Below are 144179 nucleotides of genomic sequence, written 5' to 3'. Positions count from 1 at the left end.
ATCAAGATGTGGGGGTTCCAGGCTTTGAAACTGGGCTTGCCAGACTCCACAGCCCACTTGTCCTAGATTATTACAGGTGTGAATGAAACCCAAGTAGAGATGAATAGCAATGTCTGAGGACAAGATGGGGCAGGCCCTCTTTACTCCTTGAGAGAGGTGGTTAGTGTCAGGAGTTAGAAAAATTCCTCTCCACAAGATCTCCTCACATAGGGCTGAGGGAGACTCTAATCTCCAGGAGAGTGAGAATGACCCCAACCCCAGGGAGGCCTAAAGGAAGCAAGTCACATGAACATCATGGTCTAGATAAGGAAGCCAGGGACACTGGAAGCTACTGTGGACAAACTCACGGACAGTCATGTCTGACCAACTTTTCATGACTTTTCTGAAGAGTTTGAACACCTTAGCATGTCGGAGGGCCACAAACTCCTCGTATCTAGGTTTTGGTGTTAGAGTGTCTTAGGATGATCTCAAAGAAAGACAGGTGAACAGTAATTGTAGTTAGGCAGGTTAGTGCACATCATGCTGCTTCCTATCTTTGGGCCTTTGCCCATGCTGTTCCCTTTGCCTGGACTGCTCTCCTCTCCCCTTGTTAATCATCCAGAAGATTCTTACTCATCTTTTTAAAGCTCAGTTGATATGCCATCTCTTCTAAGAAATCTTCCCTGGTCCCCTGACCTGGCTTCTATGTTCCTCACAGGCTCTCACAGTCTATTGTACCCACTGCTACTGCACTGGCCACACTGAATTACGGTTCTGTGTCTGGGGACACACTTTGTTCACCTCTGGGTCCTCAGGGCAGAGCAGGAGGCCTGACACATAGTAGGTGGTCAGTTGATTTTGCTCAATTGAACTTAGAACTAGTTGGATGGTTACACTGGTAATGAATGAATTCATGTTGGCCTGGAGAGGGAAATCTCTAGAGGCATGCTATAGGGTCCTGTGTATATTGATGGCATTCTGATAAAATCAGTGGGTGACAAAAAGCTGAGGGTGTAGGTTACACCTAAGACAAGAGAATTAGTATCTCAACAGTCATTGGCAAGTAGATACATACATACACTGGAGCCATGTTGGTTGGTCCTCAAGGAGTTTAGGGGGAAAGTCAGGACTAAAACCTCACAACCTACTGCAGTCTTGACAATGGGGAGCTGAAACTTAGCTCCTCGTGTTGTCCACCATTATAATAGTACTTACTACGTGCCAGGCTCTGTATCAGCTTCTGTACCACCATCACCTCCCAACACAGTAAAAGAAAAAGTCTAAGGGGGGGTGATTTGCTTGAGCCGGGACAAGAAACTATTCTTCACAGAGCAGGAGGAAGGGGGAATCCTAGCTGGGATCAGAAGGCCCAGTGAGAACTGTGGCTTTGGTTTTCACCAGGTACCAGGCAGGCGTGACAATACAGCAGTTTGAGGGCTGTCGGAGAAAGAGGCAGGTCCACCTTCAGGAGCCTTAGGGCATAGAGCCAGTCGAAGAACACGGGTCTTTGTCCCCACCCTACCAACCAGGAACTTACTTCTCGAAAGAACCCAGGAGCTATCCTTACTGCTTCTTCACAACCCTCACCCTTCTGAACAATGACATCCATGCTCCTTAGCATGGCATGAAAGGCCTTCATGACCAGGCTAGTTCTCAATGCATTTCTCTATCACCCACATTAATTAATTAACTATTAACCATCCACATTAATTAACATTTCTCTATCATCCACATTAATTAATTAATAATACCGTTTATTCCATAAATATTTATTGAGTGTCTACTAAATATTACTATGCACTGTTCTTCTTGGCACTGGGGATACAATAGTGAACAAAACAAAGTCCCTGCTTTGTGGAGCTTACAGTCTACTGGGAAAAGACAAACACTAATCACAATAAATAAATAGAACATATATCAGGTAGTGATCAGTGTTTGGTACAAAAACATAAGACGTCAAGTAGGGTTAGAAAACACTGGTGAATGGGACTAATTTGGTTAGGGAATGCTTCTCCAAGGAGGTGACATTTCAGCATACTGGAAGTGGGGGGGGGGGAAACTCATGAGATTATCTGGAAAGAAGAGTGTTCCAGGCAGTGAGAACAGCAGGCACAAAAGCTCTGAAGGGGGAGGGTTACCTGACCTGTTTGAAGAACAGCCAGGGGGCCAGGGTGGCTGGAAACGAGTGAGTAATGGGAAGATTAACAAGATAGGGGGTCAGAAAGAGCACGGGGACCACACTGTGTGGACTTCTGGGCCATGGTGAGGGCTTTGGCTTTTCTTCTGAGGGAGCTGGGAGCCATGGGAGAATTTTGAGCAGAGGAGAGACATGATATGATATGGATTTTAAAAGGAATTTCAAAGAATTAGTAATAGGTATGGTAACACTAGGCAAAAGAAACAAGACGATTACTAGGAAAACAAAAAGGTATACAACAGAGGATATATGATCAGAGTGTACTATGTGGTTTAGATGTGAACGATAATGACAATGTCATATTTATGCAAACAGAGATTACTGGTTGAACAAAAAGTGTATAAAATGTTCTTTTTAAATAAAAGATGCAACCACAAAGATGAGCAAGCAACAAGAGACTATTAGGGATGACTAGGCAGATTCGAAAGCGAAAAATACGCAGCTTGTACACATGAAAAATACACTTATTGGAATAAAAAATTCAGTAGACAGATTAAACAGACAGAGCTGACAGAGCTGAAGAGAGCATCAGTAAACTGAAAGATATATCTGAAGAAATTGCCCAGAATGAAATGCAGGAAGACAAGGAAATAGAAAATATCAACAAGACATTATGAGATATGGAAGATACAATGTGGTCCGAAATATGACTAACTGGATTCTGAGAAAGAAAATATGGAAAGGGTGGAAGAAAGACAATATTTGAAAAGATAATGGCTGAGAATTTTCTAGAAAGTATGAAAAACATGAATTAAAAAGCATGAAGCACATTTCCAAAGAAGAATAAAAAAGAAATACACGCCTAAACATGTTAGAATGAAACTGTATACACCCCTGCAGATCCCCCTCTGAGAGAGAGAGAGAGAGAGAATTTCTTAAAAGTAGTTCAAGTATAAGAAAACAAAAATACCTACCAAAAATAGCAATTAGACCAACAGCAGACTTCTAAATACTTATAACAAATTATCTTTTAAGAGTGAGGATAAAATAAAGACATTTGCACATAACAACAAAAACTGGGAGAATTTAACACCAAGAGACCTGTACTAAAAGAACATCTAAACACTGTATTTATGATAAAAGAAAATGATCCCAGAATGATGGTCTGAGATGCAAGACTGTATGCATGTAAATCCAAACAAATACTGTCTATATAAAATAATACTAATGATGATATAGAATTTGTGAGGTTAGGAAAAAAAAGAAACAAACTAACATACGCAAGACAATAGCATGTGGCAAAGAGAGGAATGACCAGAGTTAAAGGTTCCTGCATTCTTCAAAAGGGAGGTTAAAATGCTATTTAACTTTAGACCTTTTAAGTTACACATGCATGGTAAAAGTTCAAGGATAACCACAGAAAGAATAATAAAAAGAATAAGAATGTGTAAATTTCAAACAGTACAGAGGAAAAAACTGAATAAGAAAGCAAATAAACAAATCTCAAAACTAAAAAACAGGCCAGAAAAGAGAAAAACGAAGCATAGAAAAGGTGGTGGTAGGAAATAGAAATAAAAAAGTACAATGGTAGAAACAAGTCCAAATATATCATAGAAAATGTAAACAGACTAAACTTGCCCATTAAAAGAGATCATCAGATTAGATTATTTTTTAAGGGTCCAGCTGTATGCCATTCTCAAGAGATATAATTAACGCATAAGGGCATGAAAATGTTGAACAACGAAAGGATGGAAAATTGTATATCACACAAATCCGAACAAGAAGAAAAGCTTGTGTTAAGGTAAGATAAGATAGACTTCAAAAAATGCATTATCGAGAATAGAGAGGGTCATTACATATTTACCAGGAATGTATAACAATTCTTCATTTGAATATTCCTAATAAAATATCCTCAAAATATATAAAATTTTTAAAAAGAACTGTAAGGAGAAACAGACAAATCCACCATCACAGCTGAAAATGAACACACCTCTTAAAATTACTGGCATAGCACGACCAAAATACCAGTGTAGTTATAGAAAATTTGAACAATACAATTAACAAACTTGATAATAGACATATGTAGAACTCTGTGTTCAACAATTAGAGAACATACATCTTATAAAGCACATAGGAAACATTAAAAAATATTGATCATGTACTAAGCCATAAAACAAGTCTCAATAAATTTTAGAGTTGTTATCACACGGACCACATCCTCAGACCATAATGCAATTAAGATAGATTTCAATAACAAAGAGATACATTAAAAATTCCCCGCACATTTAGAAATTTATAAACACACTTCCATATCACTCACCAAAGAAGTAACCATGATGGAAATGTTGAAGTACTTGGAACTGAACAATAATGAAGTATGACATGTTTGAATGTGTAGAAAGGTAGTATTTGGAAGGAAATGTATATCCTTAAATGCACACATTATAAAACAAGAAAGGCTGAAAATTAATGAGCTCCATGTCCAACATACGAAATCAGAAAAAGAACAACAGAATAAATCCAAAAAATGTGGACGGAAGGAGATCAAAAAAGATAAGAGCAGAAATTAAAGAAATAGAAAACAAAGACACAATAGAGAGGAGCAACAGAGCCGAAAGCTGGTTCTTGGAAAAGACTAATAAAATAGACAAACCTCTGGTGAGATTGATCAAGAAAAAAAGTGAGAAGGCACAAATAACCAATATCAGCAATGAAAAAGGAGACATAGTTACAGATTATATACAGCAGAGGATTTTTTAAAAAGGTAACTTTATGCCAATAAATTCGAGAATGCAGATAAAATGGACTGATTCCTAGAAATTGATAACTTACCAAAATTGACTCAAGAAGCAAAAAGAAATCCCGAGTAGCCCTCTAGTTACTACAGGAATGGAAGAAGCAGTTAAAACTCTACCCAAAACAAAACAAAACAAAACAAACAAAAGAACACAAACTCGGAGGCAGAACTTTGCAGCTGATAATGTGAATCACGGGTAGGTGAAAAGGTTTTGATCCCCTCAGCCCTGGAGGTGTCCACGTAGGCCTTAAGGCAGTGGAGAACCCAGGCAGGCCCCTTCTCTCTATGGGCGGCCTCCTGTAGAGATCCTTACAGGGTGGCCCTTAGTGAAATGGGGCCTGAGAAATCCCTCTACAGTCCCCGTGGGTAGTGAGCAGGAATGAGGAACATCCAGCACTCAGTTACTCCTCTGTGGTAAATGCGCTAAGCAGAGCCAAGGAGGAGCTCTATCGCTTGGACAGCCTCTTCAGGAGCCAGCTTCTGTGGTCTTCTGCTCACTGAGGACAAGGGGGGCTGTGGAGCCGCTGGAGGAGTCTGCGTTCCAGTTGCCAAGAAACACCACACACAGCCCGAGTTGTAACTGCTTGGTGTGGGGTTGGGTGCAGGGAGGCCAAGCAGGGGCTTCTGGAGGGCGTAGCTCCAGGTGGCAGCCCCGAAACTCTGTCTTCACGAATACCAGATACTTCTATCCGTTTGCAGCTGATGAGCCCTTTTAATGGTGTCCAAGCTAGCTGAAGGGTGGTGGTTCTAACAGTGATGCATGTTCTGCAAATAAGAGCTTCATCATTATTTCAAAATAATTAATATGAAAGAGTTCAGTCGGATTTGAAATCTAATCACACTGTCTCAAGAAATTCTAACAATATATTTGTCAGTAAAACAAAAAAGGCTGCTATCATTTCAATCATTAAACACTTCTGAACAAGTTAAAAATTGGCTCCAAATACTTTATCGCTTCCATTGTACAAAGAGAGATTTTTGGTGGTGGTGACTGTTAAGAATTTGAAGAAACATATCATTAAAAAGTCTCGATCAGGATTTGTGTGTGGCCACTTGAAGCATAAAACCTGATATAAAATAAACATGGTATGGGAGCAGATTTCAAGTTTCTCAGATAGATTTTTGAAAAGATTTTATTTAGAAGTTGAATATTAATTCAATGTTAAAAAAGCAAAACACCAGGGCAAGATGGTTTTACAGGAGAATTCTACCAAATAGATCGTTCCAAAGTCATATAGCATCTTCCAGAATATTGTAAAAAAGGGAACACTAACTCATTCTAGGATACCAGCAGAACTCAAGGCCAAAAGCAAATTATGATTGCATGAGAAAGGAAAATTAAAGACCAATTTTACTCATGGACACAGATACAAAAATCCTAAACAAATATTAACAAACTAAATCTAGTACAGTATAAAAAGGAAAAGATCATGACTAAGTAGTGTTTATACCAGAAATGCAAAGGTAGTCTACCATGAGGAAAATCCATACACATCATTCACCACATTATTACATTACTGAGAGAAAAAAAAACCCATAATGATCCTAATAAATAGAAAAGGTATTTGACAAAAAAAAAATTCAACAGCCTTTTGTGATTTAAAAACAATAATAAAAACTTCTTAGCATAGTGACAGGTTGGCACTTGCTTTAATCTGGTAACACCTGGAGGAATCTACAGCAAATATCATTTTAAACAGGGAAAAAAGTTAGTGGTGTTTCCTTTAAAATAAATACCCAACAAGACAAGGATGCCCACTACTGTCTTTTCTCTTGAACACTGTACTGGAGGGCCTGTCCATCTCACTAACACAAGAAGAATAAATGAAAGGCATAAAGATTGGAAAGGGAAAAACCAAGTTGTCATTATTTATAGCTGATATTGTTGTCAACATAGAAAACACAAAAGAATATACAGATAGTAATGATGTACTATACCTTGGCTAATTGAGTTTAAAAAAAATATATACAGACAACCTAGAAGGAACAAGGACTCCTTGAGAAATGGCCAATTCTAGGGATGGAGCAGGAAAATAACAAGATGAGTAGGGAGCATCTTGTAGCGCCAAAGCAGGTAAGGCAGGGCTAAGAAAACAAAAGATGGAGGCATTTGAAAAGGGACCCAGGAGCCAACTTGAAAGAGCTCCCAGTGGCCAAAGCTGGAACAATTTGAGCAACAAGACAAATGACAAAGTATTGGATTTATAATTAAAATTATTAAATAAATACGCACAAGTGCATACTGATACAAACAGGCAACTGAATAAATAAGTAAAGAGGTAAATAAACAAATAAGAAGAAATTAGTGGTTTTTACAGAAGAATTCCAAATATTACATGCAAATACACCCCCTTCCAGAGGTGGAGCTTAAATCTCCTCCCTCTCCTTGAGGGTTGGCTAGATTCTTCTAAAGAACAGAAAATAAAAAGGGAAAAATAACAACTTTACCACGGAGACACTTGGCAAATGCTACTTTAACCAGTGATTAAGGTCAACATCAATGATGTCATGGGGATATCACATACCTCTGATATAATATGATGAAAAGGGCACTTCAACTCTATGGTATTCTTTCCAAAAACAACCCCAGTCTAATTATGAGGCAAACTTCAGACAAATCCAAACTGAGGGACAGTGTACCGTACGCCTCAAAACTGTTACGGGCATGAAAAGCATGGAAAGACTAAGAAACTGTCATAGAGCAGAGGGCAATAGAGATGACAACTAAACGCAATGTGGTATTTTGAACTGGATCCTAGAACAGAAAAAAAGACATTAGTGGGAAAATTGATAAATCCATATAAAGTCTGAAGTTTGCTTAATAGTAATATACCAATATGGCTTTCTTAGTTTTGACAAATATATCATGGTGAGGAGTACACAGGAACACTCCGTACTATCTCTTTACTTACTTTTCTGTAACTGTAAAATTAGTCTAAAATAAAAAGTTTGCTTAAAAAAATAAAAGTTTAGCAAGGTGAATGGCTGGAATATTGACATAAAAGTCAACTTCATTTCTCTACACCTGCAAATGAGATAAAACATGTTAAATGGCAAGCTCTCCCTTATAATAGCAGGAAAACCATAAATACCAAGGAATAAGTCTAACACAAGATATGCAAGACCCTATGCAGGAAATTAGCAAACCGTCCCAAGACACATTCAAGAATTTATTTAAAATGAAAGGGTATGTCATGTTCGTAGCTAGGAAGACTCAGCATCATCAACATATCGATTCTCTTCAAACTGATCTATAGATGCGTTGCAATTCCAATATTCCTGTAGGACATGACAAGACGATTCTAAAATGTGTTTGAAATAACAAAGGGCCAGGAATATATCATATTCCTGAAGAAGAATAAGATGGGAAGATGTTGCCGTACCAAATGTCAAGATTCTTTATGAAACCAAAGTAATTAAAGGTAGTCAGGTAGTCAAGTAATTAAAGCCATGTGATACTGGCTCAGGGACAAAATACTGGCCAATAGCAGAGATCCCAGCAACGGACCAATACAGAAATGGAACTTTGGTGTATGACAGATCCCGAGGCTATCCGTGTGGAAAGTAATGAAACTGGCTCCCTCCCTCATACCTTTATGCCACACAAAAATCAATTCCATTTGGATTAAGGACTTAAATAGGAAAAACAAAACTTTTAAACTTGTATTCCAAGAAAATAAAGAATGTCTTTATGATCGTAGGTTAGGAAAGACAACACAAAAAAGTGTGCTGGCTATACAGAAAAGATTGAATGGTTCAACTCACTGAAAATTAGGAATTCCTGTTCATGCAAAGACACCATAAAGGAAAAAAAAAGCCACATAATGGGCAAATGATGAGTATCCAAGTAATTAAATAAGTCCTACAAACCAATAAAAGTGAGGAAAATCCCAATTTTAAAAATGGGCAAAAGACATTAACAGTCATTTCACAGAAGAAGAAACACGAATGGCCAATAAACATGAAAAAAATGCTCAACCACATAAGTGATTGGAAAAATGCTAATTAAGTCCACAATGAGATATCATTTTACTCTCACTATAATGATAAAAATTAAAAGTTGGGACAAAATCAAGTACTGACTAGGGTGTAGATCAATGGGATCTCATAAATTGTTGAAAGGTATGTAAATTGGTAACCTACATTTTGGCATAATACTGTCGAGCTGAATGTTTACACATCCTATTAACTAGCAATTCTATTCCTCAGAACATACCTTAGAAAGATGGGTGTATATGTGTACTAGGGGAAATGCACAAGAATATTCGTAGTAGTACTGTTCCTAACAGCAAAAAGCTGGAAACAATCCAAATGTCTATCAACAGATAAATGGATGCATACCATGTTTTATGGTCACGCAATTAACTATTATACAGCACTGAGAATGAACAAGCTACAGTTACGTGCCAGAACCCAGGTGAAACATAATAATGAGTGAAAAAAAGTAAGTCACAGAAGACCACATGCAGTATGATGCTATTTTTCACAAAGCTCAAGACCAAGCCAAATAAATAATGTATTGGTTAAACATTTCCACAGATATGCAAAAAAATGTATCCAAAAGAGCAAGAGAATGGTAAACATAAGACTTAAGAGAATGGTAATTTCTGGCAGAGGGGGGACGGCGGGGAATGGGACAGAAAAGGACATAGCGATAGATGTTATCATTAATGTTGTTCTTGGGTGGAGTTGTGGCTTCTTCAGTTTTCATTACATTAGTTCCTGATAACTCATGTATATAATTTTTTATTACATATCTAATACATTCTGTATGAACAAACAGAGAATGAAGAGCAGGAGAAAGTGAGGAATGACAGCTCTTTTGGAGAGTTTTGCTGTTAGGGGAATAAAGAAAGTCATAGTTGCATGGGGATGTGTGATAAATCAGGTTTTAAATGTTTTTTAAAGATGGGAGCCATAGGAGATAAACGGAATGACAGAATAAGGGCTTTGGTGAACTGGCTTTCCCTTTAAAACAATGAAAATATGGGCAAACCAACTACAATCAACCATTTCAAAACTTGCAATTAACCAAAGACACAGAATGAAGTGAAAATCATCTAAGAGAAACTACTGAATCTCAGTAAGACAATGGGTTCTGTGACATTTTAACTTGTAGCTAATTCCCACCCTCTTTCCCTCTCTAGCTCAGTAGTATAGTAGGCAAAGGCTGACGAAATTGCAGACAACAGAGAGGCCTGACTGCTTTGGCCAGGAATTTAAAAAGGAAATCCTAGAGAATGAGACAACCATAGGAAACTTTGAAAAGCCCTGATATATTCCCAGGTATCTAAAGGGCTGTGCACATAGTCAAGGTTATGCACATGCACAAAAAAGAGGTGGAAAAGGAGAGGTCCCAAGTCACTCACTTCTGGCTGACTGTAAGCAGAATGTGAAAGCTAAGCCTGCTTTGTAAACTGGCTAAAGTTTGAAGACATGCCTTCTCACACAGATCCCCTTGGCGAAGGGTAGAAGACATATGGACAAGGCATTTAAGGAAATCCAACCAATCACTGGCTGACCACCAACGTATACCTACACAGGTGTGATCTCCTAGGAATCCAGGCTTAAAAATAAAAACAAGAAGTTTTTTAAAAATAAGCTAGCAGAGAAATCAGGGGCCACATAGTACAAGGAATACAGAATCCACAGAATTAGTTGAGAAAAGTCACCGAACAAATAAACAGCAATGAGAAAAATAACAACAACTACATATACACACACATACAACAACCACACACACACACACACACACACACAAATACCACACATACACCTACATATCCCAGAAAAACAAACCTTGAGGATAGAAGAAGTTGATACCAGAGTTGTTAGAATAGAGTATCTAAAATGCCCACTTTTGGGGGTGCCTGGCTGTCTCAGTCAGAAGAGCATGTGACTCTTGATCTTGGGGTCATGAATTCAAGCCCCATGTTGGGTGCAGAGATTACATAAACAAAAACTTTAAAATAATGCCCAGTTTTTGACAAAAAATTATGAGATATGCAAAGAAATAGCAAAGTATGTTACATGTACAAAAAAAAGCAGCCAAAAGAACTTGTCCCTGAGGGAGTCCATGTTCGGAACTTAATAGACAAAGACTTTAAATTATTACTATAAATATTTTCAAAGAAATAAAAGAAAGTATATCTATAGAATTAAGGAAAGGTTTGAGAACAATGTCTCACCAAATAAAGAATATCAATGAAGACATAGAAATCATAAAAAGAATCAAACAGAAAATCTGGAGTTGAAAAGTATAATAACTGAAATGATAAATTCACTTAGTGGGGCTCAACAACAGATTTGAGCTGGCAGAAGAGAGAAAGGGTAAAGTTGATGATAGGGCAACAGAAATTATACATTCTGAAGAACAGAAAGAAAAAAGAACCAAGAAAAAGAAATGGAGCTTCACAACCCTATAGGACACCACCAAAAGTACCAACATATGTGTAATGGGAGTACCAAAAGGGCAAGAGGAAGAGAAGGGGCCAAAATATTGCAAATGTGATGAAAAATATTAACCTGTACACTTAAGAAGTAAATGCAAGTAGAATAAGCTCAAAGAGATCCACACCTAGACACATCATAGTGCAACTGGTGAAAGCAAAGACAAAAAGAAAATCTTGACTGCAGCAAGAGAAAAATGACTTATCACATATATGGGACCTTCAATAAGGTTAACGGCTGACTTCTCATCAGAAACCATGGAGGCTGGAAGATAGTGTGATGGCATCTTCAAAATATTTACAGAAAAAGAATGTCAACTCAGAATTCTGTATCTAGCTAACCTGGTTCTTCAAACATGAAAGAGAAGTTAAGATAAACAAAAACGGAAAGAATCTGTTGCCAGCAGACTTATCCTACAAGAAACGCTACTTTCAGGCTTAAATTAAAGGACACTAAGTGGTAACTTGAAATAGGTATTATGAAAAAAAGTATTTTTATTTGTAACTCTTATTCTCCTATCTGTTTTAAAAGACAACTGTATAAAGCAATAATAATAAAACTGTGTTGATGGGCTTATAATGTAAGAAGTAATTCATATAATAATAACACTACAAAGAAGGAAAGGGGAACAGAGGCATACTGGAACGAAGTTACTATTGAAATTAGAATTAATTCAAAGTAGATTGTTTCCAGTTAAGATGTTAATTGGAATTCCCAGGGCAACCATTAAAAATCTAACTAAAATATATATACAGTTAACAAGGAAATTAAAAAGTTAAAGTAGAAAATATCTACTTAACACAAAAGAAGAGAGGAACTGAAGAACAAAGGAACAGCAAAGACAAATGACATACAAAAAGCATATATTAATCCTTCACAAACTCTTCCAAAAATAGAGGAGGAAACACTTCCCAGCTCATTCTATGCAGCCAGTATTACCCTGATACCAAAACCAGACAAAGACATCACAAGAAAACTGTAGACCAATATACTGTATGAATACAGATGTAAAAATCCTCAACAAAATACTAGCAAACCAAGTCCACCAACGTATAGAAAGTATTATATAACATGACCAAGGAGGATTTATTTCAGGAATGCAAAGTTGGTTTATCATCGAAAATTAATCAATGTAATATGCTATATTAATAGAATAAAGTACAAATTCCAGACAATCATCTCAATAGATGCAGAAAAGCATTTGACAAAATCCAACATCCATTCATGGCAAAAAGACTCAGAGAACTAGGAGTAGGAGGGAACTTCCTCAACTTGATAAAGTGTACCTATATAAAACCAACAGCTAACATCACAGTTAATGGAGAAAGACTCAATACCTTCCCCTTAAGATCAGGAACAAGACAAGAATGTCTGCTCTCATCATTTCTAGGCAACACTGTACTAGAAGATCTAGTCAGGGCAATTAGTTACGAAAAAGAAAGAAAAGGGGCGCCTGGGTGGCTCAGTTGGTTGAGCATCTGCCTTTGGCTCAGGTCATGATCTCAGAGTCCTGAGATCGAGCCCTACGTTGGGCTCTCTGCTCAACAGGGAGTCTGCTTCTCCTTCTCACTCTCTTTCTGTGCTTTCTCTCTCTCTCTCTCAAATAAATAAAATCTTTAAAAAAAAAGAAAAAGAAAAAGAAAGAAAAGGCATCCAGATTAGAAAAGAAAAGTAAAACTATATTTGCAGATAACATAATCTTGTGTATAGGAAAATCTAAGGAATCCACTAAAAAACTATTTGAGCTAGTAAGTTCAGCAACGTGACAGGATAGAAGATCAAGAAACAAAAACGTATTTCTATACCCTAGCAATGAACACTCTGGAAGTGAAATTAGGAAAATAATTCCATTTATAATAGTAGCAAAAAGAATAAAATACCCAGGAATAAATTTAACAAAAGAAGTATAAGACTTGTACACTGAAAACTACAAAACACTTCTGAAAGAATTAAAGAAGATCTAGGGGCGTCTGGGTGGCTCAGTCGTTAAGTGTCTGCCTTTGGCTCAGGTCATGATCTCAGGGTCCTGGGATGGAGCCCCACGTTGGGTTCCCTGCTCCACAGGGAGCCTGCTTCTCCTTCTCCCTTTGCCTCTCCCCCTGCTTGTGCTCTCTCTCGCTATCTCTGTCACTATCTGTCTCTCTCTATCAAATAAATAAATAAAATCTTTTAAAAGAAAAATAATTAAAGAAGATCTAAATGGAAAGACATCTCATGTTTATGGATTGGAAGTCTTAATATTGTTAAAGGTTATACTTCCTAAATGGATATATAGATTCAATATAATCCCTATAAAAGTCCCAGCTGTTTTTCTGCAGAAATTGACAAGCTGATCCTAAAATTCATATGGAAATGCAAGGGACTTAGAATAGTCCAAACAGTCTTGCAAAAGAAAAACAAAGTGGGAGGACTCCCATTTCCTGATGTCAAAACTTACGACATAACTATAGTAATCAAGACGGTGTGGCCTGGCATAGTGACAGACCTACAGATCAATGAGGTAGAATTGAGAATCCAGAAAATTAACCTCTAAATTTAGGATTTATGGTCAGTTGACCTTTGACAAGGGTTGCCAAGACAATTCAAAGGGGTAAAAATACTCTTTTCAACAAAAGGTACTGGGACAACTAGCCATCCACAGGCAGAAGAATGAAATTTGGACCCTTGCCTCACACCATACACAAAAATGAACTCAAAAAGGATCAGTGAATCACCAAACTAAATATAAGAGCTAAAAACCATACAATTCCTAGAAGAAAAAGCAGGAAGAAACCTTTGAGACCTTGGGTTGGGGAATGTTTTCTTGGATATGACGCAAAATGCTCAAGTGAGGAAAAAATCGATAAATTGGACTTTCCTCAAAGTAAAAACTTTGGTGCATCAAAGGACATCATCAAGAAAGTAAAAAGACAACCCACAGAATGGGAGAAAATATATGCAACTCACATATCTGACAAGAGACTTGTGTCCCAAACATATAAAGGACACTTACAACTCAACAATAAGACAATCTAGGGGCGCCTGGGTGGCTCAGTCGTTAGGCATCTGCCTTCGGCTCAGGTCATGATCCCAGGGTCCTGGGATCGAGCCCCGCATCCGGCTCCCTGCTCCGCGGGAAGCCTACTTCTCCCTCTCCCACTCCCCCTGCTTGTGTTCCCTCTCTCGCTGCCTCTCTCTCTCTGTCAAATAAATAAATAAAATCTTTAAAAAAAAAAAAAACCAATAAGACAATCTAATTTTAAAAGGGCTAAGGATTTGAATAGACATTTCTCCAAAGAAGATACACGAATAGCCAATAAACACATGAAAAGATGCTCAACATTGTTAGTTCTTAGGGAAATGCAAATCAAAACCACAATGAGGTACCCCTTCATACTCACTAGGATGGCTATAATAAAAAGACAGACAGTAAAAAGTGTCGGGGAGGATATGGAGAAGTTGAAACCCTCATACATTGCTGATGGGAATTTAAAATGGTGCAGCCACTTCTGCGAACAGTTCTTCAAAAAGTTAAACATAGATTTTCCACAGGACCAAGCAATTCTCACTTCCTAGGTGTCTACCAAAGGGAAAAGAAAACACACATCCACGCAAAAACTTGTGCACAAATGTTCAGAGCAGTATTATTCATAACATCAAATGTGAAAAAACTGAAATGTCCATCAACTGACAAATGGATAGGATACACAAAATGTGGCATAACCATATAATGGAATATTATTTGGCAGTAAAAAGGAATGCTACATCAACAACATGGATGAACCTCAAAACCATTATGCTAAATGAAAGAAGTCAGTCATAAAGACTAATGTATTATACGATCTCGTTTATGTACAATGTCTAGACTAGAGAAATCAATAGATAGAGACAGAAAGTAGAATAGTGGTTACCTATGACTGAGGGGAGGGGAGGTGTGGGGAGGGACTGCTAATGAGTATGAAGCTTCTTTTCTTGGTGGGGATATAAATGTTCTAAAATTGATTGCAGTGATGGTTGCACAACTCTGTGAATATACAAAAAAACATTGAATAGTACCCTTTAAAAGGCTGAATTTTATGATGTTAAATATACCTCAATAAAGCTGTAACAAAAAGATGGGAACAATAACAGAATGTCTGTGTGCTAATGGGAATGATCTTTTAGAGAGGGGGAAATTGCTGAAGCAATGTCTTCAAGTAGGTAAAAGAGGATGGGGTTCCAAAGTAGAGGGACTGGATTTCGATGACAGCAGGGCCAGTTTATCCATAATAACAGAGAAGAAGGCAGAGTATGCAGATACAGATGCTGTTTGGTGGTTAGGTGTGGTGATGGGAATCTATGCAGGTTTTCTTCTGATGGTTTTGATCCTTCAGTCAAGTAGGCAGCTTGAGCATAGGATGGAAGGAGTGGTATCAGGAGATTTGAGGAGAGAGAAGATACAAAACAGTTCAGCTAGGAACGTAGGAGAGTGAATGGCCTAGGGAAGTGCAGTGGGGTGGGCAGAGTTGAATTTAACCAGGGCTAGGGTCTTGCTCTATAAACATGCTCAAGTGTAGAGGGCCAAGGAAGTGAGGATGTATGCAAAGGAATGATTATCATGATGGACCATGGAATCTAAGCTGATTAAAGGAAGGATATGGGAACACGGAGGAAGTAAAGGGTAGTGAAAACGTTGGGAGTTGGGGAGCTAGAGGGAGTAGACTAGAAGGATAAGAAGCACTGGCTGGACGGCAGGATGCCTGAAACAGATTATGGAGGCGGTGCAGTCATAGGTACTGATAAGAAGAAGGGTAAGACTGTTGGAGGGGGTGGTTGAGGTGGGGTTGAAAGGCAAGAGCATTATAGGAAAGCAGATCACAGAACTGAGAGACAAGAACATTGGAAAGATCACCTATGAGGATATTAAAATCACCAAGAAGTGGGACTGGGGTAGTGTTAAAAGAGTGACAGTGAGCTAGTAGCTAAATTCTAGGAAAGAAGTATGACGGGGGCAGGTATGTGTATATGTCTATCCATGACTATAACACAGATGGGTGGGTAAGGGTCTAGTCTGATGGTTTGAAATTTAAAGCAAGGTGGTTGTGGGGCGCCTGGGTGCCTCAGCTGGTTGAGCGTCTGACTCTTGATTTCAGCTCAGGTCATGATCTCAGGGCTGTGAGATCGAGCCCTGTGTTGGGCTCCACTCTGGGCGTGGAGCCTGCTTAGAGTTCTCTCTCTCCCTCTCTCTGCCCCTCCCCAACTCCCTCTCTAAAAAAACAAACAAACAAAAAAACCCCAAAACAAGGTGGTTGATATTTACATAATCTTAAAGTATCTCCCCACAGATCACTTACTAATTACAAAGGAAAAAAGAGTAACTATACTGGAGAAACCTGGCAGACACCACTTTAAACAAATAGTCAAAGTGAACAAAACCAGTATTGGGACCAACTGACATCATGTGCCTTCTGATATAAAGCACTGAAGACACATCTCTTCTGTGGTCTTCTTGCCAAAATTACATAACGTAACTATAATCACAAGGAAACATCAGACAAACCCAAATTCTATAAAATAGCTGGCCAGAACTCTTCAAAAGTATCAAAGTCATGAAAGACTAAAGAACTGTCCCAGATTGGAAGAGTCTAAGGAGATATGACCACTAAATGCAATATGGGATCCTGAATTAGATCCCAGAAGAGAAAATTTATATTAGTGGAAAAACTGATGAAATCTGAGTAAGTTCTGTACTTTCATTAATAGTATTTTACCAATGTTAACTCCCTAATTTTGATAATTGAACTGTAGTTGCATAATTTATTAATATTTAATGAGTCTGAGTGAAGGATATATGAGAATTCTTTGTACTATTTCTAGAGGTTTTTAAATCTGAAATTATTTAAAAATTTTTTTAATTCTAAAAAAAGGTGGTTTGAGGAGGAGAGAGAGAAAGTGTCTGGGAAGGTCAATTAGAGTGAGGACACCTACCTTCATGTCTTGGCCTCCTGGCAAGAGGGGTTTGAGGGGGCTCCTGGGGAGCAGCGTGCTCAGGAGAAAGCCAATTTCTATTCAAGCAGTGGTTCTCAGCAGGGGGGTAGACAGTCAAGGGATGTTTGGGGGCATTTTTGATTATCACAATATTTGGAGATAACTGGTGACATTTAGTAGCCATGGACCAGGGGTGCTCAGCATCCTGCAGTGCACAAGACAGCTCTACACAGTAAAGAATTATATTGCATTCCATACAACTTTAGAACAACCCACCAGACAAGAATGTAAGTGAAAAACCCATTCATTTCATTCATTTATTCATTCAACAAACATTTATTGAGAGAGCCTATTCTATGCTAAGCACTGTTTTAGGTAACAGGGATACATCAAGGCACAAAAAAGACAAAAATCTCTGCCCTTCTGGAGCTTACAATCCAGCAGGAGAATCAAACAATAAATAACAAACACAATAAAGGTGTAGATTATATATCATAGAAGAGGGTGAGGAGCACTATGGAAAAAACTGGGGTATATGCTAGGGGAGAGCTGCGATTTTAAACAGGATGGTCAGGGTAGGCCTCACTGCGAAAGTGACATCTGGGTAGAGGCCTGAAGGAAGTGAGGGCATGAGCCTTATATATCTTGGGGGGAAACACCTTCCAGGTCCAGGGGATGGCCCAGTACAAACCCCTGAGGTGGGAGTGTGCCTCATATGTTCAAGTAGCATAAAGGAGGGCAGTGTGGGTAGAATAGAGGGAACAAGTGGGGCGAATGGTAGGAGAGAAGGTCAGAGAGGTTAAGAGGGCCAGATCATGGATTTTAGTATGTACTGACTTTTCCAGAAATTCAAATGAACCATATAAATTGAGGAAGGATTGCACTTGGTTTTTTTTTTTTTTTAAGATTGTATTTATTTATTTGACAGAGAGAGACACAGTGAGAGAGGGAACACAAGCAGAGGGAGAGGGAGAAGCAGGCTTCCTGCTGAGCAGGGAGCCCGATGTGGGGCTCGATCCCAGGACCCTGGGATCATGACCCGAGCCGAAGGCAGACACTTAACGACTGAGCCACCCAGGTGCCTCTGCACTTGGTTTTGTTTAAAACTTTATGAAGAATTATTCATGACTCGGAAAATCACATCACCCTACCCATGGTTTCTGAGTCAGCAATCAACACACGTGTAAGTGTCACATTCCCAGATACAAGGATCATTACGTGCAAGACCATTCATTATGTCTTCTAGTGAAATTATATCCCAGCCTTTACATGTTGAAATACAAATTGTTTTATTAGAAATTACTCTTCCTTTACTTCTCCCTTATATCACAATTAGGACATTACGTTACATTGGTTTGGGAGGAATTATGTGTGGAGACAGATTCTATTATCTATGCACTTCATTTCAGGATAGTGAAAGGGACATTTCAAAATAGAAATTATAAAAATGGAGTGCTGGGTCCAATAGGTATGAGAACCACTAAGGCATGGCAAGAAAACCAAGGAACTATTCAGAAGCCAAGGTGAGAATGGAGTTTTTGCTGGTGACTGACAGTGAGTTCCAGAAGGCCTGGTTAAAGGATTTCAGGATGGGAACAGAAAAGAGGGCTGTGTGGAGATGTAACTAGGAGAATCCTGATCTTCTTGCAGTAACCAACATAATAAAGGATAAAGGGCCTGGTTCACTGTTTCATCTAAGTTGCCCCCCACCCTGGTGGTCTCTGCCTGTTTAATACAGTAGGGTGGGGAACAAAGAGGGTTCTTTCCTCAGCCAAGGTCAGGCTCCATTTTTTTGTTTGTTTGTTTGTTTGTTTGTTTTTACCCACAGAACAGTCCATGGCCCCACACTAAGCTCATAGATGCTCTCAGGCCAGACTCATTGCTATAAACAATGCACCTCTAACCTGCTTAGAAAGATGGAAAAGAGACAGAAAGATGAAAAACAGTAACAGAAAAAGAAGCATTCAGAAAGAAGAATCAATGGGGGTAGGGTCAGAGACAGGCAGGGAGAAAACAAAGCCAAAGACCAAGAGAGATCATATTTTTTTTTTCAGTCACGACAGTCATCATTTATTGAAAATTTTCTAGGGGCCAGGCACTGGGCAAAGTGATGCACATGTATTGTCTCAGATGGAGATTATTAGACTCCCATTTGACAGATGAAGAAACTGAGGCATAAGTGATGTAGATGGCTCAAGGTCTCATGGCTAGTTTTAACTGGTAGCGTCAGGGTTCAGCCTTCTAGGTCTGGGCTGTCTAGTATGTCTCAGAGAAGGAGACAGGCAGATATATTGAGACACACGGAAAGATGGAGAAGGAGAGGGAGAAGAGCGGCAGAGAGATGGAGATTTACAGGCACGCAGACGATCACGTGAGCTGCAGACCTGCACAGAATCGTTTCCCAAGAGACAGGGGTGGGCATGGGTGATGGGCTCCGCAGGGTACTCACCTGGTTGTTGTCTGGGGCTGCAGGGGCACTCGCCCTCCCTTTGCTACCCGCACGATCCTCCGCAACCCGCTGACCTAGGGTTAAGAGGCCGCCCAGGTAAAAGCTCGCCCAGGCCCCACCCCTCATGCGCTCCAGCCCGGCCTCTTTCCCTCACACCCCCCACCCCCGTCTTTACAGCGTCTCACCAGACACCTCCTGCCCTCCGCGCCGCCGCTGCCGAGCGCGAGCAGATTCGAGGGGCCGGCGGCTGGACCTAGTGAACGCACTGGACGCGTCCCTCCAGCCGGCTGGAGAGCTAGCGGGTTAGCAGGCCTCCACAGCTACTGACCGCTCTCGGGCTCCCATTGGAGGAGTGCCCTCCTGCCTTCCCTGGGATTGGCTGGAGATGGAAACACTTTAGTTTTACCCCCCAGGCCGGGATCCAGGTCGAAGAAAACTCCGCCCCCCTGGGGGTCTTTGATTGGTTTATGAGCCAAGCCCACCCTTTCACAGGATTGGCCAGGAGAGGAGGACTTGTCGTTGCCTTTTGCCAGGCCATTTGACAGGCCTTTGGGAATTAGTTGGGAACACGCAGACGCGAAGCCCAAAGTAGGCTGGGCGGGAGTCACTGAACAATTGTAAATGCCCGGCTTCTTGACGTCTTACTCTCCGTAAGCCACCTTGCGTAAGCCAACGCTCTAAGAGACACGACTCTACCCCCCGCCTGCAGGGATTTCTGAGTCAGGTTTCTTTTGCTCAAAATGAGGGTAGTTCCTAATTTCACCCATGGAGGATGAGGTGGTTATGGGGGTCTGGCCAGTCACACATCAGCCCCTGCCGCTAAGACATTGGTCAAGTGACAACCTCGCTAGGAGCCTCAGTTTAACCATCTGTGAAATGGGAAGATAATTTTTAAAAATCCTTCCTGACAATGCCTTTGTGAGGATTGAGAGTACACAAATTAATTGCCTGGAGCATATATAGTTAAGGTCTCCCCTTTTAATTTCTTGCCTTTCTCATTGTTTCAGACTGAGAAAACTATGTGGCCCAGAGAAGCGAACTGATTGGCTTGAGGTTACACAGCAATAAGACCCTGAATAAAACCCAAGTTCTGTCCTCCAAAGGAAAGCTATTCAAGAAGGAAGGAGAGATGGGAAGAACATTTCTATTATCAGGGGTTCTTAATGGGGTCGATGGACCTCCAGTCTGGTCTGGGGACAGGGTTTGGAGGGGCCCCTGCATTTGGATGGGACAAAATATACATCTTTAATTGAAATTTAGCATTTTTTCAGTAAAGAATGTAACATAGTAGTAGTATCTGTGGTTCTGTCACCAATAGAAATCACAGAGATTTTCATATCACATTATAGATGTTATAGATCTGTTGAAATATCATGTAATCTCATCTCTATTTTAATATCATGATAGTCATTAGACCCTCCACTAGATCTTATGATCTAAGGGATTAGTGAGGAGCACATACACTACCATAGCACATATCTGCTTTTTCCATATTTTAATAACTATATTTCAATATAATCAGTTTCTTTTGTAACTCTAGGTACTTTATTTTATGTATTTAAAAGAAATTGTTTTCTGAGGAAGGGTCCATAGGCTTCACCAGATCACCAAACAGGTCTGTGGCACAAATTGTCAAATTCTGGGAAGGAAAACAGACCTGGTTTATCATGTTTCTTTATTGTATCCTTATCACCCAGTTTAGTGTCAGACACACAGTAGGTGTTCAATAAATGTTTCCTGAATGAATAGGATTCCTCCTCAACCAAGGGAGCCAGTGCTGGCACTCTTGGTCACCTGAGAAGGAGGGATATTCCTGAATCTGGTTTTGTCCCTGACAATCTGCTTTTGTTCACAGAAGTGTGTGGAACTTTGAAAGTTTGGTCCCAGGAGAACCTGGTCCCTGAGAACCTCATCCCCATGTGCAGGGCCCTCTGCTGCAGAGGAGCGGGGTAAGCTGTGAAGGATACAAAGACAAAGTAGCTTCAGCATGGGAACAGACCCTGGGGCACAGCAGGCTCTTGACTCCTCATCCCCCACCCCACCTGGTTCTCCTTCTGGTTTCTGTTTAGGGTCCCAGCAAAGAGGGGGCAGTCTTCTTTGGTCTTCAGCAAAGACTATATTTTGCACTTGGTTGTGACCTTAAAGACCCTAAGAACAGCCCTCGGTTTTGGAGGGCCAGACTGGGCAGGACCTGAAACCACACCACACATTGAGGAGTGAGGACACAGGAAAAAGATGTCACTCTAGGCAAAGAACATCTTTTCCTCCCATGCCTCGACCCAAAACATGAGCACCCTAGCCAAATATATTAGAATCCCAAAATTGGCTCCTAACAGTGTCCCTGAAGCCAGATGCCTTCTCTGACAAGGTGAGTGAAAAGGAGCCTCAAATGCCAGGATGAAGGGCTGGGGATTTGATTAGGGGAGCAGAGAAGAATCAGGGAAGACATGATGAGGGCCAGGCTTCAGAGGTCTGCTTCAAGGCTCATCTCCATCTTGGGATCCTAGGCAGGTTGCTCCTCCAGGGCTGATCCCCCAGGAAGATTAACCTAAGTTTGCAGATGGGAAAACTCAGGCCCTCTAGCGAGGGTGATGGAATCACACTGTGAGGCAGAGCACACTGAAGGAAGGATACCCAAGCCGTCTTTCTCTCAGACTGGCTGGGATCCTTTCACTAGGCTGAGCCCCCCAAGGCCACTCCAGGCCTTTTGCCTCTGCTGTTTTCCCCTCTACTTCACCCCCTGGTCATTGGGACTAGCTCCTGATTATGCATGTAGGTATCTCTTCCCTCCACACAAGATGCCTTTGACTCAGGATCCTGAACTCTCAGCTCTGGCCAGGCTAGAGTCTCCTCTACCCACCTCTGACAGTGCAGTCCCAAGTCAGAACCAGAGGAATCAAAGCCATCATGCTCTCCCCCCCAAAAAACATTTATCAGAATCATGGAGTAGGTCAAAGATCTGGTGTTCCAACTATTTCATAGAGTTGGCCCAGGGAGGGAAGGGGCCTTGCCAAAGGTCCCACAAGAACCTGGCAGTCATCCCTGACTCCTCTCGGGATCCCCTCTTTTCCCATATCTAAAGCCTATTGATTCCAGCATCTAAAAAGCTCTCACAGAACAGACAGGTTTCTCGTGCAGGAGAATTCCAATTAATTTATGTAGATACTTCCCCCTCAAGGAGATGGAGCTTAACTCCCCACTCCCTAAGCATGGGCTACACTTAGTGGCTTCCTTCCAAAGAGTATGGTATGGAAAGGGGGCTGGGGCAGGGAGGAGGAGTAACTTTACAGTGGAGAAGCCTGACATACACTACTACCTCAGCCAGGTGATCAGAGTTAACATCAACAGTGATAAGACATATTGATAGTATGTACCCTTGATATGATGAGGATGGCATTTTCCTTCTGTGATCTTCCTTCCCCAAACCCATAACCCTAATCTAATCATGAGAAAACACGTCAGACAAATCCCAATTGAGGGACCTTCTACCAAATACCTGACCATTATTGCTCAAATGTTGATGACTCTAGGTTATCAAAAACCAGGAAAGTCTGAGAAATAGTCAGTCACAGCCAAGAGAAGCCTGTGAAGACATGACAACTAAATGTATTATGCTATTCTGGATGGCATCCTGTAACAGAAAAATTACCTTAAAAACTAAGGCAATCTGAATAAAGTATGGACTTTACTTAATAATAATGTATTGATACTGGTTCATTAATTGTGACAAATGTACCATGCTAACGCAAGATGTTAACAATGGAGGAAACTCGCTGTGGGGTATATGGGTACTCTCTGTATTATCTTCGCAATAATTCTATAAATCTTAAACTTTTAAAATAAAAAATGCACTTAAAAAACCTCCCATATCCGCCCATTACACCACTCTCACCTGAGGAATAACATCAATTTCCTCACTGCTCTCCTTCCCTCCAATCCATTCTCCTGGCATCCAGCAGAGGGCATTCTTTGAAACTGAAATCTGACTGTATCTGAAGCTTTCTATTAAAACATGGGCGTTGGATGGAAAATTCTGGAGGTATATTGCAGAAGACCAACCTGGATATTTGTATAAGTTATCATTATGAGCCACAAAGAATCTGGAGGTATTTCTGGTGTCCGCCAAAATAAAGTTACTCTATCCAAAATCTAAAACAACTCAGCCTTCTCAAGGTCTGCCTTTCAGACACCCAACTCCCAACCCCTCCTCCACCCCATCACACAGCTACCTAGTAATTTCCCTTTGCTTTCCCCTTCTCCCTATGCACTCTTTGGCTCGAGCCATCTTTTCTTGCCTTCTCTTCCAGGCCCAGTTCCAGGAATCCTGCACCCTCTAAAACGGGAGAGCATTCCTGCATTATTAGGATGTAATGTCTTGACAGATTATCATTTTTTAAAAACTACATGCAAATGAGAAAAATGGATTCCAATGGCTCCCCATGCCCAGCTCACACTAGGCCTGAGGAAAGGTTTGACGCACGATAAATAAAAAGATGAATCACTGAACAAATGCATATTCTAGGGCGCAGGGCGTTCCTGTGCGCCTGCGCAAGAGGGGAAGGCGTGGGAAGCTGTTTGCTACCTGCCGGGGTCCATTGCTGCCGCTGGTAGGGGGTGGGGCTTTCTCAGCCTCGCCCTGCCATTGGCCAGGATGGTCCGCATTGGTCTGACGCAACACCTCTGCGGCCTGCAGAGCTCTCCCGGAGAAAGCCAAACATCCCCGCCGCCACCCACACACCACCATCTTGCAGACCAGTGCATAGAGGAGGCGGCGATTTGAGGGTCTGTGGACGAGAGACTGGCTCTTGGGGATGGCTCGCCAAGCGGGACAAAAGACTAGAAGCAGCACTTTGAATTTGCTCAGAATTTTATTAGGATTACCAAGGTTCACAAGGAACAAGGAGGGGCTTCTGGGGGAGGGGGGTAGGAATACCGCAATGACAAGCGGCCTTGCATAGACACCAAGGCGGGCTAGCGGGCACAGCGTTGGGGGGGGGGCGAGGGATGGAGGGAAAGAGAGGCTTGAGAGAACAGGGTGGCAGCAGAGCCCCCCAAGGCCACAGCGGCCCTCCCCGCTTCGGGATCAAGGGTGTCCACTCCACACAGCACGAGGAGGGGGATAGAGGGGCCCTGACCAAGGCATCACAATAAATACGTTTAGCAGCACACAGAAGCCTGCAGGGGAGGAGGGCCAAAAGGAAGGGGGAATCCCCCTTTCCCTCCCCCCAAAATAAGAACTCTGCAATTACTAAACCATAAAAATAAACTTTAAACCCGTGTACGAAGTCGGTCACCCCCCAGAAGTGCAATGTGGGGCCGCATGGCCCTAGCTGAGGGGGAGGGCAAATGGGGCAGGGGGAGAGGGATACAGAGAGGCAGCCCCTGCAAGGGTAAAATGTTTATCCAGTTTTGCCCCTCTTCCCCGGGTTGGCCCAAGCATTTTGGACCTGAAGCACCTCCTCCATGTCGGAATCCTCAGAGTCTTCCCCTCCTTCTGAGTCTTCTTCGATCCCTTCCTCGTCGCTTCCTTCCTCGTTATCGCTTCCTTCCTCGTTATCGCTTCCTTCCTCGTTATCGCTCTCCTCGCCTTCTTGTTCACTGTCTGCAAAGAGGGAGAGAGGCAAGGAGGGGAAAACCGGAGGGTGATTAGATGAACAGGTAGATGTCATTCTTTTTTTGTTGTTTGTTTAAACAACAGAAATTTCTCTTCTCACAGTTCTGGAAGCTAGAGGATAGCACTCTTAACAGGGAACACAGCCCATAGCCAGGGTTTTGGGGGCCTGGAACACTTGCTAAGCACCTCTGCTTGGTGTGTGTGTGTGTGTGTGTGTGTACACTCAAGCAAGCCTGGAGTGAGGGAGGAGTGGAAGGGAAGCAGGAAAGCAGGGTAGGCCTGCCTCTGGCCTATCAAAATTGATACATCTCTGAAAGTCGCTTTTTCTCCCTGTGTAATGTCAATGTGTGTGTCTTCCTGAGCTCTGACCTCAGCTGAATAAACCTGTTCATTCCAAGGCAGCTCCCCTGCTCCTTCTCCAGTCTGATCCAAACAGGCCCAGTCTGTCTTCTTTAGCCCAACTCCCCACCCCCACTCCTACCCTAGGGCTGGGCAGATAGCTCTTCCTCCCCTTCTCTGAAAGATGCCATCCGGTGGCAACTCCCTGTTTCCCTACTCTAACTGAATATATGTCCACATTGAATTTACTCACTCATTCAATGTCTCCTTCCTTGCCCCTGCCCTCAATGGAAATTTGCCAGAGACCCCATGGCCAAAACCCCCAGGGGTGGTTGGTCTTCCAGCCCCTTCTACCTCCCCCAGGGGCCTGCCTCTCCAAGGTCTGCCTGCCCACAGTCAGGCTCAAACATCTCCCTTGCCCACCCTCTACCAATACCTTCCTAGCTAAGGTTTGACTCTACTGTCTTGCCCCTTGCTCATTGCCTCCTATTCCACTGTGGGTCTGGCTCTGCCCCCACTAATATATTGAAACTACTCTTGCCAAGGTCACAGCCCTAAATCCAATGGATACATCTCAGTCCTCATTTTACCTGACCTTTCACAGCAGCACTGGATACTGCTGACAATCCCCTCCTTCTGAGAACGTTCCAGGACTCAGTTCTCTTCCTAATTCTACCCTCTCAGAGCCTCAGTTTCCTCATCCATAATAGCACCTACCTCTTAAGAGTTGCTGTGAGGATGAAATGAATTAATAAAATAAGTAAATCACTTAGAATAGTGCCTGGCACATAGTAAACACTTCATTAATGCTAACTGGTCCCAGAATCCAGGGCTAGGATTCTGCTCTGGCTTGTTACCCCCTTTATTTACATCTTCTGACTTCCCAGACATATAACCAATCACCTGCCTGGGCTACCTGTACCTTATGTCCAACAAGCCTTTCCAACCCCATGTTCCTCCCTGCATCTCATCAATCCTGCCACCATGTCATTCTCCATCCTAAGAAATGGCACCTCTGTTTGCCAGTCATCCAGGCCAGACCAAACCTGGAAGTCATCTTAAATACTGCCTTCTCCCTCAAACCCCCACATGCAAACCTTTCTCAGCATTTTCTAAAATGCATGCTTTGGTGAACAGTAAACAATAGCTTCTGTGGTCAAGAAGTTTGGGAAATGCTGGGTTCCACAATGTTTAAATGGGTTTCTTACAGCAGGACTTTTCAGAGCCTTTAAGGGGCTAATGTACATGTGATTCTACCTGAGAATATTAATGTATGCAGTATGTCCCCAACATAACCGACTACTGACTGTTTTTGTGAGAAGCAGCTTTCAGGACTAGTGAAGGATCCTCCCAAAAGACAAATAAGCCTGAGAGTTCCCTGCAGCCCTTGTCGGGGTACAGAGTATGCTTTATTATGTTTGTCACTTCCCCCCTCTTTCTGTGAACCTGTCCTCAGTTTTCTACCCACCTTCTCCTATCTCTTCACTCTTCCTGTGTCTTTTGCTCTGTTACAACCTATCTACCCACCACCTAGAACTGGAATCTGTTTCTTTGGTTCTGCTATGTTTGTAAGTTAAAGGTTCCTTGGCCTTGCTTTGTTTAAAAAGTTGCACAAAATGCTTTTCTCCACAAGAGCAGACTGTATTCATGCCTTGATGCCTTGACCCTGGCCAGCTTTTCTGAGAAGAGAAAAGGAGGGAAGACAAGAGGGGCTCTAGGCTCACCTTCCTCACTGCCCTCTTCTTCCTCCTCCACTGATGATTCTTCTTCAGAGATGTTCTCTACTTCATCCTCATAGTCGTCCTGGTTGTTGCTGTTATCCTGATCCTTGTCAGGGTCATCAATGTCATTCTTGTAATCTTCGATGTCTCTGTCATCATCATCGCTGCCTTCATTGTCACCTTCATTGCCATCATCATCACTGCCTTCGTTGTCGCCTTCATTGCCGTCATTATCTTCATCATCACTGCCCTCATTGTCTCCTTCGTTGTCACTGTCGCTGCTATCCTGGTTGTTGCCATTGCTGCCATGGTTGCCACCTTTGGGGTTCTCATCATCACCATCAGGGTTCTCGTCACCATCAGGGTTCTCATCGTCATCAGTATTCTCTTCATTGTCCTCAGGGTTCTCTTCATTGTCATCAGTGTTGTCCTCAGGGTTCTCGCTGTTTTCATCAGGGTTCTCATTGTTGTCATCAGGATTCTCGTTGTTGTCATCGGCACTCTCATTGTTGTCGGTGGTCTCGTTGTCATCAGAGCTCTCATTATTATCAGTGGTCTCGTTGTCATCAGGGCTCTCATTGTTGTCGGTGGTCTCATTGTCAGGGCTCTCATTGTGGTCAGGGCTCTCACTGTCACAGAGGCTCTCGCTAATGTCAGTTATCTCATTGTCGGTGGTCTCAAAGCAGTCGGTGGTCTCCATGAAGTCAGAGATCTTGACATCATGAATGGTCTCATTGTCGGTGATACCATCGCTGTCTGAGATCTCGCTGATAATGTCTTCCATTACATGATAGTCATCAGAGTCTTCCAGGATCACCACCTCACACTTGTCCCTGTTTTTACTGTGGAGAAGGCTGAGGTTGAGTATAGGGTTGGTGGTAGGCAAGGCAGACACTGAAAGACAGTAACTGGGGAGCCAGCAGGCTACAAGGAATCCCAGGGATGAGGTTAGGGTGGGGAAAGTCCCATTTCTGCTCCTGACTACATGACCTCAGGCCAATCACACCCCATTTATGGGCATCATTCCCTACTTGTAAAACATATTGGACTAGATTCTGTCAAAGATCCCTTTTGCTCTATAAATCCTGTGTGACATTAGCCTAATCTTTGTTCCATCCCTAACAAACCACCTCTCAGCCACCAAACCCCCATCACCTTTCTTCCTTTTCTTGCTTCTTTCTGTTTGCCCTGTAGCCCCCTTCTCCCATCATGTAGTAGCGCAGAGGGTTAACCCACAGGTCATTTTTGATAATCTGTTGAAAGAGAGGGTGGGTGGGGGGAAGGGGAACAGAGTTATGAGTACAAGCCCCAGAGCCTACTCCCAATTCCCCAAGCATCCAGAGGCAAGCCTAGCAAGGCTTTCTCTGGCAATGCCAGGAGGGGCCCCACCTCAGCAATCCTGTCAGCCTCTGGGAGGCTGTGGTTTGAGAACCAGCTGAAGAAACTGTGGTTGGTGTCCTGGTTCCTGTGCCTACGGGCCTGGGGTTCCTGGCCCCGGTGCCAGCGGATTGGAGTGGAGTGAGACACCAGCCGGCCTGGGGGGAAAGGAGGCTATGGAGAGGGCAGCGGACAAGGACAGATGGGGTGGGGGTGTGGATTTTCCCTAGGACTGCCTCTTACCGGAGCGGTTGCGCTGGAACTCCTTGACAATCACCATATTTGTGAAGTAGGGGTTTGTCTGGAAGTACAGCTTCATCTTGTAGCCCATGGAGATATGTCTGAGATCTTGTACCTGCTCAGGGTAGAGGTTAACGTTGGAATTCCCACCACACCAAGGCCCCTCCCACCCCACCCACCTCACCTCCAAGGGCCAGATCCTTTGCCCAATCCTAGTAAAAAATGTATCTTTGGCCTGACCTGCAGGTTGGTCAAGTAGCGGAAAATGTCTTCATCGCGTCGGTTGATCAAGATTGAAATTTTGGGGTGGTTGAGGAACTGATGGAGGGAGCAGTTTAGGTCAAGGAGTGACTGTTCAATGAGAGAAGGAGGGAGGGAAGGCCAGGCAGGGCAGAGCAAAAGAGAGGCTGGAGCAGAATTCCCTCTGTGTTTATGTGATGTGTGTGGAGCAAGTAGACTTTTCTTCCCATGATACTATGTGGTGAGCCTGTGTTTATGTAATGTCAAACCTCTGTATTAGGTTGCCTTGCCTTGGTTCATATTTGCTGTGTGTCTGGGTGCTAAGGGTCTACGTCTCTGTGATGTTGAGTCCCTGGGTGCTGAGAGTTTGTATTCAGAAGACATTGTGTGTCTGGGGGCTAAAGGTCCATGCCCTAGTGATGTTGTATCTGGTTGCTGAGGGCCTGGAGTCACATGATGTTATTTGGGTGTTACAGGTCTGGGTCCACATACTGTGTATCTGGGTCTGAGGGTCTGTGTCCAAGTGATGCTGTGTGTCTGCATACTGAGGACCTGTGGCCACAAAATACTGTGTGCCTGAGTGCTGACAGCCTGTGATCATGTGATACTTTGTAGGAGAGTGGCAATGGTCTATATCCATGTAATTCCCCCAAGAAGTTAAGCCCCTGTGTTCCTAACATGTTGCATATATGTATGTATGTTCCCCAGAGATACGCTTTTCACCAATAGTGAATGAGATTCTTCTATTTCCTCCATTTAACTCCTTGATCCCCAATTCTAGGTACTCCTTTGCCTGACCCTTTAGGGGCTGGAGCCCCTTTCTACCCCCCTTCTCTCCAGCCAGGATTGGGGTCTCCCTAGTATCTAAGCAGAGACCTAGCCTTGCAGAGCCAGGTGTGACTTAGGCACCGTTTCTGGGCAATTTCTCTGCTATGTGACCTTCTCCTCCCTCTTCACCATATCTGAGTCAGTTCATCTTCTGTGTGTCCCTTCCCTCCTCCTTTCACCATCTCTGGTCTAATTTTTCTGCTGTGTGCCCCTCTGTTACCCTCCCCATTTCACTGCCTGTGATCCATTTTTTTAATATTATGTTCCTCCTCTCCCCTCTTCCCCATCTGTGGCCCAGGTTTTATGCTGTGTGCCCCTCTCCCCCCTTCACCATCTCTATCTAGTCCAGCTTCTCTGATGTTTTGCCCCTCTCCTTCCATTCCTCCTCCACCAAACCCAGTCATTTTTCCAATAAGGGTCCACCCCCACACCCTTCCCCCTCCACCTCCCCCCCCATTTTGTCATGGGCTCCTAGCCCATGAATATAGATGACAAGGATACTGCTTTGACCCAGAAGCCTGGGATATGCTGGATGATGAGGTCTCTGCGCTCCAGGAAGGGTCTTCGCATCTGGATGAACTTGCGCTTCAGACGGAGGAAGGCCTTGCCTGCCTTGATGTTCACTGCCTCCAGGTCCAGTTGAATGTTTTCCAGTGCCTGCAGGATGCACTCTATCTTCTCGGCATTCCTCTCCTTGCTTTCCTTCTTCATCTTCCTCTGCTTCCTCTTCCTCCTCCTCCTCCTCTTCCTCACACTCTCCTTTTCATCCTCGTCGTCATCTTCCACTATGATGATAGCCTCTTCCTTCCCCCTCGGGCCGGCTAACCTCTGGTACCCCCACTCCCCTGCGCTACAGGTTTCTAGGGCCTTCTCTCCGGCAAAACTGCTGGGCTCTATAACCTGAAAGTCAATTTCCAGACTTCCCCCAGAAGCCTCCGAAGGAGAGAAGGTTTCTAGGCTCTCCGTGGGAGGGGGCGCCCCCCCATACCCTGACTCCATCGCAGGCTCCCAGCCGGGACTCCCAGCACCCAGGGTGAAGTACGCACGGATCCCCCCCTCCTCCAGAATGACATAGGGCGGCGGCGGGGGCAGAGCGGGGCCCAGTCCCACCCCCCTCATGTCAGCCAGCACCTGTGCCGCCTCGGTTTCCTCCCGGAGCCTCGGGCGCTGCTCGGGTGGAGGTAGGGGCAGTCGCAGGAGCGGCGGCGGAGGCGGCGGAGGCGGCGGTGGCAGCTGGTCGTGCTGAGAGGGCTCTGAGCTACTCAGGCGGCGGGCCTTGGCCGGAGGCCCCTCATCCTGGCGGTCCATGGTGACCGCGCTCACAGGTCAGGGGCTCGCACTCGCCCCTTCACTCTCAGCCAGGCCGCCGCTGCCTCTCACACCTGAAGCTGAGCCGCAGCACCTCACCCGACCAGCTCTCCTCACAGCCTCGCTCTGGCGTTCCCTCCCACAGCGCCTGCCCTACTCCCTCCGCGCCAAGCGTCCAGGACCCGCCCCCTCCCTGACGCAAAGGACCCGTTCTGTCTCTCCATTGGCTGCCAGCCTCCGCCGAGGCGCTCGCACTCCCTCGACCTCTGCCCGCTCTCACGCAATCTGCTTGCCAACACCACACCTCATCGCTTTCCGATTGGCTCCTCTCGGACCCGCCAATCATCGGGCTGGCTCCCCCAGCGACGAGAGGGACACTGCAGGGCGATTGGCTGCAAGGAAAGCTGAGGGGAAGAAGCCCCTCTCCCTCACCCTTCCAGCGTTTTATCCAATGGGAAAAGTACCAGTGGCTCTGAAGACCAAAAAACAAAACAAAAAACAAACACAGGCTTTGAGCAGGATGTGCTCAAATAAAATTGGGAGAGCCTCAGTGTCGTTTTCCCCCTTCTCTGCCCTCCCCTCAACAACTACGCACTTCTTAAATCTGCCCTTTCTCCTCTTCCCGGCGTTTGTCCCTGTGGCGAACCGTGATGTGGCCCCCGGGGCTAGGGTTGCCCTAAAGGAGCCTGGAATTTAGAAACCTAGGACCTTTCATTTGGGGCCAGAGTTTGACATGGCGTTTTGCATCTCTGCAAAATGACTCTAGAAGTAATCACACACACGAGAGTAACTTCCTCTGCGTCATTAAAATGATTGTGATTCCGTTCGTCCGCCAGATTTTTCTAGGGTTTTCTATCTCTTCGTCCACTCGATACTTGCCCTCCTTCCAATCCTTTCCTCAGTGTATGCCGTTTTTAATTGTATTTTAGATTTTGGGGGGCCAGATTGATGGTCTTTCCTGACGCATGGTGGTGGGGTTCTGGCTTTGGTCTGGGATTCACATCACGGGTGTGCTCCTCACTTTGTAGCCCTAACCAAATCACTGCCTCTGAGTTTCAGTTTCCTCTCCTCTAAATTAGGCATCCTTAAGACATGTAGGAAACTGCCCATTGCAGCCTTTCTGTGGTAGCAGGAAATTGGAGGCAACCTAGAGACCCATCACCAGGGGAATGGATAAGAAAAATGTGATATATGTAGAAGATGGACCACTAGAATGAATTAGATCTACGTACAGCAACAAGGCTGAATCTCTCAAAAACAGAATGTTGAGTGAAAAAAGAAACAGAACAAGATTTATAGTACAATACTGTTTATGTAAATCAAAACACATAACAATACCATATATTTTTCACAGATACACATATATGTAAATAAACACATGAACGGTGAATTGGAAGGACATACATTAAATACACGAGAGTGGGTGCCTATGTGGGAGGGGGTATTGGATCAGGGATGGGTGATGAAGGGGAAGAAACAAAACAAAACAAAGAATAAAAGGGACTCGCATGGGCCAACGATGATGTAGTGTGCCAAGAACTGAGGAGTATGGTCAACTCAATTCTGTGCACCTGAGAGAATAAGTAAATAAATAGTAAATTGAGTGCCCAGGGAGCAGGCTAGCTGGGTAGACGCCCAGGCTTAGGTTTAACCACCCTGTAACATCCCTCCTCTGAATTTAGTCAAAGCTTACCAAAGTCCCAGCGGTATACAGTGGACTCTTCAGAAGGGCTCCCATCCCCGACTGACCAGCCCCTCCAGAAGCCATTACTTTGTAGGGGGCAATTTCTAGCCCCGTTAGTTCCCCATTCAGGTTTGATCCCCAATTCCCTGTCCCTATTCTCCAAAGTGGTCCACTTTCAGGAACACCTTGTTTGCATTTTGGAGAGGAGAGTGATACAGGAGTTGGAATGGTACCCAGGGGCTCCAGGCTTTGGGAAGAGATGGGGTTCTCAAGTATCCTGTCCCCCCATGTTGAGAGCCTGGGTCAAAGGAGGAAGATTTTTAGGAGATGGGAGTCTACCCTCTTGCTGCATACATACGTACGGTTTTAAAATTCTTTTCTCCGACCACTCTACTTCCTACTGCAGGCACATAACTCGTTTGTCTCCTTTCAATTAGGTGCATACATGTACGTGTGTGTGTGCGCCATATGTCTCCACATACAGGCATTTGCTCACATGTGTGCACCAGGCAGTGGTGCCTCCCCACACAAAGTCAAACACAGTCCCACTTGACCATATCTCCCCACATGTGGTCATGCAGACAGGACACACACACACACACACACACACACACACACACACAGAGTCAGAAAGAGAAAACATCCAATATAGCATTGTTCTTTTCAGTTTTCCATTTACAAAATCCAATGGTGAATCCAGGCAGTTAGAAAAAAGAAATGGAGGAAAACCCTCCAGAATGTACCCTACCTACTCCCACCCCTGTGGTTCCCCCCACCCCATTCCCTGGGAAAGGCACCCCCATCACTATTACTGAGAGAACAGGTACCCTCCACCCCAGCCTCTCAGCCACTCTGGCCTGCCTTTCCAGGACCACTCCACAGCCAGGCTCATTCATGTCTCTCCTGCCTAGAGTGCCCTCCCCATTCCTCTTGGGTCAAGGCTTCCCCAGTTCCGGGGCTGTCGTGGGGGTAGGGAGGGAGCTTAGGACAACGGCTTCTATCAGGAAGGGGAAGGGGGTAGATAAATACAGATCTCCCCCTCCCTCAGGAAACAAGAGGGGGACAAAGAATCCGGGCAAGGCCAGGCAAAGGAATGCCAGCTTGGCTCACCAGTCCATAAGAACTGGCAGTGATGTGAGCCCAGAGTGGACTCTGCCCTGGGAGGGAGGCTTGCGCTCTCCCACCTGGAGAATCTGGCTGCAGTCTGCTCCACTTTGGGTGGAGGGAGGAAGGGGGAGAAGGGCTGTTCAGGGGAAGGAAGTTGGGGGCTGAGGGCCCAGAAGGCCAAGGGCTACTAAGAGGGGCTTGAGGCCCCTGAGGCTTGAAGGGGACAAAAAGAGGTCAGATAGGAATGGACTCAAGTCCACAGTGCCTTGGAGCTTAAACCACTATGTGTTATACCAAGGCCACCCCCCAACTTTTCATCCTCAGGAGAATAGTGTGAACCCAGGAGACAATTCTGGGGTTGAGTTCTGCTCTGACCCCAGGTGCTGGGATCCAGTTACTCTGGGGAGTTTGGCTCTCTCCCTACACTTCCCTGGGGGAATGCTCCTGCCTGTATGGCACCCACATCAGCCCTAGTGGGGCTGGAGTGGATTTCCATCCTCAGGAAGAAGAGTTGGGGGCTGGGGATCCAGGGGGCAGCTCGAAAGAATGCAGCTAAGCTCGGGTCTCTTCAGCTTGAGGCGTGCAGCTCACATCCCGTTCTTCACCTAGCCTGGGCCCATCCCAGGGGTCCTTCTCCCTCCCCTCCTGGCTTCTTGAACAGATGCTCAAGAAACACTTGGGAGGTCTGGATATGGTGGGGAGGGAGAGGAAACCAGGCTTGGGACCAGGGTTAGCTTAAAACAACATTGCACACAACATAGCAATTAAACATCTCTGCTCCCTGGGGACCCAGCACCCCCTTTGGTCCCAGTTGTCAGCAGATGAATTTCTCCCTAAACACCCAGCCCTTGCTAAAGAACTCAGAAGGCGAGGGTGCATGGGAGCAGAGGGGCAATAAGAGCTCTGGAAGTCTATTTTACAGGACAAATTTCCCACTTCTGGACTATGTCAGAAGGAGAGACATTAAAGCAAGAAAGCCTGTCTCCTCAGCTGCTAGTAGAAAAACCTGCATTTTCAGTCTTAGTTTCTTTTTCTGAATTGTCACTTCTGAGAGAGAGAGAGGATGAAAGAGAGAGAAAGAAAGAAAGAGAGAGGAAAGGAGAGAGATTGTAGAAGTGGAGAAGGAGGCAACGGAGACAGGCCCCACAGAATTAGAAATGCCTCTTTCCCAGTCCCCCACCCCAGTCTCCAACCCTGGGGAGGTGTTGGCAAAGGTGCCTCGATTCCGGGTGGTTCAAGGGGCTAGGGCTGGAGCTCAGAAAGAAAGGCTCCTGTATGGGGCCCACCCTTCCCTTACTGCTGGCCCCATCATGGTAGCCATGACCTTCTCCCTGCCTGTCTGCCTACCAGCTTGCTTCACATGACACAGTAGGGTTCTCTGGGAGCCGGGGCACCTCCTGTGCCCCAGCAGGGGGCGTGAGTCCTCAGGCACTTCTTGAGGTCCTTGTTGAGCAGGAAGCAGACGATCGGGTTGACAGCAGCCTGGGCGAAGCTCATCCAAACAGCGGTGGCCAGGTAACGGTGGGGCACAGCACAGGCTTTCACAAACACTCGCCAGTAGCAGGCCACGATGTAGGGTGACCAGAGGAGCAAGAAGAGCAGTGTGATCGCGTAGAACATACGGCCCAGCTGCTTTTCACCCTTGACCTCGTCCATGCCCAGCAGCCGCCGGCTGGCTGCGTGCCCATTCTGCCTGATACCCAGCAGTGTTGGTGGCATGGGCCCACGGCCAAAGCCAGCGATCCAGTTGGCAGCAGCCTGGCCGGTGGCCCCAGGGCCATGGAATGTCCAGTTCTGGCTGATGGCAGGCACCATCTGCACTGGCTTCATCTTGCGGTGACGATACTCGAAGAGGAGAAGCTTGCCATAGACAGCGTGTGTAGCTGCCATGAGCACAGCCAACATAAGCATGAAGCCCAGCGTGTCATTGGCCTTGAAGTAGCGATGCTCAAAGATGCACTGGTCCTCCTCGCGGATAAACTTGTAGGTGCCCACATCAAAGACAGGTGGGAAGGCCATGGCCACAGACAGGGTCCAGGCCATGCAGATGACAGCTGCACATGTCCAGAGTGTCATGCGCTTGGCATAGAAGCGGTGGTGGGCGATGGCCATGTAGCGGGTGACGCTGATGCAGAACAGCATGAAGGCCGCATGGAAGCAAAAGAGCACAGCCATAAAGGCCACAATCTTGCAGCTGAGCGCACTGAAGGTCCATGAGGAGCCGTGGCGCACAGAAGCCAGCACAAAGGGGAAGCAGACGGCAGAGCGTATGCCGTCGGCCAGGCACAGGTCCAGCAAAAAGTAATAAGGAGCCTTGTGCAGGGCACGCTCCTTGAGCACCAGCAGGGACAAGATGGCGTTGCCCGCTAGGCTTACGCACATGATCAGTCCCAGCAGTACCAGCTTCACGTAAGCTGATGCCGATGGCGGGGACAGTGCGCCGCTCACCTCTTCGGGCTCTCCGGTAGTGTTGGCCATACTGAGGGGCGGGGGCTGCTCCCAGCCCTATGGGATTAGCCAGTCCGGTATTCGATGGGCCCTGGGGGACTCCATCAGTTGTCCTGTTGGGCTGCACCTGCAAATGGGGATAATGGGGGAGACGCAGACAGAGAGAGACAGAGAGATGCCGGCAGGACAGAGCCAGAGAGAAAAACGCGGACAGAGGCACAGAGACAGAGTGAGAAAGGAGAGAACAAAATGAAAATGGTGACAAAGATATAAATAGATACAAATTGAGAGGGAAATGGGGGAATGAGAATGAGAAGAGATAAGAAGAAACAGAACCAGAGACAGGGAGAGAGGGAAAGGGAAGATAGAGATAGAGATGGAGAGAGAAAGAGAGGAGGAGGAGAGAGAGACACAAGAAAAAGAGACAGTGAGAAACGGATGGAAAGAAAGGTGAGGAATAAACAGAAAGGGCAGTGTTAGTGGGTCTACATGGTCTCCGCACTTACTCCCCAGCTGGTGTCAGGCCTGCCCCTGGCCCACTCCTCCTCCTACCCGCTCCTTGCTGGGGGAGGGGGCTGCTTCACCTCTCTGGATGTCCTCTGTTACCGGTTTCCTCCCTTGGGGGGGGGTCTGTGGGGTGGGGGTGTTGGTGCAGCTCTTCTCCCCCTTTGCAAAGCCCTAAGGTTATGTTCTTCAAACTTTTTTGACTGCTACCCATAGTAAGCCAAACATTTTACATCATGACCTGGTACACATACACATACGTGCCCACATACTGAACCAAAAGTTTCACAAAACAGTACTGATCCTATGTGTAATGTGCCCCGTTAGTTCTATTGTATTTCATGATTTTTTGTTAATGCTGGTAGCCACCCATTAAATGAGTTTTTTATTCATGATTAGGAATGTGGTTAGCATGCTCAAGAAAGAGTGGGAAGACCAGTGTGGTTGGAAAAGGGCGGGGAGGGGAGACAGTAGTAGAAAGTGAAGTCACAGAGGTGTCTGGAGCCAGACTGTTTAGGGCTGTGGGCCATAATAAGGACTTGGGTTTTTATTTTAAGTGGGGCAGGGAGTACTGTGAATATAAAGATATGAGTGTGCTTGTATGCATTCATTCATTGAAAAGCGATTTATTGAGCATCTACTGTGTGCCAGGCACTGGGGACACAGCTGTGAACCAGATAGAAAAGGATCCCTGCCCTTACGGAGCTGATATTCTAGATGATAAAGAAGATATATAGGTGAAGAATAGTAGTAGGTCAGATGATGATAAGTTCCTAAAAAGAAAAGTAAAGGAGGGAAAGGGGATAGGAAGTGCTAGGGGTGGGGGAGGTATACTTTTAGATGAAACGGACAGGGAAGGCTTCACGGAGGCAGTATCATCTAAGCAAAAACTTAAAGGAGGTGAGAGTAAGCCATGTGGTTATTGGAGGGAAGAGAAGTCCAGGCAGAGGGAACAGCTAGCACAAAGGCCCTGAGGTGGGATCACACGTGGTGTATTTGGGGAAGAGCAAAGAGGCTACTGTGCAGGGAACGGAGTGAGTGATCAGAAAGCAGTGGGAGGTAAGGTCAGAAGGGCGGTGAGGCCAGATCATGTAGGCCATGGTGAGGACTGTGACTTTTACTCTGAGTGAGAGGGGAGCCATGGGAGCAGAGGCAAGATGTGATATGACTTGGGGTTGAAAAGGATCCCCTTGCTGCTGTGGGGAGCACAGACCAGGTGGGGCAAAGGTGGAAGTAGGGAGACTACATAAGAGGCTCCTGCAGTAATTCAGGTGAGAACTAATAGCACTCTGTGTCCCTTGCTCTGCTTTATCTTTCTTCGTAGAACTTATCTCTTCTAATGCACTATATAATTTACTTAAAATTCAGTTTATTGCCTGCCTCTCCCTATTAGAATGAAAGCTCCACAAGGGCAGGGAGTAGAGACTCAGACATTCTCCTCTAGAAGAGCAGTGCATAGCACAGAAGGCCCTCAGTCAAAGGCTGTGAGATTAATTGGCTGAGGGACTAAAGGGGCTGGTCGCTCTGGGAGGGCTGCCTGGAGGCATCCAGGTGGGATTTGCTGAAAGGCAGGCTGGGCAGTACAGGAGGGGGAGGGCACAGGCCAAGCTTGTGGGGAGGGGAACAGGAGGGTTCCTGGTGTGTGTAAGCCTGGGGCTAGTCGGGGAGGAGTGTGATAACGTAACATGGTAGGTCCCAGAGGGAAGGCAGCAAGCTGAAGAAGCTCAGAACTACTGTTGGGGCTGCGATGGGCTTGAGGTTGAGGGACACGGGGCTGAGTGGAGCCTTTCTACCCTCTCCCTCCCAGGAAGTCACCCCTCGGTATTGTTTCCCCACTCGCTCCAACCTGGCCTGCCACAGTCACCTGCGGCCAAGCTTTTTTGATGGTACCCCGAAGTCTCAGACACAGTGCCAATAGGCCATGAGAAGGTGCTAGGGCAGGGGCTTGGGAGAAGTGGGGTTGGTGGGCCCCCTTTCAGCCCCCTCAAGGCTTGAAAGCTCCCACAGAACTGTGGACCAGCTGACAGCTGGGTGTGTGTAAATTTGTACACACATGCACACACATACTCCTTAGCCTTGAGGGGAAGCAGGGGGAAAGCATTAGAGACAGAGAGAGATTGAATATAAAAGAGAATCAGAGAGACACACAAACAGTGACAGAGGAGAGAGGTTTGCAAGAGAGAGAGACAGAGACATAGGAGGGAGAAGGGGAGAAATAAACAGAGAAAGGGGAGCCGACCTTCCACACAAACAGGAAGAGATAGAAATAGAGACCAAAAGGAGAAGAGTGAAAAAAAGAGAGACACACATAGAAACGGAGTATGAGAGAGAAATAGAGACAGAAAAGTAGAGACAGAGACAGAGAGACAGAGAAGGAGGGAGAGAGAGAAAGAGAGAAAAGTGACAGAGACAAAGGGAGGGAGGGAAGAAGGGAGGGAGAAAGAGAGACAAAGAGATAGGAGAGGGATAATGCCAGGAAAGAAAGAGAGAACAATAGAGAGATAAAGAGACGGGTTGGGAGAGAGGCAGAGATAGAGACAGAGAGAAGCAGAAAAAAAGATGGAGAGGGAGACACAGGGAAACACACTAAGATCCAGAAGGTGGATAATTTGTAGCCCAGAGTCTCAGTGAAAGCAAACCAAACCAAAACAAAAAAAACCACACACACTAAAATGAAACAAAACAACACAAAACAATAGCAGCAAATGAACAAAACCCTGGCGTTGCCTGGAAAGCTGGAGCGACTCTACAAGTGAGGAGAGGGTTCTTCTGAGCCGACTGGCAGCCACAGCTTGGGCCCGTCCCAGGCTAAAAGCGTGAGCACACGCACACAACACATACACACCTGCGCGTACCCAGACGCCCTCAGAAAGATACGCAGCTACACACACGGTCACACGCATAGGCTCCTGCTATGGAGACCTACGGACAGCAACCGGCTCACGCACAGGGACATGGCCTCGCACGCATGCGCACACACTGCATATGGTCTCTGGGGCCTTCTTCCGCAGGCACAGTGTATATACCCCGTCTAAACCAGTGCATCGTCTTCAATAAAGACGTTAGTGCCCCCTAGGGGACATTTTGGAAATCTGCAGGAGCATTTTTAGTTGCCACAACGCTAGGGTGTAGGATGTCCTTCTAACATTGAGGAGTCCAGGGCAAGGATGCTGGCCATCCAGTGATGTGTGGGGCAGTCTCACACAGTCAACATGTGTCCCGAATGCCCTAGGACTTTGGGTTTGTAATGAACTGAACCTTGAACCTAATAACTCTATTTCACATATAAATACAAATTTCCCTCTAGTTTAATATAACCTGAATTACTCAGGAATATAGCTGTCAAGTAAGTCCAGAGGGGACTGCACTTTGTTTGGGGGTAGCACTTTCTTTGAGCTGTTAACTATTTCGGAAAATCTCACCCCTAGGCCTTTGCCTGTCATTTTCCTGCACTTTGAGCAAGGGGCAGTTTCTGATTTTTCCCCTTCCAAATCCACATTTACTCATAAGATGTTACAAGCCTCTAACTACCTTTTTGAATTTCCTGGGGAGTGCCATGCCCAAACATTCACATATCAAAATACAAATTACTACCTTATAAATCACTTCCTTTTAATTAACTTGTATTAGAGTTAATACAATATGCATATCGTATGAAATACTATATGGGTTTTCTTTTGAAATCATATGTGCAGAGAGATTATATTACCTAAGAACTTCATGTCTATATAGTAAAGGGGTGTTACAAAATATGTTACATAAAAGAGGGTGTTAGGTATGAGAGGGCTGACAACTGATCATATACACACACTCAGACACACACACATGTGTAATGGCTCATAAACCCACAATTATAACTCCCCTAACACACACACACATACACGCACACACACAGATGAACACTCAAATCCTGACAGATAGATACACATATGCAAACCTACTCACACAGAGACTCATATATACAATCTACCTGATTATTCAAATCCTCCCACATAATCAGACAAACTTCTGTAACACAGGCATGTACACGGTGGCATACCTATATCATCACATACAAATACTGTTACACACAATGACACTCAAAGTCACTTGCATATGCCATACTCACATGCACCTGAAATCTGCCACATGCATACACACACACAAACACACACATGTATGTACACACAGACAGAACCCCCCTCAGATATATTTGCATGGAGAATAAAACAGACAAGCAAAAACTGCTCACATATACACACATGTACATACTCTAACACATGAGGCTGACTGATCCAAACCCTTTCACATAAATTAGGCACACTCACCAAAACAGACATGTACATCCTGGCACAGGTACACAGATACCCATTCACGTACGTACTCACTTATGCAGAGAAGTATACCAGCTCCAACACCCCCCCCTTGCAATGTGCAAGCACAACCAATCACAAAAAGAAAAACCGCCCAGGTATACAAACACTCCTGCACACACAGACAAGTGTGCACACACAAGCTTGCTCACATTACTTGATATACACACACCGCAGCAGGTCTACACCCAGAGACAAACCCGCATACGTGCACATACCAGCCGACTCCTTCAGGCACAGGTGGAAACATTAGCAGAGCTGTTTGGCTGGTGGGCACCTGCCATAGCAGGGAGCCAGACCAAGAGAGGCTCTAGGGGGTCAAAGAGAGGTTGTAAATGTTTAGATTGCTTCCTGTTGAAACATCCCACATAGTCTGATTATTACTTTGATTGCCACCCTTGCTCATCAGTGAGGTTTTTTGGTTTTGCCCATACATGTACAACACCTGTTTTTCTTTTTAATTTGAACTTATTTAAAATTTTCCACTTTTTTCTACAAAAATAGTTGCATGACTGTTGTTATTATTATTATTATTATTATTATTATTACATAGTAGCAGGTATTCCTAAAGAGAATGTAACTATTTTGTTAATTGCCCTAATTGTTCCTTCTTTATAGAAAATCTTTTTTCCTTCTAGAACATTTGAGATATAAAAAAGTAGAAAGAGGGACGCCTGGGTGGCTCAGTCGGTTAAGCGTCTGCCTTCAGCTCAGGTCATGATCATGATCCCAGGTTCCTGGGATCGTCCCACATTGGGTTCCTTGCTCAGTGGGGAGCCTGCTTCTCCCACTGCCTGCCGCTCTCCCTGCTTGTACTCTCTCTTTCTGACAAATAAAGTCTTCAAAAAAAAATAAAAAAGTAGAAAGAGTCCTGTAATGAACTTCAGTGCACCCACTGCCCAGATTCATCAATGATCAACCCTTAGGGTCTTGTTTTGCCTATAACCTCACCCACTTCCCTCACTTCCAGAGTATTCTGAAGCATATCTATTATACCATTCATCCATAAGTATTTCACAGTGTTTCTAAAAGGACTCTTTTAAAAACATTACAATATAATTTTTATTATTTCTTGGTTTATTTACTGATTTACTTGCAACTGGCTTTTAATATTAAAAATTAGCCAAATCTGATTCTTCGTGGGATTTCATAATTTATTTCAGAATAAATTATTACCTTTTGTTTTTAGGTGAAAATATTTGTCAATAAAAGAATAAAGCCTGTGGTTGAACTGAATTGATTCATTAAAGGGAAAGTTAGGCCTTTAAGGCTTTGTTTCCAGAGTGCTGTTCTCTTAAGAATGCAGAAGACCTCAGGGCGCCTGGGTGGCTCAGTTTGTTAAGCGACTGCCTTCGGCTCAGGTCATGATCCCAGAGTCCCGGGATGGAGTCCCGCATCGGGCTCCCCGCTCAGCGGGGAGTCTGCTTCTCCCTCTGACCCTCTTCCTTCTCGTGCTCTCTATCTCTCATTCTCTCTCTCTCAAATAAATAAATAAAATCTTAAAAAAAAAAAGAATGCAGAAGACCTCAAATTTGCTTTTTTAAAAAATCAGTTTTCAGAAGTCACTAAGATCTGCTGGCCCCTTCAATACTTCATATTCAAGTAGATTTAATTTTTAAGATATTTCTTTTCCCATCAAAATGGACATTTTGATTAAAGCTGGAAAATCAGGAGACTCACAAGACAAACACAGTCTCCCTCCAAAAACTCCAGGATCTCCCTAATTTAAGCAGTTTAATAAGGATTGTCCCAAATTTGGATCCAGCTGCCAAGTAAGCCCTCTCATCCGCAGCCTATATGTCCGATTTGTGTGGAAAAGTTATCAAGAGAAACTTCACACTGGGTGTTATACGCAACTGATAAACACTACATCTGAAACTAATGATGTACTATATGTTGGCTAACTGAATTTAAATTAAAAAGATTAAAAAAAAAAGAAACTTCATTTCCCAGTAGGCTATGATGGTCAACTGGCCATGAAACACTCTCACAAAGAGAAATATTTGGACTTTTAAAAGCATCTCAAAATGCAAATTAAGAAACCTGGCTCTTTTATGAGATGGGTTAGAACATTTTTTTTTCTTTTTAATTTGGGTTAGAAAATTCTTACATGGAGCTCAACAAGCTAGTGACAGGATTGCATGATTAACAAGTAAAGCTAAGATGCCCTTCCCAGTAGTATCTCAGCGTTCTGCCAGGAACGTTCTAGCAGTCTGCCAGGAAATTGTCCACATCATATTTAGGACCAGTGAAGTAAAAAGAATAGGAAAGAGGTCACTTTCAATTATTGCTATTAGGAGACACAGTGATGATGGGTCAAAGGACCACTGAAATGACACTAACTCAGAAGACTGTTGAATCAAAAGGGTTTTCATTTTATATTGATGCATCTCTAGATGTTGATTAATTGTGCTCAGTTCATAGTACTAGTCAGAAAGCCCGAAGAGAAATGCAAGAAGCACCAAAATAAACTAAGGTTGAAATATTCAAAGTGATACATGAATATTTTCTAATATCATGGATACTCTGCAGTAGTCTGTGGACTACTGAGATGGCATGAAGTTTACATCTGGAATTTGTTCTGAAATTGCCGAGATTCATGCACCAAGGAGCACTCACCTATAAAAGTTTACCTGTGGGTCTAATTTCCACAGTAAATGATGCTAGGTGAATTTCATTAAACCCAAGGTACTACCCACCCGTGTGTTGAATTTCTGTGAAGCTTTGGGATCAGTACACTTTTCTCTATTGTTTTAAACTTAAGTGTGTAAGGATTCTGTAAAAGATTTATGAGCTAAAAGAAAAATTTCAGCATTTTTTTGTGAATGATTCTCATTTGCAGATTTGATGCTTACTCATTTCAACAAATGGCTCTTTGAGCACATGAATAAAATTACATCAAAAAATTTTAAGACACTCAAAAATATATGAAAGTATACTGTCAAGGTTTATGGATTCAAAGCCAAACTTCAACTTAGAAGTAAGGTCATGTATGGTTCCCTGGGTGATAATTAGTTAGTGTTATTAAGTTGACTACTAAAAAAGACTTATTAAGATGAGTAGAGTAATGTCTGTGTCTACTTAGGGCAAAAGTTTCATCAATTATTTTGAAATACTCAAAATGAACATTTTTGGTTGGATTCAAAATTCATGTGCACTTGTTACAAGAAATTTCAACATCACATTTGATTGAAAGAAAAGAAGTGTTAGATTTAAAAAAGGATCCTATCTTTGAAGCACAAAATTCAAAAACTATGAATTATCCAAGTTTTGATTATTGATAAGAAAGGAGTTTTAACCAGTAACCACCCCCCCAAAAAACCTCTTTGGCCATTTGCTGCCACCTAGTCATGCAAGCAGTTTCCTGCTGATGGTGACCACCAAGAGACAGAAGAGATCATTAGCCATTTCAAGCGTAAAACCTGGGTCTCTGCCTGGCCATGGCAAAAACAAGTGAGTTATCAAAGGGAGGTGAAACAGGGATGAATAAGCAGTTAGTTGTTGCATTTCTTAAGAAAGGTTGGTATGGTACAAAAGTGTCAGAGAAACCAAAATGGTACCTGATGACCCCAAAGCTAATGCTTTTAAGGTGAGCTTTGCTGACCTGCAGAATTATGCAGCTATGTGTCACACATTCAAGCTAATTACTGAGGACATTAAGGCAAATGGTACCTGCACAACCTCCACGGACTTGGTCTTACCTTTATCACCAGGCTTTCCAAGATCAAGAAGTAGCAGGTCACAATAGAAGTTTATATCTGTGTCAAAAGTACTAATGGTTATTTGTTTCTTTTTTTTTTAAGATTTATTTATTTTGACAGAGAGAGAGATAGAGAGAGAGGGACAGCAAGAGAGGGAACGCAAGCAGGGAGAGTAGGAGAGGGAGAAGCAGACTCCCCACTGAGCAGGGAGCCCTATGCGGGGCTCGATCCCAGGACCCTGAGATCATGACCTGAGCTGAAGGCAGACGCTCAACGACTGAGCCACCCAGGTGCCCCTGTTTTCTTTGGGTTTTTACCAAGAAATACAATAACTTGATGTAGAACCTTGATGCTCAGCACAAACTACTTTACCAAATCATGATGGAAATGTCCATAAAGGAGTCAAATTACCCCAAAATAAATAAAGACAGTCACAACCAAAGGCTCAGGAGTGGGCATGAATGCTGACCATTACAAATTTGCACAAGTGAATAAAAGTTATGTTTCCAGAAGTGAGTTCAGTGTGCTATGAAAAAATCCTGAAAATGTTTTACTTGAAAGTTGTATACAAAAAAGTTGTATACAAATTCAATTATTTAATAACTCCCCTAAAACTTTGCATTTTTTGTTTTCTTCATCACAATTTGTATAATGTAAAGAAATGTAAGAAATTTCTTTTCGCCAAACCCCAGTACCCCTAAATCCTCTTCAGTTTACTCCAACGTGCCATATAGATATTTCACTTTTTCCATGTGCCAGGTTGGGAATGCCCTAAGACATTCACATCCAGTCACATTGCATAGACACACTAGCACACATGGACAGATAAGTGTACACAGGAACACGTGTACATCAATATTCAAATTTGCACTCACATCCAGACTTACACCAGCTGATAAGCACAATCAGGTGTATGTGTACAGGTACACACACACACACACACACACACACCCCTCCTCTTCTACACAGAAAGTTAGGCATGTGTGTAGGTACCCACCTACCGGCAAATCATGCAAAGATATACAAAACACACACAAACATACACACATACAGATAACCACCCTTCAATAGAAATATAGGCCTAGGCAGAGAAAAACTCACCACACACATGGGCACATGCAGACACATACACATACAAACCAAATCATATGGACCTGGGGTGCCTGGGTGGCTCCGTCAGTTAAGCGACCAACTTTTGATTTTGGCTCAGGTCATGATCTCAGGGTCATGGGATTGAGCCCCACTGGGGCTCTGAGCTGGGCGGGGAGGCTGCTTAAGATTCTTTCTCTCCCTCTGTCCCTCCTCCCCCCGCTACTGCACTCTCTCTCTCTTAAAAAAAAAACCAAAAACAAATCATATGGACCTACATGCTTTCAGACACAATCATGCATGCATAGACATAAGAACTGACATTCACATACAGGGTGAGTCCAATTCACATCCTATAGATCCAGGCCCTCCCCCACCCCAGGCTCTTACATTAAGAGATTATAATCCACTATTTTATGGAATACTACTCAGTCATCAAAAAAAAGAAATCTTGCCATTTGCAATGACGTGGATGGAACTAGAAGGTATTATGCTAAGTAAAATAAGTCAGTCAGAGAAAGACAATTATCATATGATCTCACTCATATATGGAATTTAAGAAACAAAACAGAGGATCATAGGGGAAGAGAGGAAAAAATAAAACAAGATGAAAGCAGAGAGGGAAACAAACCATAAGAGACTCTTAATCATAGGAAACAAACTGAGGGTTGCTAGAGGGTTGCTGAGGGGATGGGGTAAATGGTGATGGACATTAAGGAGGGCACGGGATGTAATGAGCACTGGGTATTATATAAGACTGATGAACCACTGACCTCTACCTCTGAAACCAATAATACATTTTACGTTAATTAATTGAATTTAAATAAAAATAAAATAAATAAGATCCACTATCTTATACAAACCTTGCCTTGGTACACACACATTATACACACAGAACAGACATGCTCACACATACTGGCTTATCGCTCAGGTTTCCTGCCACACACACAGAGGCAGGCAGGCATAGACAGAGCAATGTAGACTCACACATACATAACCATATAGTCACCAAGGCTTATAAACACAGTCACAAACCCTCACATGCACACACCCATTCACACCTATGCATTCACTTTTACAACACAAATACAAAGATGCTAGTACACGGCTATATGGACACAAATCCTTTATACACACACATACACACACATCATCATCATCATATATAAACCTCGATATTAACCTTTCTACGTGTATAGACTACACAGAGATTGACATGTACACATCTACATCCTGACTACTACAAACCTGTTTACATATTCAGATAAAAACATACTGGTGTGTGTGCATGCACACATGCACACACCCAGGCACACACACGCTCATATATGCAGCGTACCAGCAACACAGGTAACATCTGCACTCACAGGGACACACATCACCACAGATACAGATGTGTGCATTCATACACCCAGATGTACACTGGGAAATACACGTGTGTGGCCAAACCCCTCCACTGACCTCCTAGACACATACTTCCTTTCTCATACACTCAGGGTTTTATATACACTCTGGGACACATTTAAGTATAAAGCTAGTTTTATGTACAAAAACACTCACATACACACAGAATCAGCTCACTTTCTTACACAAACACATGGATACAGATAATGGGGCAAATATGCACATAGAAACAACTCTGTTGCACTTGCAGATGGACACATACTGTTACTTACAAACCAGGCACGTGCAATAATTGTAGTACTAGTCCACATCTGATATGGCACAGAGGACTTATTATGTGCCAGGCACTGTCCTAAACACTTTCCAAATATTAACTCATCTGATCTTCACCCTATGAGATAGTGTTATTACCCTTACTTTACAAAGAAGAAATGGGGGCTTAACTGAGATTAGGTGACTTGCCCAAAGACCCACAGCTAATAAATGGCAGAACTAGGATGCAAAGCCAGAGCCTGGCTCCGGAGACCTTGCCCGCTGAACTTACTCACATGGAGAAACACACTCACCTCACACACACATACAGATTCACACCACTCTAGCACAAACACATGCACACACAAGCACACACACCGATAGCACACCCATGTGTGGCTACACAAACATAGATTTGCTCACCACATACACAAACATGGATGTGCTCACATTTACAGGCACTCTAGCAGAGGCATATATGCCCTAGGAAAGACATACACATTCCTACACACACCCACAATCACACACCCTACCCAGACACACCCACACTATCAAACACACAAAACACCCAGATACACCACCTACGAACCATCTGGATAAACCCACACTCACAAGCAGATACACCCACATTCTCAGATATGTTTCCACACCCAAACACTCTCATACACACTATGCAGATATGCTCACATGCACACACCCTCACCCAGATACACTCACACACCCCACACAGATTGACCTATATACTCTTTCACACACCACCCAGATATACCCTATCTGTCTCTCATGCACCAGCCAGAGAGATGCCCACACTTCTTAGATACACCCACACTCACACCCCAACCCAGATAGGTGCACATTCTCTTTCTTACACACACCATTCAGACACACCCACTTTCACACACATACCCAATACTGATACAGCCACACTCACACACATCCCATCCTCATACACACACACACACACACACACACACTTTAAATACACCCACGTTCACAGCCACTCCACCCAGCTACAGCCACACTTATGCAAACTCCCAACTCAGTACACCCACACTCTCATATGCAACATTCAGATATACTCAAACCCATAGACACCCCTAACCTAGAGCCCTCATATTTGACCCAGGCACACCTACAGTCTCTTTCACACATGGTATCAAGACACACACCCACAATGACACACACACCATTCAAAGACACTACACTCACAAATTCCCAACCAAGTACGTTCACACACACAGATAACGACACATTATCCAGAGACACCTGTTCACACACAAATCCTATCCATATACACCCATATTTTCTCTCTCTCTCTCACACACACACTCACCCCAAACACAGTCCCACTTACACAGCCCAACCCAGATACATCCACCCTCTAAAACATATACACCATCCAGATTCATCCTAAATGGACCATTGAGATATACACACACATCAACTAGATACACTCTACTACCATCTAAATACATTTGCATTCACACACACACATCCCACCCAGATATATCCAACTCTCACACATACCATCAATTTATCCCTCCCCAAACACTCCACTGCCCAGATACATCTATGCTCTCATCCCCTCTACACCACTCAGATGCACTCACACTCCAAACATGCACTTTCCACCCAGATATGTCCCCCAAACTCTCTCACACACCCCATCCAGTTATAAACACCCTCACACACATATCCAAGTACATACACACCCAGATACACAACCAAAGCTCTTACAATACACCATCCAGATATACCTTACTACACATTCCACCACCCAAATACACCTGTGCTTTCACCCACCCACCACTTAGATACACTCATATTCAAACACACTCTACCCAAACTATACCCACACACTGTCTCACACCCAGCCCACATGTACCACTACACTCTCTCTCACACACCATCCAGATATATCCACACCTCACACACATGACATCCAGATATACCCACTCACATCCCCCAACCCAGTTAAATCCAAACACTTACAACCAACCAGCTACACCTACACATTCCTCCCACCAGATAACATCTATGCTGTCACATGCCCACCACACTCAGAAACACCTGCACTCTCTTTTATACATACACACAATCCAGATCCCCCTCTCTTAAACACCATCATCCAGAATACCCACACTCCACACACCCAATGCAGATATGCCCATAATCTCTCACACACACTACACACACACCTCATCCACATACACTCCCACACACCATCCATAGATACTCCAATTATATATACATTCACACACATCCCCATCATCACCCAGATGTGCCCAAATTCTCTCTTACACACACACACACCACCTAGATATATTCCATCACACATTTCCACTGCCTAATAGACTTATATGCTCACCCACCTAGACACCATCCAGATATACCCATACTTAAATGCTCCCACCCCATCACACCCATACTCCCTCATGTACACGCTCTACCCAGAAACACCCATGCTCTCTCTTAACACAACACAGATACATCTACGCTATAAAACACATACATCATCCAGACACCCCCCACTCTCTTGCACCATCCAGATACACCCATACCCACATATTCTTCAAAAACACATAGCTTCACACATTCCCACCCAGCCATACCCAAACTCTCATACTATCCTCCACCCAAATAGGCTGATGTTCTCGTAGCACCTCACAAATGCACCATTTACATGCACCCACACTCACACTCACCTTTCCCAAAAACAGCCTAATCTCTCATATACATATCTTACCCAGACTTTCTCTTACGTACACACAACCCAGATCCCTTCCCTCTCTCTCTCTCTCCCCCCTCATTCTCTTACCCAAATATACCACCTTCTCCACACACACACACACACACACCATACTCTACCCAGATACACCTTTACTTATACATATACATTGACATCTAGATTTCTGCCTGGATGGCATAGTTTGGGTGCTCTCCGTGAAAACCATTAGCCAACCTTAGACACATACAATGCCATTTTGTCCTGGGCCTTCAAGGGTGGGGGGATGGGAAGCGAGGTCTTTGGGTTTCAAGAAATCCGTTTCTAAAAGGTCACAGGCCCCCTTCCCTAGGAAGACATCAGCCATGATTGGTTCCTACTTCTTGAGAGGGAGTGATGACAAGAATTATCCTGAGACACCCCCCCCTCCACTGCCCCGCAAAAGCCCAGCACATGGTTGAGGCCAGGGAGGCCCCAGAAGAGGGTCATGGATTGCTCAGGTGTTATAGCTTGCCATCCTGTAGGGTGTCTACACAGAGCCGGCTATGGCCTAGCAGGGTGCCACTGAGTCTTAGACATGCACATCAATACATGCTGGGGTGTACACACAGCATCACACAGACTCGTAAGTTCCCTCCTTTATCACTCCCTCAGGGATTAGACCTATCTGCATAGGCCCAAGGCCAAATCTTTCTCTCTTTCTCAAATACAGACCATCAGACCAGCACATGCACAAATACCTACACTTACCCCTACGCATAGGCACACTCACAGCAATGCACACTCACACTGCACTTGGTCCCACGCCTGCACATCCATTTACTCTCAAACATAGGCGTACATGCATCGCACATATTTACATGACATGATGCCCACGAACGACACACGTTCACTCACAAACACAGGTATACATACAGGCATACTTCCACATGTCCACGGACAGGCAGACTCAACATCACACCCCATGAGACAATGAACAAACAGGACACACAGAGGTGAGCTCCCAAATGTATACACACACATACCCAGATGTGACCACATAAGCATTTTCACACACACTCACGTGTGGGTGTACTCATGTACATAAACACCCATTGACCTGCTTGTCAATGAGATGATGTATTCATATACAGACATTGTAATACACATAGATACATACATACAACTGGGAGTGTATGCCTATGATCACATTCACATGCACACAGACATGTGTATCATTCATTCCTATATGCACACAACCAGACATGGAGACACAAATGTACTTACAAAACACACTCACACAATCATAATAAGAATGCACACCATGTGTGTTCAACACATATTCATACACCCATATGAGAAGCTATGCAAACAAATGAAGATTCATTTATATTTAAATTCTCAGATAGATTTGGACACAAAGCTATGTTCACACACATGCACACATGGAAGAAGAGTCACATACTTATACATCTGCACAAGAATTGATAACACTTAGCACATACACATGCAAAGACATACACACACAAACATATGTATGGCATGCAAATACATCCACTTATACTGTTCTATGATATATGTTCCAGAATAAATACAAACACACATATACAAATAATTGGAACTACACAGACTGGTACATTCACACACCTGTACATTCACACAGGCACACACAAGCATATTCACACACACACACACACACACACACACACTTAGATGTATATGAACACATGGGCAAATATAGACATGTTCACTCAAATGCACACACAGCCAGATGTTCACACATACTAGCATATACACACACATGTACACTCATGATCACTCACAGGCTTATCCACACTCACACATTCACACTTGTACTCAGAAATTCAGACAAAACACATATTGAGGTATGTGCACCAGGTATTATGAAATCTAGTTACTCATGCATACCACAACCAGACTTGCACTCACACATAAGAGTGTACCCACAAACACAATCAGACATGTACCCAAATGCATTCTTTCACCTATGCACATAGCCTTTTGTGCATATATACACAGGCATAGACCCCCTCCCACAGCCATACCCATATACAGAATCAAATGTGTACACAATGGCATACCCACAAAATATGTCTTCATGCACAAAAGGTGTATTCACACACTTCCCCAACCCACACAGTTAGTTCTCTTTATATGAGGGTGATCATCTACACTAACACTTCCCTAACCAGATGTGAACCCATAGGTCTGTCTACAGACCTATATACTCACACACACACACACACACACACACACACAGACATACACACAATTGAAAATGCTGCAGAATCCACATGGACATCAACACACAGACCTACTCATACACATACATGCCAGACATGCCCACACAGCATACTGACACACACAGACTCTCCCATACATGCATGGACACACACACGCATGCCCTCACACTCACAAACACACCATTTAGATATACCTATACTCCTGTGCACACATAGGCACACACAAATGTACACAGATACAGCTAGATGTTCATCTAATTGGGCATGTGCATACCCAGGCATTCCGAAACCCTCATACTCATATGCATACAACCAGACATGGACACTCAGAGACAAACTGATACCACACACATATACAACTAGACATTCAACAGGCCTGTTGGCTCACAGAAACACAATCTTACTCAGCCTCAGAATCAAACATGCCCATTTGCTCACCCAGACAGACATGCAAAGTCATACCCACTCCCCTGTACACACACAAGCCTATCCAGACACTCACACACTTGCACACACCATCGTGTGGTCTGGTTCACACACAGACTCATATACATCCACAATTCCCATGGACAAACACATATGCTCACAGACTGCACACGTTCACAATTACACATATATACCCACTCTCAGGCCCAGATGCCTCCAAACCACAGCCTGGGTCCTCTCCCTTCCACACCAAATGCTTCTTCAGAAAAGTCTACTCTATACCTCAAAGCCCCACCCCTTCCAACCCTCACCATGGGGTCTTCTGGGTCTCAAACTCTCCCCTCCTCCTCCTCCTACACTGGCCTTAAGGACCCTCCTCCAGCCACCCACCCCTCACTCAGTGTTCCACCACATCTCCACACCCAGAAACCAGCCAGCAGACCCCACTGTCCCCCCCAGTCCAGGCTCTAGGTTAGCAAATCCCTGGGACCCATCCCCCCATGGGTCTGACTGCTGCATGGGCCACACCCCAGCTCTACCAGAAGCCCTGCGATCTCAGAAGCTTCAGCCTTGTCTCCAGGCACTGCCAACCACTGACCACAGGCCCAACTCTTGCCAAGTCTCCCCTCAACAGGGAGACGCCTACATCACCAGGGCCAGGAATGCTGCACACTGCAAGCCAGGCCTCTGCTACCTCAAGGGAGCTCAAGCCTCTGTGTGTGTGTGTGTGTGTGTGTGTGTGTGCATGCACACACACGCGCGTGCACAGGGGCAAGTACAGGGAAAGGAGACTGGAGTGGAGTGGGGGTGGGAGGCTCTGCCCATAGCCACCACTTATCACTCCCTACAAAGGAAGAGTGACAACGTTAAGCTGCTCCTGCCTCCCCTCCACTCCCCAACCTCCATTTGCCTACCCTGAAGAAGAGGGGCCAGTCCCTCCTCCAAATAATCAATAACAATATTAATCATGAATAATCAGCAATATTGACCATGAGCTTTGCTGATACCGTTTCAGGGCCACTACTATGCACATACTTTATTTGCATGCACCAACTCATTTAGTCACCACACACGCCCATGATGGAAGGGTTACCGGTCTCTTCGACAGATGGGAAAACTGAGGTTCAATAAGTGGCACACTCTCACCCAAGCCGCAGAGCTAGTAGTTGGGGGAAGCGTCCCAGGAGAATCCACGTTCTCCATGTATCAGACTTTCCTGCCCTTCCAGACATAGGGATCACTGGCCACTGTGCACAAGGCCGTAAAATCTGAGGGTCCCAGTCACAACATGGGCATGTGAAACAGAGATAGAGAGCCTTGGATGGAGGCTGGAGCCCACACTGTGGCCCCTGCAGGTTATGTGGCATGGACCTGGCCCCCACAGAGCCATCAAGCAGCCCGGGGCCTGGAAATGCTTGCCACCCCCACCCCACTTTCCCTACAGCGGCTTCCTCCCCCCGGGAATCACAGCAATATCTTCAGTGGGGAGCGAGCAAAAGTCTGTGCTACCTGTGGGGAGAGACAGGGGAAAGTAGAATGGAAGGGAAGCAGAGAGGGAGGGAAGAAGGAAAGAAAGAGTGGGGGGTGGTCTGCGCTGGGATCGGCTTCTCCGTCATGTCTACCCACCTGCCTGCTCTCACACACAGAGACACACATACCCTGCATGCAGGCCAAGGAACCTGGAGGAGAGTGGAGGAGGAGGGAGAGGGGGAGAAGCCAGCTGCAGGAGGCTGAGCCTGCCCAGGGTGCAGGCACGAGAGCACTGCCAGGCTCCCAGGCATGCCTTCCATTGCTAGCACACAAGGGAATATTAACACAGCCTCATGCCCCAATGCGACCATAATGATAAAAACAGACCCTGTGTGGGGAGGGGGGAAACAGGTGGTAGTTCCCTTTTTCATGGGACATTTGGGATTGAGGAAGATGGAGATGGCTAGAGGGCTCTCCAGGCTTGGGTGCCCAAGTAGTCCTTGTGATGGAGTGGGGATGGGGGGTTGGGGACACACTAACCGAGTCAGAGAGACAGAGCATGGCAGTGATGGAGACTCTGAAATATGTGTGGGGAGACAGAAGAGAAATCTCAGCCCCCCCCCAACCTGGGTGGAGGGATGCTGACTACTTACCTGGGCTCTCTTAGCAGGGCTGTCTTGGAATCCGGGGAGGGGGCTCAAGCTGTCTCACCCAGGATAAATCACAGCCCAGGCCACATTGTGGGACCCTCAGTGATCTGGCGGCCAGTGACACTCCTGCTTCTGTTGCCGTGGATACAGCAGTCGGGCTGGTCTAAAACGCAGACATCAGGGGAAGCAAGCACCGGAGGGGTGCACCGGGCAGGGCTGGGGGCGTTGGGGAACACCAAGTGGGCAGCACACAGCCTTGGGGTGCCCAGCTAGGTGGCAGGTGAGGGTCCAGGCAGGTGCTTTTCCCACTACACACTCCCACCCCCATCTTCATGCCACCGCCAAGCTGGGAGGGGGGCCAGCTCTGGCCCCTGCTATCCGTCTGCCCGCCTGGCTGCCGGTCCCCCCTCCCCCCGCCCCGTCTGCCTGCTGGCCGCCGCCTTTTGTCCTCAGAAGACACGGTCCCCGCGGGGCCTCTGCCAAGCCTCTAGCAGATGCTCAGGGGCCAGGGCTCCTCTCTGGGAGCACTCTGGCCATGGCCTGGGAGAGCCCCAGGTTGGGGGGCTCTCATCCAGGCTCACCCCGCTCCCCAGGCCTGGAGGGGATGGGGAAGAGGTGCAGGTCCACAGCCAGAGGCAGCAGCAGAGGTGGTGTTGGGGAGGGGATGGACGCCAGAAAGAGGGGGTGGGGTGGAGAGAGAGGCTGGCCTGATAGCTGTGTCCCGGGTTTTAGATCCGGGTTGAGGAGGGTGGCTCAGAGCATCCGAGGGGGGGGGGTCCTGATGCAAAACGGGGGTACCGTGGGCCTGCCGGAGGCACGCTCCTGGCCTGGGAACCACCCCAGCTCACACAAATCCAGGTCCCAAGATGTTGGGGACCCCCAGCCTGGACGGGGTATCAGTGGGGAGCCCAGGGCTTTAAGCTGGACCCCATCCGGCCTGTCTGTCCCCCCCTCTCCTCGATTTGCACGGTCCCTGCCTCAGGGGCGGGCGGGGGAGGAAGGCAGGCAGGGAGGGAGAGGGAGGGAAGGAGGGAGGCTGAGCAGGCAGGGAGACTCCCAGCCGCCAGCCGGGTCCTCCCTGGGGCGGGGCGGGGCGGGGCGGGGTGGGGGCTGGTGAGGGTGGGGAGTCGCGGGCTCGCGGGCTGGCAGACTGGGTGGGGATGCTGGCGTGGCAGCGGTGCTGCCAGGACAATAGCTGGCTGGGGAAGTCAGACTCCGGCCTTTCTGAGATGCTTGAGGGAGGCACGCGTGGAGGCGGGGAGAGGTGGCCAAGGGGCTGCTGAGAGAGCAACTCACCTGGGCTTACAAGTGCGGAGGAGGCAAGGATAGGGGGCCCGGGTCGGGTCGAGGCAGAAAGGTCCTGTGGAAGTTTCTCAAAAGCTTTGGGATGGGAGGGATGCTTAGAGCTCCGCGAGGTAGGATAGATTACCTCTTTTAGAATGGGTTCTGCGGGCATTTTCCCACCAAGGCCTGTGGGCTGGTGGCAGGAGAGGGGCAGGGAACGCTGCTCAGCCCTGAACAGCCTCTCTCAGGACACCTCCCGGGCCACCCCTACTTTCTCTGTGCCAGTAGACAGGCACATACCTAAGGCCATGTTCCAGGACAGCGGAATGGGACAGGTGAGGAGAAAGCTTAGTAGGCAGAGATTTGAAGACAAGGGAAAAAAATATTTCTGTCCTGAATGTATTAAATTGGGACCAAATGATGCCATAGTGGTTCGCTAATTCATAGCATTCGAAAACTCCAAGTCTCTCCATAGAAACAATTTTCTTTTTTTTTTTTTTTTTTGTTTCCTTCTCTCACCCATTGGCTCACTCTTAAACACGGCTTCTTGCTAAGCCCAGTGGTGGGCACTGGAGATACAGGTGAATCAGACTTGCTCTCTGCCCTTAGGAAACTCTTGCCGTGCTACCAATCTGTGGTCCTGCAGCCCACCTGCATCCGAATCCCCTGCAGAGCTTGTGAAATGTGGATCCCCAGACCTACTTCCCAGAAATACCAATCTAGGAGGTTTGAGATGAGGCTCCAAAACCTGTACTTTGACAAGGCCCTCAGGTGGTTATTTTTATGCCTACAGAAGTTTGGACACCATGCTTTGGAGAGGGAGAAAAACCCATGAGTCAAAGATAAACTCACAGTGGAAGTTAGCAAATATTTTGAACTGACTGATAATGACAATATTATATTTGAAATCCTGTGGGGTGCTGCTAAGGCCATGCTTAGAAATGTATAGCCTTAAATTTTGTATTATTTTTCAAAAGGTGGCAAATCCATCTCAAAAAGTTAGAAAAGGCAAATTAAACTTAAAGAAAGTAGAAGGAGAGAAATAACAGGTAAGAGTAGAAATCGACATGGGAAGCCTGGGCAGCTCAGTTGGTTAGGTGTCTGCCTTCGGCTCTGGTCATGGTCCCAGGGTCCTAGGATGGAGTCCTGCGTGGTCAGGATCCTGGCTTAGTGGGGAACCTGTTTCTCCCTCTGCCTGCCGCTCCCTCTGTTTATCCTCTCTCTCTCTCTCTCTCTCTCTGACAAATAAATAAAATCTTAAAAAAAAAGAGAGAAGAAATCGACAAAATAGAAGAACTATTTACAGAGGGGATCAACAAAGCTAAAAGTTGGTTCTTTTTTTTAAGATTTTATTTATTTGACAGAGAGAGAGAGAGAGAGAGAGAGAGAGAGAGAGAGCATGAGCAGGGGAAGCGGCAGGCAGAGGGAGAGGGAGAAGCAGGCTCCCCACTGAGCAGGAAGCCCGATGCAGGGCGATGCGGGGCTCAATCCCAAGACCCCAGGATCATGACCCGAGCTGAAGGCAGACGCTTAATGACTGAGCCACCCAGGCGCCCCTAAAAGTTGGTTCTTTTAAAAAACTAGAAAAATGATAAACCACTAAAACTGATCCAGAAAAAAAGTGTATAGAAGGCACATAACTGGTAACAGGAACAAAAAGAGGAAGTACAATATGGGTCATGGATACATTAAAATATAAGACAGTATTATGAAGAACATTATATGAGCAAATTTGAAAATTTTGCTAAGTGGGAAAATTCCAGGAAAAATACAATACACTAAAACTCACACAAGAAAACAATTTAAATATAAATAATCCTATAACTATTAAATAATTGAATTTATTTTATTTTTTAAAGATTTTATTTATTTATTTGACAGAAAGAGGCACAGTGAAAGAGGGAACACAAGCAGGGGGAGTGGGAGAGGGAGAAGCAGGCTCTCTGCAGAGCAGGGACCCCGAGGCGGGGCTCAATCCCAGGACCCTGGGACCATGACCTGAGCCGAAGGCAGACACTTAACGACTGAGCCACACAGGTGCCCCAATAATTGAATTTTTAATTAAAAAGCTTTCCATAGTCCTCCAGATTCGGAGACTGCCAATGGTGAATTCTACAAGATTCTTAAAGAAACTCACTAATTTTCTAATTTTGTACAAATTCTTCCAGGAAATTGAAGAAAAATAGTATGATCACTTCAGTATATGCAAAAAAGCATCATGACAAAGTTTACTAAGCATATAAGGGAAATTCCTTAATCTAATACATGTTATCTACAAAAAAGCCTATAGCAAATATCATACCTGATGAGAGATGTTGAATGCTTTCTGTAAGGAGGCCCACAATAACTACTTTTATTCAAATTGTATGGAGTCCTGGCTAGTGCACTAAAGCAAGAAAAATAAAAGACATAAGGATTAGAAAGGAAGATATGAACATACAACTTCATTAGTTAAGAAAACATGAAATAAATCAACACACTAAAATGACTAAAAAGAAAAAGACAGTACTGAATGTTGCTGAGAACGTGGAGTGGACTGAAATTCTCATAAAATGTTGATGAGAGTATAAAATGATATAATCACTTCAGAAACTGCTTAGCAATATCAAGTAAAGGTGACCATATGCACACCCCATAACCCAGCAATCCTTCTAGGTATATGCCCAACAGAAATGCTTATATATGTTTACCAAAGACATATGCAATAATGCTCATAAAAGCACTATTTGTAATAGTCCAAACTGGAAACGACTCAAATGCCAACAACAGAAATATGAGAAATACATTGTGGTATATTCACACAATGGAATACTACACATGGATGAGGAGAAATGCCCCACACATACATATAATATGGATGAATTCTACAAACATTAAGCTGAGCAAAATAAACCACACACAAAAGAGCACCTACTGTATGAGTGCATGTAAAGTTCTGAAACAGGTGAAACTAATCTATGGTGATAGAAGTCAGATTCGTGATTGCCTTTAAGGGCTGAGTAGGAGGCCTAAGGAGACTTCTGGAGTGCTAGGAACGTTGTGTTTCTTGATTTCCATGCTGATTACATGGGTGGTTACTTAGTAACAGTTCATTGAGAGCTGTGCATTTATGCCTCCCTGTACTTTTCTTTATGTGTGTTATACTTCAATCAAGAAAGTTTTTTAAAATGAAGGAGTAAAATAAGCAGATTGTTTCATCCTAATGGGAGATAAAGGTGGGAACTGGGAGCTGTGGGCGCTCAAGGATGTCAGGGGCGGTGTGGGGAGAGGTGTTGATACCCAAGATGAGTGTGGAAGAAGTGAAAGTGAGTTGGAAGAAGTTTAAGAGGCAATATATAGTGTAGTGGCTAAGAGCATTTACTCTGGCTCCAGGCTGCTTGGGTTTGAATCCATGCCCCTCAACCTCCTTGCACCTCAAGTTCCTTATCTGTTAAATGGAGTCATAATAGTGCTTACAGTATAGGGTTGTGAGGACAGATGAGGTAATATTTGTAAAGTGTTTATAATAGTGCCAAGACATATAATTAGTACCATGCACATCTTAATTAAATAAAAAAAAAGTGGTGGCCTAGGTAAGTGGAACGTCCTGTGCAAAAGTTTAGGGGTCCCAGAAGGCAAGATGCGCTTGGAGCACGGTGAAAGCAATTTGCTGTGGCCCGGGTGAAGGATGTTACTCTGGCACGGGCCAGGCCCTGAATGCCAGGCTGAGGATCTCAGACTTTCTCTTGAAGACAGAGATCCGGACCTTGACTCTTGCTCTCTTGGTTTTCCCTCGGTTAGCCTCTGACCCATGTCCTTCTAAGGCCCTCAGGAGAAAGGATTGTTCTTGTGAGGCCACTGGAGACAGTGAGGAACAACAATGAGGAAGGAAGGGCTTACAAAGGAGCAGAGGAGAGACCAGCTGAATTCAAGCCCCCTTACCCTATCCTTCACTCTGAAGCAGCCTTCTTCCCTTGGCAGGGGGAAGAAAGGGTTCTCCAAAAAGGCCTATCTCTATGAGATAAGCACATAAGAAACAACAGGCAGGGCCACAGCGGGGAATAGACAGGGGAAACTGAGTCATACACTTATAGCCACAGTCTCCCATCTTGAGTCCATTCCAACATTCTAGGAATGGGAGAACCTTGCTTTCCTTCTGCTTGTGCCCCTCTGTCTACCCTCTGAGCAGGTGGGGACAGAAGCACATTTTTAGAGGATTTTAGACGTTCTTTTTTTCCTTCTTGTTCCTTTCTTAGAAATGACAGTACTCCACCACCAGGTAGGCAAAAACATCTTACTGGGGCTGCTGTGTTCTGCTTGATGGGTCCAGCCCGTATTGAATTGGGAGAAAGAGTGCCATGTTTTACCATTCAGTTAATCTTTAAAAAGTTTAACAGTTTGATGTGTGAGATGTAATATACAGATAGAAATGTACACAACATTTATGCATGCAGATTAACAAATAGAAAGTGAACACCCATGTAACCACGGCTCAGTTCAAGAAATAGAATAGTAATGGTATCCAGAAGCCCCTAGCATCAATGATTCTTTTATTTTAAAGAAGATAAAATACATTCCTATCATAAGGAATGTTCTACTTGGTCTCTAAACAGCTGGGAATGGTTTGGTACATTTCTCACCCATGTTTAACTGTCCTAGTTACTGAATCTAAACAAGGCTTTTACCCCAGGCTTGAATAAAAATGCTTCTTTCCAATTTATTCTACAATTTTTCTTAGGGCTCTCATTCATTCTCTCAACAAACTTTAATTTTTTATGAACATTTCAAACATACAAAGAAGAGAATAGGATGAACACACACACACACACACACACACACACACACACACACACACCAGGAAGACTGGACAATAAGATTCTGCCATATTTGTTCCATCTTTTCCATTTTGTTCTTTTTTTTTTTTGAAGTATTTCAAAGCAAATCCCAGGCATCACATCACATTCCTATATACTTCAGTATGCATTTCTAAAGAGGGACATAATTTTAAAACCCCTATGCCTTTATTACACTTAAGCATAGCAACAATTCCTTGTTAATGTCTAGTAATAAGCAAATCCACAGTCACCGAATTGTCTTCATAATTAAATGTCTTTTTACAGTGGGCTTGTTCTAATCAGAATATACTGCACTGTCCGATGTGTCTCTTGAGGGTCCCTTAATCTAGAGCAGGTCCTCTCTTCCTGCTTTTTTTGTGTCATGCTCTTGACTTGTTGCAGTTGTGCTATAGAAGGACTCATCTTCTGATTTTGTCTGTTGCTTCCTGGGGGTGTCATTGACCATGTTCTTTACTCTCCATTTTTCCTGGAGATGGAAGTTAGCCCTGAGGGCTCTATTGCACTCAGGTTTTATATTATCATTATTATCTTGCAAGAACACTTCATAGGTGATGCTGTGAGTTTCCTATTTCATCACACCAGGAGGCATACAATATCTGGTGGTCCTACTTTTAATGATGTTAAGGTTCATCAGTGAGTTAAGGTGGTAATAACCTGATCCCTCCATGGAAAATTTCCCCGTCAACAATTTATCTAATGATCTCAAGCTGTTGATTGTTGCCTGAATCAGTATTTTTTTGAAAACTTTTCTAAAATTCTAAAATTCTATCAATTTTCTACATTCTTATGTAAGTAGAAATTTCCTTCATCAACTTGGGCTACTGTGTTATCCAAAATACAGTTAAGACAAGATAAAGATGTAATTCTGTCATTACAAATGCCAATTTTAGAGTAATTTGATGCTTTATGGTTCCAGTGGTTCAAATGAGGTTTTTGTTTGGACTATTTCTTTGTTTTTTGCTTCTTCTTGTTTTTAGTGTCACTCTGAACTTGTGGGTTTTTAAATATATATATTTAGTGTGTTTCCATCCATTGTAATCATTCTGCGTGATGTTCAAATTATCCCTCATTTGGCCGATGGGAACCCTTCAAGTTTGCTTCTGTGCTTTTTTGATGTGACACTAGTAGTTTTTGATAGTTTTCTTGGTTTCTAGTATGAAAAGATGTCTGGAACTCATATTGGGCATTTCCTGCCCCAGATCTGGAATATATGTATAACACTTACACTTTGCATTCCCTGTGTTCTTACACAAAGGTAGCAGACTGGATATACTGTTTTCACCTTCTGCAAGCATCTATTGAGTGGTTATTATATTTCCAGCACTGGGCTGAGCAACTCAGGCAGGAGCAATCCCACTTATCACCATGTTGTAGTGTATTTTTCAGTATTACAGTTCATTAAGGCTGCTGCTGTTATCTCTGTCTCACAGGACACGGTGCTCCTGGGTGCTCCTCAGTGTGACTTGTTTATCTCTTACTATCTTGCAGTAAGCACTGACAGTGACAAACACTTGTCCCTCAGCATGTCAGAAGAATAAACATATTTTTAATTCCACAAGTTATGCATGAGAACATGCACATTGTGAGATGCTTGAACAACACAGAAGTGTATGGAATAACAAGCCATTGTTTGCCCTCACTCTCACCCAATCCCGCTACACTTGACTGAAATAATTATTCCAATGGTGGTTGCCAAATGGTGGTTTTCTTTTCTTTTTTTTAATTGATTTTATTTATTTATTTGAGAGAGAGACACACACACAGATAGCTAGGGAGAGCATGAGCAGGGAGAAGAGGGAGAAGCATGCTCACCGCTAAGCAGGGAGCCCGATGCCATGCGAGGCTCCATCCCAGGACCCCAGGATCATGACCTGAGCTGAAGGCAGACGCTTAACCGACTAAGCCACCGGGTGCCCCCAAATGGTGATTTTCTAATTCCATTTTTCCTTCTACATTTATTAGTTCACATTCTACAATAAGGAAGAGCTTTTTCTTCTCCTTCACTTATTTATTTATTTGTTCATTTATTTAGTTTTGTCATATGGATTTGTGGATTCTCATTTTTTTTCAATGGGTTATAAATGGCAACATTCATTATTTATTTTGATGCCCAAATTGTCCCAGAATTTGACAAGGAGAGTCTTTTCATGCTTGCTTTTGTGTCCTTTTGATATGCCCATCATTCCTTGAACACTTCCTTATTTTCTGGAACAGCAAGATGTTCCAGGCTCATCTTGTACTTTTCCTGTACTAGCTCTGGAATCAGCCACTTCTCCAAGAATTCAGCCTTGGTTCCTTTTGTTAGAGATACCAAGATATGGGTATTAGGTGTACTCATTGCTTCTAGGCCATTTCCCTGAACAGAGCTAGTATAGGAATTCATATATATATATATATATATATATATATATATATATGAATTATATGTATATATTCATATATATATAAAAAATCTATCTATCTAGCTAGCTAGCTATCCAATCTCTGTTACCATCTTAAAAATCATGAGTTCATCCTGGTACTCCAATTCCAATCTCAAACCACAAGGTTCATTCTAGCCTTCTTCCTTTCTATATTTCTAACTCCCTTCTCTAACAGTGAGAAACCTGGTTCTCATTATCCACAATATACTTACTTGTTCGGTTCTATTGTATACACGTTCTAATGTATACACATTCAGTAGTTTCAGAACTGCCAACCCACACCACCGTGAAAAATAAAGCTACTAACAAGGGCTTACTATTTGTTTACAGTTCTTTCTGTTTTTCCCCTTCAGTGTAGTTATGTTATTCATTTGAATTAGGCTCATTTGTTTCTGTTTGTATTCCATTTTGTTTTTCCCCCATCACTGTTGATTGGTTGATTCTGTAAAACATTAACATGATTTTAAAAGTCAAAACTATACAAAAAAAATATAACCAAAGAAGTGGGAATAATTCCCATCCTCTGTACCACATTCCCATCCTCCAATCCTTTTCAACCCATTCCCACTCATCCCCTATGGGTAATAAATCCCACTAGTTTCTGGTTTACCCTTACTGTGTTTCTTTTTGACAAACAAACAATATGTGTTTTTCATTTCTACTTCTTTCTTACACAAAATTTAGCATACTATAGATACCGTCTTGCACTTCGCTTTTTTTTGCACTATTTGCTTTACAAATAAATCCTGAAAATGTATATACTTACAAAAACATTTTAGTGGGTAAACTGTAATGTAGAAAAGTACATAAAACATACATTCATTTTATTTATTTATTTTTATTTAAATTCAATTAGCCAACATATAGTACATACTTAGTTTCAGATGTAGTGTTCAATAATTTACCAGTTGCATATAACACCCAGTGTTCATCACATCACGTGTCCTCCTTAATGCCCATCACCCAATTACCCCATCCCCCCACCCACCTCCCCTCCAGTAACCCTCAGTTTGTTTCTCGTGGTTAAGAGTCTCTCATGGTTTTTCTCCCTCTCTGACGACTTCCCATTCAGTTTTCCCTCCCTTACTTGCACTGTTTCTTATATTTCACATATGAGGGAACATACATTCATTTTAAAAGAATAAATATACAACCACCACATAGGTTAAGAAATAGACATTGTCAGCACCCTAAAAGTCCTCTAGGTGACTTTTGTCAATCATGGCTCCCTCTCTCTCATCCTGAATGTTGTGGTATTTACTTCCTTGCTTTTCTTTTTTCTTTCTTTTTTTATTGAACTATAACTGACATATAATTTCTTTGCTTTTCTTTATGGTTAACCACCTTAGTTTAGTTTTGCATTTATTCAAGGATAACACACACACACAAAAGCACACAAAAATTATTGACAACTTGATGAGTTTTCACAAAACCAGTATACACAAGTCAAGAAACAGATCATGACCAGCACCCCAGAAGCCCCACCTGTGTCCCCTCCCAGCCACTACTCTTGACTTCTAAGACCATGGTTTACTTTTGCTCTTTATATAAGTGGAAAACTAATAAAGTATGTGCTTCTTTTTTTTTAATTTTATTTTATTATGTTATGTTAATCACCATACATTACATCATTAGTTTTTGATGTAGTGTTCCAGAATTCATCGTTGAGTATGTGCTTCTTTTACTTAATTATGTTTGTGAGATTTATCCACTCTGTTGTCTGAAGATAGTTCATTCTTATTGCCAAATAGCATCCCATTGTATAAATATACCACAATTTAAAAAATCGGCTTCACTGGCATCGTTGGGAACTTGAGTTGTATATACATGGCTTATAAAAGAAAGAAAAAATAACCTGCAGATCACAGCGCCATAGGTGAGACAGACAAATGAGGCAGAGTTGCAGAACAAGCTCTCCATGAGGGTTATATATGTGGAGTTATGGATAAATGGACTTTGAGATGTTGGAGGTAAGTTTTGAAGGATGAGAAGATAGGATCTCTCTAAGAAGATATATACAATAGAATATTATGCAGCCATCAAAAAACCTGAAGTCTTGCCATTTGCAATGACGTGGATGGAACTAGAGGGTATGATGCTAAGCAAAATAAGTCAATCAGAGAAAGACAATTATCATATGATCTCACTGATATGAGGAATTTGAGAAACAAGACAGAGGACCATAGGGCAAGGGAGGGAAAAATGAAACAAGATGAAACCAGAGAGGGAGACAAACAATAAGAGACTCTTAATCTCAGGAAACAAACTGAGGGTTGTTGGAATGGAGGGGGTGGGAGGGTTGGGGTGTCTTGGTGTTGGACATTGGGAAGGGTACGTGCTATGGTGAGTGCTGTGAATTGTGTAAGACTGATGAATATCAGACCTGTACCCTGAAACAAATAATACATTATATGTTAAATAAATAAATAAAAAGATACAGGGAGAGAGACAAAGAAAGAAAGAGATAGGGAGCTTCCAGGCAGAGGGAGAACATGATGAAGATCTGGGAACTGGTAGCATTTTGGGAAGGCTGAGTCAGAGGGAGCTGCATTTAGAGGTGGAGGGGAGAACTGAGGTTGCAGGGTAGGTTGGTAAGGCAAAGGATGTGTCACAGAAGTCCTAGGGTGCTAGGATAAAGATGAGACTCTATCCCTTAGGGGATTGGAACACTACTGAAAGATTGTTCTCTCTCCTCTTCATTCATTTTTTCCTTTATATTTATTTTTTTATTTTTAAAAATTATTTATTTATTTGAGAGAGAGAGAACGAGGACGAATGGGGGGAGGGGCAAAGGGAGAGGGAGAAGCAGACTCCGAGCTGAGCAAGGAACCCCATGTGGGGCTACATCCCAAAACCCTGAGATCATGACCAGAGCCAAAGGCAGATGCTTAACCAACTGAGCCACCTAGGTGCCCCCATTTTTTCCTTTTATTTTTAAAGCAGGGGCATCATATGGACTATTTTGCAGTTTAGAAGGGTACCCCCAGCCGTGGCAGGAATGATGGATTGGAGGCGGAAGAGCAGGAGGCTAGGAGACATATTGGTGGTTAAGAGTGAAAGTCCTGGGGCGCCTGGGTGGCTCAGTTGGTTAGGCGACTGCCTTCGGTTCAGGTCATGATCCTGGAGTTCCGGGATCGAGTCCCACATTGGGGTCCCTGCTCAGCGGGGAGTCTGCTTCTCCCTCTGACCCTTCCCCCTCTCATGCTCTCTATCTCATTCTCTCTCTCAAATAAATAAATAAAATCTTAAAAAAAAAAAGAGTGAAAGTCCTGGAGCCAGTCTTCCAAAGTTTGTTCAGCCCAGTTCTCTCTTGATCTCTAGACTCTTATATCCAACTTTCCACTCAACATCTCCACTTGAATGTTTAACAGGCATTCTCAAACTCAACACAACCAACAATGATCTCCTGACCTTACCCCTAAAACCAGCTCCTCTTGCAGTCTTTCTTATCTTGTTGGCAATTCCAATCCTTCTGGTTGCTCAGGCCACATTCTTTAGAGTTCTTCTTCACTCCTCTCTCTTTCACACCCCACATCCAATCCATCCTGAAGTCTACTAAACTATCCATTCTCATTTCCTAGATTCCATATAAATGGAATCATACAGTATGTTTTCTTCTTTTTTGCCTGCCTTCTTTCACTCAGCATAATTAGTTTGAGATTCATCCTTGAGGTTGCATGTGTCAATAGTTCATTCCTTTTCGTGCTGAGTAGTATTTCATTGTATTTATATACCACAATTTCTTTATCCATTCGCATGTTGATGGACATTTTGGTTGTTTCCAGTTTTTGTCTATTACAAATAAAGCTGTTATGAAGATTTGTGCACACAGCTTTGTACGGACATATGCTTTCATTTCTCCTGGGTAAATACATAAGAATGAGTAGGATGGATTGTATAGTAGATGTGTGTTTAATTTTGTAAGAAACAGTTAAACTGTTTTCCAAAGTGGTTGTAGCATTTCATTCCCATCAGCAGTGTATGAGACTTCCAGTCCCTTCATTCCTTGCCAAAACTTGCTAACATCAATCTTTCAAATTTTAGTCATTTTAGTAAGTGTGTATTAGTACTTAATCATGGTTTTGATTTGCATTTCCCTCATGACTAATGATGATGAACATTTTTTTCACGTGCATGTTTGTCATCTGTATGTTTTCTTTAGAGAAGTGTCTATTCAGATCTTTTGCCCATTTAAAAAATTGGGTTGTTTGATTTCTTATTATTGAGTTTTCAGAGTTCTTTATATATTCTGGATACAGGCACTTTATTACATATATACTTTGCAAAAGTTTTTCTCCCAGTCTGTGCTTACTTTTGAATTTCTTTTCTTTCTTTCTTTTTTTTTCTTTTGAATTTCTTAACAATCTCTTTTTGAAGAAAAAATTTCTAGTTTTGATGAAGTCCAAGTTATCAATGCTCATTTTATACCCATGCTTTTTGAGTCCTAGTTAGGAAATATTTGCCAAACCAAAGGTGACTAAGATTTCTTTCTATGTTTTCTTTAATAAATTTTTGTAGGTTTTGGTTTGACATTAAGTTATATGATCCATGTTGCATTAATTTTTGTATATGTTGTGAGATAACTGTCAAAGCTCTTTTTTTTGCATATGGCCGCCCAATTGTTCCAGCACCGTTTATTGAAAATATTATTCTTACCCTCATTGAATCACATACTTCTGTGGAAAACTAATTAACCATATATATATATGGGCCTATTTCTTGACTTCTTTTTCACTGATCTTTACACCAATACCACATTGTCTTGATTACTGTGGCTTGAAATCAGGTAGTGTAAGTCCTCTAACTTTGTTCCTTAAAGAATTTTTTTTGACTATTCTAGATCCTTTGCATTTTCATTTGAATTTTAGAATTGGCTTGTCAATTTATGCTTCTTAGTAATATTGGGTCTCCCAGTCTGTGAACATAAGATATCTTTCCATTTATCTAGAGCTTCTTTAATTGCTCTTAGTAATGTTTTGTAATGTTTGGTGCATAGGCCTTGCACATTTTTTTGTCAAATTTATCTGTAAGTATTTTATATATTGTAATGCTATCATAAATGGTATTTTTATTTCAAATTCCAATTGTTACTTGCTAGTATATAGACATGTAGTTTATTTTGAACATTGAGCTTTTATCCTGAAACCTTGCTAAACTAATTTGGTAGAGGTTTTTTGTCTTTGTTTTGTAGATTTTTTAGGATTTTCTGTAGACAATATGGTTATATGAAAAAAGGACAGCTTTACTTCTTTCTTTACAATCTGGACACTTTTTATTTCTTTTTCTTACCATACTGCAAGGGCTAGAACCTCCAGTACAATGTTGAATAGAAGTGGGGTCAGACATTCTTGCCTTATTGCTGATCTTAAAGAGAAAGCATTCAGTCTTTCCTCCATAGAGTATGATATTAGCTGTAGGTTTTTTGAAGATGCTCAACATCACTAATCATCAGGGAAATGCAAATCAAAATCACAATAAGATATCATCTCACACCTCTTAAGATGTCTGTTATTAAAAAAGACAAGGGATGACACATGCTGGTGAGGATGTGGAGAAAGGAACACTTGTGCATTCTTGGTGGGAATGTAAACTGGTGCAACCACTATGGAAAACAGTATGGAGGTTTCTCAAGAAATGAAAAATAGAAATACCATATGACCCAGCAATCCCACTTCTGGGTATATATCAAAAGGAAATGAAACCACTATCTCAAAAAGGTATCTGTACTCCCATGTTCACTGCAGCATTATTCACAATAGACAAGGCATGGAAATAACCTGTGTCTGTCAACAGATGAATGTATAAAGGAAATGTGGTTTTTGTGTGTGTGTTATATATGTATATATATTATACATATACATATATACACATACATATACATGAAAGTTATATATATTTATATATGTGCATATGTATGCCTGTATAACTTATATATACATACACACACACAAAAGAATATTATTCAGCCTTAAAAAAGAAGGAAATCTTAGGGCACCTGGGTGGCACAGTTGGTTGAGTGTCCCACCTTTGGTTTCAGCTCAGGTCGTGATCTGGGGCAGTGGGATCGAGCCCCATGTTGGGCTCTGTGCTCAACACAGAGTCTGCTTGAGACTTTCTCTCCCTCTGCCCCTCTTCCCCTCTCTAAAAATGGATGAATAAATCTTTTTTTAAAAAAGAAAACTACTTTTAAAAAAGAAGGAAATCTTGCCATTTGCAATAGCATGGATGACCTTGAAGGGCATTATGCATGATATCACTTATATTTGCAATCTATAAAAAAAAGTTGAAGTTACGGAAATAGAAAGTAGTTGGTGGTTGCCAGGGGCTGAGGGGCAGGGGGAAAATAGGGAGAGGCTGGTAAAAGGGTAAACCTTTCAGTTATAAGATGAATAAGGTCTGAGGATATAATATATAATAAAGTGACTATTATAGTTGATAATACTGTGTTATATAATTGAAATTTGCTAAGAGAGTGAAACTTAAATGTTCTCACAAAAAAAAAAACACAAAAAAACAAAACAAACCCACACACACAAAAAACACAGGTTAATATGTGAGGCAATGGACATGATGGTGGGAATACCTTCACAATGCAAACTTACATCAAATCATCATGTGGTACACTTTATTTTTTTCTTTTCTTTTTATTTTTTAAATTTTGTTTATTTTTTAATTCAAGTATAATTAACATACAGTGTTATAATAGTTTCGGGTGTACAATATAATGATTCCACCATTCTACACATGAGTCAGGGCTCATCACAATAAGTCTGCACTTAATCCCTATCACCTATTTCACCCATCCCCCCACCCCTCTGCCCACAATTCCATTTGTCAGTCATACCTCAATAAAGCTGAAGAATTTTTTCTATTGCCCCTTTTTATTTCTTCCTTGACACAATATTTAAAAGTGTTATTTTGCTTCAAAATATTTGCATATTTCCCAAATACCTTTTAAAAATTTATCTCCAATTAAATTCCATTGTGTTGAGAGAAAATACTTTGTATGATTTCAATCTTTTAAGTTTATGGAGATTTGTTTTTTGGCCCACAATATGGTTGTATTAGTTTCCTAAGGCTGCCATGATAAATTACCACAAACTTGATAGCTTAAAACAATAGAAATTTATTTCACATTCTGGAGGGCAGAAGTCTGAAATCAAGGTATAGGCAGGGTTGGTTCCTTGTAGAGACTCTGAGGAATAATCTGTCCCATGCTTCTCTTCACCAGCTTCTGGTGGCTTCCAGCAATCCTTGGCATTCCTTGGCTTATAGATGCATTACTCCAATCTCTGCCTCTGTCTTCACATTGCCTCCCTCTCCTTGTCTCAAATCTCCCTCCACTTTTCTTTTATAAGGACACCTGTCATTGGATTTAGGGCCTACCCTGACTGTCCTGGCTAAAGCCTCTAGTCAGTTTAGCTTGTTGCTCTCATAGAGCTACCAGCCTTCTCTTAATTGCTTATCAGAAGATCGCCATTATTTTTGAGAGTATACTTAAGTTTGAACTTCTACAAATTCTGTTTCAAATAAAATCAGTTCCTTTGAGGACAACTTGGAGTTCTCCCTTATGAACTGCCTCTCTCCTTGGGCAAAATCTCTGAGCCACTGCTCCAGGCACTGGGGGACGGTGGTAACTTCTGCTTTTCCCAACTGAAACCTCTTCTCATGAGTGAGCTGGGGCAAAGGCTCTAGAGGCTCTGGTATTTTTGGTCTGCTGTGCCTGGGGTAAGGTTTCCACCCTATGAGTGGGGACTGGTTGGAGGAAGGGAACACCAGACCCTTCAGACACTTTCACTAGGAATTTGGACTCTGCAATGGAGTGGGAGTGGATGAGAAATGCCGGTGTCCTGTCCCCTCCCATGAGATACTGTAACCCTTGATTGGGAGCTGAATGGAGAGGGAGCTCCATTTTTTTGGCCACATCCTCCCAAAGTGGACCTTCTATCTAGCTAAGTTGGGGGCTGGAGGATGGAATGGGTTATGGCTCAAGTGCCACAGACTCTCACTGTGAGATTTAATAGATTTTCTTGAATAAATGTTTCCTTCTTTGTTGTATCCCCTTAGGACAATTTCAGGAGACTTTTAAATGTTTTGATTGTAAAATGACATTTTTTACTAGTCCACAGAGCTCCTTGTGTTGCCATTCTGGAAGTGGAATCCCATGAGTGGCCTGTCCTTTTACTTTTAACCTATTAGTATCTTTACATCAAATCGGGTTTCTTTCAGGCAGTATATAATTGAGTCCTGCTCTTTTATTTAACCTCACAATCATTGCCTTTTAATGGAGCCATTTAGATCCTTTATATTTAATGTGATTATTGGTCTGGGTTTGCATATTCCATATTATTATTTGTTTTCTAATTGTCCCATCTGTTCTTCATTCCCAGTATCTTCTTTTTATGCTTTTAGATTAATGTAGTAGTTTTTTATTCCATTTTATCTCCTTTGTTGATTTTTGGCTTATTTGCTATACTTTTACTTTTTGGTAGTCAGTTCAGGGTTTGTAGTATATACCTACAATTTATCACCATATATTCAAGTAATACCACTTTGAATAGAGTATAAGAATTTTACAACTGTATAATTCCATTTTATTTCTTCCAGCCTTTTCTTTTGCATTTGTTGGCATATATTTTGCTTTTACTTATGTTATAACCCTCCCAATATAATATTATTTTTGCCTTAAACTGTCCATTTTTAAAGTTATTTTTAAAATTTAAAAATAGGTGGTTTATATTTATACACATATTTATCATTTCTGATGCTGTTTCTGAAGGACTTTTAAAACCATTTTTTTTTAGAGAGAGAGGGTGAGTGGGGGGGGCAGAGGGAGAGGGAGAGAGAATCTTAAGCAGGCCCCATGCCTGGTGTGGAGACTGATGTGGGGCTTGATCTCACAACCCTGAGATCATGACCTGAGCCAAAATCAAGAGTCAGACACTTAACTGACTAAGCCACCCAGGCGCCCCTAAAACCTTTTTTTTTTAATCCTGCATATTTGCTGATGAATTCTTTGAGAATTTTTATCTCTAAAAAAAGGTATTATTTGGTCTTCATTATTGAAAATTTTGTCCGTTTTCAATTTTAGTTTGACAATTCTTTTCTTTCACTACATTAATGATGTTGCTCCACTGTTTTCTTGTTCCCATTGTTTCTGAAGAGAAATGTGCTATTATATTTTATCTTTGTTCCATGTTACATAATGAGTCTCTTTCTTTCCCCTCTGTCATCTTTTAAGATTTTCTCTTTTTTACAGCTTTCAAACATTTTGATTATAATGTAACTCAGTGTAGTTTTCTTTATGTTTCTTGTGCTTGGGATTCACTGAGCTTCTTGGGTGTGGATTTATGGTTCTCATTAAATTTGGAAATTTTTCAGCTATTATTTCTAAAAATATTTTTTCTGTCCACCTCCCTTTGGTAACTACAATAATATGTATATTAAACAACTAGAAGTTGTCCTACAGCTTGTTATTGCTCCATTCATTTTTAACAAAGCTTTTTTTTTTCCTATGTGTGCTTCATAGGAAGTTTTTAAAAAAAAATCTCATTATGGCTTCAAGTTCACTAATCTTTTCTTCTGAAATGTCTAATCTAATCTGTTAATCTCTACAATGTAATTTTCATCTCAGACCATGTATTTTTGATCTCTAGCAGTTCAATTTGAGTCTCTTTAAAAAATAACTTTAGGGGCACCTGGGTGGCTCAGCCAGTTAAACGTCTGCCTTCAGCTCAGGTCATGACCCTAGGGTCCTGGGATCAATCCCCACGTCAGGCTCCCTGCTCTATGGGGAGTCTGCTTCTCCCTGTCCTCCCCACTCCTGCTCTCTCTCTCAAATAAATAAAGTCTTTAAAAAATAACTTTATGTCTCCTATTAACATGCTCACTCTTTCCTCTATTTTTTTCAACACACAGAATACATTTACAATAGCTATTTTAATGTCCACATCTGTTCACTATATCACCTGTGTTATTTCTGAATCTGTTTCTATTGATTGATTTTTATCATTATTGGTTGCATTTTTTGCTTCTGTGCATGCCTAATAGTTTTTTTTTAAAGATTTATTTGTTTATTTTAGAGATGGGGAGGGACATAGGGAGAGGGAGAGAGAGAATCTCAAGCAAACTCCTTGCTGAGCATGGAGCCTGAAGGGGGGCTCGTCATGAGATCATGACCTGAGCAGAAATCAAGAGTTGGATGCTTAAGCGACTGAGTCACCCAGGCACCCCTGCCTAATAGTTTTTTATTAGATGCCAAACATTGTGAATTTTACCTGTTGGGTTCTGGTTTTTATAATAGTAATAATTCCTTTAAGCAATTTTGAGCTATGTGCTGGGATGCAGTTAAGTTACTTGGGAACAGTTTTATCCTTTTGAGGCTTGCTTTCTAGCATTATTAGATGTAACCAGAACAGTCTATAGTTCAGGGTAAAATTTCTTGACGACTGAGGTAATAACTAGCTGAGAGATCTACCCAATACCCTGTATATTTTGAGGTTTTTCTCACCTCTGGTAGACGAGAAGATGAACTATTTCCATCCCTCTGTGAACTCTGGGGTTGTTCCACCCATTCTTTTTTGGTGGTACTTTTCCCTGGCTTGGGTAATTTCTTCACACATATGCACTGATCAGAATTCAGCTGGAGACTCCCGGAGAACCCTATGCAGATCTCCAGAGCAAGTACACTCTCTCTTTTTGCAGTTCTCTGCCCTCCAAGCAGCTCTCTTTTCTTTGGCCTTCTACTCTAGGACTTTTGCTCAACTGTTTCCTCAACTCTGGGAGACCATGGGCCTTGGGATTTCCTCTCCCTGCACTGATGCCTGAAAACCCTCTTCAGGCAGTAGGATGGAGGAAATGATACTACTTCCCTCATTTTCCCCTTCTCTCAGGTATCAGGGTCATGAACTGCCTGCTGTACCATATCTAGGAATCGTCTGTTCCAATTTTTTAATTATTTAAAGTGGGAGGATAAATCCAAACCTGTTTCTCCATCATGGCCAGATCCAAATCCTGAGTCAGTCTTGAATTAATCCTCGGATACTGTGTTAAGAGGATTGGCTATCTTTCTCATATGACACGTGTGGGTCCTGTGATGAAGAGGTTCAAGGAAACTCCCCAACTTCTGTCAGTGTAAGGGTGTAACGGTTGTTGCTATTCTAACAATGGCCACTAGTTATGATAATGAGGATGTTAGATAATTGTTTGTAAAGCATGTGGCATGTGGGCACCATTAAAGTGCATCTGCTACTAGAGGCAGAAGGGAATACAATTTTAGGTCAGTACACCTAGAGTCACAAAGGGCAGTGTGTGAATCCAGGCTTTGCTGTGGACTAGCAGGGGGACCCTGGGCAAGTTGTCTAACCCCTTGGTACATCAGTCTCCTCAACCACTGGTCTATTAACAGAATCGGGGGTGAATGTGGGCTGTTGCACCCACTCAGAGGGGAGAGTGCCAGGAAGTGGGTTGTGAAGGTTCATCTGGGTCCAGGAGGGGAGGGTCCCTAGAACATGGGACCTCAGCCTGTCCCACCCAGCATTGCAGGGAGAGCCGGGTGTGGCTTGTATCAGCCTTGGACATGACCCTGCAAGTGGCTAAGAAGCCCCTGGAAAACAAGATCCACAGGATGAATTCTCCAGCCCATGGGACATGTACAGGGAGGAGTGACTGACTGAGATTGAGAGTACTCTGGATATCTAGTCTTTCCACTTCATGTTATGAGGACCATATTTGTTTCAGGGTCTGCTCGGCTTTGGCTTCCTCTATTGTGTCAGCAGCTACTGCTGTCACTGACACTGCTGTGGGAAGAGGCACAGCCAGGGGTTATGGGCAGGACCTCTGGGGTCAGACATACTTTGGAGTTAGTGTTGACATCTCTCCTCCTGCCTCTGGTGTGCTTGAGTAAAACAGCTGATACACAGTACATCAGTAACTCATCTGTAAAACAGTGATTAATAACAATAACCACGTCCCAAGGATGTTACGACTATTAACAGAGTTAACTGAAGGTCAAAATAGGGCCTTTCTGGAAACAGTAATAATGACAAAAACAGTAATAATACTGGCTAGTGTTTACCTCATATTTATTCTGTGTCAGGCCCTGTGAAAACTTTTGCTCAGATCATCTCATTTGCTTTTCACTACAACCTACGAGGATTGACTCTGTTTCACAGTGAAGAAGACTGAGGCACAGAGAGAGTGGGGGAAGATCCCCAGTCATACAGCTGATATGAAGAGAACAATCTGAGATTGGCACTCAGGAAAACCCCAGACCCCAAGTTCCAGACCACCTCCAGGAATAGGGGTATGGCATGGAGGGGTCCATTCCAGAAGGGGTTCTGCTGGGGCTGAAAACTCAGAGAAGGAATCAAAGTGGGCTGCTGTGGGCAGCGACTACTGGGAAGACACACCAAGAGGATGAAGGGGTCAGAGGGCAAGTGATGATGCCTTCCAGATGGTGGGGATCAGAGTACTGATCCAGGACCAAAGTACAGAGGAGAAAAAGACCCAGGATGCATTCATTCATACATTTATCATTTCAATAGCATTTCCTGACCTCTAGCTGTGTTCTGAAAGGGATCCAGAAGGGTTTCAGAAAGATCTGTCTTGGAACAGAGCCCTCAGACCCAATCTCACTCCCAGACATATTGTTCTATATGACTTATACAGAGCTAGACTGAACCACAATTTTTGTGAATTTAATTTGTTTCTATAATTTACAACAACAGGAGATGACAAGAACCCAGACTTCTGGCTTCACTGGGAAAATCACAGCCCCTGGCCATGCAGGGATCTTATTCTGGATGCACCCTCAGATGGGGACGTTATTAGTATCCACCCTGAAGGCTGATTGGCAGGGAACATATATCATACCCAAGGGCTGCTCTTCCAAACCTTGAGATGAGCTGGGTTCTCTTATGCACATTAACTGCCTGGCCTTGGGACAAGGAAGTTTGAGAGCCCTGTTCCTTGACATCCTCCAGATGTCCTCACAAACAAATGCTCTGTGAAGCAGATATTTTCATCACATGACTTTGCTTTATACAGTTACTCAAATAATATATGCATATGGGCCAAGTGTAAAAGATTCTATTAGTACATCAGTGCCTTCCTGGGCCTACCCCTGGAGTTAGTTCTGGGTGTTTCCTTCAAATATATTTCTCTGTATTTGACGCCCCTCCACCCCCCCACACACACATTCACTGAAGGTCCCACTATGAGCATCTCCCATTTGTTCTCTGCTCCACCCATTATTTGCATATCTGAAAAGATCCCTCTGATCTCTATAGACTGGTCCCTTCATTTGGTTCCATGGCCAGTGAGCACTCCATGGTAAAACATAAACACTTCATCTCTCAGTTACCATCCAATGATCACTGACTATTAATGGACATTTAGAGGTTTTTCCTGATTGATTGCTACTACTTTCCTATACACACAGCTCTGTTCATGTGGGTATTGATTATACATTCTTTTAAGGGGAATTGCTGGGGCAAAGATCAGGCATTCACTGATCCAAGCAGTGTCCATTATGTGCTAGGCACTAGAGAGACTGAGGATATTGAACAAAAACAGTCCTTGTCCTCACCAGCCTAGTTTGCAAGGATTTTTCATGTTGGTAGATGCTGCCATGATGTGGTCCATCACTGGTCCAGGAGAAGAAAAGCTTGTTGACTGGCATTCTCACATCATTCATGGGGCAGGAGCTCTGATGCAGAGTACTAGACACTTACAAATTTGACCTCATCAAGATCTTCAGGGTCTAGGGATAAGACTCTTCATCTGGGTGTGTTATGGGCTGAGGAGGGAGAGAGATAGGAAAGGACTGGTCCGCTAGTAATGAGGTGGAGGGAGATGGGAATCCGAGTCCACTCAGTCGTGTGAGAGGGAGGCTGAGCCTGGTTAGAAATGAAAATTCTTGGACCCCACCCCTGACACACTGAATCAGAAACTCTGGGGGTAGGGCCCAGCAGTCATGTTTGAACAAGACCAACAGGTGATCTTGAAGTTTCACCTTAGCATTAGAACCACAAGAATGATCCACAGGACTTAAGTGAGAAAGAGCCCCTCTGAGGTCTCACCTCCTGGGGGTGTACCAGGGATGAGGTATGAGGATGAAACTGTCCCCTGCGATACTTAGCACTATGGGTACACAGATGGACACAAGCACTACAAATACTGTGTATGCAGGGGCAGGAAAGTCCACCCCACCCCAGGGTGATTAGCCGGAGATTCTGACAGAGGTGATGATGATGCTATCTTGCACCCCAGACTGCTAGCCCAGCTTCAGGCAGACACCCATTCTAGGACATCCTCATGGGGCCACTCCAGTCCCATTTTTGCCATGCCACCTCCTACACATCTGAATGACACGGGAGGCAACCAAGGGGAAGGTGGCTGGTGGTGGGATGAGGCAGGCAAGTGTCTGCAGAGAGAGGGTGTAGCCGCTGCCAGCAGAAGAGGTGGTTTGGGGAAAGGACAGGGCTGTTCAGAGGGATTTAAGGGGGGGAGCGCCAGAGGCAGTGAGAAGGAAAGGCCTCTCCACTCTGCAGGATACAGTATCCTACAGTGGGTGCTAAGAGATGGCAGAGATGACAGGATCCACGGGTCTCCATTTATGGATCTAAGATCACCATAAGACCCGAAGGGGCAGGATGCAGAAGTCACTATGACCAGAGGTGAGCAGGGTGGGTCAGATAACAGGCATCCCCACGATCCAGACCTGAGAGGTCACTCTCAGAACCCTTCGGTCCCGGAGAACTCCCCAGCCCTGTGGTGAACCTGACTTCCAGATGACACGGTGTGACTGCAGACAGCGAGGAGGGCAAGACACCAGGCCTCTCCCCTACAGGGTGGCCGGAACAGAGACTCCCTGTCACTGCCCTCACAGCAGCCCTGAGCTCAAGATTCGTGGCACTGTGTCACAGGGGGCAGCCCGTAGGCTCTGGGAGTGGGTGTGCGAGGCCTCTGAGCAGAAGGGCAGCTGTTACTAGGACTAGGAAACCTCTCAGCCAGTTGACACTATGTTGTCAGGTTGTGACAGCTTTGAGCTGTTTGTGGCTGGTGTCTAGGATGAGATGTCTGAACGATTTGTGAGTCTCTATCCCAGGGTCTGAGGTCTCTGAAATATTCGGTGTGGGGGGAGGGGAGGTCTTTGTCCAGAGGGCTGGGTCTCTGAGCTGTTCGCGAATCTGCATTTGAGAACGTGGTTGCGAGGAAGGCAGGATGGACCTCACGCTCACAGGGCTCTCAGCACTAGCCTGGGAGCTCACATTCGCCGTGCTGCCTCCCACGCCTGCCCCGCTACCACAGGAATGAACGTTTAGTGTCCCCATCCTCAGGGAGGGCCTTTCCTCAGTCCCATGCAGCTCCTAGGAGCCCGTGGTAACAATACAGGTAAAAGGAATATCTGCTAACATTACCCCCACCCCTGCTAGGGGCCAACCGCTGTCACAAACCTATGTACATGTGCTAACTCAGTTAATTGACAAACCCCTAAGGAGAAGGTCATCGTCTGCACGTAAGGGGGCTGAGGCCCAGGGAGGAAGGGCACTCTCAGCTCTTGAGGAGGGAGGAAGTGGATGTGACTTAAGCTCTTTGAAGGAGGCAGGCAGAACTCAGCACAGCAAGGCCTGGTAGGGGGTGACTAGGAAGGGGGAAGGGTGAGGGTTGCCCAGGGCCACAAGGACCCTGTAACCGACTCACTTTCAGGATGTCTCTCTGTCTCTCACGCACACACCCTGTTCCCCGGCCCAGTACTTGAGGTATGAAATGCGGAGGTGGTGGTGGAAGGTAGAGAGGTGAGGGAAGCACCTCAGTGCATCAATTTGCACAAAGCCTCAAGCAAACCTAGAGATTCCTGCCTTAGCTTCCCTCCTTGCAGCATTTTTGGGCACTGAGATCAGCAGGAGGGCAGTCAAGGGCATGAGGGGTTGTGAGGAACCGTGCGTACAGCATATGCCTCCCCATAACTGAAACGTGTCCTTGTCCTTAGGGGCAGAGAGTCCCTATGTAGGACAAGGCGGTGTGACTGAGGGCCAGACCACAGGCAGCTGAATTATTACGTCAGGTGCCTCTTTTGCTCTGGAGAGACAGGCACGTACATCATCCAGTAGCAGAGCTGGGGGCCCATAGGTGGGTACTAATTCAGTGGGGACAGTGTGCGGCCAGAGAGTCTCTCGGTCCTGGTCTCTCTAATGCTCTTCTTTCTCTGGCTTCTCTGTGCCTGTGACTTTGTCTCTGTTGCCCACCCACCTGGGTGGGACCTCACTCATGCCAGAGGGCCCTTGCTTGGTCTTTCCTGAGGCTATCATCCTTTGACAGGGATGTTCATGGGGGAACCGTGGGGGGTTGCTCATGAGTCTATGGAACTGTCCAAGGAAGGTATGTTCAGCTGCAGAGGCGTAGAAGGGAAGTTCTCTCCTGGGGCAAGCAGAGAGCTGCTCCCCATACACTGGGTGGCCTGGGCCTCTGGCCTCTGAAAGAACCTGAGGGGCTTTTCTACTACAAACAACAACAAAACAAACCAAACCAAACCAACCAACAACAACAAAAACCCCAAACCAAAACCTCCAGGGCTCAAACAGAGTAAATCAAAGTCCTCACCAAGGCCCTGAAGGTGCTACAGGATCTGGCCTCCCGCCTCATCTCCTACCTCTCTCCCTCAGCCTTGCTGAGCCAGCTACATTGGCCTCCTCACTGTACCTCATACACCCTGGACGAATTTCCACTCTCGCACTTTTCCATCGGCTCTACCTCTGTCTGGGATACTTTTCTTGCAGATATTCATGTCCTCTAGGTGTCCGCTCAAGGATCACATGCTTTGAAAGACTTTCCTTGACCTGTTTCTAGAAATTGACCCCTCTATTTCGTTTTTCTGATTTAATTTTTAATCGCAGCCATTGCCAAAACCTGACAACTTCCTTACATTTTTGTGCTGTATGATCCCAATAGAATGTAAGCTCTGTGGGAGCAAGGTTTTCTTTTTTTTCTATGTCCGTTCGATTGTATTCCTAACAGCCACAATACTGCCTGACACCTAATTTGGAGGGAATTAATGAACGAATGAGAGAATGAGTAAATAAATGCAAGGCTGTGATGAGGCACATAGCTACACAGGCTAAAGGATCCTCCTAGGGAACATGTTCACGGGTGACAGGCTGGTGACGGAGTCGGAGGTCTTTATCTCACTTTCTCAGTGTCCTTGGGGCTCCTGGGAGATGGCCCCTTCCCTAACAGAACCAAAGATCCTGCTATCCCTCTGACCTATTACTCATAGTCAACCACAGAGGCCTGCCCCACACCAGGCCTCTAACCCCAGTCCTGTGCTCTAGCCTTCCTGCCCCTGCTCCCCCACTAGCCCCATTCTGCATTGCCCAGGGAGACACAAGCCAGCACAACGCCCAGCACATTAAAAAACAAAAAAAACAAAAAAAAACAAAAAACGCTTGCAACGCTCCCTGGTACAATGGTGGCCACTGGAGGGAGGTAAATTTCAGCTCAGGAAGATTTTTTTCCCCCGAGTCCAAGACTGCAGCGAGCTGTGGAGTTTGCATCCTGGTTCGGCCCTCCCTCCCTCTGGGGCCAGCCTGGAACGGCCCGTGGGCACGGGCTTCAAGCAGCCATTCCAGCTTCGCACCACCAAGGGGCGCTCGAGATGGAACAGGAAGAGTCTCTGGAAGTACCTCTCCGGGGCAAGGAGGTAGGACCGTCCTCGCCGGGAGGTACCATTAGGGAGGGGGCGTCCGATTTTGGAACAATCCATTGTGTAGGTGACAACACCGAAGGTCTGCATCAGCCACGGTTCCCAACGGAGGCGCTAATAGCGCCGCCGGGCCCTTCCCGCCCGCTCCACTCCATTCTCCTGGCCCATCTGAGCCCGAGTGGACACCCGGTGGGAGGCCGCAGCCTTCCCTTCACTTCGCCGATTCCACCCCTCCGTCTCTACATGGTCACGTCCAGTTGAGCAACAACCGGGCGAGGGATTGGCTCTCCACTGTGGGGGGCGGGGTCAGAGGCTTTCTACGCAGCGATTGGTTCCGGTGAGATGGCCGGAGTAAACCCTTCCGGGGCGCACGGTGCCTCCGAATTAAACCTCCTAGTCCCCGCCTCCGTCCTCGCCTACCCAGTTCCTATTGGTCGTCTGGCTGGGACGGGCAAGACGCTTGCAGAGCTGGAACTCAGGGTGAGGGGTGTGTGTGGTGTTTGTGTGTGTCCGTGTGTGTGGCCTTTCAGAGTGTAGAATTTTTCTCCGAGTTGAACTGCTCACCGACCGACTGCCCCGAGGGGCTGAAGATGCTGCCCTAGTCGGTGGCGAGGTTCGGCGCAACAGCTGGCTGGTAGCCAGTGTCTGGCGCCGGACGCGCGCGGTGAGTGTGCCGTCTTCACGTGAGCTCTTTCAGTCTTGTTCAGCCCTAACCCAGTCACAAGCCTAGTTGGGCGCGTCTGGCGCGGTGCCGTCAGTCCTCCAGATGCAATCAATTAATGTCCAGGACGAGGTCTGTGTGCTTGGTTGGCGTCCCTGCCTAGGAAGTAAAGTGTGTCAGGCAGTTTGGGGATGTGTATCGCTACAGATAGGTCAGTACAGATGCAGTTTGGGTACATTTGATCTTTCTGAGGCTTTTGGGGGATTGTTGAGTGAATGGGATATGCTGTCTGAGTGGATTGTGTACGCCATGGGATAAGGTGTTTTAGGCTGTGTGTGTCTGTATATCTGGGGGTGCACTTTCTGAGCGTTTTGTGCATTGGTGTCCCTGAGTTTGAGATCTCTATGTTGGCAGCTGCACCCTAGGGTGTGAGATCTCTGAGCTGTTTGTGATTCTGGGTTTCAAGTTGTGATGTCTCTCAGCTGCCTGGGGTGGGGGGCACTGTCTTAAGGTGTAAAGGATCTGAGCTGCTTGGAAGTCTGTGTCCAAGGTGTAGGTTCTCTGATTTGTCTGGGGGCTTTATCTGAAGGTTCTGTGATGTTTCCGAGTTGTTTGAACCTAAATGTCTTTCTGTTTTTGGAGGTCTTTGTATTGGCTTGGGAGGTGTCTGCATGGTTTGCGAGGCTCTCTAGGATGTGACGTAGCTGAGCAGATTTTTTAATTTGTGTCCTTAGAGGGAAGACGTTGGTCTGTTGGCGTGTGGGAGTTGTCTCCGTGTGTACGATCTCTGTTGCTTTGGGGAGTCTGTGACTCAAGTTGTGAGCTCTTTGTGCAGAGATTTTGGGGATCTTTTTTAGGTTGTGTTCAGTGATCTGTTTTTGTTGTCGCTGGGTATCTGAGCTGTTTGGGGTCTGTGTCTCAGAAGTAAAATCTTTGACCTTTGTGGTTGTGAGGTCTCTGTCCAGGAAGCGAGGGTTTTGGAACGTGGCAGATATGATTCCAAAGCCCAGAGCCCCAAATCCTGCTTGTGTCATTGGGCAAGTCACCTGTCTCCTGAAGCCTAAATATGGATCACAATCAATAAAATGGGGCCAGTGCCTGTCTTGGAGGGTACCTGTGCAACTTAGAAGTGTGTGTCAGGGTCCTGACTCCCAGCCGTCCTTCCCCAAGAATTTTCTGATCACCTGCTGTGTGCCTGAGTACTTTTCTAGGAGTTGGAATACAACACAGGACAAAACTGACAAAGTCTCGCATTTCATAGAGTTAGCCAGTGAATATATGTTGACTATCAGAGGGTGGCAAGTGCTACATAGAAAGATAAGGCGGTTAGAGGAAAGAGTATGTGCGGAGCATGTTGTTATTTATTCAGGGTGATGAGGGAAGGACTCCCTCAGACGGTAATGACTGAGCAGAGGCCTGAGGAAGTGAAGGAGCAGGCCGGGGAACCACCTGCATTGTTAGAACATTGCAGGCAGAAGGTACAGCAGGTGCAACAGTGCTGAGGGGAAATCCACTGGGTGCGTTCCTGGATATCAAGGAGTCCTGTGATGCTGGCCAAAGCCCTCATCGCTGGGTTTGACACATAGAGCTCATTGAAAGGTGTCTGGTGTTGCTGTGTCTGTTTCTCCCACAACCTGTGAGGGAGGTGGTCTTCATCCCCATTTTACAGACAGAGGACCCAAGGCTCCGAGAAGCGCACGGAATCTGCTCTCCTGCTTACACCTGAAATTGCTAAAAGAGGGGGAAACCTTGTGCTCCGCCACGAGAGACAGAGGGCTTGAGTGTCAGAGCCGCAGGGTGGATGCCGTCCACCCTGGATGTCAGCCAGCCAGCTGATGTAAATGATCGTACGGGAATCATGACCCTCATTACCTTTCTACACTTGATGGAGGTCAGGACTGAGAAAGAACAGGGTTAGAGAAGAGAGGCAGGAAGAGGAAGCTGGAGAGCAGTGAGGGGAAACAAAAGCACTGGCTTCATGATATTGCCCAGATTTGGCCCAGTTCACCTTAATTAACTGATGGTACTGAGATATATTCACCTCTTCCCCTCCCCTTTCTTTCCCTTCTCTTCTCTTCTGTGCCTGAGCAGTTCAGCGCTAAAGCCATTCGGTGCTACAGAGCAAGGCAAGTGTGTGTGTGTGTAGGGGCATCCCATACTTGAGGAGTCAGAGCCCAGGCACAGTGACAAGGGCATCCATACATAGGAGCAGGCTGCGCTGGGGACAGAGCCCAAGGTGGTGAGGAGGATGTCCCCGGGGGTCGGATGGGGAGAAGGCTAACTGGCTCAAGGATTCTAACTCGAGTGGTGTATGGAGGTCGAGGTCAGGGAGTGGTTCAGCAGAGCATGTGAGGGTGGGCCTCTGTCGTGCAGGAGGGGTGGCTTATATACAGTGGGATTCATCAACTCAGTAAATGTGTAAAAAGATACTGGGAGACATGACTCTCACTTTCGGAAAAGGGAGTTTCAAATACAGAAGGGAAGAAAACAAATTCTGAGGTGTTACATTGGGATTGGAGGTCTCCATGTGAACTCATGCTTTTCGGTATGTATGTGTGCATATATGCGGAGACTGATAGATACAGATGTTCATACGCGTTTGTGTTGGGATGGCAGAGGGAAAGGAGAAATGAACCTGGCTCAACTTGTGGTACCAGTTATAAGGGACAGGTCAAGGAAGGATTGGCTGCTGTCAGAAGGACACACAAAATTGCTCAAAGGGGCTCCCACTGGAACATACTGGCGATAATTTTGTTTTTTCAGCTTTATTGAGATACTGTTGATATATAACATAAGTAAACGTAAGGTATACAAGGTGATGACGTGATACATGTATACACTGTGAAATATTTACTACGTAAAGTTAGTTAACACTCTGTTCTTTCACATAATGACCATTTCTTTTTTTGTGGTGATAACATGTAAGATCTACTCTCTTAACTTTCCATATCTAATACAGTATTGTGAATGATAGTCACCATGCTGTCTATATACATTAGATCCCCATAACTTATTCATCTTCTGGCTGGAATTTTGTGCCGAAGACCAACGTTTCCCCCCAACCTCTGGCAAACACCATTCTCATCTCTATTTCTATGAGTTTGCTTTTTAAATTTCCACATATGTGACACCATAAGGTATTTATCTTTCTCTGTCTGACTTATCTCAGTATAAAGCCTTCAGGGTCCATCCATGCAGTTGCAAAAGGCAGGATTTTCTTCTTTTTTATGCCCAAATAATATTCCATCGTGTATCTATAGCACATTTTCATGATCCATTGATCCCTCCATGGACACTGATGTTGTTTCCATATCTTGGCTGTTGCTGCATAGTGAATCATAAAATCGGTGTTACTCCTCCAATTTCCTTTTTCTTTTTCAAAATTATTTGACTATTCTGCTTCCTTTGCCTTTCTGCCTAAACTTCGTAATCAGTGTATATTTCCAAAAAAGTCCTACTGGGATTTTTGATTGGAATTGTATTAATATGATGGATCCCTTTGGGACCTGTTGACATCTAAATTGTACTGACTTTACCAACCCATGAACACAGTATGTGTCTCCATTTATTCAGGCCTTCTTATACTTCTTTCCTCCGCCTTTTGTAGTTGAGGGCATACGGGTCCTGTGTATGTTTCGCTAGATTTGAGGGGGGAAGCTATTTTAAGTGATATGTGCCAGTGATTTCTGCTTTTTGTTTTGTTAGGTAATTGTTCATTGCTAGCATGTAGAAATTTGCTTGACTTTTTGTGTTGAGCTTGTATGCTGCAACAACGTTGAATGCACTTACTAGTTCTAGGAGGTTTTTTGTTTAATATCATGGGATTATCTATGTACATCATCATGTCATCTGTGAATTGGAACAGTTTTATCTCCTCCTTCCTGATCTTTCTTTTTTCTTTCCTTTCTGGAATGGCTAGGACTTCCAGCAAATATTGAATAACAGAGGGGAGAGTGGATATCCTAGCCTCATTCCTGGTCTTAGGGAGAAAACATGTAGTCTTTCTCCATTAAGTAGGATGGGAGGTGTAGGTATTTTTGTAAGATGTTTTAAATCCAGGTTAAGAAAACTCCCTTCTGTTCCTGGTTTGTGGAATGGTTCTATCATGAATGGCTGTTGAATTTTGTCAAATGCTTTCTCTGCATGAATTGATATGGTCATGTGTTTTTTTCTTTGATACGCTAATATAATTGATTTATTAATTGACTTTTAAAAAGATTTATTTACTTATTTTTGGAGAGAGCGAGAGTGCACGGGAGTGGGGTGGGGGGAAGGAGCAGGGGGAGAGGGACAGGCAGACTCCCTGCTGAGCATGGAGCCCAAGGCAAGGCTCGATCCTAAGACCCTGAGATCATGACCTGAGCCAAAACCAAGAGTGGGGCACTTAACCAACTGAGCCACCCAGGCGCCCCTATTCATTGATTTTTGAATACTGCACTGCCTTTGCTTTTCCAGGATAAACCCAACTGGGTCATGCTGTATTATTCCTTTGATATATTATTGAATTTTATTTGCTAGTACTGTCTTTGATTTTGGTATCGGGGTAATGGTGATCTGATAAAATGATTCAAGAAACGTTCCCTGTCTTCTGTTTACTTGAAGGGGTTGTATAGAATTGTTGTTGTTTCTTAAACGTGTGGTAGGATTTTCCAGAGAAACCGTCAGGGCCTGGAGATTTCTTTCCTGAAAGTTTTTAAAAGATAAAAATTTTTAAATAAGATGTATGTTTTTCAGATAATCTGGGTGGTTTTTTTTTTCTTTGGTTGAATTTTAATAGTTGGTCTCTTTCAAGCAATTGATTGTTTCATCTAAGTTGCCGAATGTAGGTACGTAGAGTTATTTGTTAGAATCTTTTCACTGTAGAGTCTGTAACCTATTTCTTTCCTCATAGTGTTGTATCTTTCCTTTCTTTCTGTGTCAGTCTGGATAGAAACTTATGAATTTTATTGACCTTTTCAAAGAACCAGCTTTTGGTTTCAATGATTATTCTTTTCCTGATAACTGTTCTAATGTCTGTTTCCCGTATTTACTTGCTTTGAGTTTATTTTTATTTTCTTTTTCTACTTTCTTAAGGGGGAAGCTTTCATTATTGATTTGGGTCCTTGATTCTTTTCTAATGCAAACATTTGATGCTGTACATTTACTGCCCAACGCTGCTGTAGCTGCATCCTGCAAATTTGGATATCTTGTATTTTCATTTCCATTCAGTTCATCTGATAAAGGGTTAGTATCCAGAATATTTTCTAATTTCCCTTGAGACTTGCCCTTTGCACGCCCCATGGATTATTTAGAAGCGTATGGTATAATTTCCTTGTGTTTGGAGATTTTCCTCTCCACTTTTTCTTACATATTCGTAGTTTTTCTCTTTTGCTCAGGCAGCATTCTCCGTATGATTTCAACTATTTTATAACTTGTAATATTTGGCCTTCGGCTCAGGTCATGATCCCAGGGTCCTGGGATCGAGCCCCGCATCGGGCTCCCTGCTCGGCGGGAAGCCTGCTTCTCCCTCTCCCACTCCCCCTGCTTGTGTTCCCTCTCCCGCTGTGTTTCTCTCTGTCAAATAAATAAATAAAATCTTCAAAAAAAAAAAAAAAACTTGTAATATTTGTTTTAAGACCCAGGATGCAGGGTACCTTGGTGAAACTCCCATATGCCCTTGAAAAGAATATATTCTGCCACTGCTATGGGAAGGGTTCTGCACTTGTCGCTTACGTCCAGGTAGTTCACGGTGTTGTTCAGTTCATCCACATATTGCTGATTTTCTCCTGTTCTTTCTGCACACCTTCTGCATCTGTTGAACTCTGCAGCTACCATTTGTAGATTTGTTCATTTATCCTTCCCTTCTGTCTGACTTGGTGATGTATCTTGAAGCACTGTTGTTGTTGGGTGTTGTGCAGAGAAGAGTTAACATAGCAGGCCTGAAACCACTATCCTTGCAGAGATCAGCATGCTGGCCCTTACCTTGCATCCGGGAACTTGAATTTTGGGAGGCTTCCCACCATTCCCTACCCGAGCAGGATGCTTTACTCTTCCTAAACTGTCCAAACAATATGTTTCATGCTAAACACCTGCTTTCCTTCTGGAAATCTGAAATCTCTGTACGTGCTAGGCAGAGTGTGTCTCTGTGTCCAGCCCCCAAAACAAACCTCAGACACAGTGTTAGCCATGAGCTTCCCTGGTAGACAGCGTTTTGTGTGACTTACCATGATTTGTGGCTGGAGGTACAAATAGCATGACTGTACTGGGAAAGGACTCTTGGAAGCTTGCACTGGTTTCCTCCAGATGTTACCCAGGGGACCTTTTCCCCTGAGTAATTTTGCTTTGTATCCTTCTGCTGTAATAAATCTTAGCCCGGAGGATGACTGTGGGCTGAGTCCTTTGGGCCCTCCTGGGGATTCAGCAAAACCAAGGGTGGTCTTGGGACATCGGAAACAGCGGTGGTAGCCGTGGGACTCACTAGCGAGAAGACCCTGCCTCACTAAAATGTGCTGAAAGGCTTCTCTGAGTAAGGGAAGGCTGATGCGGTAGAGATGATGAACCGTTTGTGCCCAGTGACTGTGGATATACCCACGGTATGAAACAGCAGCTGAACTGTTGTAGCCACCTTATGACTTGGGGCTTGATTTTCTCAGGGCCAGGGAAGAGGATACAGACCTTCCCAAAGGTGAGCTTTGGGTCAGCCAAAAGTGTTGAAAGTTTAACTTGCTCTCTCCTCCCAAGTGGGAGGAAACAAATTTAATCAGTTCCCTGAGCCGGAAAAAGCTTTCTGTAAACTAGAGGCAAAGACGGCGTGGGGGGAAAAGCACTCCAGCCTTTTCCTCACCTTGCTTACTGCTTCTGTGGCTGGCCCTCCCCCCATTCCAACCAGGAAGCCCCCTGGTCCCTGTGTGGTCACCGGTAAGTGTCAGTTTACTGCTAGCAGTTTCCATAAACTTTCAGTGAGAGGGGAAAAGGGAGGATTTCAAAATGGCTTCGAACATTGTGGCTGTTGGTGCCTGGATGCATTGAGAAAATTGATTCAAGATGTGAGGCAGGGCCGCTGTTCAATGCAGCTGCGCCCAGCAAGGGAACGACCTTTCCTAGCCTGGTCGCTGCATGAATGAGAGAGACAAAAGGGGCAGGAGGTGATGTAAACCCGTTTTGAAAATGTTGAAAATTCAGGATTTCATCCTGACAGTTCCTAATGATCACGAGTCTTTGTCGTTATGCAGTAGGTTTTTCCTATGCAAACGCTTTTGTCCCATGCAAACGCTTTTGTCCCTTTTGAGAACAGGCCCTCCATACAGAAGGTTTAGAGGAGAGGAGGGGATAAGTAAAGAAATGTGAAAGTTCAATTTCAGAATCGTACACACTGATTTTGTAACAGTGGAGAAAACGCAAACCTGGCACCTGGGGAGAGGCAGAGGGAGGAAGCAAAGACATTAATGACCTCTGTGTGTCCAAACTGTTCCTGGAAACTGTTTATTTTTTTTTTTAAGATTAAATGTATTTATTTGACAGAGAGAGAGCACAAGCAGGGGGAGCAGCAGAGGGAGAGGGAGATGCGGGGCTCCATCCCAGGACCCTGGGATCACGACCTGAGCCAAAGGCAGACGCTTCACCCACTGAGCCACCCAGGCGCCCCCTGTCTATTTTGTTTTGAAGAAATACTCACAGTGCAGTCTTTCCAAGTGGCTGTGAGCACTTGGATGCAAACTGGCTGCTGAGCCTGCAGCCACACCTGCCAGAGCTGGGACTGTGGGACAGCAGGCGTGGCCCCAGCTCTTGGGCTTTGCCGGCGCAGCACTTCCACGTGACCTCCTCCCTCGGAAGGAGGTGAACTGGTGTGTGGACAGACCATACTTTTGGAACTGACTGCCTCCAGGCAGCCCTCTGAAAGCAAGGGCTCAGACGGGGAGTCCTGGAGGGGAAGATCCCTTGGTGGGAGGCCACAGCGAGGCCCTGGTGAGCTGTATTGCCTGATTCGTGTGTGTCCAGCTCTGGGCTCCCTAACACTTGTAAACTCTGTTTCAGGAGTGTCACATGTGCCCTCTGCGATTACACTTCGTGTGTGCGCGCTCTGCCTAGCCTGCCGCTGCCTCAGCCTGGAAGATTTCAGGTCTGCTTCTGCTTCCCGACCAGAGTGTGCTGTGCCTGAATTTGTGCTAAAAACAAGGTTCAGACAAACACTTAAGCAGTAAGTTTTCTCTTTTACTACGTTAGACTTTTATGGTTGGTGAGAATTGTTTTAACTGGTCAAATCTGGGACCCCTGAGGGATGTAATGGGAGATGAGTACCGCAGGCTGCTGGGACCCTGCTGCAGGGGTCCTAAGACAGGCCTGTGGCACTTGCGTCCTGCCCTCCGCAGCCTGACGTGCTTCAGTCTGGACATGGTTCTGTCGTGTGGTTCGTCATTTTGACGCGGGGTCCAGCCATTCCCGGTTTCCTTCAGTTCCACAGGTGTGGACTGGCCTTCTGCTAAGTGTCGGGGCCTCCGGTCTGAGGACACCACGATGAACTGGGTGTGTGTCCAACCTTCCAAGAAGGAGGTAAGAGTCTGGTGAGGGAGACAGACGTGGAAGCAAAGTGGCAGTGGTTAAGCTGGTTTCGTTCGGCCACTCCTGGCAGATCACACGATGAACGTCTCCCACTGAATTCTTCCCGTCCTTTCCCAGCATGTCCTGCAGAAGCTGCATCTGGTCCGTACACTTGGGTTCCCCTCCTCCTGTCTCCTCCATGCACAGCTGCAGCTACCGAGTGATAACTGGCATGTGGTCGCAGACTCAAAGCCAGGAAGGGAATGGCTTTCGCTGATGTGTTTTCCAAAACGGTCAAGGGTTATTGGTACCTTTCCAGGTAAAACAACATGCCAGTTTCCCTCAGTTTACAGGGAAGTTACATTCATGGAAAATCCAGTGTACTGAAGTCTCTGCAAAAAAGGTTTGCATCCCTGCAACTTTCCCTTCCTAAATGCCGGGACCTCCCTTTCATCATTTCAACAATCAAAATTGCCCTCTGAACTTTTCAAAATGCGCCAGTATTTTGGTTTAAATATTAAGTATTATTATGCAGGTACCCTCCCCCCAAAGCCTCGTATTCACAACCGAAGGACAGGAATGTTGTGGTCCTTGCCTGCATTTGGTCAGAGGAAATAGTGTGGCAGCGTGGAGTAGGGCACAGTACCCCCCAGGAAGGATTCCGGGCACCTTCCTCTTCTGTCTGCTTACTGTGATGAGAAAATGTTTCTGGGACAGCTAGGGTGTGAGGTAAAGCTTTGTTTCAGGGGTCACCACTGCCATGGGATGGCAGTGCCCAGGATGGTTTTGTGGTAGTCATGGCTCTTAGCTCCTGGACCTGGGCTTCTCTTCATTGATGAGAAGCCCTTCCACGTGCGGACAGCGGGGCGGGAGGTGGGGGTGGGGGCGTGGGGGCTGGGCTAGGGCTTGGGCTTGGGCTTGAAGCTACTGTCCTGTTTGGGCCAGCAGATGAGATCACAGACGGACAGCTACAAGAAGAAGAGGGAGACGATCTTCTAAGGTCAGGGGCAGGTTTCTGGCAGGGGAAGGGAAGACATTGGCCCCAAGTTCTGGTTGCTCCTGGCTGATGTGGAATGGAGTGTGGGTGCGAGAATGAGCCGAAGGCTGAGAGGAGGTGGGGATAATAGATCGCGTAACCTCACATCATATGGGTTACATGGTCCTTGAGAAAAGCCCATGCCATCGTGGGATCTAAATGTCATCTCCTGTCACCATCCCCATCCACTGGCCTTGAAGAAAATGGTTTTTTGTTTTTTGTTTTTTGTTTTCTTAAGATTTATTTTATTTATCTGACAAGAGAGAGACACAGCGAGAGAGGGAACACAAGCAGGGGGAGTGGGAGACGGAGAAGCAGGCCTCCCGCCGAGCAGGGAGCCTGATGCGGGGCTCGATCCCAGGATCCTGGGATCATGACCTGAGCCAAAGGCAGACACCCAATGACTGAGCCACCCAGGCGCCCCAAAGAACAGGGTTTTGAGATAGACAGAAGCCTTCAGGAAGAAAGGCCAGCGGGGTCATGATGTCTTCTCAGAAAATGCACTGCCCTGCCCTTGCTTTGCCTCTCATGCCGTGTTCATTATGTCCCGTCTTCTTGCCTGCTTTCAGGCTGGTCTTCTCATGTGCGTGTCTGTCAAGAAAGTCACTACCTTGGAGACAGGCTCGCTCCCAAAGGGGCTTAATAAAGTTCTTGAGTGTTTCCTAGGCAGAGTTAAAAATCACAGTCTAGGGCACCGTTGTGGCCTCACTAAATGAGATTCACTGGGTGTGGATCAGAGTGTGTGCATTTGTTTAAAAAGATTTTATTTATTCATTTGAGACAGAGATAGAGAGCATGAGCAGGGGGAGAGACAGAGGGAGAGGGAGAAGCAGACTCCCCGCTGAGCCAGGAGCCCGATGTGGGGCCCGATCCCAGGATCCTGGGATCATGACTTGAGCTGAAGGCAGACGCTTAACCATCTGAGCCACCCAGGCGCCCCAGCATGTGCATTTTTTCAAAGTTCCTGGGTTCTGACTCATGTGGACAGCTTGTCTGGGAACTACTGGAGCAGGGGAATGGTCCTGTTTTTCCTGCCGCCAGGCTTCTCTCTCCACTGTGAGGGTGCGGAAGCGACACCACTTTGGTGCCTTCTCTGGTGCACAAACCCAATGCCTTTGGCTAGGAGACTGATGTGCTGTCTGCTGTTCTAAGGAGGCTCTGAGAGTACTGTTTGCAGAAAGTCTCCTGAATCCAATCCTGTCGAGCTTCCATCTACGTGATTGCTGTTGAAATCACATTTCTGTTTCCTGCGCGGTTCCATGCTATGAAACCAGTCTGGTCTGGGTTAGCCGTTATTCTAAATATTTTGCAGTGGCCATTGGAGCTTACCATTGATTGAACAAATACACAGCAGGGTGAGTTTTCCACAGCGCCTTCAGACCTGTGCCTCCACCGCTTACAGCTGGGCGACACTGAGCACGTTCCCTAACGTCCGTGAACCTCGTTTCCTGTAGCAACATGGAAACGCTAGTTAGTGGTAAATGTAGCTGCTGCTTGGGGCCGTTTAGAGCACCTTCTATGTTAAGACAAGGAAAGTTGTCAGGACAGCGCCTGGCATGTGGAGAGCTGTCAGTCATTTCTAGCTGCTGTTCCTGTTGTCCTTCCCACATCTCCCTGAAGTGTGTTCCGGACAGATGGTGTCGAGGCTACCTCTGACTCACTGGAGGGACTTGGCACGATCACGCCAGCTCCTCAGGGACTCCAGAATCGAGTCGGGGGCGGGGGCACAGGGGAGGGCGTATGTTTCTCAGCATAGGGAGTATTCAGCTCTCCTTATGGGTGATTATGAAGTCCGAGTGGAAACTTCTCTAGGAAATTAGACCAAATGACCCGTTTGTACGTCTTGTACGATGGTTGGAAAAGTAAGTGGTCACTGGATAAGGATAGAACACGAGTCGGTGAATTTGCATGATCATGTCAAAGAGTGAAATTTAAAGGCCAAAGAACCTCATCACGTGGCTCCTTTTCTTGCTCTTAGTTCTACTGAATCCACTTCTCCTGCATCAGACGGTCACGGGTGAATCTGGGAACGCTATGAAACGGTTACTAGGTCAAATTGTCATCGGTAAGACTTTATTTCTCATGGAGTTCTCACGTGGCCTGTTTTATCGTGTGGATTTTTCTCTTCCACTAATATTCATTATTGATTGAACAAAAGGCCGATGTATTAATATGTTCTGAGCTCCATCATGAGGAGATGGTAAACGGTGTTTTTGGAGAGTCTGAGGAAAGGGGCGGTGGGGAGGGAAAGGGAGAGGGCGAGGTGAAGGTATACTGGGGGCAGGAAGAGAGAAGTCGTGGCAAACAGGAGGGGAGGATGAGGGGCGCAAGCAGAAAGCAGAAGTAAAGAGACATAGGAATAGAAGCTCACATGTCAGGAGGCTTACTATAGGCCTGGCATTGTTTTTAGCTCTTTCCCTACAGATAGAATTTTTTTTTAAGTCATTGACTAGTCACTGCAACACTGGGAGGTAAGTATTTTTAAGGTTGACATGCCCTGTTTACAGACCAGGAAACTGAGACACGTGGAGGTTAAGAGGGGAAGTAACTTACCCAAAGCCACCTAGCCAGCAAGGGCAGAGTCAGGGTGGTGGTACCCAGGTCAGAGAGAAACATAAAGAGACGTGGGATTTGGCCCTAAACTGCAGTGCACCTCCGTGTCCGGTGTCCTCTGGCTCAAAAGACAGGTGAACGTGTGCAGCAACTTAATCTGATTACACTGGATCTGGGTATGGATTGAACATGATGTCTCTTCAGTGCATGAGACCCTGTGGGGTGACAAGTCACTCTAGGCACATCACTAAGTGGGCGTCTGGTACATATCAAGGTCTGTACATGTGGACGTCAGCATCAGTATCCTCATCGTCATTATCATGATGGACAGTAGTTTATGGTATAACGTTAGGAAACAAAACAGCAGATGAAAGAGTGTAGATGACCTCCCCACTCCAATCTCATAATTTAAAAAATGCATAGCGTGAAGCCTGGAAGAGAGTACACCACATTAAGTCATTTACCCTAAGTGTGAGATGCTAGATAATTTGCAAATAACATTTTGTTCACTGTTTGATTTGCTGTATCTTCATTCTTATTGCACAGCCAGTGTCTCTGGTACGAGTTTCAAGTCGTTTTTATGAAGACTCCGGCTTTGATACCCTTGCCAGGTGAAAACCCAGTCTGGGCATTTAATGCAGAGAGGAGCGATGTGGTACAGTAGAGAGGAGCAGCGGGGGAAGCAGAGAGCTTTGGATGGAAGGTTAGCTAGGTCTGCAAGTGCTATGAAATCGCCCCAGAGGATGCAGGCTGAAACCAAACCAAACTAGACAACAGCTTGCATGTCCCTGAGAGGAGACGGTTGTGCCGTTGAGATGAGGGATCTGCACTAAGATTTCTTAGGCTTTCATTCTCTTTTGGCCCCTGCGGTGCAGCGGGGCAGCGTGTGGTTCTTATGAGGCAGCACTGCTTTGCACCACGCTGTGCATGAGAGTGGCATCCTCACCTGAAGCATTCTCCTTTTGTGGGCCAGCTGGAGTACTTTTCTTGACGTCTGGAAGCTTACAGATTCAGATGAGAAAGCAGAAAGAAAATACATCGTCCAGTAGTTAGATCCAGCTCTCCTCCAATAGACGCCTACATCGCCAGTGAGGCGCATGCACAGGTGTTGTAGTCACTGGTTGGGAATTAGCAGGTTGGGTTGGGAGACTCAAAGGAGAACCATGGAAGTGAATAAAAGGTGAGAAAACACGTCAGGAGGGGACGAACGGCAAAAAACCTATTTTCTGGCCTTGCTTTTCTGCTAAGAGAGTAGCGTGCTCCATTATTGTGGGGAGAGAGCGCCCTGGCCCGAGGTCTGGGAGGGAATTACTGAGCGTGGTGATGAGCAGTCTGAGGACCCACCATTGGCGGTAACAAGGGGACACTGAGTGTGTGAAGGCACAAAGGTCTCAGCCTTGACCTTAGACTCAGAAAGCTTCTTAGCCCCGCTGACAGTCATGCTACTTCACCTTACGGAAGCTCAGAGCCACCATCCAGCAAAACTGCTGGTGCTCCTCCACCTCCTAATCCAGGTCAGGGTGTGTGCCCAGGCACTGCTCACTGATCTGCATGAGTATGATGGCGACCGTGTGTGTGTGTGTGTGTGTGTGTGTGTGTGTGTGTGTGAGAGAGAGAGAGAGTGAGTGTGAGAGAGAGAGAGAGAGAGAGAGTGAGTGAGTGACACACAAACACGGGGAGACTCCATTCATTTAACTGTGATTCACCAAGTTCCCAACCACTATCTAGACACTGTGTTGGGTGCCTGGGGGATAGAATGAATAAAGACACTTCCGTGTTTTCGTGGCGTTTATGCCAAATCAGAAGAGAATAGTTCATCTAACCATCATACACAGAAACATAAAAATTACCCCCGTGATTAGTGGTGCCAAAGAGGTGCATTTTATGGAGGTATGATTGATAGGTAGAGCTGCATGTATTTCATGTGTACCACTTGACGAGTATGTATGCAGATATCTGCCATCACTGCCATCAGGGACGTAGATGTAGCCATCACCTCCCACAGTTTCCTGCCACCCCATTTGTTTTTTTGTTGTTGTTGTTCTTTTTGGAAAGGATAACCATATTTACTCATTAAATGCCAGTTAAGTTTTCTACAACACAACTTGAAAATACCCAGCATGCATGTTTAATCTCAGTACAATGGTTTCAAGACCAAGTGTACATGTTACAAGCATCAAGGCTAGATTACAAATTATCATAGTCATCATCGTCATCATCATCATCTTCTCGTTTTCAGCGCATTTGATGATTCATTGGCAGTATTTTCTGATGACACCATGTTAGTGGTAATAAGAATGTTTTTAGACCCAATTAATGATGGATTAATCAGAACATTCTGAACTGCGGATGTTGCAGGAATTGGTGCTTTTACAGTTGGGGACTGTGAAGTGGGCACCTGTACTGTAAACCTTTGCCCTGTGAGGGACATTGGAGTCCCTACTTTAGTTGACACAGACATGGTTTTGTGGGGTTGGTGTGCCAAGTGTGGGAGTACTTGGTCTGCTAGTAACTGAACCAACACCTAACCGTGGAACTGTTATTCTTCCCGCAGAAGTAGATGCCTTTTTTGGTAAAGATTTAAGTCTATAGTTTGGAGCAGTCAAGCAGTATCTATCAGGTGGCAACCTGGGGCCTGAATATGGCTTGATTAATGGCAAAGGAGTTTGATTTCTTTGCCTTGCAATATCTAATAAAAAATCTCTTGGGGGAGGAGAGGTAAAAGACTGATCAGCACGACACTGGATGGCCAGTCGCACATCATCTGCATCAACAGTGGCTTTCTTAGCATGGCTGGAATAAATTTTTGCATCATCTAGAATTGTGGTCACATTTCGGAAGGCAAACTCCAACATCTGATTTATAACTCTTGGCTCATACTCTGTAATCCCCATATCCTTCAGGATTTGTGCCATCATCTGTGCATCTTTCGGCATGCTCTTGGGAGAAGCCATCTTGCCAGACTCCACGATATCCGTTGATCAGACTTCTCGAGCTAAATCACCCACATTAATGTATTTCAGTCCTGATCTTGATGCAAGTTCTTTGCCTAGCATGGTTTTTCCAACCCCTGGTGTACCGGTGAGCAGGATGTTCGGAAGCAACATGGTCCTCACCGCGCTGGCTCCGGGCGTCTAGCCCCGTTTGTTTTTGTTGGTGTGGTTGTTACTATATTATCATCATTAGTGGTAAGGACACTTAACATAAGATCATCTCTTAGCGATTTTAAGTCTACAACACGGTATCATCAGCTAAAGGCACTGTGCTGTAGAGTAGATCTCCAGAACCTGTTTTTCTGGCATAATTAGAACTTTGGACCTTTGACCATCACCTCCCCACTTACCCCTGCCCCAACCCCTGGCAACCATTGTTCTGCACTCTGCTTCTAAGAGTCTGTTTTAGATTGCATGTATAACTGAGATCACGCAGTGTTTGTCTTTCTGTGTCTGCTTTATTTTACTTAGCCATCATGCCCACCAGGTTCGGACGACATGCTCTTATCCGTAGAAAACCCTGAAGACTCTGACAAAGACCAAACCAAACCAAAACAACCGTTAGAACTAAGGAACAAATTCAGTAGTGTTGCTTTCATTTTTAAAGAGTTTACGGGATATGAGATTCTTGGTTGTTGAGCCTTTTGAATGATTATCCCACTTCCTTCTGGCCTCCATTGTTTCTGCTGAGAAGTCTGCTGTTAATCTGATTGGATTGCCCCCATAAGTGAGGGGTCATTTTCTCTTGTTGTTTTCAAGAGTTTCTCCTTGCCTTCGGCTTTCAGCGTTTTTCCTATGATATGTCTGAATCTCTTCTCGTTTCTCCTGTCTGGAGCTCCTTTAGTTTCTTTCAGGCAGTTTCCTTTTGAATATTTTTTCTGCTCCTTTCTGTCTGTGTTGTGGGATTCTCATCCTCTCTGTGGGCGTTCCTAAGAGTGTCCCACATTCCTGTGCAGCTCAGTTTATTTTCCTCATTTGTCTTCCTCTCTTTCTCCAGATTCTGTAATCTCTATATGCCTGTCTTCAAGATGGCTAAATCTTTCTCTGGTAGTTCAACAACTGTCGCTCTCCTTGAGTGAATTTTTGACTTCAGTTATTGCACTCTTTGACTCCAGAACTTCTATTTGGTTCTTTTTGATAATTGTTCTCTCTTTATTGTTATTCTCTATTTGATGTGACATTTTCATCATACCTTCCTTTACTTCTTTGATTGCGGTTTCCTTTTGTTCTCTGGACCTATTTATAACAGCAACTTTGAATTCCTTGTCAAATCTGACATCTGGTTGCAACCACAGGCAGTTTCTGTTGCTCGCTTATTCATACTTCCCTGTTTCTTTGCATGTATCCTAAGTTTTCTTTCTTGTCTGGAAACCTGACAATCTAAAATAGTCTGGTTGCTACACCGCCGTCTAAAATATTATAGCAGTTCTGGGTACTGGACCGTCACACCCCTTCCTGGATTTGTTATTGCTGTTAGCTTGTTTAGTTGTTTAGTGTCTGGCTGGTTTATTTAGAGTCTGTTTTCACTCCTTACTCTCCCCCTAGCCTCGCCCCCCATCCTAGCTGTGTTATGCTTCAGATTTGACTCCTCAGGGAGAGCCGACACGGGTATGCCCACTGTCACCTTGGGGTGACTGGTTTGGGCAGGGCTGTCTTTGATTGTCTCTTTCCCTGACCAAACCCAGCTGTCCAGGTCCGCTAACTGGGGGCTGCTTCTACTGTTTTCAACAGTGCCCTGGCTATATTGCTTCATAATCTGAACCTGAACCTGAAATCCCCACTCCTTTGAAGGGCCAGCTGTCAAGGTTAGTGTCTGGGATTTTGTTCCGACCCTAGGCAGGCTCCTTCCAGCTGTCTCTTCTCCCTGATTGTGTCAGGTAATCCAGCCAGCCTACAGTTGATCCTCTATGTCCAGGAATTCCACCAGTCTCCTCCGGGGTTGCCTTTTACCCCACGGCCTCCACTGTTTTGAAAGTGCCCCTAGGCCTAACCTTCAAAACACTCCATTGCAGATGGAATTCATTCCTCTGAGAGGAGCTCTCTGCTTCAAAACCTCTGAGCCACAATTCTGTAGTTGGGGAGTGGGGACGATGGTGGCACACTTCCCTTTTCCTGTTTTTTAGTAGTATACTATGTAGTGTTGCTTTTTACAATGTCCGTTTTTGATTGTTTATGGCCGGTATATACAAACAATTGACTTTTGCATACTGATTTTGTATCTTGTTACTTTGCTAAACTGGCCTCTTAATTCAAGTAACTTTTCTGTGGATTCTTTTTATGGATTCAGGTTTTGCCTGTGAATAATGACTGTGTTACTTCTTTCTTTCTTCTTGACTTTTTTATTGGCTAGAACAGCCAGTAAACTATTGACTAGAAGTGGCAAAAGTACACATGCTTGCCGTGTTCGCTGTCTTGGAAGGGAAGCATTCAGACCTTGACGATTCACGATTACATTAGCTTTCGATCTTTTGGTAGGTGCCAATTATCCGTTTAAGGATGTTGCCATAGACGGAATGAATATTGCCATCTCCCCAACATTCATAGTGAAGCCTTTCTCCGGTATGATGGTAATTGGAGGTGGGGCCTTTGGGAGATGATCAGGTCATGAGCATGGAGCCCACACGAACGGCATTAGCACCCTTATAAAAGAGACCCCCGAGAGCTCCCTCGGCCCCCCTGCCGTGTGAGGAGTAGAAGTCAGCAGTCTGTGTGGCAGGACGCAGGGCCTCCCCTGATGCCGAATCTGCTGGCACCTTGATGTTGGGCTTCCCGGCATCCGAAAGTGTAAGAAATACATTTCTCTTGTTTCTGTAACTCATCCAGTCTATGGTAGTTTTGTTACATCCACCCTAAGAGACTAAGATGGAAACCCCTCTCTACTCCTGATTTGCTAGGAGTTTTTATGAGGTACATTTTATCAGATGCTTTTTATGCATCTGTCGAGATGCTCATATATTTTTAGTCTGTTATTATGGTCAGTTAGAGTGATTGATTATCAAACACTCAACCCATCTTGAAGCCGTAGAGCAAATGCCATTTCACTATGGTATTTTATCTTTTGTATATATTGCTGGTTTCAAACAGCTAATATTTTATTTTGGATTACTGCATCTGTGCTCATGAGTTGCATTGCTCTTGTTAGCCTTAAAAGTAAAACAGCCAGTTATTTTACCAGCAAAAAAATGGGTCTGTTCAGGAATAGCGGAGAATTAGAAATTGGAACGAGCAACCTAAGGCAAAATCCTAGGCAAGTCCAACAAAGGAGAGGAATGTTATTTTATGGAGAAGGAGGAAGTCGGAAGGGGTTGTTTTGAACAAAAGTCCATTGGACAAAAAGCAGGAGTTCAGAATGATGACAGTTTCTCATCGGCTGAGTTGCAAGGGTAGTTGCTGTCTTGTAGGCGATGCCGTGTTGGGGCCTGGAATTGAGGTTCTATCATGTTGATTAGTCTTCTGTTGGGTCTATAATGGACAGCCCTTCCTGTAACTGATGTTGAGCAGTATGGCTCTCCCTTCTAGGCTCTGAACTCTATAGTGATATTTCCCTTTATTTTTTTTCACAGTCTGTAATTTATATTCTTAAAAACGTTTTGTCTTGCTTTGATGTCAGGATGTTGCTGGCTCTATAACATGCTTTAGGACGTGTAACATCATCTTCAGTTACCTGGAAGATTTTGTACAAAACTGGCATTATTTCTTCCATCTGTGTTTAATAGAATTTATTTTTTTTTATAGATTTTGCTTATTTATTTGACAGAGAGAGCACAAGTAGGCAGAGGGGCAGGCAGAGGGAGAGGGAGAGGGAGAAGCAGGCTCCCTGCTGAGCAGGGAGCCCATGTGGGACTCGATCCCAGGACCCTGGGATCACAACCCGAGCCGAAGGCAGCCGCCTAACTGACCGAGCCACCCAGGCGCCCCTGATAGCATTTAAACAATGAAGCCACTTAAGCCTTGAGTTTTTTGTGAGGGAATGGTTTTTTGTGTTTGATTTATTGAATTCATTCTCTTTGATAGGTATAGGGCCATTCGTGTTAACTATGTCTTTTTTTTTTTTTAAAGATTTTATTTATTAATTTGAGAGAGAGAGGGCACAAGCAGGGGGAGAGACAGAGGGAGAGGGAGAAGCAGACTCCCCGCTGAGCTGGGAGCCCGACGTGGGGCTCAATCCCAGAACCCTGAGGTCATGGCCTGAGTCAAAGGCAGACACTCAACCATCTGAGCCACCCAGGCGCCCCCGTGTTAACGACTTCTTGACTGAGGTTTGCTAGCTAGTGTCTTTCAAGGAGTTTTCCCATTTCATCTTTGTTTGGATAATATTTTTAATAATATTTTCTTATCCAGTTCATGTCTGAAGGATCTGTATTTGATGTCCCCTCTGGCGATACTGATATTAGTCATCTGTGTCACTCTGCCCTCATTTTTTTTTAAAAGATTTTTGTCTGTTTCTTTGACAGAGCCACAAGCAGGGAGAGTGGCAGAGGGAGACAGAGAAGCAGGCTCCCCACTGAGCAGGGAACCCGACACGGGGCTCGATCTGGACCCTGGGATCATGACCTGAGCCAAAGGCAGACTCTTAATCGGCCGAGCCACCCAGGCGCCCCTGCCCTCATTCATTTTTATCACTCTGGCTAAACCTATTAGATTTAATGATCTTGTCAGAGAACCCGTTCTTAGTTTCATGGATTCCTTCGTATCGACTTTATGATTTCTACTAAGTTGATTTCTGTTCAGACCTCCGTTATACTTTTTCCACTTGCCTTAGGTTTAAATTGATTTTGCTTTTTTAATTTCTTAAGGTGACAGCTTAGATAATTGATTTGAGACAATTCTTCTTTTCTAATATAAGTATTTAATGATAGAAATTTCCCTCAGTGCGTTGTTTTAGATTCACCTCGCAAATTTTGATATGCTGTGTTTTCCTTTTCACCTTCTTGCGGTTTCTTCTTTGATCCCCGGCGTTATTTAGAAATGTCATTTAATTTCAAAATATCTTGTGGTTTTCCAGGTACCTCGCTGCAACCCATTTCTATTTTCATTCTTTGTGGTCAGAGAACCTAGTTTGTATGATTTTGGTCCTTTAGAAGTTGAGGTTTGCTTTATGGCACAGCACATGGTCTGTCTTGGTGAACTCTGTATGTGCACTTCAGAAGAATGTGTATTCCACTGTCCTTCTGTAAGTATCCGTTAGGTCATGTCTGTGGATAGTGATACTCCGCTGTTCCATAGGGTGTCTGATTGTATTGTCCACTTGTACTGTCAGTTGTGGGCAGGAGAATGCTGAAGGCTCTCGCTATAACTGATTTGTCTGTTTTTCTTCTTAGTTTTATTACTTTTCAGCTCTTGTGCTTTAAAAATGCATGCGTGTTTGTGATTTTTATATCTTCTCGATGGCTAGACCTCCCTTTTATTACGTAAATCTGTCTTTTCCCTTGTGAAAATCCTCGTTCTGCAGTGTATTTGTGCAATATTAATTTAGCCCCTCCGGCTACTCATTTGATTCACGTTTGCTGGGTGTGCCTTAGTGTGGTCGGGATGCAGGAACAAAATACCACAGACGAGGTGGCTTATGCACAAACTTATTTCTCACGGTTGTGGAGGTTGGAGAGCCAAGATCAAGGGCCAGCTTGGTTGGGCTCTAGTGAAGGCCCTGTTCTAGGTCACAGATTTGTGGTCGTGTGACCTGGATCTCTCTGGAGCCTCTTTTATAAGGGCCCTTGTCCCGTTCATGAGGGCTCTGCCCGAGGACTTACGCCTCCCAAAAAGGCCAGCCTCCTAATACTGTCATCTTTGAGGGTTATATTTAACATGAGAGTTTGGGAGGAGACACCTTCAGACCATAGCATTACCATTTTCCACTCACTTAACTTATATATGTATTTATACTTAAAGTGGGATTCTTTTGACAGTATATAGTTGGGTCTTGCTATTTTTATCTAAAGTGTCAAATTAGGTCTTTTAATTGATGTGTAGGCAATGTACATTTAGCGTGTTAACACTTTACATGTACAGGTACCATCTGGCTGGCTGTATATTTCTATCGTATGTATTTTTTATTCAGATGCTCCTATTCTGTCCATAATTTTGGATCAGTTGAACATTTGCTGTTATTCCATTTTATCCCCACTGTTGGCTTACTAGTTATACACCTTAAAGGGTCTTTTCAAATGGTTGCTCTAGGGTTTACAGTATATATTGGTGCTTGTCACAGCATGCATTCAAATGATACTCTACCACTTCATGTACACTGTAAGAATCATACGACTGTACCTCCACTTCCTTTCTCCATCCTTGGTGCCGTGGTGGCCTTGAATTTTATTTCTACCAGTGTCTTAAACCCCATAATACATTGTTACTATTATTACTTTAGATACTTCTCCTTTAAGGAGATTAAATATAAGAGAAAAAATTCCTATTCACCCACAAATTTACCATGCCCAGCCCTATTCAATTCTTTGTATAGATCCTGATTTTTCTTTCTTTTTTTTTTTAAGATTTTATTTATTTATTTGACAGAGAGAGAGGGAGAGAGCACAAGCAGGGGGAGCGGCAGGCAGAGGGAGAGGGAGAAGCAGGCTTCCCCACCGAGCAGGGAGCCCGACGCGGGGCCCGATCCCAGGACCCCGGGACCATGACCTGAGCCGAAGGCAGACGCCTAATCGACTGAGCCACCCAGGCGCCCCAAGATCCCTGATTTTCTTTGGCTATCATTTGCCTCTTCCCAGAGTACTTCCTTTAACATGTTTCGTAGGGCAGATCTGCTGGGTATGCATTTCCTCAGCTTTTTTGTTTGTTTTGAAGTTTTCGTTTCACCTTCATTTTTCAAAAGCATTGGCATGAGTCCGAAAATTCTGGGTCGCATGGATTCTGAGGAGTAAGTAGCCTTCCATCCTATTGGTTCCCTTGTATGTAACGTGTCCCTCTTGTTTGCTTTTTCATCAGAGGGTGTTGGTGTTTGAGTCGATCTTTTCGTTAGTCAAGTTGGACTTCAGTTCTGTTGTTGCTATAGTTAGTTTAACCCTAGCATAAACTAGATTGATATACAAAAATCAATTCTATTTCTATACATTAGCAGTGAATAATCCAAATAAGTAAGAAAAGAAAGCAATTTCAGTTACAGTAGAGTCAAAAGAATGACAGATTTAGGAATAAATTTAACCAAACAGGTGTGAGAGTTATGCACCGAAAATTAGAAAACACAGTTGAAAGAGATTAAAGCATACTTAAATAAATGGAAAGACCTCCTGTGTTCATGGATTGGGACACCTGATGTTAAGTTAGCAACATTCCCCAAATTGATCCAAGCATTCAGTGTAATCCCTATCGATACTCTAACTGCAGTGTTTTAGAAATTGAGAGACTGATCCTGAAATTCATGTGGAAATTTCAGGGCCCCAGAGTAGCTTAAACGATCTCGCAGAAGACAACCAAAGGTGGAAGACTCATGCATTCCGATTTCAAACATTATTTCAAAGCTCCAGTAATCAATACGATGTAGTACTGCTCTAAGGGTGGACATAGGGATCAACGGAATAGAATTGAGAGCCCAGAAATAACCCGTACAACCACGGTGAGTTAATTGTTGGCAGCAGTGCCAAGACAATTACATGTCCCAAATGGTGCTGGGACAACTAGATACTCACATTTAAAGAATGAATTTGAATCCAAACTTCCTAGCATAGATAGAAATTACGTCAAAAGGGACCAAAACTCAAATGTAAGCGCTAAAACTATAAAACTTCTATAAGAGCATAGGAGTAAATCTTTGTGACGTTGGGTTAGGTGATGGATTCTTAGCTGTGACACCAAAGCACAGATAATAAATGCCAAATGGATAAAAATGACTTCCTCAAAATTAGAAAAAATTTTTGCTTTAAAGGACACCATAAGAATGTGAAACAACAAAAACAAAGAATGGGAGAAAATATTTGTGTATTGATAAGCGTCCCGTATGCAGAATGTAAAAAGATTTCTTACAAATTAACAGTAAAAAGACAACCCAATTAAAAACGGGCTAAGCATTTGAATAGACATTTCTATAAAAAAGATGTACAAATATCCAATAAGGACATGACAAGATGTTCAAAAAAAATATTAGTCGTTAGGGAAACAAAACTTGAAAGCACAGTGAATTACAACTTCCCACCCACTAGTATGGATAGAATTTCAAAAATGAAAATAAGAAGGGTTGGGGAGGATGTGCAAAAGTTGAAATCCTCATACACTGCTGGTGGGGATGCAAAACGGAACATCTGCTGTGGAAAACAGTTTGGCAGCTCCTCAAAAAGTTAAACAGAATTGCCGTGTGGCCCAGTTATCCCCCTCCCAGGTATCTATCGAAGACAAGTGAGGACATAAGCTCTCACAAAAATTTGCATACAAATGTTCCTAGCAACATTAATCACAACAGTCGAAGAGTGCAAACAACCCAAATGCCAACCGTGTCATGAATATATCACATATGGTGACCTATACATATAGTAGAATAACGTTCAGCCAAAAAAGAATGGAGTCGTGATACTTGCTACAACATGGATGAGTCCTGAACATATTATGCTAAGTGAAAGAAGCCAGACTCAAAGGCCACATAATGTATGATCCTGTTTAGTTGAAATATTCAGAATGGACAAATCTGTGGAGACATGAAGCCGATGAGTGAATATCCAGGGTTCCTGGGACAGGGGATTGGGGAGGGACTGCTAATGGTACGGGGTTTGTTCTGGAATTAGATATTGGTGACGGTTTGCACAACCTTGTGCATATAGAGCTAAAAAGGGTGAATTTGATGGTACACGACTTACAGCTCAATAAAATGAAAAAAATTAAAGGATAGCATGGACCTTTGGATAGGTTTTTGGCCATTTTTAGAAATACAGTTGGCTACACCTGAAGACATAGTAAGCTGTCCAAATCTTGCCTTCATCAGTTTGGTCATCAGAGGTGACCGCTGTAGCCGGATTAGGTGTTAACCCGTGTTTACAAACTGCATGTCACATACATATATACACATACAGACACTGGTTGACTTAGGGGTAGTTATTACATGCTGCTCCCCGTTTAAAAATATATGTAAAAATAAAATAAAACTCCTGGCCAGTACAGATTTGCTCCTCTCATTCTGTTTCAAGGCCAGTGGGTGGTCCATGGTATGATATGAACACTTCATCTCTCATTTCCCCTTCCAGAGGTTGTTGACTGCTAATGGCCATTGAGAGTTTCTTTCCCCCAGAAATTTATCTTGTCATTGTACACAAAGCCTGTGTAAATATTTCTCGTTTTTTTGTTAAGATTTTATTTATCCGTTTGACACAGAGAGAGAGAGCACAAGCAGGGGGAGTGGCAGAGGGAGAGGGAGAAGCAGGCTCCCTACTGAGCAGGGCGCCCGATGCAGGGCTCGATCCCAGGACCCTGGGATCATGACCTGAGCCGAAGGCAGACGCTTAACCGACTGAGCCACCCAGGTGCCCCTCAGCCTGTGTAAATATTTCTTTAAGACAAGTTGGCAGCAGTGGAAATTGCTGGATCCAAGGTTCCTTTGGCTACTACAGAAACATCTCCGGAGTACCTACTTGTGTACCTGATATTGTTCTAAATGCTGGGGAGACATCACAGAAGACCCACGTGTGCTCCTCTTTTCATGAAGCTGAAATCGTACTGAGGGTGGGGACAGGGTAGAATCAGATTTTGATAGATGCCACCACAGAGCCCTGCAAAGTTCTTTTACCAATTCATGCTTCCCTCGGTGTGGCTGGGGTAACAGATGCCCCCTTGCTGGCCTCCTCAGCACCCCATTCGTGCAGCAGGGGCTGTTGACAGGAGGCTGAGCTCTTTATCCCAGGCTGTCTACACGATCTTGGAGTCTGCAGCTGGAATGATCCCCCAGGGGATTTTAAGAGTAGCAAGACCGAGATGGAACCATCCACTACCCATTTAGGTGTATTCCCGGGCAGGAGGGGGAGCTGGAGGGTGTTGTGACCCTGTCTGGGCAAATTACCAGAGTGTGCGGTGACAGGAGAGGGTGAAAGGTTGGTAGAGGAGCAGTGGGAGGTACCTTCCCGTACTAGGATGTACCGCTGAGAGGCCCAGAAGAAGCAGTCCGCTCTGGGAGGTACAACCGGGAGTGAGGGAGGCTTGTGTTCCCAAACCAACCATTGTGTGCATGGTGCGGGGAGCTCACCACCATGCAAGGACCTCCACCTCCCCTGAGGTCACCATCATCCCACTTTTTTTTTTTTAAGATTTTATTTTTTGACACACAGACAACGAGAGTGGGAGAGGGAGAAGCAGGCTTCCCACCGAGCAAGGGAGCCCGATGCGGGGCTTGATCCCAGGACCCTGGGATCATGACCTGAGCCGAAGGCAGACGCTTAACAGCTGAGCCACCCAGGCGCCCCTCCATCATCCCACTTCTGACCCCACCCCGTCAGCTCTACAGATTCTCATCAAATGGGGACCAGGGAAGATGGCAATGGAGCTCGTGGATGGTTCCCTGATAGGTGAGCAGGGCAGAGATGAAGGACACCACTGGATCTGACTGGTCTAGATGGGATTGCCTACCAGATTCTTCCAGGGGAGAGAGCTCCCGTTGGCTGGAGGTGGGGGTGTCCTCAGAGAGATTGTGGGTGCAGAGGTGGGGCTTGGAAGAGTGGAGGTGGAAGTGGGGGGGCGGGTTGCAGTCCTTCTCCGGAACCTCAGGCTGCTGATCTGCAAAAGAGGCTGAAGATACTAGCCAGCTCAGTGGGATCACTGGCTTTTATTCTGTCCTCTAGTCTATTTTCCTGTTAGGTTTTTTAACAGTGGGTACTGGATCCCACGATACGGATATCAGGGCCCAATAACCAATCACTAAATCTTACTCCAGTGTCCCGTTATGTGCCCACGAGACTACATGGAGGTCTTGGATGGGCAGAGAGCTTCTAGAGAGCTCATGACCTACTCCAGGCCAGGTTTCTCCAGGGAACCCGATGGTGACCTACTCAACCCAAAGAGGTGAATGCTTAAATGATGGGATTTTAAGCATTAGACAGGGGAGGTGTTTGGCTGAGGGTAGGTGAGTAAGTCATAGGTGGGTTCTCAAGTCAGTGAACTTCTCCCCAGTCAGGCATTAAGCCCTGACTGTATTCACACCTGAGTCTGAAAGGCTGCAGATGCAACACTGGGTTCCTGGGTTCCTGGGTTCCTGGGTTCCTGGGTTTGTGAAAATCCACCATGGCCTCGGAGGTGGGCCAGTGTGTGTGTCCCCTGAGGAGGACAAGGTGCACCAATTGGGCCCACATCAGCCTCTGTCCCCAAATTCCACACCTTACAGTAGATACTGCCCGTGAGCAAATAGCCCTGCTCTGGTGTTGGCCTCATGGTGCGAGAAGAGAGGGGGGAAATGCGCGTGCCTCCCTGTTTGCACAAAGCCCGGCAGGAACTGGAGACCCTCATGCCACCTTTCCTTTAAAGCAGAATTAGGCATTGAGAGGAGGGGACAGGTTTCCTCTTTGGGGAGAGGATAAGGTGGAGCGGTGGGTGGAACAGGGGTGCGCCTCAGTGGTCAGGCACGTGGTCTGTGGCATATCTACCTGGCAGGGCAATGCAAACCCCTTCCCCATCTCCTTCCCCCGCTCGTGTTCACGGGCTTGCAAAGGATCTGCTGGCTGAAGGTGTCCTTCTGGTTCCGGGCTCAGATGGACCCTGGGAAAACCAGGTGGCTGCAATGCCTCCGAGGTTTAGGAGCTGAGAAGGCTGAAGGAAGCGCTGTGTTCAGGGTGAATGGGATGTGGGCCAGGCCTTCCACAAGGCTCGGGGTGGGGGTGGGGGTGGGGGCTGCTGGATCCACCCTGAGCAGCATGGGACTGTGCTGCTCCACCTTCCACAGCTTCCACTCCTCAGCAGGAGGGCTCTGGGGCCTTAAGGACAGTGTGAGTCTCCTGAGGATGGTATGAACACTTCCAACCTAGAAGATAGCCCCATTTTGACGGGTGGAGGGCTCTACTGTGTGTCAAGCCTGGGGGGAGGGCCAGCTGCCCTCCTGGGTGTGGCCTGGGCCTAGTGCAGCTGTGTCTTCGTCCGGAAAACAGCCAATGACGGCAACACCAGGGGGTCATCCTTCGCCTGGAAAAGGACGTTCCTCAGGTGCCTGGACGGGCACACTGGGATAGGGGCTAATGCCCTGGAGACAGCTGTGTTCCAGAAAGGCTCTCTGTAATTCTGTCTTTCAGTCTCTGTGTCTCACTCATGGGGCTGGGTGAGACCTCACTGTGGCTCTCATTGGCATGTGTCCTGTGTGGGGTGACTTTTTGTGGTCAGAAGCAAGATGTCATTTCTCTGAGCTGGTTTGGGGTCTGTCCAGGCTTTGAGGTGTCTGAGCTGTGTGAGGGTGTGTCCGGCGTGTGGGATCAGTGAGCTGTGGAGTGTTGTGTGTCCCAAGTGAGAGTTCTCTGGTCTATTTAGGGCTCTCTCCCAGTGTGTGCGGTATCTGGCCTGTTTTGGGTGCAGTGTGCAGAATGTAAGGTGACTGGGGCTGTTGCCATGATGTATTTCGGGAATTAGGGTTTGAGCTCTCCTGAGCGTCTCTGTCGAGGTTGACATAGTTGAGCTCCTGGGGGCCCATACTGTAGGTTGTGAGATCACAAAGGTTATTGGTCACAGGACAGGAGGTGTCCGAGCAAGCTCTGTGTTCACAGTACAGGTGCTCTGTGCTGTTTGTGTGTCTGCATGCAGGGTTGTGAGCTCTGTGATTGTGTGGCATCTATGTGCAGGGTGTGAGGTCTGTGAGCTGTTAAGTTTCTGTGTTGCAGGTTGCCAGGTTCCTAAAACGCATGTGGGTCTCTATTTTAGAATTTATTGTCTCTGAGCTGTTTCGTGTCTCTCTCCTCATTTCTCGAGATCCCAGGAGTTTGAGTTCTGTGCGTTGTTTAATCTTGTATGTCCAGTGCGTTGAGGTCTCCTAGCTGCCCTTTCCTGGGTCTGGAGCTCATCCACTCCAGCTCCCAGCACCTGGGCTTCCTTGTCTAGGCCAGTGAGTCTATGTGGTTGGCTTCCCTTGGTGTGTTACTGGGATACGAGTCTGTGTCCAGGGTGTGATGCTTCTGAGCTGGGGGCGATCCGGGTCCCAGGGTGAGGCCTCCTCTGTTTGTGGTGCTGTGTTGCAGGCATTGAAACTTCTGAGCCACGTGGCTGTTCATATCCCCATTGAGAGACTTTGTCACATACCGAGTTCAGACATGAGGTGTTTGTGACCTCTACCCAATGTTTCAGTCTGACAACTGTCCAGAAAGACAGAGCTTGATCTGAGTTGCCCGTCGGGAGTCATGCATTCCAGCTCCCAATAACCTGGCTTCTCGACCACTGACTCTGTGGTGTGCTTCCCTCAGACCCTTCCCTAGGGTTGGGTTCTCCCAATCCAGAGCTGTAACTTACCTATTTCACGCAGATCTCAAGTACAGTTTGAAATGTCGTCAATATCCAACTAAAACACCAGAACCAGTGCTTCCCTAAAAAAACTATTCACAAAACATTTTACGGAATCCCAAGAGGTTCCATCCAGGTAAGAGCCCCTGCCCTTTTGATAGGGAGTTGTTGCAAATCTCCTTAAAATATGGAATCTTTTTTTAAAAATCCTTTCTCTCTCTCTTGCTGGTACCTTGAGAGGCGCAGACAGGAAAGGCCATTCAATTTTACGTTTTTGACAAAACAAGCAAAGCAACCCCCCACACCCCCCCCCCCACCCAGTACACCCAGTAGTAGTCAACATAAGGAAATTGTATTGGAAATGTAAATGGCATCCTGTGATTAATTATAAAACCAAATTTCTGATCACACCAGCCCTGTGTCTACCTACTGTCAGGATCGGCTGTATTCCAGCAGACTGGATAACCAAAGATGCCTTCTTTCTCCAAATCTCATACACTGCGGCTTGTAATGTGATTACAACGGTCTAAATAATTGTAACCATTGTAGGAATCACAGCCTGTTAAAAGCATATCTTTTCCTATGTCACATGACCTCTCTCTCTCTCTCTCTCTCTCTCTCTCTCTCTCTCTCTCTCTCTCTCTCACCCACCCTCACCTCCTAGACAGAATTCTCAGGAGATACAGGAGGCACTGCCTAGGAAACGGACTCTTTCTGACCCCGTGGACCACTGACTGGAGCCCAGTGATGCCCCGGGGTCTAGCAATGCCCACTAGAAGTCTCAATCTTGTGTCCGCCAAAAATGGCAACCCTTTTAGAGAAAGAGAAATACGCCATACGCAGGTTTTCAAAATCGCAATCCTGATACTGCTGAGATAGGGCTTGTGAGAGAAAGAGCTATTCTTTCAGACAGCACCGGTCGCGCGTGGCCCAGGGAGAATGCTGGTCCTGCGACACTAATGAGCACACGGCCTGTTTAGGGAGATTCTCCTCCTCTCACTCTCAGACCCTCGCTTTCGCTCGTTCTTTCCCGGGATCAGGTTCCCGTCATCCCGCCGCCAGCGCACCCCCTCGGTTCCTCAGCGCAGCGCGGTGAAGCGCGCCTCCAAAAATAGAAGGGTTAAGACCACCGAGAGGAGACCTCCCGGCTTCCTAGAGAGACGCACCACGCGCGCGCATACAGGAGGCGGGGCTCCGCGACGGCCGTGACGTCATAGGGGTGGGACCCTGTGCCCAAGCCGGGTGCTTTTTAGCCTCCCTCGGGCTGTACGGGGCCGGCAGGGAGACGGGAACGTCCCGGGGCACAGTGGGCTCCTCTCCGTGGGCTTCGGCGTGGGTGCATGGAACCCGCGACGTAGGCACCCGGCGGGTTGGGAAGGTTGAGCCCGCCCCCACGGCGGCGCACCAGGTGACTGCACGGGATGAATGCTTCCTGAGGCCGCAGTGAGAGTTTCCGGGCGCAGCGGGTGACGTCACAGACGATGCACCTGGTGCTGAGCCGGGTAGGGTGGGAAGGGAGGGGCTTTTCCGTGACAGCCTGGTTACGTCCCTCGTAGAGCGCACGCGTGAGAAGTACCTGTTACTAATTTTTGTTTTCTTACTAGGAGTTTTTGCATAGGCTGTACATACACGCTAGGAAGGGCAAAAGCAAAACTAGTAGAGAGCTTGTCTATTCAAGCTCTTGCAATCCGGAGAGCACCGGGATCTGAGCATCAGAGTGTCTCGACGGGGTGGTTTTGCCTTTTCTTCGTAGGGACGCGTAGACCCGTTATAGTGGGGAGATTTAAGGTAGAGGTGTTTCTGCATTCAGGATTAGTCTCAGTCAGCCGGACAGGAAATGTCTCTCTCTGTGTCTAGCCAGTTTCAGGAGGACTGACTTTTAACCTCAGTCTGCTTTTCCTGAGACAGCAGGGAGCTGGAGGGACTGTGTCTGGCCCTTCAGCCAAAGGAAGAAGGTCTGTGTTTGGCCTTGTCACGAGTAAACCCAAGAGTCCCCCGAGAGGCTGATGGCAGGTATGACAAAGAGTGAACAGCAAGGCTTCTCAAAGTTATAAGGGGATGAGTGGTCCTTTGGGGTAAGCCATTTCTGGAACGGGAAAGCCTGTGGCTTTTTTCAGGGCTCAGGTGAAGTTCAACGTTGTCTACAGGGTAAAAATGTGCTTGGCCTCTTCTGTGCCTGTCCAAGCGGATATCCAGACAAGCAGAGATTCTCTTTTTAGCCGTGGAAGTAATTGATACTTGAAGAGCACTTTATGGTTTTTAAAAGGTACTATCCTCCTGATCTAAATGAAGGAAGCAGAAATGAGTCATTATCCCAGAATAAGGTCATCGTCCTCATCTTACAAGCGGGGAAACTGACCACAGAGAGGTGAAGTCACCCGCCCAAAGGCACACAAGGAATAAGTGGTGGAGCCCTGATTTCAAATCGTGGTATGGATGGCTTCATCACCTGTTGGCTGTGCAGGAACACAGTGTTGGTTTCCAGATCCACACATCTGGCTCTATCCTCCCCGAAGCTACACACCTCCTGAGACAACTGACAGGCCCACAGACACATTGCACTCAACGAGTGCTAGCCACTCTTGTGAGACGCGGGAGATGACTTTCCAGGGAAGAGAAGTGTTGGAGAGAGTAGGTCCCAAAGGCTCACCACCATCCCCGAGGGATGAGGGAGTGAGACTACAGGAGGAAGACTGGAACACACAAGGCAGTGCCTGAAGCGGGGCTGTGTCGCTGAGAGACAGGCTGATGGGCTGACCTATGGCACTCATGTGTTAAACACATTGCTTTGAATTAATATTTTTTCTCTTGGCACTGCCAACGTGTGCTGCATGTTGAAAACACACAAGGCAGTTAAGTAAAACCGACCAATATGTGGATAAGTAGAGAGACTCCCATTTTACCTAGGGAGTGCCTGTCAAACGGCACTGTGCTGTGCAAAGGGAGAGCGTTATCCTAGACTAAATGAAACAGAAATTAGGTATTTTTCCTAATTTTTAGTATCCTTCATTCCAGGTGAGGCATCTCAGGCACAGAGAGGCTGGGTCAGCTCCCTCGAGTCAGAGGTACTAGGTGGTTGAGTGCCACAGGCAGAGAATACACGGCACGTCCAAAACTGACCATGCCCACCCCCACTCCCCATACATCTGCATCTGCTCCGGTGTTGCCTAACTCAGTGAAAAGCAACTTTCTACCCAGCTGCTTAGGCCAGCGATCCTTCAAGCCATCCTTCCTTGGGCTCCTGGGTGGCTCAGTCAGTTAAGTGCTGCCGTTGGCTCAGGTCGTGATCCCAGGGTCCTGGGATGGAGTCCCGCATTGGGCTTTCTGCTCAGCGGGGAGTCGGCTTCTCCCTCTTCCCTTCCCTCTGCTCCTGATCTCACACACTCTCTCTCTCTCTCTCTCTCTCTCTCTCTCTCTCTCTCAAATAAATAAATAAATAAAATCTTTTAAAAAAAGAAGCCATCCTTCCTTGCTGCCTCGCTCACCACCCCCTCAGTCACCAAGGCCGGCCAATCCAACCTCCTCCGTCCTTCTAAATAAGCTCTTGACACGTCTTCCGTCACTAGGGTTCGTTCCCTAGGCCAGATGACCGTCGTCTCTGCTTGATAATCACCACCAATCTTGACCCTTGGCCACGAATGTTTTCATCCCACTGCCTGAGGGGCCGTTCTTAAATCCTGACCTGGTCTTGTCTACCCTGCTCAAAATTCAGCAGGGGCTCTCTGCTGTCCTTAAGATAACGTCCAGCCTCTTGGACTAGGCACAGCAGGCCTTGCCTACCCTCAGCTGCCTCATCTTCCGCACACCGCCTCCTGCCCCACCCCACGCCATATTCCAACCCCTTCCACCTCTTTCTGTTCCAGTAGATGGCCAGTGGACCCAGACACACTCTCTTCTCCCTGCCTCTCATTTCCTCGGCCCCACGCATTGCCATCCCCTGTAGATCGAGGATTCGCTTCATTTGCCTGATTTCCTACCTATGTTCAGCTGTCAGGTTCAGTAGAGAGCAATTTCCATTTATCCGGAGCAGTACCTGGGTGAAAAGGCACTGTTCACCGAACTTTGTACTGAAAAGAAGTGATGGAGATTTCATTATAAATTCCGCCAAATGGACAGATGTTTTACTCTGGTTCACAGTGAGCTAATTGGAAATGCAATCTGACCGCAGAGTTTTTCTGGAAAAGGCTTCCTTGCTTAGAATAGGATTACACTCGGCAAAGATCTCACCTCATTTTACATGGAGCCTCGGATCCATTTGAACTCGGGGTTTGGAATGTGGCACAAATTTTCCTAATGTGAAGGGATCCTGCCTTCCACTGAGGAGGGATAAGCAGAAACATGGAAAGAATATGTGACTTTATGGCACCTGTGACTCAGGAAATTAAGCAGGCCTTCAGCCACCCTCCCCCTCTTGGGCTTTGTTTTGAAGAGCTCACTTTTCACCGTAAGTTGCAGTCTGAGTTTTCTGTTAGGACAAGAAAAAGTATACTAACTGGTGTTCCGTTTACAAGAGGTTTGACTAATTCGTCCCTGTGGCCCTCGAGGTGGCAAGGATCAGCTGCCTGCTCTTATGGGAACCCTCCAAGGGAATCTGACAGTGCCTCCGTATGACTCCCTAGGGGCCCCCACCAGGTGCCAGCAAGCCCTGGAGGAAACTGTGTCGGTTCCTCCAGCATCCAGTGGAGAGTGTGAACCCACTGCTGATTCTCCCTGCCATAGAGTAGACTCAACCGGGGGGATTACCCTCATTCACTGCAACCCCTCTAGGAGCAGCACACCTCGGTATGAAACAAAGTGTGTGCCTTGGACAAGGGAAAAGATGGAACCACCAGTCCAACCACCACCGCCCCAACCCCAACCTTGGCCACAGGGTGGGACTAGACTCCCAGGGGCCTGGCATACCTCGCTCCGTTGCTGACGTGTCCCTAACACAGGGCACAGTGTGATTGCCTTTTCCTGCAGCCTAGCTCTTGAGGAGCTAAAGTGTGCGTGGTACATACGGTTTGATTACCCAAAGGCTCAGGTGAGTCTCAAAGCCCAACGTCTGTAGACAGGGAAGCAGACTGAAAGGGGTTGTTAGGTGGCTGACGCAGGAGAGGGTGGATCTGGGAATCCCGCCTCCGTTTTGCCCGACTCCAAAGCCGGTCTTCGCGCTCACAATGACACACTTGGATTGTGTTTCAGTTGCTGAAATGCAGATGCCGTTCGACGATTGCGTGGTCATCATGGTCCCAACTCCTTGTCCACCTTGAAACGCAGGTACCCTGCAGGGTAAAGCAACCCCAAAAGGTTCTAAGACCCTGCATCTGCCCTCTGAGGAGCAGCCCCAAAGCAACAGCCCCGGAGTCCCTTGGCGTGGAAGGCTTGCCTCAGAGCCAACCGCCAAGCAGGACTTCAGCTTCCAGGGTGCCCCTGTCGAGAGGTCCTTTGCCATATTACAGAGACTTTTGCAATCCACCCCACCCCCCAAACTAGGTCTGCGCCAGGCTCACTTTATTCACCAGCGATTATGAATCGCGAGGCAAGCAGAGGCCGACCAAGTGCTTTTAGTGGCTGCGTCACAGCCGTGGGGCTGGCCAAACGGCAGTGGTGCTTGGAGCTCGGTAGACCAAGGACGGAACTCTGGCTCTCCCTGTGGGGATCTCTCGGTTCCTCAGCTCGCAGGTCTGTAAAATGTGGGTGATCGAGAGTGCCTACCTCATCATGCTCCCCACCCCTGAGAAGTGCGTCCTCACCAAACACACACACACACACGGACACTTAGGTAGGGGTAAGATGCCCTCCTCTGTGTTCCTAAGGTCCCGTGACTTAAATTCCGCCATCACTCTTCTCACGGGACATGTGGTGGTCGTCTGCTGGCTGACTGCAGCCTAAATCATCCCTGCGTCCCCAGACTGTGTCCAGGAAACTGACGCATGGTATTCAGGTGGTGCTGAGGACGTGTTTCTTCAATGACGGAAGGACCCTGACCCAAGGTGTCATTATGACTTCATCATAAAGGGTAGCTAGTGTACCAGCTGTTTCTGGATTACAAATGGAGGAAACAGGACATCTCTGTGCTCAAGATTCTCTTTGGGAGGAGGAGGAAGCTTGCATCTTTTGTACCATCTCTGATTGCAGATACTTAAAAAAAAAAACAAAAAACGAGGCTATAAAGATATTTTAATTGCGTGGGACATTCTGTCGCCCCATCAGCCGCAGTTCTCGTCTCGCAGTGGAACTTGGATCGAGATCTTGGGAGCACCAGTCAGCTCAGAGAACGTTTTCCAAGCACCAAGTGGCCGGCACACATAGCAGGTGCCCACAGTGATCTGTCCAACAGGTGGACTGTTGCGTGAATTCGGGCTGCTAATTAAGGGTGTGATGCTATGGCTAGAGCACAAATGCCCTTTGGGACGGGGACATGGGCACCCAGGTGGAGGGTGTGCCGGTCCGGGTGAGTGCTGTCAGCCTCCCAAGGAGGCGCTCCTCCTCACTGTCCTTCCAGCGCTTTGCCCAAACCTGCCTCTTCTCTGAATGGTTGCATGGTCTTCTCCGTGTCCCTCCTCTGCCTACCTTACAGCCTGATACAGGCTGTCACTCAGCATCTGTGATCCGTGGGTGTCCTTCGTGGTCCAGCTGACTGAGTAGAAGCTTACTCACCCAGCCGGATCCAGGGCCCGTCACCCTCTGCTGTCCCCGCTTTCTGTGAGGCTCTCACTCCCTGCCCCGCCCTCAGTTGCTCCAACCTCCCGACAGGATCTGCACTGTGTCCAGCAGCCTCTGCTTCAGACACTTCTTCCCGAGTGTTCCCCCTTGCCTGGAAAGTCCTGACGCCAGATATCTGCCTCTCAGACTCCTCTCCCTGTTCACGTCGTTGGTGAAAGGGCACCTCCTCGAGAAGCCTGAACTCACTCCCTTGGGGTTACTTTTCTAGGCTAGGCTTTGGGGCTTACAGATAATCCAGAGAGGCATTGCCACCGAGGGTGCATACCTCTGGAGTCAGGACGCACCTGGGCTGCAGTTCTGTCTCTTACTGGAGGTGAGCTTTTGTGATGTCACTTACCCTCCCCGCACAGGCATTTTCTCCTTTGGGACAAGAAAGCAGGGATTCTGCAGGGTTGATACACCAAACGAGATGTTTAGAAAGGGCCTCACATTCTCCTTTATTCCGTTTGGTAGATAGTTGTGAATGTCCACTGGGGTTGAGGCCCTGATGGGTGAACAAGTCAAAGTGCCCGGCCTCTGTCAGCTCCTGGGCTGGTTAGTGAGTGAGGCAAATAGTCCGCCTCTGAGAGCTGGGTGGGGTTGGGGCTGGGCTAGGGGAAACGCAGGGTGCTGTGGATGTCCAGCGGAAGGTCCGCTGTCCAGGGTGAAGGAAAGAGGGCAAAGAAGGCTTGCTGGTAGAAACGCCGCCTGAGTCTCCAGGGGTGAGTAAGGGGCGAAGGGCTTCCTCAGAGCCGTTACATTCCCAAACCTTGCATGCGGGACAGATGTGGCGTCCCGTTCCAGTCCCTCCTGACTGACTGAGGGATGGGGGTGTGAGCCCGTGCTTTACGGCGAGAAAGGAAGAGACTGTTTGCTGGAAGGCTTCTGGGAAACTTCCTCGTTCATAGGAAAGATACAGGACTCGAAAGTCTCTTTCTGCCCTGGACATTGCCGTATCTGGCTGTTGGTCCTGGAACATCTGTTCCAGAAAAGGCCAGATCAGAGCTAGAAAGAACCTACGTCCCTGATGGCATCACTGGATCCCCGAGTGTGTCCCCGCCTGCGCCCACCCTTCCTTCTGATTTCGTTTGTGTGATTGTGAGTTACCTTTGTGCCCAGACCTGTTTGCGGAGGCGTCTCCTCCTTACTCACAGCACAAAGCTGACTTCCTGATCTGGTGAGCATCGGTGGGGTCTGGTTCTCTGTTGTTTTGTGGGAGACATGCCGTCTAATGGCTAAGGACACAAGCTCTGATCCTAGACACCCTTCCTTCCAACCCAGTTCTGCCACTTGCTGTCATGTCCTCTGGAGAAATTGACTTGGCCCTGTGTGCCTCACTCTCCTCGCCTGTGAAATGGGTTTACTGTTCTTCCTAATGACATCACCAAACAGAGAGGGTTGCGTTTCTGAGGGTGTAATGAGGTAATGCAAGGATGGTTCACAGAATTGTGCCTGGCACGTTCCCTGTCTTTGCAGCCACTGAGGCTGCCCCGGGGTAGGTTGCAGGTCACGCTTCACACTGATGAGCCACAGCCAAGACCACGAAGACAGCATCCGACGTGTCCGCTCAGCCCCAGAGACTCTCTTGCTGTGCCACTCTCTTCTCATCCTTTGCATCACGCACGGATGACCCTCACCAGAAGGCTGGCTTTCCCGCTGTGGGTCTCCCACCTGGGAGAAACACAAATACACATCATCTTCCATCTTGTGCCTGAATGCCGGTCACTCCCGTTCTGTCCTCGGACAGCTAGGGGCTGCTTCTGGTGCGGGGGGCTGGGGAGGGGGCAGGGCAGGTAACAGAGCATGTGACAGTCCGTAACTGCCACATGGCATCGGAAGCTCTCTGTGTCCTGGTGCCTGCCTGTATCTCCAGACTCCTCTCCCTGCACCCCAGCATTCGGTTGACACTCTTGCTGGATTCCAGGGCAGACCCGCCATTCAGTCTCTCTCCTTCAGCCTCAAATTCCTCCTGGTGAAAGGGCAGTCACTCTGCCTCCCCGAGGTTTGTTGGGAGACCTGCAGGAGACGATAGATGTGAAACACGGAGCTGACATTACCTGGCCCGTGGGAGGCACTGAGTGAGAGGCGGCATCATCTGTCCCCATTCTTGAATCCACAGCAGCTGGCCTGCAAATGGCATGATCTCCTTCTCTCTGGTGCGGCTGCTCATGTCCCATTGTGTACACGTGCCACGCTTCCTTTATCCACTCCTCTGTTGACTGACAGTTGGGTGGTTTCCATTATCCTGGATCCGGGGATGAAAGCTGCAGTAAATACGGGAGTGCAGACAGCTCTTTGAGATGCCGATTTCAGTTCTTTTGGACATAGACCCAGGGGTGGGATTGCTGGGTCATATGGTAGGTTTTTTGGTTTTTAGTTTTTGTTGTTTTGGAGGGGGGCACTCCGATATGAGCAAGAACCTATGGCAGTTTTAGCTTTACCTTTCTGAGGAACCTCCGTAGTGCTTTCCGTTGTGGCTGCGCCAGGTTGTGTCCCACCGACAGGGCATGAGGGTTCCCGTGTTCCACATGCCCAGCGACACTTGGGATCTGCTGTGTTTGGTAGTTGCTCTGACGAGAAGCTTCCTCACGTGTGCGGCCCGACAGCTCATTGTGATGTTGACTGGCCTTTCCCTGATGATTAGGGATGTGGAGCCACTTTCCATATGCCTTTTGGCCATTTGTATGGCTTCTTTGGAGAAATGTCTATTCAAATCCTTTGCCCATTTTTACATTGGTTTGTTTGTGTTCTTGCTGTTGAGTTGGGAAAGTTTGTTATACGTAGTGAAAATCAACTCCTTGTCAGATACGTGGTTTGCAAATGTTTTTGCCCATTTTGCAGATTGCCTTTGCGCCTTGTTGGTGGTTTCCTTTTCTGTGCTGAAGCTCTTAAGTCTGATGTAGTCACACTTGTCTATTTTTGCTTTTCTTGCCTGTGCCGTGGGTGTTGATTCCACAAGATCATTGCCAAGACCAATGTCATGCAGCTTTACTCTACGTTTTCTTTCAGGAGTTTCACAGTATCGGGTCTTATATTGAATCTTCAGTCCCCTTTGGGTTGATTGTCGTGTGTGGTGTAACAGAGGGTCCAGTGTCATCCTTCTGCACGTGGGCATCCGGTTTTCCCAGCGCCATTTGTCAAAGAGAGTGTCCTCTCCCCGCTGGGTATTATTGGCATCCTCGTCAAGATCAGTTGACTGTACATGCCTTGGGTTTATTTCTGGGTTCTATTCTGTTCCATTGGTCTGTGTCTGTCTTTCCACCAGTACCATACTGATCTCCTTACTGTAGCCTTGGACTGTGTTTTGAAATGAAGGACTTTGGTACCTCCAACTGTGTTCTTCCTCAAGGTGGCCTTGGCCGTTCTGGGTCTTGTGTTGTTCCAGATGCATTTTAGGATTGTTTCTCTGTTACTGAGAGATGCCGTTGGGATTTTGATAGGCATAGTATTGAGTCTTTCATTTTTCTTTTTAATGAGATGACGTTGCTTAATCAGTTATATGCTAAATCTGAGGATTGCCTTAGTTGGTTTTCAGTTACTGAACCACCCTTGCTTTCCTGGACTAACCCACTTGATCATGGTGTGTTTTCTCTGAATGGATTGCTGGATTGCACTGCTGGTATTTTGGTGGGGAATTTTGTGCTTGTGCTAAGAAAGAACATTGGTCAGTGGTTTTCTTTTCTTACTATCAGTGAAATGCTAGCCTCCTAAATCACTTGCAAGTGTTTCCTCCACTTAGTTTTCTGGAGGAAATTGTGTAGAATATCTGCGTCTGTCTGTTTCTCCTGTCGATATTTGGTAGAATTCACTGGCGATACCGTCTGGGATTGTTGTCGAGGTGCTTTTTTTTTTTTAAGATTTATTTATTTATTTATTTGACAGCGAGAGAGAGGGAACACAAGCAGGGGGAGTGGGAGAGGGAGAAGCAGGCCTCCCGCTGAGCAGGGAGCCCGATGCGGGGCTTGATCCCAGGACCCTGGGATCATGACCCGAGCTGAAGGCAGACGCTTAATGACTGAGCCACCCAGGCTGCCCTGTCGTCGAGGTTTTAAACAACTGAGTCAGTTTCTGTAAACGATACTGAACTGTGCATGTTATCTCGCCTTGGGTAAGTTTTGATGGTTTATGGGTTTCGGGTAATCAATCCGTTCCCTAGCTGTTGCATTTATATATGTTGATTTGAACGTAATATTGCCGCCTAGTTTCTTTCATATTTGCTGGGTCTCTAGCAAAATCTCCTCTTTCATCCCTGCTATTGGTAACTTATTTCTTCTCTCTCTCTTTTCTCTCTCTTTTTCTCCACTTTTCTTGAGATGTAAGTGACACAGGCAGCGTAGAAGGGAAACAGCATAATACTTGGACTTACATATATCATGAAAGGATTACCGCAGTAAGCTTAGTTGACATCCACCATCTCCTATAGATCGAAAAAGAAGAAAAGGAAAACAGTGTTTTCATTGTGAAGAGAACTCTTGGGATTTACTCTCAAACAACTTTCATTTATACCACACGGCAGTGTTAACTAGTCATCATGTTGTACGTTACACCCCCGATACTTATTTATCTTATAACTGGAAGTTATCCTCCAGTTGTTTTCTCCCTCCCTAAATCGCCACCTCTGATAACCACAAATCTGATTATCTTTTCCACACCCTGAGCCGAAACCAAGAGTCAGACGCTCAACCAACTGCACCACCCAGGCGCCCCATGATTTCTTTATTCTCCACATCCCAGCGAGCATTTTTATCTCTTGTCTTCTTGATGCTAGCCATTCTAACAGGTGTGGGGTGATACCTCATTGTGGTTTTGATTCGCATTTCTCCGATGTTTAGTGGTTTGGAGCTGCTTTTCTTGTCCCTGTTGGCCATTTGTACGTCTCCTTTAGAAAACTCTCTATCCACAGCCTTTACCCGTCTTTAAATTGGATCATTAGCCCTTTTGCCATGGAGTTGTATGAGTTCTTTCTATATTTTGGATATGAACCCCTTGACAGATAACACGGTTTGCACATATTTTTTCCCATCCTATAAGTTGTCTTGTCACCTCGTTGGTGGTTTCTTTGGTGGAAACAGCAGCAGCTGTTTAGTTACATGTAACCCCACTTGTTTCTTTTTTATTTTGTTGCCTGTGCTTCGGGGGTCATATCCAGGAATTCGTGGCCAAGACCCGTGTCAAGGAGCTTTTCTGTTATGTAGCCTTCCAGCAGTTTTATGGTTTCCGGTCTTACATTGCAGTCTTTAATCGATTTCAAGTACATTTTTGTGTGTATAAGCCAGGAGTCCGGCTTTCTTCTTTGACGTGTGACTATCCCATTCTCCCAGCACCATTTATTGAAGAGACTGTCTTTTCTCTGCTGCGTATTCTTGATTCCTATGTCGAATATTGGTTGACGGTATATGCAGGCGGTCATTTCTGGGCTCTCGATGCTGTCCCATTGGTCTGTGTGTCGGTTTTTATGCCAGTACCACACTGTTCTGATTTCCCTGGCTTTGTCGTATGGCTAGAAAGCATGAAGTGGGATGTATCTTGCTCTGCTCTTCTCTCTGTTTTTCTTCGTTTCCTTCCTCAGTCTTGTGAGAGGTGTATCGATTTTATGGATCATTTCAAAGAAGCAACTTTTTTTTAAAGATTTTATTTATTTATTTGACAGAGAGAGAGAGAGCGAGAGAGAGCGCACAGGTAGGCAGAGAGGCAGGCAGAGGAAGAGGGAGAAGCAGGCTCCCCGCTGAGCAGGGAGCCCGACGTGGGGCTTGATCCCAGGACTCTGGGATCATGACCTGAGCCAAAGGCAGCCGCTTAACCGACTGAGCCACCCAGGTGGCCCTCAAAGAAGCAACTTTTGATTTGAGTTCCTCTAATGTGTCTTGTTAGAAATATCATTGATTTCTGTTCTTTTGCGTTGGTAAATTCTTATTTATTCTTACGGGGGAATTTTCAAATGATGTCCATAGGCTTGAATATCCTTTTTAAGTAGATGAAAGCCAGTGAAACTTGAAAAGAATGTGTCCCTCCCGGGGAGCATGGTGAAATGCTTAGATTTTAGCAAATGTCTCCTTTTCGAAAGTACATGAACACCTAGGAGGAGGGCACAAGCCAGTCACACATGGATTGTTCTTAAAGTGATGCTTGAGAACAGTTACAACACGTCTGCAGGAATTACCGTGGTTGACTGCAGGACGTCGTTTTGCATGGCGGGTCACGTGGGTGGACACGATATTAGGCTCTCACTTCTGAGACCCTGGTTATATGCCATCAGTGTTCTGAGCTCTTGGAACTGTATTATCTCACTGAGAGCACAGAACAGTCCTCGTGACTAGGGCTCACTGTCGTCCCCATCTCACAGATAGGAGACAGAGGCACGGAAAGCTGAAGTCAGAGGAACAATAACGGGTTTTCTTTCTTCTTTTATCACCATGTGTTGCAGTCTGGGTTCTTCCGGCCGTGCCCGTCCCTCCGCTACCTTCCAGCTCTTTGAGAACCTTCATCTTCACCATCCTGTCTAGACCCAAGGGCCAGGCGGAGCTGTGAGCAGCGACGACGCCTCCATGGATCCAGTTCAGAAACGTAACTCAACACTGATTCCCGAATCTTCCCCGATGAGCTCTGAAGAGACCTCCCGGGAAGTCACAGCAGCCTCCCCTCCGTCCTTCTCAGAACTGCTAATCATGGGCCTCGGTGACCTCAAAACCAGTCCGGGCACCAGATGCCCTGCCCCTCTGCCAGAGGGGCTGCTCCAGCAGCGGTACAGGGATGAGAAAACCCTCCAAGAGAGGCGGTGGGAAAGGGCAGCGTCCCCTCAGAGGAAGAGAACACTTCTGGGGCCTGTGAGACGGCGACACCTCGATCACGTGGCACCTTACCGGGTCGAGAGGAAGGCCAGGATCCCTTCCTCGGGGGATAGGGATCCGAACAGATTCCGATGTGAATGTCGATACTGCCAGAGCCATAGGCCCAGCGTCTCCGGGATGCCTGCAGAGAGGAAAGGGGCCCCGCATCCTTCCTCCTGGGACACGCTGGTGCAGGGCCTCAGTGGCTTGACCCTCAGCCTGGGGACCAGCCGGTCCGGCCTTCTGCCCGAAGGGGTGCTCCAACAGCAGGAGAGAGAGGAGAAGCTCCAACTGGAGATGCAGCAGGAAAGCAAAAGAATGTTCCAGAGGCTCCTGAAGCAGTGGTTGAAAGAAAACTGAGGCTCTTGTCCTCACGTGACAGAGATCTGAACGGATTCAGACGTGGAGGCTGGTGTGGCCAGATCCTGAGCGTGGGTTCCTTTTGGGGACCGAACAGTAAGCGGTCAGAGAAGTCAGAGAAGGAGCAAAAGCAGCGTGAGGACTGGACACTCGGTCCGTGTGAGCGTGGAGCCAGTCCCTTTCCTGCCTGGAATTTCTGGGTCACCGTGGGGCTTTCTGTGGTTCACTGCGTACCAGAGGTCCTTAACTTCCGTGTTTCGGCTCCCGTGATGCATGTTGTCACTTTCCCACCCCGGATGTCTGTCTCTCCTCCCTGCCTTGTCGTCAGTAAGATATAGGGTTTCTCTGTAGCATGAATGCCCTGGTGATGGCCATGTGCTTTCGTGCCGTGTCACTGACCGCCTCCCAGAAGCAGCACTAGGTCTGCTGGGATGCCCGTGCGCTCAACTGAGCCCCACTTCCGAGAATCTGACGCTAAATCGAGCATCTGACGGAAAGGGACGTGGAACGGGAACGTGGGGGTTCACCACGGTGTTCTCTGTGTAAGCCATTATGAATACGCTGAGCTAAATGTAGGTCAACGTTTCCCTGCTTCGTGACATTGATGGTACTCCCCTTGGCGGAATTTCTGATGGGTTGCCTCGTCATGCGTACCAAATAAATCTGCGTATGAAAGGAAAATAGCTTTTGAGTTCTGGTTTCTTGATCCCTGTCGCTTTGTTCTTTGTTAGGTCTGAGATGACGACATTTAAATCCTAGAGCAGCAGATCACGGTTTATCAGGCGGAGCTGTAAACTGTGCGGGTTTGGGGCAGGGGACGGGGAGGGCACCAGGGAGCAGCATCACGTCACCGTCTGCGGCCCTGCAGCAGGACCGGCCTTCACATGATCCAGGAGCCAAGGGGAGGAGAGTCTTCCTGCCCACAGAGAGTTGGAAGCAGAGTCCGCTGCACACGGTAGGAGCTCCCGCGGGATGGTGCCGGTTCCCCTGGCCTCAGGATCTTCAGGGGCCATTCCTCGTTCGTTGCCTGGTGGCCCTGGGTTGGTGCATGGGAACGGCAGTTGCATGCCTCCTGCGGGACCACCAGAGCATCGTTGAATAATTGGAGAGTCGTTTTGGGATTTAGGCACGTGCCTTTTCATTTCAGGATTCATTGAATGAATCGGTCACCCCACCCCCACCTGGCGCCTTCCCCCCTCCCCACACACAAACACAGGATCCAATGCTGTGTACCCACGAAATGCCCATGCGATTCCTCTAAACTGACAATAAATTCTGCTTTCTGTCAGGCTCTATTTTTAGGTAGTCCCCAGGGCTGTGTTGCTGCCAAGATGTACGAGTCTCCCACAGAGGGAAGTGGCTTGAGCACAGGTATGTTTATTATGTTCTCAACTTGTGATCTCATCTGAGAGCTTAGGAGCTCACCTGACCCTGCCAGGCTTGTCTCCCACTTGAAGGAGAGGGTCAATAAAGCAGGACTTTTCTTTTTTCGTTTTAGATTATTTATTTATTTATTTATTTGAGAGAGAAAGAACATGGGCAGGGGGAGGGGCAGAGGGAGAGGGAGAAGCAGACTCCCCGCCAAGCAGGGAGCCCAACGTGGGGCTTGAACCCAGGACCCCGAGATCATGACCTGAGCCGAAGGCAGACGCTTAACGGACCGAGCCACCCAGGCGCCCTAAAGCAGGACTTTTCTTTCTTGAAACTCTGAGGCCTCAATTCAGACTGGTCATTCGGGGTGTGGGGAGCAGGAGTAACATGGCATTTCAGTCTCTTGATTGTGTACTAGCTGTCAGACCCTATGCTGCATATTTGCAAATATCGGCTTATGGAATCCGCTCCCAGAGACCCTTCGTGGAGCAAGACCTCAGTCTCAATGGGTAGGTGGGGAAGCGGAGCACAGAGAGGTTAGGTGACTTGCTGAGTGTCGCGCACGTGGGCACCGGAGCGGGGCATGGCACACAGACCTAGGCGGGCTGCATTCAGAGCGGGCATCTCAACCAGCTCACCACCTGTAACCTCCACAAAGGCTGTGGGTGAAGTGCGGAGAACCGGTGACTTTGGTGGACGTTTCCCAGCTGGAAGCACCAAGTCTTAGGAGCTACCTCGTTGAATCCTCTGCAGAATGCCCTGGGGCAGGGCCAGTCTTCCCCACCTGGCAGAGTCACAGAGACGGGAAGGAGGTGGCCTCACCTCTGCAGCCACGCCAACCACCATCAAATGCAGAGCCACTCGTGAAGGTTTCCTTGTCTCCCTTGCCTCCCCGACTCCGTGCTAGGCTGGCTGCCGGGGCGGGGCAGTTTGGAGTAATGGCGAGACGGTCCCGGGCCTCGGGACTTGAGCCTTCAATCAGGGAGAGCTGGGACACCCAGACGTGTGGCAGGGAGCCGTCACGGATCCCCTGTGCGGCTGCCTCGCCGGGAGACGAGAGGAGCGGGCAGGACCCGGGCAGGGCAGTGCAGACCGGGGGCTTGCTGAGGGCGCTCCTCACCACAGACTTACGGCCTACCTGGGGGCCCATGGAGAATGGCTGGGTGGGTGTCCCCGAGGGACTCATTGGTGCCACCCCGTCCCCCCCCCTCGAAGGCATGGTCCCCTTGCCTACGTATGGAGCGCGCGAGCATATCTGGGGGTCCCATCTGACACAGCATACGGTCCCAAGTTCCGGACTGGGAGCCAGAATCCAGTGAGGTCTAGAGATGTTCCGCACGCCAGGTTCCAGACCAGAGACCCGGAGGCAGAGCCACCAGGAGGCAAGAAATCACAGGGAGAGAAGAGGGGCAAAATGGAATATGCTCAAAGAGAAAACTCTGAATGGACCTATCGCAAGTAAAGACATTGAATTTGGGAATTAAGAACCTTCCCACAGAGGAAGGGCCTCATTGGTGAATTCTGGTAAACTGTGGGAAGAGACAGTAGCCGTCCTTCATAGACTCTTCCAGAATAGACAGGAGGAGGGAAGACTTCCTTACTCAGCCTATGAGGACAATATTACCCTGCTACCGAAGCCACACAGGACAACACAAGACATCTATAAACCAATATCTATTACGACTGTCCACCCGTAAACCCTCACCAAAACGGCACACCAGATCCAACACCATTCACAAGGGAGTATGCAACTAACCAAGTGAGACTTACCCCAGGGTTGCAATATTGCTTTAGCGTTCAAGATGCAATTAAGGTAAACACCATCATCATAGAGTGAGGACGGGAACCATGTAGTTGATCATCCCGATAGAGAACAGACATTTGACAAAATTCAAGACCCATTCATGCTAAAAAAAGGAAAAAAAAACAAAAACGCTCAGCCGCCTAGGGCGAGAAGGGCACGTCCTCATTCCGATTCCGGTAAAGGGTATCTAGAAGAAAAATGAGTCTCATGTCACATCCCGTTGAGTAGTGCAGGAATGAATGCTTTCCTCCTGAGAGGCGGACCAAGGTGAGGATGCCGGGGCCCACCGTTTCCGTCCAACACTGACTGAAGGGTCCGGCCGGTGCAATCATGCAAGACAAAGAATGAGGACATGGAGAAACCGGAAACGAAACCTATGCCCAAGCAAAGACTTGTACTCAGATGTTCACGGCGAAAAAGGGGAAACAGTCTAAAAGTCTCAACGGGTAAAAGGATAATCAAAAGGAAACAGTCTAAAAGTCTCAACGGGTAAAAGGATAACCAAACTGGCAGTGGATGCCACTGGTCTACGAAGACGGATGACCTTGCGGTGTCTGCAGCAACACGGAGGAGCCTCCACGGTGTTATGTTACGTGCAAGAACACGGACACACAAGTGCGCCTGAAGCATGAGTCCGTTTACGGGAAGTGCCCAGAAAGGGCAAACCTACAAGAGATAGAAATTCCCTTAGATGTTGCCTCGGCCTGGAGGTAGGAGTGGGACTTGAGTGCTGACGGATACGCAGGGTCCTTCTGGAGGGATGAAATGTTGTACAGCGGAATCCTGGTGAAGGCTGCGCAACTCCATAAATCTACTACAAGTCACTGCATTGCAGCCTTTAATTGGGTGAACTTCCTGGGAGATAAATCATAGGCTTTATTATTTTTTTTTGTAAGATTTTATTATTTGGAGAGAGGGAGAGAGGGCATGAGTGGGGAACAGGGGTGGAGGGAGAAACAGGCCCCCCGCTATGCAAGGAGCCCAACGTGGGGCTCGATCCCAGGACCCCGGGATCATGACCTGAGCTGAAGGCAGATGCTTAACTGACTGAGCAACCCAGGCGCCCCAAATTACAGCCTTTAGAAAATGTAATGCAGATGTCTAAGTAAGCCCTGGAGGAAGAGGTATGCCATTGACTTTATAACACTAAGAAACTGCCCCATCTCTCGTTCCATGTTCTCTGGGTCCTGCCCGCGGGACCCATCATCACCTGCCTCCTCCATGTGAGCTAGCAGCTCCCACCAGCCCGAGCCCTGTGCACAACAGAACGAGCCCTGGGCACGACGGAACGGAGTGCTGGTGAGTGCAACGTCTGCGCGTGTCTGCGTGTCCACGTGTCCTCGTGCGCGGGCAGCCACTGGGTGAACAGAGTGGTTGTCTCAGAAATCTGGCTGGGGCCACGTTCCCATAGTCCATGCTGCATCTGAAACCCACTTAGGACTTTTCCATTCTTCAGGAATCCCATGGAACCGGCTGCGGTGTCCCTGGTAACCAGCCTCACCCTTCACTTCAACCTCTGGCCACAGGAAGACATGTGTAGACTGGGGAGTGATGTTGTCTCCCCCCTGCTCCCCCCGTGCGTGCGCGCACACGCACGCACACACACACACACACACACACACACACACGGGCCCCTGCCTCACTCAGCAAGCCAGTGGGGATCCACGGCATAGGGGTAACCAGGACAATGGAAATCCCGCTGCCTTTCCATCCTTGAGGCCCTTCTCCCTCCCCTCCGCCTGCCTGAGTGTCCTGTAGAGAAGGGGACATTGGCGCATAAACACACCCCTGAGTCCTTGAAATTATTCTCAATATGGCTGTAAAGTAAATATGTCACCAATAGCTCCTGACCTATGAATACAGAAAGCAAACTGATGGCTGCCAGAGGGAAGGGGGTGGGTGGATGGGGAAGTTGGAGTGAGCGGGGCGGGGGCGGCTCGGGGGAGATACAGGCTTCCGGTGAAGGAATGAAAAAGTCACGGGATCGAAGACACAGCATAGGGAATATCGTCAGTGATGCTCTAACAGCATTGTCTGGTGACAGATGGTAGCTACGCTACTGGGGAGCAGAGCGTGACACTAGATATGTTGAATCACTGTGATATACGCCTGCAACTAACGTGACATTGTGTGTCAACTAGACTCAAATTAAAAAAAAAAAAGCTCCTGCAAGAGAAGACACAGGAGGAATTTTTTTTTAATTTCAGTATTAGTACACATGGCTGTAGACTCCAAGATTCTCTTTAAACCAGGACCGGGAAAGTTCAGCGATGTTTCTCAACCTCAGCTGCACATCGAATCTTTCCTGGAGCAGCTCAAAGAGGACTCAACACCTGAAAAACAAATAATCCAGTTTAAAAATGGGCAGAAGGCATGAACAGACATTTCTCCAAAGAAGACATCCAGGCGGTCAACAGACACGTGAAAAGATGCTCAGCATCACATACCATCAGGGAAATGCAAATCACAGCCACAGTGAGCTATCCCACCTCACACCAGTCAGAACGGCTAAAGTCAAAAACACAAGAAACGACAGGCGTTGGCGAGGATGTGGAGAAAGGGGAACTCTCTCACACTGTTGGTGGGAAGGCAGACTGGTGCAGCCACTCTGGAAGAGAGTATGGAGTTTCCTCAAAGAGTTGAAAATAGAACTGCCTATAGTCCAGCAATCACACTGCTGGGCATTTAACCAAAAATAGAAAAACACTAATTTGGGGGGGTACATGCACCCCTATGTTTATAGCAGCATTGTTTACGATAGCCAAAGCATGGAAGCAGCCCAAGCGTCCATGGATAGATGAATGGATAAAGAGGATGTGGTATATATACAATGGAATATTACTCAGCCATAAAAAGGAAAGACATCTTCCCATTTGCATATAACACAGGTAGAGCTAGAGAGGATGATGCTAAGCCAAATATGTCAGAAGACAAGGGCCATATGATTTCACTCGTGGAATTTAACAGCCACAAAGGAGCAAAGGAGAAAAAGAGACAGAGACAAACCAAGAAACAAACTCTTAGCTATAGAGAACAAACTGACGGTAGGCGGAGGGGAGGTGGGTGGGGGGATTAATTAGTGCCCCTCTCCTAATGAGAACCGGGTGGTGTATGGGATTGTTGAGTCACGGTACTCTACACCTGAAACTTATATAACACTATCTTAACTATACTGGAAGTAACATAGAAAAATTATTAATAAAACAACAACAACAACAAAAAGAGGGACAGATGCAGGTGCTCCATCCCCAGGGAGTCTGAGGTAGAGAGTCTGGAATGTGGCCCCAGCGAGAGCATTATTTGGAAACTTCTATGAAAACCTAGTTTGCAGCCGTGGAAACAGAACCATCCTTAAGGCGAAACCCTCAAGTCAGAACTTTGAGATTCCCCTTACAAGGCCCGCAGGTTTTCACCATTACCTGCTGTGGTTGGCCGATCTCATAGGCTGTGAGGAAAGGAAAAACACGTCAGAGTAAACGCGGGCTTTAAAACTGCCATTGTACTGGCTGCTCTCAATGTTCCCGAAAACCAAAGTGTGAAGTTAAAACCCTACAAAGTTTGCTCACGAGACGTAAGACTTTTTATTTCCTGTCAAGATCCCTTGTGCTTAGCTACTTTAAGATCGGAGGAAACATTGTATAGACAACTTCATCGGACAGATCCCAATAATTCTTTGAAAATGCGTTGGCTGAGATTTGTATCCATTGATGGCAATGGCTCGGCTGTCAGGCTTATCTGCCAAGTTTACTGAGTTGTGTTTTTTAACTTAGACTTTATGTTCTCAAACTCATTCCCATGCTCAGATAAGAGCCCAAACAGGTCGGGGTATTTATGATGAAAAGTAAAATTGGGCAGTCCCTTGTTTCATGCTCACCCAAGGACACGTGCCTCCCCAAACTTTCTCCTTGAGAGATTGCTTCCAGATACTCAACTCCATATTCCAAATCCCGGGCTTACTGCTGTGCCTCATTCATCGAGTTTACACAGGGGGTTCTTACAGAAGATGGGGATGTCAGTCTCCCAGGTGTATTGCAGGGCCCAGGTGTCCTCGGGAATTCCTGTGGGGAACGCACCCGAACCAGGAGCTTTGTGAGGACGTGCTCAGAGTGTATCTGCGGAGGAGGAGCCCTCACAGGCGACTTTGCGAACACCTGTGGCAACGCGAGGATGATGGTGTAGCCTTTTCCTGAGCAGGTCCCAGAGAGGCGGGGCGGGGCGGGCCGGGGCGAGGCGGGGGGGGGGGGGGGGGTGGAGGGCGATGGAGAGCACACCTAGCAACCTCCCCAGGATATTGCCTTAAGGCATTGGGTGGATGGTGGTGTCCACCCGAGAGGAGGGAATGGAGGTCTGGGGTCGTCTGCAGATTGGCAAGGCTTGTGGGACCTCTGAGTGCAGATGCCCCATAGGTTCAGCCCACTGGGGATCTGGGGCCCAGCAGGCATTTCTTCGGTGGACTCGTTGACGGGAGAAGCCACAGGGATACATGGGGATACAGATGGAAACGAGTCGGGGGGGTAGAGCTCTGGGTGGCGATGTCGTCGCCCACGGATCGTGTATAGAATGAGAAGAGCACAGAGCAGAGGTTGGATCCCTGGGAGGAAAAAACAAAACAAGATTTAGGACGGGATCAAATGAAACGGGCCAACAAGGAGACTTAGAAGTGAAGATCTGGGAGGCAGGAGGAAAGCCAGGGTGGGCTGCGGTCCCAGAAGCTGAGGAACCACAGCATCGTGAAACCGAGGGCTGTTACTGTGGCCGAGATGGCGCTGGGTACTTTGGTTTGGCAACATGGAGCTCTTTGGAGAATTTGGCAAAGGGATGATCCGCGGGTGGGGGACATCGCGGAGGGATCCAGAGGTAGCCAAGTAAGTCCACACTGCGGCCTACACGATCAAGAAACCTGGCTTGACAGGAATCAGAGACACAGGGTGGTAGTAGAAGGAGGTGGCTATGTGCTTTCAGAGGATGTTAGTTTCTGTCCCCAAAAGCAGGTCTGAAAAACAACTGGATGCAGGTTCCAGAAACCCCTGTGGATAGTGCGGACCGTTGACTCGATGACAGAGTCGAGAGCTGGGGTGAGCCTCACTGGTGTGTCTTTCAGTTGCGGGCAGAGCGGTGGGGTCCGTGCAGCGGTGGGGTTGGAGCAAGTCTTCCATCACCTCTCTCCCGCCCCATTCCTGCCTCTGTGACCCACGGAGAAGCGGCTTCAGAGATTCATCATCTTCCAGGTAGATGCCTCAACGGCTGGTGTCCCGGCAGAGCCCCACACTGACTTGTCAGACGAGAGTGAAACAGAGGGGGGACGGATTGGGAAGTTGTGGCAGAGGTGGCATCTGAGGACAGGAGTCGTGCTGGGGACGCTCAGAGCAGTGCCGCCATTGAGGGCCCTGGGTGTCGGGGCCGGGGGTTGGGGCGGTGGCAGGTCTGGGGACGTTGGGCATCTGGCCACGACATTCAGACCAGGTGTCTCCGACAAAGATGTTTCTTGGTTCGGGGCAACCTCGTCTGCGGCCGGGGCCTGGATAGACTAGAATGCTCTGTAAACCTAAGTCCTGGTCATGAGATTGGCCTCAGCATGTCCTCTCCGGTGGTGAGGAGCCTGGGCTTTCAGGTCCTTCCAATGAGGAACAGAGAGGCTGGGCCGTGGAGCCGCAGGACAGAAGCGCCATGTGATTCTGCCCCTGCAAAGCTGGGGTCAGAGTGCCGTCCTCAGATCACCGTGAAGAGGATGCAGGGCGCAGGCTCCTGCAGGTGGCTGCAAGTCAGGGAGTGGCCCAGGTCCGGACTGTTCTAAGATCTTACACAGGGGCCACTGGTCAGACGCCGAGCGGTAACTCAGGCGAACGCTCTCAGGAGAAGGACCGAGGTCCGGTCCGAAAGCCACTTCGGCCATTGCTTTGTGGCCACAGAGTCCACGCCTTTCTGAAGGGAACCCCATCTTTCCAAAGCTCCTTATTATCCCTGCTGGATGAGGGAGGGAGGGATAGGTCATTATCTGAGAGGAGGCCAGATGAGGAAGGGAGGCCCGGTGAACCACGACTGTAAGAAGAGACCAAGCCCTTGCTCCAGGTCGACCCCTTCCTTCCCCAGAGTGACACGAGAGCGTGATGGCTTCTTCGGGACTAGACCGTGGTTTCCATCTGAGAGACTCTAGGGCCTCAGGGCACCACTGTCTGTTTCAGACGAAGGGGGGTAGAAAGCATGACTTTCTGAGCTTCAGGAACCCAGTGGGGCAGTGGGCATAAGCGAGTACGTTCTAAGTCCTCTAGCTTTCTATAAAGAAAGCCCGTCGAACACCGTTCGTGCTGCATGACTGTGTTGTCATGAGCCAGAAGCTAATGGGCTCTCACCACGGAGAACACACTCACGGGGCCAGTGACAGCAACTGGAGGCCTGAGACTTGTCCTTTATTGGGTGCCCGATTGCTGGTCTCTGCAAACAAAAGCCCGGGTCCCTACTTGCGGATGTGACAGCTCTAGGCGGACCTGGGGAGGCCCTCCCTCGAGGATCAGATGTTCTGAGCACCCAGCAGAGGGGGGAAAAGATCTTGGGGTGTGGGGATAGTGCTGGCTCTGCCAGCAACTACTGAGGTCCTCACTTGGGCCCCTCAGCTCTCTGGAGGAAACTCACATGCTTTACCTTCAAACAAATTAAGAAGGGAAAACCTCTCCTTCTTCTAATAAAAATCACTGGCTTTAGGTGCAATCCTCCAGGCATCCTCCTCTGGCTCTGGACACATTTTCTGAAGCCCAGATCCAGAACTCAGGCCCTGAAGTGAGCGTCTGTGTTGTTCGAGGAGAAATTGCCTGTGGAGGGCAGGCGCAGGGTGGCCACGAGGAGGCCCAGCTCAGCTCTGTGACAACGCTTGTCAACTACTCCACTGTGTGTGTCTGTGTGGGCCCCTCTTCTCTCTGTCCTCTGTCCTGGGGTCCGTCTGTGGATGGTAAACGCTTCCTGAGTTAAAGGAGAGGACAAGACAAGGACCCCCAGTCTCCTTTAACATGACTGCTTGGACAGACCGCGGGCAGAGGAAAAGCCGGTGGGGATGGTGAGCTCGGATCACAGACTCACTCGTGCTCCTCACATCACCCAGGCGCTTTGGTTCCGTTAGTCTCATCTGGACTGGAAGGCAAGCGGGGAGGGAAGCCATGCATTTACATTGAATGTGGTATAGGTAAGCGTGGTCCGATGCAATCGCTGAATGGTCCCTATCTACGAATGCTCAGTCTCACATTTCCACCACGCCTCGCCCCTCACTCCTCCCCAATATGAGGAAGGGTATGTGTGGCTTACGGGTGTGTGTGATGATGTGGAAAGGGGTGGGGGGTTCTATGACACACCTATGTGGCTCACAGTGCCCTGGGTGGTCTCTGAGGGAAGGATGACTCTTGTCCCCCCAGGTCCAGCTGCTGATGCCATGCACGGAGGCGGGTGTAACTTGCACTTCCGTCTCCCTCCTCTTGGTGGGGACCTGGTGCTCCCTGGCTGCCTCAGCCTTACCTCACTCAGCTGGCATCTGCAAATACCTCTGCATCTGGGTCTCATCCTCCATCCCACCCCTGGGCAGGACTGTGCCCTCCACAGGTGCAGCTGCAGAGTCATCTAAGCCTCTACCGGGTGAAAGCTTCCTTCATGAACCTCTGGTTATGAACCCAGCCACATTCTACATCCCCCATAGGGGAGTCCAGCCCCCCTCCATCTCATCTACAACATAGCAGGAACTAAGATCAGCTCCAGAAAGCTATATATCTCCACTCCAGTTATCCCTTCACTCAAAGAGAGCGCTTGGGTCATTGTACAGAGTGTACCCTGTGAGTCCCACGCGTGAATGAGGGGAAACCCTCCTGTATCTGGAGCTCCTCCTCACTTCTTGAACACCTGTCCCTTGTCTGAGCTGTTTCACCTCTGCCGCCACTTCCTCTGGGGGGCCTTTGCCCCCTCTGTGACTGAAAAGGATACTCTTTCTTTGGCTTGTCTTTCATGTTGACCCAAATTCCCATATATCCAGGTCAAAGGGGGCATAATGTGAAATTGGCACGTTGTCATATACAATAGAAATTGAGTTTATATACACCTCCCAACTCTATCTATCTATCTATCTGTCTATCTATCTATCTATCTATCTATCTAAAAAATAGGTGGAGAAATGAATGGTCACAGCGCCAAAGGTGCCTCAGAGCTTCCCTAGCACGTGCACAGAGTGTGAGTGGTGTCAGGCAATATGGATGTTAAGGGAGGCCTTGACAAGAACAGTCGCAGTGGAGAGATAGGGACAAAAGCTCTAATTGAAGCTGGCTCAGGAGCTAACGGCCTCGGGAGAAGTTGAAGCAGTTTTGCTTTGAAAGGTACAGATTGGGGGCCAGTAGCTGCAGGATGACTTGGGGGAAGGCAGTGGGTTTTTTTTCCCCCCCTCTATTGTGGAATGCTCCCACGTAGAGAGAGCAGGAGAGAGGAGACTCCACTGCAGGAGCCAAGTCTCTGAGAAGGTGGGAGGCGCGGGATCCCGAGCAGAGCTGAGGGGCTGGTTGCCCTGTGGAGCATGTATGCAGAGGGGCGGCAGAGAATGCCAGGACAGGGTTTGGGAAGCTGTGGCAAGTCCCACCTGATCGCTACCGTCCTCTCCATGAATTCGTAGGCAGTTGCAACAGACCGGAAGAGAGCTGTAATAATGCGGGAAGGATGAGTGGAAATGAAAGGCAATTCTCTCCTGGCCGTGGAACTAACATAAAAGAATTCAGTTAAGATTTTAAAATTTCGTCATCAAGGCTCTGGTGCTCACATACAAAAAGGGAGTGTTTGTTATTGGGGGTGAACCTTGAGGTGGCCCTGGGGTCTGGACTGGAGGCCCCCAAGAGGCTGTATATTGTGGATGTAGAGGCATTAGAGGGAGGGAGCCGGACAACCAGGGCATCCGGTTCAGAGCGCTGAGTGAGAGGAAAGCTACTCGGGACGCCAGGGAGGGGCGCGGCGTTTCCTGATGCCCAGGGCAGGTGGGTGGGCAGGGCGATACTCCGCTTGGGGAGAAGGAGAACATTCCTGGGGCGGAGAGACCATCTTCGTGAACCTTGAGGGGGGCCCGGAGGCATCAGAGGAGTGAGGGCTGAGAGGGCGGACAGCGAGTGTGTTTCGGGACTGGCGTGTTCACTGGCTGGGGTGGGGAGGAGGACAATAAACAGGGGACCCGTACAGGTGTCGCCCGTGGGGCGTGGGAGCTCCTGGGAACCTGCTGACAGTACCGGGATAGCCCCGTCCCCGCGGTACTTCTGACAGGTCCGCAGACCCGTAAGGAGCCCGGGCCCAGCGACCGGCGCCGACGTCATTCCACTCCGGCGCGCATGCCCAGAAAGCACCAATCGGATCGCAGCGCTGACGATTCTCCCTCCCTGGTGCCGGGACTTCCGGGCGCGGGCTTCCGGCCGCTGTTGGCAAACTTCCGGGGCAGGACGACGAAAAGGCTTTTGTGCGGCGGCCGATTCGGCCGAGCCTCTTGGGCCGTTCTCTGGCTTCCTCTGCCCTTCGGCGGCATTCCACGTAGCTCCCACAGCCTCGATCTGCACTTCGCCTCGCAGGGGAGTGGTAGAAAAGATGGCTTCACTTTCGCAACGTGTGGCGCTCAGTTTCTGTGGCCGCTAGGTGGCAGTAGTGCGCCGTGCAGGTTTTTCTGCCGTCCTCCTCCCCCGCCCTTCGTGCTTGGAAAAAGCAGCAGCGGCTTGTTGCCTCTAAACTGGAGCCGCCTTTCTGCGCCCGCGCGGGCAGGCCGCCTGGCGCCGGATCTGCCCGGTTCCCCGCGTGGGGCGGGGGGGGCGCCCTGCGAAAACGCACCGCCCCCGGACGAGACCCTTCTGCTTGGCCGCCGTGCCTCTCCCCAGTCGCTGCCTGGGTGCCTCAGCGCCTCGTCGTTCCGCGTCTCCGAGTCGCCTGCTCGGTGGCTTTCCCTAAGCCCCAGCCGTTAGCAGGCGCGGAGGGGAACCTGCACTGGGGAGTGTTTAATTAAAGGCTAACAAACCTATAGAGTTCGGGCTCAGGGAGAATTCTGGAGGTGGGGGACGCCGGTGAAGGTGGCGCCAGGGCGCGCGCGAACTTGCTGATGCGACTGTCCGTTCACGTAAACATGCTTGAAATGGTCATTTTTATGTTCTACCGATTTTCCCACCCCAAGGGTGAGAGAAAACCTCTTTCTGGCGAAGGTGACACCGCGTGGGAGTTGTTCGAAATGAGGCGTTGCACAAATGGGTCGAACTGAAATGCAGGTGTCAGAGAAGCCTTGAGAGAACAGGTAGGTAACCTGCGTCAGGAGGTGTGTGCGGTCCCTCGCGCCTTCCTTGGTCTGGTTTCTGTCTCCATCCCCTCCTCATGGTCTCCGCCCCTGTGTCCCCCTGGGGTCCCTCACGCCCAGGCGCTGCGCTGCACGGGGTGCTGCCGAGCGCACAACGCCCGGGACCCTTGTGACGAGCACGCTTACTGACAGTCCCAGTGCCCTGTCTGCGTGGCCTCCCACGCAATCCATCGGGTGTCTGAGTTTCCGCTCCTTTGTCTTCTGGGCGGGGGCGGGGGCGGGGGGGGCGGTTCCTCTTGAGTCAGATGGATGAAGCTTCAGTTGCCTAGTAACCAGTTTTGGTCTGTTTTTTGTTCTGTTGTTGTTTTAATTATCTCAACATCTGTTCCCGGAAAGAGAGCGAGGACCTTCAGCTGGGCGGATGCCTGAGCTGAGTGACCCAGCGAGGAGGACCAGAAGGATGTTGCCATGACAGCGACTCCCACACTCCCTTCCAGCGCACAGGCCCTTCTCCCTCCCTCTCCGTGCCTGCTAGGATCTCCCCTGAGAATGGGAATGTGCTTTGGCCAGCAGGGAAGGGATCCGTGTATGGTCGAGGATGCAGGGGGAGAGGCGTAATCTTGGGGTGTCTGCAGAAGGGACCAGAGCCCCCAAAGAAAGCAGTCTGTACAACACTGAGGCCCCCGGAGACGACGAAGCCTGTGAAAGCATAGTGGCCTCTAAATGCGGTTCTGGGATTTTCTCCAGCAGTCCACGGTGCTACACCGTTTTCTGAAGCCAAGCTCCATGGCTCAGACCCTGGAAAATGGGGCCTGTGTTGTTAAAGGAGAATGGAGCCTGGCATGGCTCGTGGAGGCCATGACAGACTGGAGAAGGACCTGCTCCCCTCCGTGACAGCTCTCCTGAGTGACGGTGGCACTCCGTGTGTCTGGTCTGCTCATCCTTCTGTGCTCCGTGTTGGGGTCCACTTACACGGGATGTGAAACCTGGGCCTAGTTCAAGGAGAGGACAGGGCAGAGATGCCCCAGTCTCCTCTAACGTGGACTGATTGGAGGGTGGACGGAGGACGAGCTGCCCGGGGTGGTGAGGTGAGAACACACATTCACTAGGGCTCCTCAGACCACAAGGCCACATTGATTAATTTCTTCTCAATGGCTGATGTGATCTTCGTGATTGTTCACTGTCTGGACCTGCCAGAAACGGAGCAAACCACCCAGTGAAATCATTGCTGACCTGGTCCGGGGGGGTGGGATGCAATCATGTGAATGGTCTAGTTCAATAAATGCGCAGTCTCTCAGATTTCCACCCCAGCTCCCTACTGTTCCCAGGCTGGGGAAGGAGTATGTGTGGTTTACACGTCTCGTGGGTGATGCTGGAAGGGGGCCATCTAGGAAATTCTTATGGTGCTCACCGAATGCTCCCTGGTCTCTGAGGGGAGGAGGACTCTTGGCTCCCGGGTCCAGCTGGTGAGGCTGACCTGCACCACCCAGGCATGTGGCTGGTGAAACTTGCATTTTCCTCTCTCTCTCCTCTTGGTCGGGACCTGGTGCTGCCTGGCTGAGCCAGCCTCAGCTCACCTTTGCTGGCATCTGTAGACACCTCTGAATCTTGGTCTCAGCCTCCATCCCCACTCTGGGCAGGGCTGTCGCCCCACAGCCTCAGCTGCAGGGTCACCTAGTCCCCCGCCTACTTGGGCTTCCTTCCCCAACCCCTGGCTGTGGACTCAGTCACTTTCCACATTTCCCCCTCAGGGAATGCAGCCTCTGGGGTCTGGCCCATAGCACAGCAGGAGCCAAGATCAGCTCCAGAAAGCTAGGTTCCTAACCTCAGCCATCCCTCTGCCCAAGGAGGCTGCTGGGTCATCCTGCAAAGAATGGGGGCAAAATGCTGTCCTCCACTTCTCTGCTGTAGCTCACTTGTCCCCTCCCATAGAGGGGAGACTGAGCCTTGAGAGCCTTCCCTCCATCTGCCACCTCCTGTGTGTGTCTTCTACTCCTCTGAGGCTGGGACAGAACACATTCTTTTGCTTGACCTTCATGCTGACGAGGCTTCCCCACAGTATGTCCAGATCCCAAAGGGAAAGCTTTAGGATTTGCTTGCCTTTTTTTTTTTTTTTTAAGAGATTGGCTAACTGATAAACATAAAATGGAAGGGATTACCAAACATGAATGCCTGTGCCATCATCAGCAGGGCAAGATGTAAAAAAGTAAACTCAAGAGTTCAAAGACAGACACCATGTTTTAAAAGGGCCCTAGGAGATGCCGTGTCACCAATTTTAATGTCAGTGCCCAGAGAGCTTCACTCCTCAGTCCTCTGCTCCCACCAGCGCCTGGCAACCATCCAGGAGAGTTGGGCAGCAGAGATGAACTTACCCAGAGCTTGTGATGTCTCCCAGGGGTTATGGAGCAAGCGTGGGAGCGTGTGCACGTCTGTCTGGTCCAGGAATGTCCTGAAGGGTCGGCAGACTTTCTTCCGGTGTCCTGTTTACCGCATAATAAATTAGAAGGGCAGCACTGAGATAGGCTCAATAGTTTCACCTTTTAAAAGAAATTTCTGATTACCGGGAGGAGCCCAGTCGACATTACTGGAGAACACAATGAAACCACAACTGTCTAATTCTAAAAATCCCTGAATGAAAACGTTTGCTTGACAGCTTCCCATTCTGGGAAAAAGGTCTTCCGCGGTCCTCTTCCTGAAGTTTGAATACAGGTTCCTGGCTCAGTCCTAAACCAGGCATGTTCTCCCCAGGTGTTGTACGGGAGTGGGTCCCCTCAAGACAGGACACGCAGGGGCGCTCTGGCCCCCAGCAGCTTTTCTCGGGCTCCCGAGTTCTCCAGCTGGCGGCTGCTCAGCAAGATCTATCAGAGGCATTTTGAGGGCTCCCGGTGCCTGCCCTGTTCTGAGAATGGACAGTCTCGGTCACCCTATGGGCTCACGCCCTGACTGCCTGCCCTCTGGGCACATGGAGAAACCAAGGCACAGGGAGACCGAGGAACGTGCCTGCCGCCATGCAGCCAGAGAGCTCACTAGATGGGAGTCCTGGCATCACTGCTGCCCACCCTGGGTGACCTTAGGATCATATGCTAACATCTTCTCTTTTCCCCCCTCTCACTCACTATGGACATGTCGTATTAAGGAGCAGTGAACGAATTTAATCCCTTAGAAGGAAATCAAGGCAGGGCAAGGTATCCCTTGTGCCTTTAACACAGACCCCTCAAAACCTGCAGGAGCTAGTGGCGGGCACACATGTGTTTCTGTGGATGTAAAGGGAGATTCTCCACTAACACTCCCCCACCCGCCCACCACCCCTTCCATAACCTGCAAAAAACATAACAGGTCTCAGGTGGCCTTTTATTCAGCGTCCAACAACACGAATGAGAGCCTCTCTTATTAGGTGTTTGCCACTCTCGTACAAGGTGGTCATTTAGCACTTACCTGGGAAGCAAGAGAATACCAACCAACCAACGAACCAATGCATAAAGAAGTTAGTGTGGTAAGCGTTAGGAACAAAATAGCCCAGGTCCTAGGCCAGGAACAATCTACTTACACAGAGTGGTCAGGCAGAGCCTCTCTGAGAAGGCAATGATGGAGCAGAAACCCTACAGCTGAGAAGGAACCAACCATGTAAAGATCCGGGGCTGGACTCTGCCAGGCAAAGAGCACCGTGATTACCAATGTCCTGACCAGGGAATAAGCTTGACATGTTCGAGGAACAGAAGTAGGCCAGGGTTATCGTCGTGGAGGCAAGAGCTGATGGGATTGTTTGGCGATTAAAACAGTAGCAGTAGATAAGCACAGAAGGGGTTGGATACAGGATAGAGTCAGAAGATCGGATCTAGAGGACTTGTTGCTGGACCGCGGCGGACACCAACAAGATGCAACACGTGAAGAGGCGTGCTTGGGGCACGTGAAGTGTATGGTTCCTCCTCGTCATCCAACAAGACACAGACAAATCTGGATCTCAGGGCACAGGTTGCTGCGTGAGGTAGGAGTGTGGGAGGTCACATTGTGTACGTGCTCTATTTTCTGCTGGCAAAAAGGATGAAACAACCCACGGAGAGAGTGTAGCAGGAGAAGGGCCCCGTTAAAACCAAAAGGCAGTGGAAAGGGGGGAGTAACCGCTACATACTGACAAGGAGCAGAGTGGCCACTGGGGTTAGAGGAACAACACTCAGACAAATTGTCAAATATGCAAAAATAAAAATTCAAAGGGTGGGGGAAGGATGGTGTCAAAAACGAGGCAATTGGGAAATGAACCAAAGGCCTCTGGGATGTACAGTGAGTCGAGGAGAGGACATCATCACAGGGGGTGGTGGTACGTGAAGGCCACTGGCGCTCTTGACAAAATCGGTGCTTTTGGGGGGCAGGCTGATAGAAGCACGACTGAAGTGGGTTAGCAAGGAAAGGGGTTACAGAACAAGGAGAGACTTGCTGTCGGGAGCACCAGGGAAATGTGGCAGTATTGCAGAAATACACGGGATAAGGGATGGCTTTATGTTTTACTTCATCTCGTGTCAGGGACGAGAAATAGCAGGTTCAGAGTGAACAGAATGACGGAGATATAAATGGACAGGCGACCATTCAGGAGCACTGCAAAGGCCTACTCCCCCTGCAGGAGATGGGCATGGAAGCTGATTGCTGTGGATGCAGGGGCATTAGAGGGAGGGAGCTGGAGAACCAGGACAAGTGTTCGTGTCCGGAATGCAATGCTGGACACGACACCAGTGAGGCGCGCGGGGGTTCCTGAAGCCCAGGGCAAGTCCGTGGGTAGGGGGATGCTCATCTTGGGGAGAAGAACATCCCTTCGGCGGAGGGTCCCGGCGGGGTGGCGGGTCATCTTCGTGAGCCTGGACGTTGCCCCGGAGGCATCAGAGGAGTGAGAGGGGGAGAGCGAGTGTGCGGCAGGACTGACGTGTTCACAGGATGGGCACAAGGACCAGGAATCGATTCAGTTGCCTCCCGTAGGGCCGTGACGATTCGGTAGCTTGGGGGGACAGGACCGGTAAATCAGTAGCCTCCTTCCTTTGAGGGGACCGGAAGCCAGCAGCAGATGTGCGGCAAAAATTGACAACGACCTCACTCAACCCTCTTGTGTAGGCTCAGAACCCACCAATCGGAGCGCAAATCGGACAATTTTCCCTCCTCTTTCCTGGGATTTCCGTTGCGGCGTTTCCTGTCACTGTTGGCATAGTTCCGGGGCGGGACATTCGTAGGCTTTTCTGAAGACCGTTCCGTTGTGTCACTTCGGCCGTTCTCCTGCGTCCTGTACTGCTCAGAGGCATTTTTCGTATTTCCCTCAGTCACGAACTCCAGGGCTCCTCATAGAGGAATAGCGGAAAAGATGGATTTTCCTTCGTAGATTGCGGCGCTCGGTTTCTCCGGCCTCCAGGTGGCAGTGGTGCGCCGTTTATCCATTTTAAAGTCCTCCTACCCCGCCCTTTGTTCTTGAAAAAACTGCCCCAGCCTTTTGCGAGTGAAGTGACGGCTTTTATGCTCAAGGGCGGGAAAGGCTGGTGGGAACCGGATCCGTAAGGTTAAGGAAAAAAAACGTTTACCTTTTAATGTTGGATTCTTTATGGAACTGCAAGGTTTCTTAGCAACTTGCATTTTGGTTTTTGAGGTTTCTTTTCGTGGTGTTTCCCCACCATAACCTCGGTTTATGTGGTCCTGGGTTCTACCTATGATAAAATACATTCTCTCATAGAAGTCACCCTGCGTCATTAGAGATTATTTGGAGGACAGATAAAGTGTAATAAAGCTAATAGTATCCACAGTCCCATCACCCACGCGACGACCATTAATAATACTTCGTGATAAATTTCCCTAGAGATTAATTCATTCATAAAAGTGCATTTAAACCTGTTTGTGTTGCATCATGACTTGAACATCTCACTTTTTAAACCATTTTTAGCCTGTTACCCCATCGTAAAGTCATTTGAAAAAGACTTAAATTTCTTATTCATTTGTCTTCCT

General features: G+C 46.4%; 3 protein-coding genes, 2 long non-coding RNA genes and 1 pseudogene across 12 annotated transcripts; 2 read left to right on the top strand and 4 right to left on the bottom strand.

Moving 5' to 3' along the window:
• Positions 1-24607: 24607 nt before the first annotated feature.
• TSPYL2 (TSPY like 2) lies at positions 24608-31556 on the bottom strand. Its single transcript, XM_028092902.2, has 7 exons — positions 30619-31556; positions 29290-29367; positions 29053-29164; positions 28822-28967; positions 28588-28685; positions 27436-28274; positions 24608-25360 (listed from the first exon to the last, which is right to left on the bottom strand). The coding sequence occupies exons 1-7, from the start codon at positions 31423-31425 to the stop codon at positions 25158-25160; spliced, it is 2283 nt and encodes a 760-aa protein (XP_027948703.1). The 5' UTR covers positions 31426-31556; the 3' UTR covers positions 24608-25157.
• Positions 31557-33898: 2342 nt separating this feature from the next.
• On the bottom strand, positions 33899-56187 carry GPR173 (G protein-coupled receptor 173). 3 transcript variants are annotated; one of them, XM_028092845.2, is made up of 3 exons: positions 55484-56187; positions 41739-41830; positions 33899-36791 (listed from the first exon to the last, which is right to left on the bottom strand). In XM_028092845.2, exon 3 carries the CDS (start codon positions 36692-36694, stop codon positions 35573-35575), a length of 1122 nt encoding a protein of 373 aa, XP_027948646.1. In that variant the 5' UTR covers positions 36695-36791; positions 41739-41830; positions 55484-56187; the 3' UTR covers positions 33899-35572. The 3 variants fall into 3 exon arrangements, with proteins under 3 accessions (XP_027948646.1, XP_027948645.1, XP_027948647.1); XM_028092844.2 differs by lacking the exon at positions 41739-41830; XM_028092846.2 differs by lacking the exons at positions 41739-41830; positions 55484-56187 and adding an exon at positions 39033-39237.
• Positions 56188-82124: 25937 nt separating this feature from the next.
• FAM156A (family with sequence similarity 156 member A) lies at positions 82125-125436 on the top strand. Of its 6 annotated transcripts, XM_088028767.1 has the most exons (4): positions 82167-82390; positions 90401-90563; positions 90820-90916; positions 123993-125436. In XM_088028767.1, exon 4 carries the CDS (start codon positions 124114-124116, stop codon positions 124753-124755), a length of 642 nt encoding a protein of 213 aa, XP_087884893.1. In that variant the 5' UTR covers positions 82167-82390; positions 90401-90563; positions 90820-90916; positions 123993-124113; the 3' UTR covers positions 124756-125436. The 6 variants fall into 6 exon arrangements, with proteins under 6 accessions (XP_087884894.1, XP_087884893.1, XP_087884892.1 ...); XM_088028768.1 differs by lacking the exon at positions 90820-90916 and having other exon boundaries at positions 82125-82206; XM_088028766.1 differs by lacking the exon at positions 90820-90916.
• Positions 96681-97456, bottom strand: LOC148163090 (transcription initiation factor TFIID subunit 9-like; annotated as a pseudogene).
• Positions 125437-126233: 797 nt separating the features above from the next.
• LOC114200635 (uncharacterized) lies at positions 126234-128552 on the bottom strand. The gene is made up of 3 exons (XR_003607494.2): positions 127897-128552; positions 127361-127448; positions 126234-127264 (listed from the first exon to the last, which is right to left on the bottom strand). It is a non-coding gene; the product is annotated as an uncharacterized LOC114200635 (long non-coding RNA).
• Positions 128553-137304: 8752 nt separating this feature from the next.
• On the top strand, positions 137305-139505 carry LOC148163088 (uncharacterized). Its single transcript, XR_015769463.1, has 2 exons — positions 137305-138206; positions 138543-139505. It is a non-coding gene; the product is annotated as an uncharacterized LOC148163088 (long non-coding RNA).
• Positions 139506-144179: the final 4674 nt, after the last annotated feature.

Source organism: Eumetopias jubatus, unplaced genomic scaffold, assembly GCF_037043125.1.
Source record: "Eumetopias jubatus isolate StellerSeaLion01/CBP00866 unplaced genomic scaffold, mEumJub1_p1.0 scaffold_11, whole genome shotgun sequence".
Lineage (NCBI taxonomy): Eukaryota > Metazoa > Chordata > Mammalia > Carnivora > Otariidae > Eumetopias > Eumetopias jubatus.
The sequence above is the reverse complement of the archived record's forward strand: the minus strand, read 5'-3'. Positions and strand labels throughout refer to the sequence as shown.

Coding starts and splice junctions, on each gene's coding strand:
- GPR173 (XM_028092845.2), bottom strand. CDS start 36,694: ATGGCCAACACTACCGGAGAGCCCGAAGAGGTGAGCGGCGCACTGTCC.
- TSPYL2 (XM_028092902.2), bottom strand. CDS start 31,425: ATGGACCGCCAGGATGAGGGGCCTCCGGCCAAGGCCCGCCGCCTGAGT. Junction 29,165..29,289: donor GCTACTTGACCAACCTGCAG/GTCAGGCCAAAG, acceptor TACCCTGAGCAG/GTACAAGATCTCAGACATAT. Junction 25,361..27,435: donor AGAAGAGGGCAGTGAGGAAG/GTGAGCCTAGAG, acceptor CCCTCTTTGCAG/ACAGTGAACAAGAAGGCGAG.
- FAM156A (XM_088028768.1), top strand. CDS start 124,114: ATGGATCCAGTTCAGAAACGTAACTCAACACTGATTCCCGAATCTTCC.